A 138,646-nucleotide genomic window follows, 5' to 3' on the forward strand; every position below is an offset into this window, starting at 1 on the left:
CAAAGTGGAGTAGAAACCAATGAGTGAGCAGTACTTCGCCCCTACCATAAGTAGTTAATGACCGTGTCTGAATGTTTAACTGCCGTTCCAGCTCGCATCTTCAAGCTAAATCCCTAAGTAAAGAACTAAAGGTTTGTATGTTAGGAAAAATACAAATTACTTTAGATGACAACAGTATTCCTGTGTTTTGAAAAGTTTAGTTTTATTCCTTTCCAGGAAAAGCTCTTGAAGAAGACGGTTGTTTCTCAGATTATGGGAAAATCTGTTTGTTTTTGTTCAGTGCAAGGTCACTTTCATGGTAGTTGTTATAAGTAAATAGTAGTACACCATACACACTACTTCAATATTTACTTGAAATGGTTAAGAGTTAGTTGCAAAAATGTCCAGAGTAGGGTTTATTGGTTGGCCAATGTTGTGGAGACAGTGTACAAAAATAAGTGCACAAAAATACAGTTGGTTGATACAAAACATACGACCATGTTAGCTTATCACATGCTGTTAGGTAATTTAAATAGTATGCGATACTAAACATGAGAAACATAAGCAATACAGGCAGTCCAAGAGCTATGACGGATATCCGTTCTTCAGGCAGCGGCTTAAGTCGAATCTGCCTCAAGTTGGATTTTAATAATAATAATAATAATAATAATAATAATAATAATACTGTAATCTTCATTTCAACTCACAATCTAGATACACAAGATAAAATGATAAAAATGATAATTGGCAATAAACACAGTACTTAATATTAAAAAAATTTTAAAAATGAAAAAAAGTGTAGAATTCTTAGCACTGTAAGACTGGATTAATGAATGTCGAAACCGTTGTAACCTAGGGACTACCTGTACATGGTAACACTGAAAACTGATCAAGTTGACAAAACAAGACTTCCCATGCTGAGGAGTTACATAAGGTCTCTAGTGCTTACATTACCAGACACACACGCTTACTTTCTGCACAGATCAGGTACATAGGATACACACCATCACTAGGGCTTACATACAAGACATGCATAACAGTCACTGGTTTCTTTAGTTAATGGACTAAGTGAGGACTTATGAAATAAATGTCCAAGAGGGCCAGGAGACCTGAATAGGGAGGGGTGGGCAAGGCTTTATCTGTTTGGGAGCCTTCACCACTGTTATTGGCTAAAGAGCAAAAATGTCATTACAAGTCATTTCTTTTATTACTTTTGAGTGGCTGAGTGTCGTGACTCTGTCACAGAAGTTTCGACCTCTCGTTGGCTGCTGGTGTTTGTCCTCCCACTCTCACTCTCTTCCATTGCCCCCCTCTGATGGATAACTCCAAAAGTTACAATATATTTATGACTGTTCAATTCATGATCAAAATGATTTTATATTAAGTAAGGACTTTTCTCAAGTTGCAATACCAGTGAAATGAAAAACTTGAAGAACAGATTACGAAAAAATGTATCAGTATAAACTGCCCAGTCATGTTGCATCAAAACCTTTCTTACTTATCAGTGTCTGTCTTTATATGTGTATATGTACACCATGTATGTGTGTTTAAGTACACTTGCTGTGTGTTTGCCTGCCTTTCTCTTTCTCTCTCTGGGTTATTCTTTATTGCTATTTATTTATATGGTACGGCACACAAAACTTTACGAATCCTTCCTTGATCAAAACCCCTTATATTATAATCACCTTCAACTTAGGCAATCACAAATCACTGGTTGAAACCTTGGGTGAACACCTAACGCGGTATGTTTAATATTAAACAAAATTATATCAATCACATTTTATTATGAGACATTAACTTGTAATCATACGATCATGCACAATGCAACAGAAAGGTAGTAACCAGATACTACAGCACTGATACCATTGGTTGCAGAAGAGTAATTTACATGTAATCAACTGAACTTTTTACAATGTCAATTTCATTGCATAGTAAAGTGCTTGAAGGTAATGCCTGTCCACATAACACAAACAGAAGACTAGGCATTGCTTTAGTTCTCATTCGCTTTTCAGTCAGTCCTAACCGTTAGATTAGTTCGCTTTTCAGTCAGTCCTAACCGTTAGATTAGAAGGCGTTGAGGGCGGCAGTTACTTCACACCCATATACAGTCAGTCAAAGAGACAACAAAATGATTAGGTGTTGCATTTAGATCTTGTTTGCTGCTCATTCAGTTGTAACCATTTAAAAACTACTGTATGTGATATCTGTAAGTCTCTCTCTTCACTCTGCAGGTTTATAAGCCCTTGTTATCAATTTAGGCAAATGTGAAGTGTAATCTTTTTTTTTAGCCTTCAAAGGCAATGCCAGTTGCAGTTTTGCATCTCTTTCTCTCTCACTTTTGCCAGCACTCAAGGACTGATTTCCATAACTCAGAGAACTTGGCAGTTTATAGAAACAAGGTGACAGTGTCACCTTGTTTCTATAAACTGCTCACATTCAGAGTAAGAACTACATGTACAGTACATGAACAAGTAAATACATATCCGTTGATGGAATGTAAATAATATAATTGCATCAATCAGTATTTTCAGTAAATAGGTGCAATACATGTTAAGTCGTTTCAACCAATAATATACAACAGCCTCAGTTCTAGTAGCTTAAGATGTTTTGGAAGGTGTAGATTTTTTCTGTCACACCAGAGAAATATCAATAATGCTGTGATCCATCTTTAATAAGATTTGAATGAAATGTTGATTAGATTTTTAATGTGGAGATAACAAAATGCAGTACAAAATAGTGGCTACTTTCAATATGAAATAAGCATGGTTGACATAGATATACAGTATATGTATACATGCACATATATATACATGTATGCATCATGATGCTGTGCATTTGCACATTTCTCATTCTCCCTAAGGGTTATTCTTAATAATAAATTGAGATTTTTCAAGTCTGGCCCATGTGAACAGCTCTGGGAATGCAAACAGGTAGGAGAAAGACAGAGAATTTCAATGTTAATTTTTTTATACATTTATTCAGTAAACAGTATTGTACAGTTTGGTTTTCATTATGTGTACATTACAGTACTGTAGTGTATTCTGTATTGTTTGTAAGCATATACTGTACAGTATTGTAGTCACAAAACAGGTGAAAAAAATAGGGTAAAAAATGATAATTTTCGTGATATAATTAATTACTGTATTTGGATACTTACCTACTGTTAAAGTTAGCTTATATCTTTGCCCCATTAGGTCCGATTGGCATACAAACTAAAAAATAACGCTTGGCTAACCCACTAGGACTCTCTGTAATCACCTGTTTCCCACCAGATGGCATTGGAATGTTTACGTTCTTGTCAGAATTCTTCATGACCACCCACTAAGATGTGGGGAGGCTGGGTGGGTTTCCACTTTAACAGTAGGTAAGAATCCAAATGATTAATTTTATCATGAAAATTATCCTTACTTGGAATGAATCTTCCCTACTGTTAAAGTTAGCTGACTACCACAGGAAACAATGTTCAGCCAAGCTAACTGGTCAAGGCTGGAAATGCCCATGGCTCCATGGCCTCATTGCATAACAACTGTCCAATTCACCCCTCCCAACTCTGAACTGGAATTCTTTGAGTCCAGACTTATTCCAAGAAATCTATTACCTAACGTGTTTTGGGTTAGATATGTTGATGATTGTTTTTGTATTGTAAAAGAAAATGTAAGTATTCCTGATCTCTTGCATACAATTAATAATCTTATACATTCCATAAAATTCACAACAGAATATGTTTTTGTATTGTAAAAGAAAATGTAAGTATTCCTGATTTCTTGCATACAATTAATAATCTTATACATTCCATAAAATTCACAACAGAATATGAAGAAAATAATTGTATACCATTTTTGGATGTCTTAGTTATTAGAAATATACCAATTTTTGTTTTAGAATATAAAGGAAACCCATGAATAAGTTGTCATATATTCATTTTTATGCTGACCATGCTAAACAAATTAATTTGTCAACATTTTCCAGCATGTATCTTAGGACTCTTAGAATTTGTAGTCCTGAATTTTTGGAAGAGGAGTTTAAAATTATTGGTATAATAGGAGATTCATTATGTTAACCTCCATATTTTTTAGAACTTTGTAAAAATAAAGCAAACAAGACTTATTACAATCCAACCAGTGTTAACAAAGAACTTAAGAATATTCTCTGTTTACCATTTTATCCTGATTCCATTCTGCAGTGCCCATTTTAAAACTATTGATATTAACTTATTGTTTAAATGTAATATTATTTTGAGAAATACACAGTATTCCTTGCAAAGAATGTAATATAAGAATTATATTGGTCAAACATCAAAAGGACTAAAAGTAAGAAGCAAGAAGCCCCAACATAAATATGTCATTTCAAGAGGCTTTCAAATAATGGCATTACGGATCACTGGCTTAAGACAGGTCTTGTGATTAACTGGGATAAGTCAGCGATAATCTACAAGGTCAACGACCATCGGAAAAGGAATCTGTTGGAGACTGTTTACTGAAGCCATGTGCAAAAGGAACGTTAATCTTCAACCTGGATTTTCCCCTTGATCCTTTGTCCCCCTCTTTTTTGTTTAAAGAACATGCTGCCCAGGTTAACAAACAGTAACCCTGCCCCATCTTCTGTTTTTGTATATAAAGCTCTGTCAACTTCTTTTGTATTCAGTGAGAACTTGAAAATGTAGAATAAACTACGAAAGTGCTTGTTCAGTCCCGGTTTTTACTCACCTTCTTATGCATGTTTTGTGATATTCTCAAGCACGTATTCCTTAGTGCTGCATTGGATACTGTATAGTATTCATCAAAAATTTTTTCCTGGGTTGCAATGCATGTTCTGGGTTTATAACGGCCATCCGATGGAAGAAATATGGCTCAAAAATGGCAGAATGGCTAAAATTTGGAGTTTTTTGATGAAATTTCGATAAAAATGCAGGTTACATCATTTCCAAAACAGCCCAAGGATTAAAAGTAAAGTTTACTTACGACTTTCGACGATATTTAGGGTTACGATGATTTTCAGCTTACAACACAGTGTCAGAACAAGAACCAAGTCATAACCCAGGGACTGCCTGTACAGTATATGTATACTGTATACAGTCGTCCCTCATCTATTGCGGGGGTTAGGTTCTAGAACACCCCTGCGATAAGTGAAAATCTGCAAAGTAGTGACCTTATATCTATTTTATTATTTACTGTATACGCATATACTTCAAGTCTTTGTAAACCCTCGCCACATTCTTATAAACCTTTCCCACAGTGCTATTAACTTTTCCCTCACTCTTATAAACACTTTTTATGCATTCGAACACTTTCTGTACTCTTAAACCAATCCTATCCACTTAAACACTTATTGTACTCTTAAACGTTTACTATGTAATTTTCATGAAAAACATTACGAACCATTTGGTGAAAATACCGTACAGCTGGCTGGGAAAGGTTAATAACAAAATCCTTTATTCGCATTTTGCAGGGATAATCAAAGGAATCAACAGTATGTGTGTCCGATTGTGTGTCTGTGCGTGTATGTTAGAGAGAGAGAGTAATCAGCATCTGGCAGATGTGAAAACAACCCCTCACATGGGTATGTTTGCCGACATGTTTTTTACACTTTGAGGAGATTAATTATGCCACAACACATCAACTTACTGTTAGCAAACAACAGAATTTAAAATTATAATCCAATAAACTTGAGGATTTTGCAAACAAGTAATAAGTAAAGAATGCAAGTAAGAAAAGGAAAGAGAGATCAAGCAACTTTTCACAAGGAAATTATTTAAACAAACAATCCAAGGTGTGCAGAAGCTGAACAAGGCACCAGTGTGTTTATTATGGATCTGAGTTACTTTTAAAGTGCTAAAAATCGTAAAAAGCAAGTGTCACTCGATAGGTATTAACCATAACAAAAAGAAGGGATTCGGGCAAATCGAGTGTAAAGTGAAAGAAGCGGGCGAAAAGTAGTGAAAGAGAAAAATATTGCAAGACTAGCTGGAAGTCAGTGGGAAGCGGACCCCCATCGCCCACCCAGTAACCCACCACCATCCCCCTCCCTCTCCTCTCTACCATCTCTCTCAGCCAGCCCAGTCCCAAACACTCGCTCAAGTAAGACTCATTCGACTTCTTATTGTTACTGTATTGCATTTGATTATTTTTATATTATATCATTGTAATAAATTTTTTGTGAGGTTTCCTTCCTTTATTTTCTTTATGTGAATTGTTAATGCTTTTATGTACATAACCATTCAGAACCCACGATACAGAACACGGTGCTCTGGTTGGTCACCTCCCATCCATCAGCCAATAGCGTCCCGAGTACCATCTCAACGTGGGCAAGCTAGCTCGAGCAGAAGCAGCCGTACTGCGTTTTCCATACGTCCAAGTGTTTGGTTACTCATCTGCTGTAAGCTACGTATTTTATTTTGATTCCAAATTCACTGCATTATGTGAAGATCAGAACACAGATTCATCAAATATTTATTGAATCATGGAAAACAATGAAAAAATGAGCAGTTTATCTGTGTACAGAAGTAGACTGTAAAAAACAAAGGGAATAAAGGGGAAACGTAAATATTGTTTTTATTTCTGAGGCTACAAAATGCTTATTTTACCACAAAAATAACAATCTTAGGCTAGAAAATTTTTTTTTATCACAAAAATAAAAATTTTAGGCTGGAAAATGCACATTTTATTAACACAATAAAAATAATAAATGCAACAAAATCCTGCAACATAGCAAAAAATCCACAATACAAATGTAGAAATATTAAATTTAAAAAATCTGTGATGCACTGAGACCTCAATGAGCGAACCATGATATGGGAAGGGACAACTGTATACAGTATATATATAATATATAATCACATATATGTATTGCTCTTGTAGTAATTGAGCTGTATTGCTAAGAACGAAATACTGAATTTAAAGGTACTTCCGCCTCACAATTCGGCCAAAGTACCTTACTTACTAGAAGAGCCTTTGCTTCCTTGGTCCAAGAACTTGAAACTTGCAAGTTGAACAGAGGGAGGTGAAATAAACTTATATCGTATGTAAGTCCCAACCCAGCTCAAAGTAGCTTCAAAACTGGGAATAGATGTAGTGGCATCCGAGAACCAGCATTAAAGGATGCAATTCCATGATTGCCTCTGTTGGTTGGCTGCTAAGAGCTCACTCTACAAACACAGTTGCAAGTACACTACACTACTCGTGTTAGGAGCAGAGCTATTTAACACTAAACAGTTTCCTAGCTTTCTCTTTCGACTGTTCATCCATTTCCCACAGGCTCTACTTCCATGATACACCTTACCATAATCAGTGTAACTTCTTACTTGTTTAATAGGAGCCAAAATAGAACTAAAGAGTGCCAGTCTATGGATTCACTTTTGGCAAAAGGAAGTGAAACAAAGCAACGTGAGCTAAGCACCACTTAAATATTAAAGGAGAATCAACAAAATCACGGGTGAAACCCCTAAAGACTAAACAGAGGAACTGAGACGGAAGAAAATGGCAATCTATAGACGACTGTGAGGTGAAAAATGCCAGAGAAGGTGACGTACCATACAACGTCAACAAAGACGTTACGAAATGCCAGTAGGAAGTACCAGATGGCTGGGTGGGGAAGGCAGAGTTCTTGTATGACATCACCACATAAATGTGACAACCACCAGACCGACCAGTCTGAACAACGCTTAAGACTAAGGTCACTGCTGAAGTTAAATTTGTGATCGGATGATTATTTTGGATTTATTAAAAAAAAAAAATTAAAAAATGAGAGCTGTTCTATCACCAGGCTAACTCACCCCAGATAAGAAAAATCTAGCGTCTTTCGAAAAAAATAAGGTTTGCGCTTGAGCAAAAGCTATCATGAAAAAGAAATACTATTTTGGTTGATTTGTCACAAGGTCATGAATCATTGTTGCCTTGAGGCAATAAAGGGGAAAATTGAGCAGGACAGGGGAGGGTTATTGTCTGCTCGGAGGACGACATTGGCTGAGCAAATGACAATACGAGAATTAACGTGCAGCTCAGAACTACTGAGGTAAATGTAATGTGTCTGTATCCCAAAGTAACTCTACCAGTTCACACACATCACTATCTCTCTCCCTAAAATGGGATACGAGTGAGCCGCCAAATGCGAATGCCAAACTTGCAAACAACTCATTGCGCTGAACCCGTAACGGAGAGACAGCCGAGGAGGTGGCAAAGAGCACAGACCTTGGTCCTCAGACACGCCATGGTTCCCTGTCAACTAAGAAGACCAACGGACACAGGGCAGTCCAGAATGCAGGCTACAGACAAATGCTAAGGGGAAAACGAAAAAGGTTGACCACTATGGGGGGGGGGATTTATTCGCCCTAATATATACGGTCAAATTTCCAACCATAATCAAAAGATATCTCAATTACCTATTATTTTTTCTCCTGAACCACATAGGCAGCAAAAGAAGGCAGAGCAGAGGGAGTGAGAGAGAAATTAACCTAGGCTACCGGGTAGGCTGATGGAGGAGAAGCATAACCAGAAGACAAAGGGAAAAGACTGAGTAGGCTTATGATGTACCCTAGCAAATTGTCTATGTAAACTATCAGCCTCTAGCATCTTCTGATACCTCACAAAATTTTCATCCTCTCATCAGATCACTCATTATCTTCACATCAAGAAAACCACACTAGTGCCTCAACAGCTAGGCTGACATACACGCTACGTGGTCATGCACAACCGAAACACTCAATTTCCACAGATGCTTTCCTATACAGTCTAATGCTTTCATCCCTGCTTATTGTAGATGACATAATGCATGAACAAAAAACAAGCACAATGCTGTACAGGAGAAAATAAGCCAGAAATCATCAAAATTATTACTAACATCGATTCACATCGTCTGCATAAAGACATGGCATGAAGAATTCTGACAAAAACGTAAACATTCCAATGCCACCTGGTAGGAAACAGGTGATTACAGAGACAGTCCTAGTGGGTTAGCCAAGCATTATTTTTAAAAATTTTCTATGCCGATCGCACCTAATGGCATGAAGATATAAACTAACTTTAACAGTAGGTAAGAATCATTCCAAATAATTGACATTTTACATCAATGAAGAATTCTTTTACCGTATTCACAAATTTCCAGTATTTTTCTTAATATATCCACAAATTTCCAACCTCCACAAGAGCCTTGGATATATTACAGCAGATAATTAAGGGTTTACTGTAAATGGCTACTTTCCTATATGATTTCTCATATGAATTACATGATGTTTCCTTGAATATGCCCTCCACATTCTTGCACATGAATAGCTTCTTTCAAGTATGAATTTTCATATGACGTGTAAGATTTCATTTCCTGGAAAATGCTTATCCACATTCCTTGCACATGAATGGCTTCTCTCCAGTATGCACTCTCATATGTTCCTTGCACATGAATGGCTTCTCGCCAGTATGAATTTTCATATGACCAGTAAGATTTGGTTTCTCGGAAAATGTTTTCCTACATTCCTTGCACATGAATGGCTTCTCTCGAGTATTAATTCTCATATGAACTGTAAAATTTGGTTTCTGGGAAAATGCTTTCCCACATTCCTTTCATATGAATGGCTAAACTATAGCATGGATTCTCATATGGCACGTAAGACCTTGCTTCCTACAAAATGCTTTCCCACAGTCCCTGAACATGAATGGCTTCTCTTCAATATGGATTCTCATATGTTCTGTAAAAATATGTTATTATCCATTTCTGAGAATTCATACTGGAGAGAAGTCTCCAGTATGAATTCTCATATATGGATAGTAAGATTTGGTTTCCTGGAAAATGCTTTCCTGCATTCCTTGCACATGAATGGCTTCTCTCCAGTATGCATTGTCATATGATCTGTAAGAATACATTTCTTGGAAAATTCTTTCACACATTCCTTGCACATGAATGGCTTCTCTCCAGTATGCACTGTCATATGATCGGTAAGAATACGTTTCTTGGAAAATATTTCCCACATTCCTTGCACATGAATGACTTGTCTCCAGTACGGACTCTCATATGAGCAATAAGATCTGGTTTCTAAGAAAATGCTTTCCCACATTCCTTGCACATGAATGGCTTCTCAGTAAAAATGTTTCCTGGAAAATGTTTTCCCATATTCTTTGCACATGAATGGCTTCTCTCCAGTATGCATTCTCACATGATCTGTAAGAATATGTTTCCTGGAAAATGCTTTTCCACATCCCTAGCATATGAATGGCTAAACTATAGCATGGATTTTCATATGGCGTGTAAGACCTTGCTTCCTACAAAATGCTTTCCCACATTCCTTGCACATGAATGGCTTCTCTCCAGTATGGATTCTCATATGATCTGTAAAAACATATTTCCTAGAAAATGCTTTCCCACATTCTTTGCACATGAATGGCTTCTCTCCAGTATGGATTCTCATATGATCTGTAAGAAGTGATTTCTTGGAAAATTCTTTCCCACATTCTTTGCACATGAATGGCTTCTCTCCAGTATGGATTCTCATATGATCTGTAAGATGTGATTTCTTGGAAAATGCTTTCCCACATTCCTTGCACATGAATGGCTTCTCTCCAGTATGGATTCTCATATGAGCTGTAAGAATACATTTCATGGAAAATACTTTCCCACATTCCTTGCACATGAATGCCCTCTCTCCAGTATGTATTCTCATATGAACTGTAAGATCTGGTTTCTGGTAAAATGCTTTCCCACATTCCTTGCACACAAATGGCTTCTCTCGAGTATGATTTCTCATATGATATATAAGATTTGCTTTTGTGGGAAAAGCCTTCCCACATTCCTTGCACATGAATGGCTTCTCTCCAGTATGAACTCTCATATGAACTGTAAGATTTGGTTTCTGGGAAAATGCTTTCCCACATTCCTTGCACATGAATGGCTTCTCTCCAGTATGATTTCTCATATGGATTGTTAGATACAGTTTCTGGGAAAATGCTTTCCCACATTCCTTGCACATGAATGGCTTCTCTCCAGTATGCACTGTCATATGAGCTGTAAGATTTGATTTCCAGGAAAATGCTTTCCCACATTCCTTGCACATGAATGGCTTCTCTTCAGTATGCACTCTCATATGATCTGTAAGAATACGTTTCCAGGAAAATGCTTTCCCACATTCCTTGCATATAAATGGCTTCTCTCCAGTATGGATTCTCATATGAGCTGTAAGATTTGGTTTCTTGGAAAATGCTTTCCCACATTCCCTGCACATGAATGGCTTCTCTCCAGTATGGATTCTCATATGATCTGTAAGATTTGATTTCTCTGAAAATGTTTTCCCACATTCCTTGCACACAAAAGGCTTCTCTCCAGTATGCATTCTCATGTGATCTGTAAGAATACGTTTCCAGGAAAATGCTTTCCCACATTCCTTGCACATGAATGGCTTCTCTCCAGTATGTATTCTCATATGAGCTGTGAGATCTGGTTTCTGGGAAAATGATTTCCCACATTCCTTGCACATGAATGGCTTCTCTCCAGTATGCATTCTCGAATGAACTGTAAGATTCGATTTCTTATAAAATGCTTTCCCACATTCCTTGCACATGAATGGCTTGTCTCTAGTATGACTTCTGATATGATATGTAAGATTATCTTTCCTGGAAAATTCTTTCCCACACTCATGGCAAATGAATGTTTTCTCTCTGGTAGGATTTCTGATATCACTTGTAATATCAATTTTCTTGTAGAATGCTTTCTCACAGTCAGTGGATCTGAAAGGCTTCTCTCCATTATGACCATTCCTTTCTTGTTTTACTTCCTTTTTGTAAGTTAGTGGATCTTTTTCATTCACTACTGGATTCATTTCATATGAATATTCATCATCTTCATTAGGTTCACAGAATACCTCTGGCTCTATTTTGATGTCCATCAATGGGCCCAGAGACAAAAAGTCATCATTACTGGTTTCACTAACAACAGCCATGTTGCTGTTTTCTTGATTTACGGAAGGTAGTGATAATGCATCTTCAGAGTCACTTTTCAAAGGTAATTCTAAACAATGTTCTGGATTCATTTTAGCCTTTTGTCCTGTCCTGTTCTGTAATGACAATGTGTTCAATTGACAACTCTTAACGCAAAACTGTTTACAAATGGTTATCCACTAAATCTCTTTTAAATTAAGTACTATATCTTGAAGGACCACAACCAGATTCCATTGCTGATGTATGAATCTAATATTTAGAACAGATTTCATTTGTTGCTGTTGTAATTTTTAAAGTGAAAGTACAATAATTTACTCGTCTCTTACACTCTAAGAGCTGCTATTGGTAATGTTACATGTAGTACCATTAAACACTCAAACATTCCCAAAATCTCGATGCTGCTCAAAACTGACGAAGGAAGGAAGGTTCTTCCGAGGGAGAATCTGAAATCAAAGAATGGAACACAGAGTGAGGAAACAATGTCAGAACTGAAGAAGCAAAATAATAAATCAGTTTTAATTCAGGTTCCTATAAAGGTCTCAGGCCAATTAACAAGGTGTGCATTTGACAATATACTATCCAAATATTAATAAAACCTAACCAAATGTTGTCCTGACATAGCATCAAAGCATTCCTGAGGCAACACTGCAACAATATAGATTAACAGTTCAGTTAATACTGAATCCCACCCTCTCACCTCTGTAAACCTTCTTAGCTCAACATTAGAGTATTACTTATGAACATATTCTTATTAACAAATCAAAGTCAAAGAATAGAAAATGCAGGAGAGCAGCATAAGAATTTTGTGGGGTAACAGCAGGAAGGGTATACAGTCAATGCTTCATTATATGTGATCCAGTTATACTATATATAACACCATATTTTCCACAGATGTAGTAGACAATATGAAGAAAAAATAGTAGGGGTGAAGTGAGTAGTAATTTCAAGAGAGATGAAAGTTTTCAAATTAGTATCACTGATTGTTACTATAGATACAATACATTAGTAGCTATTAGAACCAACTACACTGATGACAGTCTTGGAAGGCATGTGCCCCTACATTTCCTCAAATATGACAAATCTTTTTCAGAGCCATATGAACCAAAGCTTTTTATGAAGGAGCATCTTTCAGTGCAAGTTAGAAATGGGTTAACTGGTGGTTAAGAAGAGCGAGTAGGGGAATTCTTCTCACTCACATGCCATCACCAAGCACTTCTTTTGGCCTGATGAACAAAGAGGGGTGATTGAGATGGGAGGCATGATATAAGGATAAGGTTTTGGTTTGTATACCTATGAAAATTTCATATTAGTACAGCATTTCTTCGATTACCATAGTATCTGCATATGCACTGTTTGCAACTTGGCAGTATCCACATTTAACTCCAGCCCAACAAAATCTACATGTATGTATACATACATAAATAAATATGAATACAGTAAACAGGCTTTTGGTTTTCAATGTTGCAAGGGTGGAAAAACTAAAAATTTTTACAGTAATTTGTATTTTTCCTTACATACAAACCTGAAGATCTTTACATACAGATATACTTGCAGCGCGAGCTGGGAAAACAGCTGTTTAACTTTAAACAAGGTGGTTAACTATCGACAGTAGGGTGGGAGTCCTGCCCACCCTCGTCATTAAGAACTCACTTTACCTTTCGGCTCAGGTAGCAGAATGAGGGGTGGCTTGAGGTGGTCCATTTATGTAAAGACCTTAAGTTTTGTATGTATAGGAAAAATACAAATTACTTTAAAAAATCTGTAGTTTGTTCCTACACAAATACAAACCTTCAGTCTTTACATATGGAGACTTACTTCTTGGTGGAAGGATTCTGAGTAAATCTCTAAACTGAATGGTAGTTCGACTCCTCTGTGCCTCCTTTCTGGTCATGTAGAGCAGAGGAAGGAGTCTTGTGCCTCTGACCTGCTGAGCATATTTGATGTTTAACTGCCAGACTTATGGGCCTTTCGAATTAATGGGTATGTATAGCATCACTGATTCAAAAAGGGCTTGGATGAACCCAAAGTGCCAGAGACAATAAAAGGCTAATATACCAATGGGTTTTGTTTTATTGTCAGCCCTCTCTCCCCTTGCTGGAGAGAGGGGAAGGGCTTGCATCTATTAATCTACAGACTTATAGATTATAGACAGGGTATAGCACTCAGTTATGCAGCTCACATGCATTGCACACCTGTCCAGCATGACAGTTTGCCAACTGTCCTTCAGAACTACAGCGAGGAAGGGTATAAAAAAAGAGGAAGGGAGAAGGCCAGCCACTCACTCACACTCTCTCTTTGCAACAGAACACCTTAGGCAAGATGCTACCTGTCCCTCTAGGGGAGCTGGGTGAGCTACACAACTTGTTTAGCAGCCACTACAGGACCCATGGAAAAAGTGTCTGTGGACCCATGTGCAATGTCCCAAAGGTAGAAAGATGTGAATATGGTTTTTCGTGACCACACTCCTGCCCTTAGTGAGGTCTGCTCAGAATGTACTCCTGTCTACTTCGTCAGACGTAGGGTACATTTGCTTGATTGTCTCACGAAGCCAGAAAGAAATCTAATTTTTGAACACTTTTTTCTTAGTTGGGCCAGTACTAACAAAGAGTCATCGACACTAAGGTTTGAGATGTTGAGTCCTCTTAAGACCGTACTGCAGCACTCTAACTGGACACAGTAGTATCTTGTCACGATCACTACCAACCAGGACATATTCGAGCTTGACAGATCCCTACTCCTCGAGTGCTAGCATCAAAGGTCATGTGGCTCGCCAACTCTCTTGTCGATGCCCTCTCTTCCCAGCCATGTAAAGCAAAGGAAGCAGGACAAGCAGTAACAGTCTTGAGGGTCAGATCCCTGTCCAATGACTCTCGTAAGGGAGCTCAAGATTGTTCAAAGCTTCCCATCAATATGTAGATCTCTCATGAGGAAAGGAGACTGATGACTTTAAAGAGGACTTGGGGAGGGCAGTTGAACATATAGGATGTTCAACTGTCTTCTATATCTCAACATGCTGAGATAGAAAGAAGTCTCTCTCGGTGAGGAGGGACGAAGAGGTCCGCTACCTGCTGCAAAATAGCTGCTATCAGACAGTAGAGATACCAGGTCTGGAGCCACCAGAGTCATCCTGTGATTCAGGGTGATCATGACCCTCTTGATCACCTGATGAATCAGACAAAACGGAGTAAAAGCGTAGACCTCAAGATTGTTCCATGGGTGTTGGAAAGTGTCTTCTATAACGACCCTTGGTTCAGGAATGACAGAACATAACCCGGCAGCTTCTGTTGTGTCTGGTTGCAATGAGATCTATTGTTGGGAGGCCCCAAAGTTTGGAAATCTTCCGCAATGTCTGGCCGTTAGGGCCATGTCCCTGTCACCTGACCCCAGCAACTGAGCTTGTCTGCCACTACATTCCGCTTCCTGGGAATATACCTGGCTGACAGCTCTATCGAGTTTGCCACTGCCACTCGTGCACCTGCACCACCAACATGTGGAGCTGAAGGGAAACCAGTTCCCCATCCTGGCTAGTTGACGTATGCCACCACCCTAATGATGAGGGTACTGTCGCTCATCAACTCCACAGAGTGCCCCATCACTCGATCCTGAAACTCATCAGGTTTTATAAAATGCTGCCTTGAGCTTCAGAATATTGATGTTAAAGTGTCTGTTGTCACTGCCAAGCTGGTTGTTCCTGTCGATACAGGAATAACTGCACTGCCTCTCTGAACTTGCCGATGCTTGAGTCTAAGGGGTAGACTCTAGGTGTGAGATCAGACTTCTCAAAATTGAATGGGGCTGTCAGGTCACAACAAAATTCGAGAAGTTCGTCTCTCTACCAAAGCAACTGGAGGAAAGGTATTCAAAAATATGCATCCTAAAGTCCAATGAAAGCATGAAATTGAACTCTCTGATGGCAAGAAGTACTGACTGCACTGTTTATCTTGAATCGAGTCTGGTGAATAAATCGGTTCAGGGGAGGATGGTCTATGACCAGTCTCCACATCCATCGTCTTCTCTGTGAGAAAAAAAAAAGCTGTAAAACCCCCAAAGACTGATCTGTCCTGACTTCTTCAGCATCACCTTCACCTCTTCCCATTAGGCTAGGTTCGTCAGTGAGCTGGGAACGTAAGTCTGTAAGTGCACTGGAATGTTGGTGAGGGGTGGAGGGAATGTGAGGGTTTCTGCTCCATATCACTGCCATGTTGCCCAATGGCTCAGCAGGTACCCCCTCATCAATGGCAGCAGGTGGGGAAGGAATGTTGTACCAGTGTCCTTCCTGTTCTTCTCACCCTTGCTCCCTTTCTCAGGATGGGCAGGGAGATGAACAGAGCGCTGCTGTGCACCCTTCCTAGCAGGGGTAGAGGAAGACTGGGTGTTCTTGTGTGGACCCTTGGAAGTCTGGGACTTCCTAGGACCCAAAAAAGGACGAGCCAGCCTGACCAGAAAGGTGGGCTGCAGTGTCATGTGAAGACCCGGAGGTCTTGGCAACTGCCTGGTGAACAAGCAGGTCATTTTTTTCTATCCTTAGCCTGTCCACTGTGGCATCCACTTATCCTCTTGCGAAGAGGGAAGCGGAACCAGTACCAATCCGTTCCTGACTGCCGATGCTGATTCAGAACCGACAAACCTGGTGACCTGAGTCAAGACAGTGTCTGTCCTCTTGAGCACCAGGTTTGCCCACACTGTCTGGTGGGCTAGGTAGGAGATGGCTGTTCCAGACAACATCAGCCTCCTGAACGTGGCTTCCTCCTCGGAATTATGAGAACCCGAAAAGGAAGAAGCTATCTTGGCCACTGCACGGGACCAGAGGTTATCCAAGAGACTGTCTGGAATGCTGTGATGGCAGTCGATTCCATTGCTGCTGCCTCCTGCTGTGAAAAGGAAACTACTTCTGCACGGAGGCGTCCAGCAGCAGACCTGGGCACAAGCGAACTAGGTCTGGGTTAGTATGTATAGTCTGCAAAGACCTCACCGAGGTATTGCAGTATCTCCTCCGGCGAGTGAGAGGCTGAGGAAGTGTCTTGCACGAGTGGCAAGACATAAGTGAACTGTCCCGCCAAGATAAGAGAACTCACCTGGTCAAAGACCCCTTCAGCAAGTTGCAACCATCGAAGTTTAGTTTCCTTTTGGGGTCCTCAAAATATTGCAGGCCTGTGGACAGCAGGGTGTGGAGACCGATGTTACAAAAGGAAGATGATGTCAAGGGTAACCCTTGACGACACACTACCAGAGGAATGACCGAAGGAACCACTGACGTAGTGTTGGTCTTCCAACCAGTAAAAACTGTGACTGTAGACTGCAGTACTGTAGGTACTGTAGTCACAGTTATGGTGGCAGCAGTGCTGGAAGGTCTTTGGAGGCCTTCCAAGTGGTAGATCAAACCCTCAACAGTCGGCTCCCCTGGGAGGCATGGGGATGCCCTAAGCCCCTCGGGCTCCGTAACACCTAAAAAATAATTGGGTTAAGAAAGGCAATCTCTCTTTGCCCCAAGGAGAATAATTCTTCCCCACAGCGAATGGAGACAGCCCTGGAGAAGTTAAACCAGTCAACCGTTCCCCTGCGTTGGCTCTCTACTGACGAAGTAGTAAGAGACATTAAAGGAGAAAACCACTCCTTTAGGAGGAGCAACAGCAGTTGGAAGTTTACCAGGGCAAGAAGGAATCAGAGAGAATCCTTGGCGTCATCGGCGGAGTATTGCATCCCGATGACACTGGAGAAACCTACTTCTCTCTCTTCTCCAACTGGGCAAACTTCACCCACTCTTCAAAAGGCCAGACATGACACTCACTACACAGGCTATTGATTGCAACCATGCTTCCTGCAGGTTGTACACAAAGTATGAAGGCTTATCTCTAACAAGGAGAGGAAATGATTACAAGGTTTTTTTTACCAGGACAATGCGTAAAAACCAAAGATTCCTCTCCCCACGCTGTTGCTGGCAGGGGGTTTGCATTATTGATATTCCTCTCCCCAAGCTGTTGCAAGTAGGGTTTTTCATTACTGATATAGGGCAAACAAATAAACACAATTATATATAAAAAAACAAAAAGAAAGTCGAACGGCAGTCGGGCGAGGAAGCGCAGCAGATGTCTTCACATGACGGTGGCCAAAAGCAAAGTGGAATGCAGACAGAAGAGTGGGCATGGCTTCTTCCCCCCAACTTTTGGTAGCTGACAAACTTGTTTGAAAGTTAACAGCCATTCCAGCTTGCAACTGCAAGCAAAAACCTGGCAACTGAGCTTGTCTGCCTCTACGAAGGAACAACTGCACTGCCTCTCTGAACTTGCTGACACACAAGTCTGAAACTGATCGCTACACCCAGGTCCTGACAAAATTCAAGAAGTCAGTCTCTGTCCTGGAGCAACTGTGACCAAGAGTTCGCCAGGACTAGCCAATCATCAAGATACCTGAGAGACGTATCTCGTGTGAATGGGCCTAAGCTGAGACAAGGGTGAACACTCAGGTGAACACCTGGGGAGCGGTTGAGAGCCTGAAACAAAGTGCCTTGAACTGGAACACCGTCTCCCCAAGGGTGAAGTGGAAGCACTGTACTGTACTTGTAAGAGGACTGGAGGATGGGTATTTGAAAATATGCATCCTTCAGGTCTCTCTTCTGCATTGGAGAGATGGGTCCTTTCAAAGAAAATGAAGGCTATTTTGTAAAGGTCTGAAAAGCCAAGATTCCTGGAAGGTGCACGAGAGGATCAATTCAAGGGTGAAGTAGTGAAGGAGATACATGCTGCACAGTGGGTGAAAAACAGACTGTGATCTAAAAAATCTTGATGGTCTGGACAAGAAATGAGAAGCAGTGGAGTAGAAATAGCATAAACATACAAAGCAGAAAAGGGACCAGCATGAAGACTCTTTGCTATCATGGAGAAAAACCATAAATGAAGGCCTCCACCAAATTCCAATTCACAGAGAACTCAAATAACACAATAAAATCACAATTTTTTCAAGTAAAATTGTATTTTTCGTAACTGTACAAACCTGAGGTCCTTTACATTAGGAATTACTTTCAGTGAAGCTGGAAACGGCTGTTGAACTTTCAAACAAGGTGGTTAGGCAGTTAACTACTGTCCGCAAGGCGGGGATAATGCCCGCCCGGATGTAAACATTCCAATTTGCCTTTTGGCCCAGGTGTCAGATTGAGAGGTGGCATGAGGTGGATATATAATGTAATGTAAAAGACCTCACGTTTCTTTAGTTAGGAAAAATACAATTTACTTTCAAAATCTGTGAGTTGTTCCTACATGACATGCAAGAACACCCAGTACCATGTATACATGGTACTGAATACCTAGTGCAGGCTAGGCTATATTCGAGATACGTTTTTTCCAACAAACAATGTTTTTTCGGAACCTAACCCCATCGTAAGTAGGATAATACCTGTATAAGCATTTGTATTTTTTTTGTGTGTTTGAACTATCAGAATAGGCAGTTCTAAGTGTTTTTAGAAGGGTTCTAAGTATTCATGAATACGGGGGTTTCTCTGTACCCTGATAGATTGATCAGAGGCAGATTCTCTTCCTTGCACCAGGAAGAGAATGCCAGGTGTGGTGAATTCCAGTCAGTTCATAGAGACTCACTCAGATTCCTCCCTCCAACCAGTGAGTCTTCCTAATGTAAAACCGAATCTGAGTGAGTCTCTGTGAACTGACTGGAACCCACACCTGGCACTCTCTTCCTGGTCGGTAAAACACTGCCTCTGAACAGGGCTACAGTAAAACCCCGTTCATGAATACTTAGAACCCTTCTAAAAACACAGAAAATTCTGAATAGTTCAAACACACAAAAAAATACAAATGCTTATTATCCTATTATCCTCTACTACGATGGGGTTAGGTTCCGAAAAACATTGTTTGTTGAAAAAACATATCTCGAATATAGCCTAGCCTGCACTAGGTATTCAGTACCATGTATACATATATGGTAATTTAGCCTACACAACAGAGTATAATAAACACCCCATATTCGCGGGGGATGTGTACCATCCCGCCACGAATAGCTAAAATCCGCGAATACTTAAAACCCATCTAAAAACACTTAGGACTGCCTATTTTGATACTTTAAACACAAGAAAAACTCTCTAAAAATGCTTATACCTGAGCATTTTAATAGTTTTATCACAAAAAGTGCATTCAGTCATGAAAATTATATGAAAATACAGTAATTAGTGAATATTTCTCAGTGAAAAATACCACAAATGGGCGAATTTTCCGCGAATAATGGGTAGATACGCTTCACAGAGAAATCCGCGAATACACGAGTCCGCGAATCGTGAAAACACAAATACGGGGGGTTTACTTTATACTCTATACATACACAGAATAATTATTAATTTCAGCTAATTCTCGAGGTTCGTGCAGTGACTTATATAATTCAATACAAAGAGAATTTGAATAACAAACAAGAATTAGCTTACCCTATACTACGGTATATTGTATACATATCTGGTAGCCTAGTCTACATTATACTGTACTCTATATTCACATAATATCATATTATACAGACATCAACATAACAAATATGCATCTTTTCCATGGATCTTTTAAAATGTTATGCCTTAATTCACTTTACTAATAAATAATATATATATATATATATATATATATATATATATATATATATATATATATATATATATATATATATATATATATATATATATATATATATACTATACATACTTTGTATTATAAATTGAGATCATAGCTATCGATGTTTTGGTTTGGAAATCAAATAGGCTGTGTTTATTTCGATGTATTCAACTCAATTCAGAGTGCTTTTCTTGCTTGTAGTTAGCATAAAGAATTTCCAGACACTTTATTTATATGGGGCAAGGTTATTTCTCATTATACAAAGTGTTTTCAAGTCGAAATATAACTTAAATACATCTCATTGTGAAATTAATTTTGCTATTTTTTTTTAATAGATGACGCTAGCCATTTGGGGACATTTGTTTTGTGTAAAAAAACCAAGATTCCGTTCGCTATTCTCACTTGATTTCACCATAATACGACCTTTACATATTTATCGTTTATCGGCATAAAATTAGCAGTAATGTGTTCTTTCATGCCCAGTAGTTTTGATTAAAATACTTTCTCTCAGTCAAGTTTTATCCATGTTGCCAATGCACGATAATTTATAGTCATTAGCAGCTTGAACATTTTCCTCAGCTTCAGCTGAAACTTGCAGCTTAAATTTAGCAGCATATTTCTTTGCTGATCTTTTATCCATACCGAATAAGGGTATAACGTAAAAATATATCAGTCTTATTCTACTCGAGGTCATTTGTGCTATAATTACAGTAATTGTTTGTTACTGTACAATGGTTGAAACACAAGCAAAATGGCTGTTGTTATCCAGTTCGGTGATAAGCAAAACAACAGTTTCTCTTTCGTTTGTTTATGGCTGTATGAATTTACACAAGAATATAACGTTACTAACAATACTTTTATCATTCTCTTTTACTTTTTAACTACTTTTTTTAACTAGAAGATGGGACAAAGAGATGGAGGAAAAGAAGGTAGTCTATTGTAATTTGGTCTCTCTCGTTGCCTGATTGTATGCTGCTGCCTGCACCCGCATGAAAATTTTAAAATATTTTATAAATATTGTTATATCGGTATTAATTGCTTACCCCATTGCAAATTCGAATTATCGTAAGGCGAATTATCATAACTCGAGTATTATCCAAGTACTTTAATAGTTTTATCACAAAAAGTGCATTTAGTCATGAACATGAGATGAAAATACAGTAATTAGTGAATATTTCTCAGTGAAAAGTACCGTGAATGGGAGAATTTTCAGCAAATAATGCATATACATGTTCCACAGAGAAATCCGCAAATAGGTGAGTCAGCAAATCGTGTGACCACGAATACAGGGGTTTACTGTATAAGAACCGTGGGATCGATTGTCAGATTTCTGGGCCCTCTCAAGTGAGAGAGGAACTGTAACCTCGTATGAGAGTAGGCTACGATGAATCTAAAAGTTGGAGACAATAAGGCAAATACAAGCATTGAGGACGAGAGGGAAGGAGGAGGAGAGGCAAGTCACTCCCACATTCATTCTCGGATCCACAACAGACATCTTAGGCGAGATGCAACCATGTCCTGTTGGAGCCAGGTAAGCTACACAACTTGTTGAGCAACCACCACAGGTCCCAAGGAAAAAGTGTCCAAGGACTTGTGGGTAATGTCCTGAAGGTAGAAAGAGGTGAAAGTGGTCTGACGAGACCACACCCCTGCTTCCAGTACCTGAGGAACTGACAGGTTTCTCGGCAGGGGCTCATGGGTCCGGCATGACTGAACAGAAGACCTGAAGTTTCTCTTGTGCCGGGTGGCGAACAGATCTATACCTGGAGGCCCCCATGGCTCGAAAAACCTCTCTCTGATGTTCGAGTGGAGGGACCACTGTCCCTACCACTTGATTCTGGCAGGTGAGCAAGTCTGCCATTACATTCCTCTTGCCTGGCATGTATCTGGCTAACAGCTCTACCGAGTGAGCTACAGCCCACTCGTGCACCTGCATCGTCAACTGGTGAAGTACGAGAGATAAGAGACCCCAATGCTTGCTGATGTATGCCACTACCGTGGTGTTGTTGCTCATCCACCAAGGAGTGTCCCATCACTAGATCCTGAAACTCTTGGAGAGCCAGGAAGGCTGCCTTGAGTTCCAGGATGTTGATGTGAAGGTGCTTGTCATCTCGATTCCACACTTCCGAAGTCAGCAACTCCTCCAGGTGTGTGCCCCATCCCTCAGTTGATGCATCTGAGGACAGAAGCATGTCCAGAGGGGGAGTATGTAGGCATACTCCTATTATGAGGTTCCTGTCGTCCATCCATCCGTCCAAATACTCCATCAATTCTCCTGAAAGAGGGATGAAGAAGGATTGAGGATTTTGGGACTGGGACCAGAACTCCTTCAGTTTCCACTTAAAGGAACGGAGGCGATGACGCCCATGAGGGACCAGCTTCTCCAATGACGACAGGTGACCGACGATGACTTGCCATTGCTGAGCTGGCTGCTCCTGACGAGACAGACACAGTTGTGATGCCTTCCTGAACCTGCTGATATGAGACTCTGAGGGGAAGACTCTTGCTGCTACTGTACCTATCAGCATGCCCAGGTACTTTATCCTCTGCTTGGGGTTGAGATCGGAGTTCTTGGGATTTACCACACTCCTTAGATCGAGGCAAAACTTGAGGAGTTGATCCCTGTCCTGAAGCAACTGTGATCGAGAGCTCGCCAGGACAAGCCAATTGTCAAGATACCTCAACAAATGTATCCCGTGTGAATGGGACCAAGCTGAAACCAGGGTTAACACTCGAGTGAACACCAGGGGACCAGTTGAGCGCCCAAAACAGACTGCCCTGAATTGGAACATCGTCTCCACGAGGATAAAGCAAAGGTGCTTGCAGGAGGACGGATGGATAGGTATTTGAAAATACGCATCCTTCAAGTCCACCGTAAGCATGAAGTCGTTCTCCCTGATGAAGGCGAGCATGGAGTGTGCCGTCTCCATCATGAACCAAGTCTGGCGAATGAATCGGTTCAAAGGGGAGAGATCTAGAACTGGTCTCAAACCCCTAGAAGCTTTCTCTATGAGAAAGATTCGGCTGTAAAAGCTTGGGGACTGATCTGACACGACTTCCATAGCATTCTTGCTCAGCATGGCTTGCACTTCTTGCCTGAGTGCGAGATCTTTTGGTGAACCTGGAAGATATATAAGGAGATGGACCGGAAAATTGGTGCAGGGTGGCCAAGACTCAAAGGGGAGAAGACATCCCTCCTGAAGGACATCTACTACCCAGGTCTCGGCTCTGTATCGCTGCCATGTTGCCCAATGGCTCGACAGGCAACCCCACCCCCAACCACCAGGCAGCAGCTGGAGAGGAACGCCACCCCTAGTGCTTCCCCTTCTTCTTCATCCCCTTGCCCCCTTTTCAGGACTGGAAAGCGGGGCTGAAAGGGGATTGATGACGCACCCTTTCCGGAAGAAGAAGGCTGGGTATTCCCGTGGGCACCCTTCGAAGCCTGGGTCTTCTTAGGTGCCGAGGAAGACCTAGCCTGACCGGGAGGTCTGGCCTCAGTGGAATGCAAAAACCCGGAGGTCTTGGCCACTGCCTGGTGAACAAGGTGGTCACTGGCTTCAGCTCAACACTTGCCCACTGCAGCATCCACTCTTTAGGGAAGAGAGAGGTAGAACCCAGCAACGGTCCGTTCCTTAGGGTCAATGCCGACTTGGGACCAAGGACCAACAGACCTGGCGATCCAAGACAGGACAGTGTCCCTTCTCTTCAGCACCAGGTTTGCCGTCTTGTGGGCGAGGTAGGAAATGGCCCTACCTCCAGACTGACAAAGTCTCCCAAAAGTGGAGTCCTCCTCAGGGATGACAGCACCTGAGGAGGCTGCCACTTTGGATACTGTGAACAACCAGATCCAGCCAGGAGACTGGAGGGTTGCCATGGTGGTAGCCTGCAGGCTCATTGCTTCTTGTTGCATAAGGAAGATACCGTCTGCAGCAAACTGCTGCAACGAGAGACTCAGACCTAGGCGAACCAAGTCTTGGTCAACCTGCTTAGTCAGCAAGGACCCCTCCGAGGGCGTATAGAAGCACTCCTGATGACAGGCAGAGGAGGGGAAGAACATGTCTGAGCAGTTCAAATGAAGCAAATTCTCCTGCCCACAGAAAAGATTGTTCACCTGATTGAGAATGCCCTCAGCAAGCATGGACCAAGGCAGCCCTACCAAAGCCTTGGGTTCCTTCTTGGGTCCCCAGAAGGATTTGAGGCATGAAGGACGATCCACAGGAAGAGCTGTGGTCCCTTCCCCAAGATCATTGTGCTGACGAATCAGAACGATGATAACAGTAAAGGTCCTCTGTATTTCAGGGGTGTCTGCATCCTAAGGAAGAGGACCTTTGAGTCCTTCCAGGGTGCGTCCTCCCGATCTACTCTCCCTGCAGGAGGGAGAACCCCGTCAGGCACCCTGGATTCTTCCTGCACCACTCGAGCATAGGACTGACTCAATCCGATGACCGAGCCAGGTACGTAAGCCTTCGTAGTGGAACTCTGGGGAGAGGACTCTCCAGAGTTCCTCCTGTCCAGCAGAACCTGAGGAGGTTGAGGGGACAGGCAAGGAGGATCAGGCACTCCCACAGGTCCAACCGGCAGGAGGTGTGGGACTCAAGTGGTCACCAACCTGCGGTCATGACGGCAGCATGGGTCCAGGAGAGTGCTTACGCCTTGGCGAAGTGCTGTCCCGAGGAGAGCATAGTGGTTCGCATGAGCTAGGCCAAGCCAGACCAATCGAGCGATAGGGGACTGGCCAGAGTCAAATGAGTGACTGGCTGACAAGAACTTGCGCTATCATCTTGGTGGCCCAGTCTTCTTTGAGATTGAAACCTTGCGTGAAGAAGGCTGAACAGGGGACCTCTTTTTTGTCTTCCCAAGTGTTTGGGCTGTAGGGACCAAGGTGCCAGACTGGGCACCTGACCTAGCACCGGCAACAGTGTCGGCAGGAAGAGACAAGACACCTGCATGTCTCAGCTCTTCCTTTCGTCCTGTGCCCAAACCGTAATGGTGAGAGGTCTCTCTGATACTGGTCTGGGATACTCACGTCTCCTTGGAGACTTGAGTAATCGGGGTGGCTCGTGAACAAGCACCCGACACAACACCAGCCTTCAAAGTGGACTTAAGACTGGCGGCAGGAGCGCAAACCGAAGTTTGCGCGCCCACAGCTCCAGAAACACTAGACCCGGGGGTTAGTGCTACAGTTCCCTGACCTGAAGGACAGAGAGCCAATGAGATATCCCACTGCTTCCCCTGTGGAGGAAGGCAGCCCCTTAGAAGTCCCAGGGCGAGACTGCTTAGAGGGGGAGAGACAGCCTCCTTCTTCTTCGGCCGACGAGTCTTGGAAGAAGAAGGGGTAAAGGTAGCAGACGACAAAGACGGCACCTCATGAGATCTCTTCTTCGCCTTCCTCTTTGTCATATTCTTCAAGATTGCGGTCAAATCCCCCATCCAAGAGGGAGCAGCAGATATTGTAGGAGCAGCCGGGGCAGCCAGGGCAACAGGAGCAGCAGAGGTGGCCCAGGTGGTAGAGACATCAAACACAGTAGCAGGGGCACCCACGACAACAGGAGCAGCAGAAGCCACCCAAGTGATAGAGACATCAAACACAGTAGCTGGGGCAGCCAGGGCAACAGGAGCAGCAGAGGTGGCCCAGGTGGTAGAGACATCAAACACAGTAGCAGGGCACCACGACAACAGGAGCAGCAGAAGCCGCCCAAGTGATAGAGACATCAAACACAGCAGCTGGGGCAGCCAGGGCAACAGGAGCAGCAGAGGTGGCCCAGGTGGTAGAGACATCAAACACAGTAGCAGGGGCACCCACGACAGCAGGAGCAGCAGAAGCCGCCCAAGTGATAGAGACATCAAACACAGTAGCTGGGGCAGCCAGGGCAACAGGAGTAGCAGGAGCGGCCTGGGCAGCAGGGACATTAAGCACTAGAGCGGCAACGGGCACGGAAGGGGCAGCCAGGGCAGGAGGAGCGACGACAACAGCCTGAACACCAGAAACCACAGGAGCAGCAGGAGCTGGGACCATCAGATGAGGATCGGAAGAGGTAACCATCATCAACGGGAAAGGCTGGGTAGTGGAAGTCACGGCAAAACCTGGAGGCGGAGGCACCCTGTGCTGGGATGGTGGAACACCAGCCAACTACATTCCAGAGTGGGTAGAGATAGTGACCAGTACCTTGGCAAAAGCTGTCATGGTCACCATCGAAGTCGTAGTGGTAGTGGCAGCGTGTGTCATCAGCAGAGTGGTAACCAGGCGTAACAGGAGGCCCTGCAAGGATGGTGGGCCTGCAAGACTGGGGGAACACCAGGGCGCCAGAAGGTCGCTCACCTGCTGATCATGGAGAGCGTCAACCGCCAAACTGGAAGAAGGAACAGTCAGGTCAGTGAAAGACGACTCTACTCGCTCCGAGGGAAAGAAATTCCCCCTCAAAGCGAGAAGAGGCCCACGAAAGGAGGTTGTCCTGATCGTCTGCTCCCCTCCAACATTCCATGCTCGACAGAGTGAGCGAAGAGCGAAGAAGACAGAGGGGAGTCCTTTTCTGAAGGAAAGACAGCCAAAAGGGGAGCTTGTCGAGAGACAGAAACAAGGAGAAAGGATTAGCCACCATAGGCGTAGTCAGGGGCGTTAAAACCCTCAGACGATGCCTTGGTAGTCTTCCTCCGATACCGTTTCCTCCCTTCAAACTTCACCCACTGCTCCGACGACAAGGAACAAGACTCGGTACACGTGGAGTCACGAGAGCACACATTGTGGTGGGATTTCACAACCACACACTCACACTAACAAAAAAACAGCACATACACTCACCTCGTACTAGGCTAGGCCTACGAATTCCAGACAGGAAGTTTTGCCAAGCAGAAGGAGGTCACGGAGTCACTACAACCGCCGATAATGCCAACGCTCACCACACAACAACAGTCCACAACCAAGAAAACAACAACCCAACCAGTACACAAACACGACCCAAAACAAGACTCAAAAAGACTCAACCACGAAGATTCAAATTCAACTCACTCGGAACACAGCAGAAAAAAACAACCAGGCTATCACACGACACCGATCACGCAACCAACACAGCACAAAACCCAAACCACGCCCAAGTACAAACACTCCAACCACAAAGCCTCCAAATACCAAATCACACAAACTGAACCAAAAAAAATGCAACCAAAACTCCGATCAACAACCGGAAAAACCGTCCTTTCAGCACAATATCTCTGTCAAGACTCCCGCTATCCGGTCACGATCATCCGAAAAAAGCACAGTTCCACGCACTCCCAAAACAACGAAACATGAAACCTCACGGACAATCAAAACGTAAACAAAAGAAAACCACACTCTCTAACGACATCATTCAACAATTACGTACGCCGTTGTTCGTTGTCTCTCTCTCTCTCTCTCTCACAAGACGTCGTCAAATGCAATAACCTCATTCCTCCATAACATGCCCCCTGCATGATGAACAGAGGGCGTGAGGATCTACATCAACATACCAGTGGAAGCTGCCACATTTTTTGCCGCCAACCCCCAGACATACATACTGGGGGAAGGCAGGCTTCCACACAGGCTTATTTAACTCATGGGTTTGCATACTTGCAAGATACACAAACACGCATATACCAGATTCAAAACAAAAAAGAAAGATCCCACTAGGAAAAGAAGCACAACGACACGACAGCAGACAGCGAAGAAACACGTCTGCATAGCACAACGCCCAAAAGCAAATTGGAATGTTTATGTCCGGGTGGGCGGGACCTCCGCCTAGTGGACAGTAGTTAACTGCCTAACCACCTTGTTTGAAAGTTCAACAGCCATTTCCAGCTTTGCTGAAAGTAATTCCTAATGTAAAGGACCGATGGTTTGTATATTGTGTAGGAACGAAATACCTTATGACTTATCAATTTGTTTAACGTTTTGATTCGCCACTCATTAGCTGCTGACACCAGGACCAATACCTTAGAGACTTTATTACATGGACAAAATAAGGACTCTCTGGAAGTATAAAATGATGACTAAGGAAAATGTTTGTGCAAGATTTCAGATGCAGAAGACTAGGTTTTAGCGAATCCTGGCCCCATTTGACTATCAGTTACTAAGCCTTGGCAGGCCCCATCTACCCAACAGCTACATCTGTGAAAGGCAATATTATACTTCACACAAACTCTGAGAAATTACTAATCAAAATATGACACTCATTCTGGTGTCATTTTAAATTAGATTATTTGTACTTTGTGGTAAGTTAACATTTAAAACAAAGGCTCAAAGTAACAAGCTGAAAACTGCCAAAAATGTCAGTGAGTGCATCAAGAATAACTCACAGACTGGGTTTTGAACAATGCATTTGTGTCACCAAGTGACTGAAGACTCAATATAGCTTATATTAATAAATACTAAGTACACATACCATAATTTATGGACATTCTCTCTTATTGCAATTACTACTTCACTTTTATATCACTTACCTAGAGCATGTTATTGAGGAAAATTAGCAAAACACTGAAGAAAACATATTCCTTCGCAGATTATCGTTGATCATCCGCAACAATACAGGTTATCTGTGGCAAAGAGATGTGAATTCCATTAGCACATAAAAGCTTCCTACACACAATACAGTACCAATGAGATTGTACACTAAGCACTTGCAGATTCAACACAAATGTTAGACCAATGCAGTGGAAAACGTGTGCAAAAATGTCATTTTTCCCATTCCTGTCTTCTGTGTCCCTGTATGAACCTGCAAACACAAGTTCCGTAAAGGTTAAATTTTAGTACTGTTGATGTTCTTGGTATTTCCACATTAATATGAACTAAAAGTAAGTCATTTTAAAATTTGCTACTTTCATGCAAACATTACAAAATAAAAATGTATTGCAGAACTAGTCTACTGCTTGATTTGCAATGGTTTACATATACACCACTTAAAAAAGAAAGTACAATAATTCTGCAATGTCTTGTACATAAATCTGTGGAAGAGATATAAGTAGCATTCTATGTTTAGTTACAAGGGACTACAAAACCAAAACATGACAAATTTTTTAAGTAATTTGTATTTTTCCTAACAAACCTGAGGTCTTTACACATGGAAATACCTTCAGCGCAGCTGGAAACCAGGCATTCAATTCTTAACAAGGTTGTTAGGTAGTTAACTACCGTTAGTGGAGTGGGGAGTCCCACCCTTCTGTCTGGCAATGCATTCACTTACCTTCAGGCCCAGGTATCAGAATGAGGGGTGGCATGAGGTGGGCAGTATATGTAAAGACCTCAGGTTTGCATGTTAGGAAAAATATATATTACTTTAAAATTTGTTATTTGTTCCTACACAAATAAAAACCCTCAGTCTATACATATGGAAGACTTACTTTTTGGTGGGAGGATTCTGAGTAAGCTTCTGAACTGACTGGTGGTCTGCCTCACCTGGGCCTCTTCCTGGTCGCGTAGAGCAAAGGAAGGAGTCCCGGGTGTCTGACCTGTTGAACGTGTGTTCAACTGCCAGACTTCTGGGCCTTTTGAATTAATGGGTACTTGAGAAGCATCATTGATTTGAAAAAGTCTGGATGAACCTTTAGTGTTGGAGACAATAAAGCTAAAAGATAACCAACGGGTTTATTGTCTCTCCCCTTGCTAGAGGGAGGGTAGGACTTATTCCTATCAACCTAAAGTACATTAGATAATAGAAAAGGTGCTCAAAATCGTACCTCACCTGCATCAAGCCCGTACCAGCATGACGGCTTGCCAACCGATCCTCTGCCCGAGGGTAGAGGAGGGACATAAAATAGGGAGGAGGCCAGTCACACACACACTCTCTCTCTTTCTTCCGCAACCATACATCTCAAGCAAAATGCTACCTGTCCCGCTAGGGAAACTGGATAAGCTACACAACTTCTTGAGCAGCCATCACACGACTCAGGGAAAAGGTGTCCAAGGACCTATGAGCAACATGCCATAGGTAGGAGATGAATGTGGTCTGTCACGACCAGACTCCAGCCTTCAGTACCTGATGAACCAACAGATTCTTCCTGAATGCAAGGGACAGACAAATGTCCCTGACCTCGTCAGCTCTCGCCCAGAACGTACTGTCACCCACTTCATCTGCTGTAGAGTACGTCCATTTGATTGTCTCACGAAGCCGGAAAGAAATGGTGTTCTTGGACACCTCTTTCTTGGTCAAGCCAGTATTAATGAAGAGCTGTTGACACCCAGGTCTGAGCTGCCAAGTCCTTTTAGGGTAGTACCACAGCACTCTAACTGGAGAAAGTAGCATTTAGTCTGGATCATTACCAACAAAGTCACCTAGGGAGGGGATCGGAAAGGAATCGAATCTGGCGTCTGGGACTGACGGATTCTGAGTCTTTGCTACGAGTTCCAGGACAAACTCGAGCGAGACAAATCCCATCCCCTTGAATGCTTAACGTCAAAAGAAAGACCATGTACGTATGTATGGTAAACCCCCCGTATTCGTGGGGGATGCATACCGCACCCCCACCCCCCGGGAATAGCTAAAATCTGCAAATACTTAAAACCCCTCCAAAAACACTTAGAACAGCCTATTTTGTTACTTTAAACACAAGAAAAACCCTCTAAAAATGCTTGTACCTGAGTATTTTAGTAGTTTTATCACAAAAAGTGCATTTAGTCATGAAAATATGAAAATACAGTAATTAGTGAATATTTCTGTGATAAATACCACGAATGTGCGAATTTTCTGTGAATAATGGGTAGATATGTTCCACAGAGAAATCCGCGAATACGTGAGTCCGCGAATAGTGAGACCGCGAATACAGGGGGTTTACTGTAGTTCGCCTACTCTTTTCACCAATGTCAGGGCAAGGAAGAAGACAGTCTTGAGGGTCAGATCCCTGTCTGGCGACTCTCATAAAGGCTGGTAGGGTGTACTAGTCAGGTTCCGTAGAATGAGAGTCATGTCCCAATCATGGGGCCTGAGTTCCCTGTGAGGGCAAGACTGTTTGAAGCTTCTCATCAGCATAGAGATCTTGCATGAAGAAGAGAGATTGATGCCTTTCAGGTGAAGGACTTGGCCAGGGCAGACCTGTAGCCCTTAACAGCTGAGACAGAGATAAGCTTCTCATGGCAAAGGAAGACGAAAAACTCCGCTACCTGCTGTAGAGTAGCTCCAACTGGAGAGATACCCCATCTACGACACCAACCACAGAAGACAGCCCATTTCCCCTGGTACACAGCTGCCAAGGATTTCCGAAGGTAGCCATACATCTATGTCACTGTGCGGCAAGAAAAGTCTCTCGCTTGCAAGAGATGCTGGATAGTCTCCACCCAAGAAGTGACGGTGACCTCACGGATTGGTGGTACCTCTACATGTGGCTGGCTGGCACAGGAGGTTGTGCTGGGGGGATCTCTTGGTGCCTCAGAAAGCAGAGCTAGCAGGTCCGGATACCATTCGGCATGTGGCCACTTGGGAGCCACCAGGGTCACCCAGAGATTCAGGGTGATCATTACCCTGTTGATCACTAGTCCAATCAGACAGAACGGAGGGAAAGCATAAGCCTCAAGATTGTCCCATGGGTGCTAAAAAAGTTAAATATACCTTACTTTTACCAGACCACTGAGCTGATTAACAGCTCTCCTAGGGCTGGCCCGAAGGATTAGACTTATTTAGCGTGGCTAAGAACCAATTGGTTACTTAGCAATGGGACCTACAGCTTGTTGTGGGATCCGAACCACATTATAGCGAGAAATGAATTTCTATCACCAGAAATAAATTCCTCTAACTCTTCGTTAGCCGGCCGGAGAGTCGAACTTGGGCCTAGCGAGTGCAAGGCCACAACTCTACCGACTTGCCCAAGGAAGAGCTCCCATGGATACTGAAAGGTATCTTCTACTGCTGCCTGTGGGTTGGGAACGATAGAGGAGAACTCCGGAAAATTCCTGTTGTGCTGAGTTGTGAAGAGGCCTATCACCGGAAGACCCCAAAGGTCGAACAATCTAATGTCTGGATGTGAGGGCACTCTGTCCCTATCACCTGACCCTGGCAACTGAGCCTGTATGCCACTACGTCCCTCTTGCTTGGAATGTATCTGGCTGACAGCTGCACCGAGTGTGCTACTGCCCACGCATGCACCTGCACCGTTAACTTGTTGAGCTGAAGGGACACCAGTCCCCCCCTGCTTGTTGACGTATGCCACTACCGTGGTATTGTCACTCAACAACACCACAGAGTACCCCATCACTTGATCCTGAGACTCGTGAAAAGCTAAGAAAGCTGCCTCGAGTTCCAGGATATTGATGTGGAGGTGTTTGTCAATCTGTTCCACACCCCTGAAACCAGCAACTCTTCCAGGTGTGCTCCACATCCCTCAGTCGATGCATCCAAGAACAGAAGTGTCTCAGGAGGGGGAGTAAGTAGTGACCCTCCTATTACGAGGTTCCTGTCGTCCAGCCACAGGCTAGGTCCTGTCTCACTTCCTCTGAAAGAGGAATGGGAAGGAACAGGGAGTACCTTGCTGGAGACCAGAATTCCTTCATTCTCCACTGAAGGGAACGAAGGTGAAGCTGCCCATGAGGAACCAGCTTCTCCAAGGATGACAAGTGACCGAGAACGACTTGCCACTACTGAGCTGGTTGCTCCTGTTGAGACAGGAACAACTGTGCTGCCTCTCTGAACCTGTTGATGCGCAAGTCTGAGGGGAAGACTCTCACTGCTGCCGTATCTATCAGCATGCCCAGACACTTTCTCCTCTGCCTGGGTATGAGATTGGATTTCTCAAAATTTATCACGACCCCCAGGTTGCCACAAAGTTCAAGAAGTTGATCTGTCCTGGAGCAACTGCGAACAGGAGCTCACCAGAACTAGCCAATCATCAAGATACCTCAGAAGTCGTACCCCGTGCGAATGGGACCTAGACAACACAAAGGTGAACACTCATGTAAACACCAGGGAAGTGGTTGAGAGCCCGAAACAGAGTGCCCTGAACGGGTACACTGTCTTCCCAAGGATAAAGCAGAGGTACTTGCAGGAAGGCTGATGGATGGGTATTTGAAAATACACATCCTCCAGATCCACCGAAAGCATGAAGTCGGACTCTCTCATGGCCACGAGCACTGAGCGTGTTGTTTCCATTTTGAACCGAGTCTGGCAAACACATCAGCTTAGGGGTGAGAGGTCTACAACCAGTCTCCATCCACCATCACTTTCTCTATGGGAAAGAGACGGCTGTACAGGCCCAGAGACAGGTCCATCATGACTTTTATAGCGCCTTTCTTCAGCATTGCTTTCACCTCCCCTGCAGGGCAAGGTCCTTCGGCAAGCCAGGAACGTAAGTGCGGAGATGGACTGGGAAGAGGAACCCAGTATCAGTCCATTCCGTAAAGCCAAGGCTGACTCAGAACAGATGAACCTGGTGATCCAATTCAAGACAGTGTTTCTCCTCTTCAACACCACGTTAGCCCACAGTTAGCAGTCTGGTGGGCTAGGTAAGAGATGGCCCTACCTGCAGTTAGCATCAGTCTCTTGAATGCAGCTTCTTTGTAGTTCACAGAATTCACAAGTGGAAGAGGAAGTGATCCTGGACACCACAAGGGACCAGCAATCTATCCAAGAGACTGTCCTGTCTGGAATGCTGCCATGACAGTCAATCCCAGTGCCACTACCCCCTGTTGCAAGAGGAAGACTCCTTCAGCATGGAGCTGGTCCAGCAACAGACCTGGGCCCAGCGAACCAGGTCCAAGTCACACTTTGCCGAGATGTAACCGAGTACCGGGACCTTTCCCATCTAACCTACACTAACCTAACCTAGAGGCATGGCAAAAAAAAACCAGGGTTGGTGCAATGCTAGCATACATCTCAGGAATTTGGGTCTAGGTCAACCGCTTTAGTCGGCAAAGGCTTTTCCAATGGGATGCAGTATCGCTTCTGACGAATGAGAGGAGGAAGCGTCCTGTACAAGCAGTTACACTGAAGCAAGTTCTCCTGCCCAGACACACGAGAATTCACCTGGTCCAAAACCCCTTCAGCGAGACCAGACCAAGGCAGGCCCACTGAAACTTTGGGTTCCTTCTGGGGTCCCCAAAAGGCTTCGAGGACTGATGCACGATCAACAGGAATAGCCAAAGTCTCTTCCTATAGATCATTGTACTGACGAATCAGTCAAAGGATGTCATGTAGGTCCTTTGTAACGGGGGTGGGGGGGGAGTCCGCACCCTGAGGAAAAGGACCCTTGACCCCTTCCAGGTCATGGTCTTCCCCGGCTGCTCTCTCTGCAAGGGAGAGACACACGTTAGAACCCCCTGGCAACCTCTCCATCACTCCAGCATATGACCGGTCCGGTCTGATGGCCAGACACAACACTCAGAACAAGGACTAGTATGGTTGCATACGTGCTTCTTGCACGGTGTGCAGAGTGTATGCAGGTCAATCTCCAAGGAGGAGAGGAAGTGGTTGCAGGGTTTGGAAGTGCCTGGGCAACGCCTCATGACAAGGCTTCCTCTCCTTAGGCTGAGATGATTCATGGGTTTGCATAATGCGAATCAAGGCAAATCACAACTACAAGCATACAAACACAAGTATACACAAATATACACATGTATCCACAATATCTCAAAAACACAATCAAAAACAAAATGTACTCAAACGGCAGTTGGGCATAGGTGGCACATCTATCTCCGCTGGCAGCTGAAAGCAAAGTGGGTGCATACCGACTGGGTGGGCAGGACTCCCATCCCTACCGTTAGTACTAACTACCAAAACCACCTCATTTAAAAATTAAACAGCTGTTCCCAGCTCGCACTGCAAGTAATTCCCATCTGTAAAGACTGAAGGTTTGTATCTGTGTAGGAACAAGTCATATTTCAACCTGCATAAATCCTACTCTAACCTTAAACCTTCAGGGGCAGGTTTTCACCTGGCCAGGGGAGCAACACCCCAATTTAACACTGCACATCATAATATATGTAGTACAACTATTTTGCAGTAGTATCAACACTTTATTATTAATTAACTTTGAACCATTACAGTATTGCATTAAGGACTTGAAAATACAATTTTCCTGTTTTGATGTCATCTGTCAGCATTTAAGACATTCATTCTGTTTGCAAATTATCACTTTTAAGAGATAGTGGTCATTACCCTTACACTCAATAATTTGGGAGACCACAGTGGGAAAGCCGGGTTTTTGGGAGGGGTAAACACAAAACAAGCGAAATACTGCAAGAACGTTAGGTGATCACATTGTTAGCTCTCATTCAGATGAAGGTAAGAAGTTTATGGAATGCTTTCAAACTAATATCATGCACTTGGGTGAGGACTTGGTGTCCCAGGTGAGTTTAGGGAGGAACTGACTAACAAAACCAACACCAGAAACATTCCAAACACAAATTAAAACACACAAAAAGACATTTTCAAATTCAAAATGTGATAAAACTGATTCAAAGCAAAACTTGATTACCAAAATTTTGACCAAAACAAAGAACACAAAATAAATAAAACAGTGGCAAAACTGAAGACTTCTACTGCATCCTGGTTCTCACCAGCTGCTGACTGGATTATTATTTACAGCCTTTTATTTAAGCTTTTGTTTATGTTTCTGAGATTTAGCTTTTTTTTATTCTTTAATGTTCATCCCCAAAGGGCCACCAGTAATAGACATAGCGCTCATTTTGCACGTGAATGAGTAGAGGTAGTGCTCGAGTTATGATAATTCGCTTTTACAATGGGGTTAGCAATTAATATCAATACCACAATATTTTGAAAATACGTATTTTCAAATTTCGATGGCAACTGGCGCAGGCAACAGTGTACAATCAGGCAGCGTACGGTGTACGATATGTTGGCCCGAGAGGCTGGAATAGGTACATTAATTCAATGAGCCGACCTCATTTGCTCTCATTGTGTCGGAAATTAAAATAGGTCACTGTTCGTTTGCAATTTTTGTGCATTTGTAAATACAGGTAGTGCACAAGTTATGATAATTCGCGTTTATGATGGAGTTAGCAATTAATACCAGTACGACAATATTTAGAAAATATTTTTAAATTCTGAGCGGGCACAGGCAACAGCGCACAATCAGGCAGCAAGAGAGACCAACTTCTTTTCCTCCATCTCTTTATTCCATCTTCTAGTTAAAAAAGTAAGAGAATGATAAAAGTATTGTTAGTAACCTTATACTCTTGCAAAAATGCGTACAGCCATAAACAACCAAACGAGAAACTGTTGTTTTGTTAATAACCGAATCGGATAACAACTGTTTTGCTTGTGTTTCGATCATCATACAGTTAAACAATTATCGTAGTTACGTTTAAAATGATGTTAAGTACTGATATATTTTTACACTATACCCTTATCCGCATTGGAGAAAAGATCGGCAAGGAAATATACTGCTACAGTAAGTTTAGGCTGCAAGTATTAGCTGAAGCTGAAAAAACAATGTTCAAGCTACTAATGAGTAAGAATTATCGTGCATTGGCAACATGGATGAAACTCGACTGCAAATAAAATTGGAAAGTATTTTAATCAAAACTACTGGGCATGAAAGAACACATATTACTGCTGTTTTCATGCCGATAAAAGATAAATACGAAAAGCTCGTAGTATGATGGTGAAATCAAGAGAAAATAACGAACGGAATCTTGAATTTTTTTTACACAAAACAAACATACCCCCAAACGGCCAGCCCCCAACGTCATCTATTAACAAAAAAATAGCTAAATTAATTTCACAACGAGACATATTTAAGTTATATTTCGACTTAAAAACACTTCGTATAATGAAAAATATATATGTACCATATAAACAAAGTATCTAGGGATTCATTTATGCTAACTAGAAGCAAGAAATGTGCTCTGAACTGAGTTAAATGCGGCGAAATAAACACAGCGTTAGCGATTCCCAAACCAAAACATTTGATCGCTATGATCGCAATTTATAATGCAAAAGCAATATGAGCATAACTTTTTAAAAGATCCATGGAAAAGATGCACATTCATTATTTTAATGTTTGTATAATACGGTGTTATTATGTGAAAATAGAATACAGTATAGTGTAGGCTAGGCTACCGTATATGATATACCAAAGTGCAGGCTAGGCCTTGTTTGTTATTCAATTTCTCTTTATACTGACTTATCATGTCAATCTGCATTGAACCTGCAGAATTAGCTGACACTAATAATTACTATACCATATATGTATAAAGTATACTGTGTAGTGTAGGCTAGGGCATATTCGAGTTACGATTTTTTCAACAAATGATGGGTTTTTTGGAACCTAACCCCATCGCAAGTAGGGCAACACCTGTAGTTACCAAACCGAAGGGGCTTGGCTAGTCACAGCTCCCTGGGGGAGGTTAGGCTAGCCTAAGAAGACTACAACAGGTTGGGCAACATAGACTTGGGATACCCTACCACCAAAATTTGATATTTCTAAGTATGAGCTCCACGCCTGTTTTTACCTTGGAAATTGGTTTTTCCTATACAGTAAAGCCCCCGTATTCATGGTCTCATGATTTGTGGATTTCTCTATGGAACATATATACACATTATTCACTGAAAATCCGCCCATTCACAGTATTTTTCATTGAGAAATATTCACTGATTACTGTATTTTCATCTCATTTTCATGACTAAATACATTTTTTGTGATAAAACTATTAAAATACTCAGGTAGTGCTCGAGTTACAATAGTTCACCTTATGATAATTCGATTTTGCAATGGGTAAGCAATTAATAACGATACAGCAAAGTGAACCCCCCATATTCGCAGGGGATGCGTACCACAAACCCCACCTCCCGCAAATAGCTAAAATCCACAAATACTTAAAACCCCTCTAAAAACACTTAGAACTGCCCATTTTGATAGTTTAAACACAAGAAAAACCTGTAAAAATGCTTATACCTGAGTATTTTAATAGTTTTATCACAAAAAGTGCATTTATTCATGAAAATTATATGAAAATACAGTAATTAGTGAATATTTCTCAGTGAAAAATACAGTGAATGGGTGAATTTTCCACGAATAATGGCTAGATATGTTCCACAGAGAAACCCGCGAATGTGTGAGTCCGCAAATCATGAGAACGCGAATACGAGGGCTTACTGTATTTAAAAAAATATTTTTAAATTTTGCACAAGCCCAGGCAGCACGAGAGACCAAATTACAATAGACCACCTTCTTTTCCTCCATCTCTTTATCCCATCTTCTAGTTAAAAAAAGTAACAGAGAATGATATAAGTATTGTTAATAATGATACTGTATACTCTTGCATCAATGCGTACAACCATAAACAACCGACTGAGAAACTGTTTATTTTATTTCAACCATCGTACTGGTAATACACAATTTTACCATATGTTATAGTACAAATGACGTTAAGTAAAATAGGACTGATATACTTTTACATTGTACCCTTATTCGGTATGGATAAAAGATCGGCACGGAAATATACTGCTAAATTTATGCTGCAAGTAGTAGCTGAAGCTGAGAAAACAATGTTCAAGCTGCTAATGACTATAAATTATCGTGCATTGGCAACATGGATGAAACTCGACCGTAATTAAAATTGGAGAGAGTATTTTATTCAAAACTACTGGGCATGAACGAACACATTCCTGCTATTTTTACACCAATAAACAATAAATACGTAAAGCTCGTATTATGATGAAATCAAGTGAAAATAGCGAACAGAATCTTGATTTTTTACACAAAACATTAATTTCAATGTAAACTAATTTCACAATGCAATGTATTTTAGTTATATTTTGACTTAAAAACACTTCATACAGTATAACGAAAAAAAAACCTAGAGATTCATTTACACTAACTAGAAGCAAGAAAAGTACACTGAACTGAGTTAAAATGGCAAAATAAAACACAGCGTAAACGATCTCCAAACCAAAACATCAATCGCTATGATCACAATTTATAATAGAAAAGCAATACAAGAATATATACAATATTATTGGATACAGTGAATTAAGGCGTAACATTTTAAAAGATCCATGGGAAAGATGCATATTCGTTATGTTGATGTTTGTATAATATGATATGTGAATACAGCATAGAGTACAGTATAATGTAGGCTACGCTACTGTATATGTATACAATATACCATAGTCTAGGGTAAGCTAATTCTTGCTTGTTATTCAATTTCTCTTTGTTTTGGATTATCATAAGTCACTCTGCATGGACCTCCAGAATTAGCTGATATTAATAATTACTATACCACGTATGTATAGCGTATACTTTATAGTGTAGGCTAGGCTACCATATACCCTAGTGTAGGCTAGACTATATTCAAGATACATTTTTTCAAATAAACAATGGTTTTTTTTGGAAGATTTTTTCCAACAAACAATGGTTTTTTTGGAACCTAACCCCACTGTAAGTAGGATAACCTGTATAAGCATCTTTACAGTTTTTTTGTGTTTGAACTATCAAAATTGGCAGTTTCTAAGTGTTTTTAGAAGGGTTCTAAGTATTTGCAGGTTCTAGCTACTCGCGGAGGTGCGTGGTACGCATCCCCTGCGAATACAGGGAGTTTACTGTACTTTTAGGGCTGCCAATAAAGAAGACGCATTTGTTTGTTGTCGGCCAAGTGTTATTTGCCCCCTAACTCTACCCAACAGCGAAGTGGGGCTGTGGGAATTCGGGGTTTTGGGTGGGGGAAAACACGTACAAATGTAGCAAACATGTTTACATTTTGGAAGAGCACTCCAGAAGTGTAAATCGCCAGGGAGCCATTCGTTGCAGGGAGTGGCTGAGGGAAGGGGAGGAACGTGGGGGAAGGCAGGGAGATAACTGCTAACATTCCCCCAAAATGCGGGGCAAGGTGAGAAGCGGCAGTGGGGGGAAGCAGGGGGTTTTGCACAGAGGCAAAATGTACTGTCACCGAGGACTCAAGGGGGGTGGGTGCAGGGGGTAGGTAGAATGCATTAGGAAGAATAACAGGCCAGCAAAAAACAAAACGTCATCTTTACCAACAGCTCTAAAAGTATAGGGAAAACCAATTTCCAAGGCACCAATCAGTCCGCAGGAGTTCCGAACTCGTAAAATAATCTGAAAAATAAACACAATTCGAAACACTAACAAACCAAGCCCCAATAAACTACCTTAGGGACACCGAGCCTGTTTCTGAGCGAGCAGAATGCTTCTCACTGAATGACCAGCCTGCACTCACTACTGCAACGGGGGCTAAAATTCGCTCTTTTTTTTTTTTTTTTTTAAAGGCCGTGATCTTGATGCAGTTGAATTAACATCTTCGCCGCTTTTCAAATACCATTCATCAGAAATTATTTCCGTAACAATAACTGTCATAATGTTTTTTTATGTAAAACTCAATAATAAATGCATAACAATTAAAAGTAAGGTTTTCGATTTTTGAATTTCCTGGCAGCTGACATAAGAACGGAACCCCCGAAGTTTTATACGTTAATTTCCTGGCAGCTGACATAAGAGTTTTCGCAGGTAACAGCCAAAGGGTGGCGTGTTACGGGTTCAAAGGAGTGTATGGCAAGGAATCAGCCGGTGAACTGAAACGAAATACTTATGAACCGTTCCAATGCAAATAGGTGGGTGCAATAGTTGGAAAGGCGGTCTAACCTGTGAGGATCGCGTATGAATACACCCCACATCCCCTCCAACAGTGGGAGAAACTTCTCAATTCCTCCTGAAACCCCCTTTGCCGTGTTTAGTACTAGCCCCTGGGGGTTCAAATGTATTTCGCCGTGTTCAGTACTAGCCCTTGGGGGTTCAAATGTATTTCGCCATCTTAAGTACTAGTCCATGGGAATAAAATGTCCCAAAGTGCATTTCGCAAATTTTAAAATTTAGAAGGACCGGAAGAGAGCATTATCCCCCAAGCCCCCCCCATTTTTTCTCAGTAAGGAGTCGGCCTGTGTACCAAAAGCTCCTCTATAAGAATGTGCATGCGTGGCAGCATTCGAAAAAGTTTTCATCTTCGTAATGGCTACCTTCTTCGTCTTGTTCCTCCTGTGTTTGTGTAAGGGTTTTTCGTCTCTGTAATGCCGTATACAGTAAAGTTTGGTCGCCTTCTCACCCTCCGTGGTCTAGCCATCCATAACCCCGCTTTCCCTAGGGGTCCCCTAAATTTTAGATTAGTAACAAGCGGGGGAGCACATCACCCTGTCGCAGAGGCATACCACACCCATAACCCCACTTTCTAGGGTCCCATAAATTGTAGGTTGGTAACAAGCAGGGGAGCAAATCATCCTGTTCGGGAGGTATACCCTAACCATAACCCCGCTTTCCCATCAGGTCCCCTACCTTGTTAGATGGAGGGAGCAAATCACCTGTCCCAGTGGTATACCCCACCCATAACCCCGCTTTCCCATCGGGTCCCCTACCTTGTTGAATGGAGGGAGCAAATCACCCTGTCCTGGAGGTACAGTAAACCCCCCATATTCGCGGGGGATACGTACCGCACTCCCCCACGAAGAGCTAAAATCCACAAATACTTAAAACCCCTTTAAAAACACTTAGAACTGCCCATTTTGATAGTTGACAAAAAACCTTACAAAATGCTTATACCTCAGTATTTTAATAGTTTTAGCATAAAAAGTGCATTTAGTCATGAAAATGATATGAAAATTCAGTAATTAGTGAATATTTCTCAGTGAAAAATATCACGAATGGGCGAATTTTCCACGAATAATGGGCAGATATGTTCCACAGAGAAATCTGCGAATACATGAGTCCGGAATCTTGAGCGTCTCCCACTCCTCCTCTCGACTTTCACTAGGCCTCGCTTGATCTCAATAGGCCTCGCTTGGGCTTCAAACAAACACAGATAAATTAGTGTCATGAAAGGAACAATGGAGAGATGATATATATATTACCCTCATTGCTATCACTTGAAATTTTGTGTCTGAGCACAACAACAACAACGTGATTCTAGTGGTTGTAGTATTAGTAGTAGTAGTAGTCAGTGAGACTTGCCTTTGAAACAGCTCCTCTCTTGCTCATTCTATTTCTCCTTTGCTTTGTGTTTGATCGAGCATATTTCTTACTGATTCCTTCCCGCAAAGTATATCTAAGTATATTTTCTTATAAATTCCTCTCTATTAAGTGTATCTACTGTACATATATATTTTCCTGTAAATTCCTCCCTATCAAGTATATTTTTTTAAAAATCCTTTCGTATTTATATGATGATTATGGGCAATGCTACTTGAATGGTTGCCTTCCTTTATTGTTTATTATACTGATAATAATAACTACATTGTGGAGTCAGCTCCCTTATCAAGAATCTTCCTTTGTAACCTAGAAAGAAACTGGCAATATTATCACATACCTGTTGGAGCATATCACCATCGTAAGTGACTGATATTGACACAGAAACTTGTATGTATTATGTTGTAAAGTCACCACATCGGCGCCAGCGTAGTGTTTCGGCGGCGCCATTAATTAAGTCTCCGCTGAGCATGTTTTCTTTGGTGACTTCCCATTTTCTTCAAGCTCAATTAGTCGCGCCTAAAACGTGCCAGGTCACGCATTTTTAATCATTTTTACTTTATGCGTATTTATACAAATGTCACACATTGTGTATCACATGTTTCTTCATTCACAGGCATCAAGACTGTATCCATATTGTAGTTCTGTATGTTTTGTATTGTAATTTGTACTCGTTCACTGCATATTATTGTTTATTGTTTCGACCTCAGGTCACAGTCAATTCCATTGTCTCTCGCGGGCCGGCGTCAGTCGGCCTTTTATATAAACTGCCTGGATCTGTAATAAAGTAGCAGTAACTTTTACCTGCTCGTTTCTTTGACACCTTACAGTGGTGACCCCAGAGTATCCCGGAGCCATTAGCGGACTGACACAGCGACTTAGTCTTGGCTCCAGGATTTCTCCAAAACGCTCTTAGCGGCCTAAACACGGCGCTGTAACCAGCGTTTGGCGTGCTGACTCTGTCGGCGTACCCCACCAGCGTCACTAGCGGAACCACACGGCGCACGAAAGTGCGTACTGACGCAAGTACCCCACTCCAGTAAGGGGTCAAAGGAGCGAGCATGGACGCGGATATCCCCTCCTTCATGCAGTTAAACGCGGACCCCGCGGACTCGGAGGTTTACCTACCTCCCATCACACCCGCGCCCACCCCCGCATCGAGGCCCTCCCGCAACTCCACACCAGCGCCCCGAACACACGACGGCCGGGCAACACAATCGCGGGCCGCCCTCACCGTAAAGCTGCCGCCCGTTTGCGCAGGGGAACCCATCGATGTGGCTGCGCAGGGTGGAGAGCCACTTCAGAATCGCGGACCTGACGGACGAAATCCTACAGGCCGACACAGTGCTCAACGCCCTTCGGAGGACGTGTACAGAAAACTCATCTCCCGTACCCGAAACACACACCCTCACATACAGCACCACAAAAAGTTCCTCCTCGAAGCTTGCTCCCTGCCCATCGCCGAGCGGGCCGCCCGTGCTATCGACCTTGCCATAAACCCACGCCACGACCTCAATTCAAGAGGCGCTTGGAGCATGGTCGTAGATCTCCTGTCACTACCAGACTTGGGTGGCACAAAGAAGCGGCAGGAGATAAGCTGACTGACGGGAAATCTACCTTCGCCAACTCCTCCCGAGGTCGCAACCAGATCGCTCACCCCTACACCATGCCTATCGAGGACCTCATAGAGGCGGCGCAACATCTCACAGACTCCGTCAAGGCTTCACAGCGGCTAAAACCGGCCACACAGCCGGTCAGCTCCGTCCAGCCTGAAGAGGACGTAGAGCAGCCCATCAACGCCATCGCCAACAGACGTCCACCGAACCACAGCAGATGGAGGTCCCTGGGCTTCTGTCGCTACCACAAGTGGTTCGGAAAGGACGCCTGAAACTGCCTGCCGCCCTGCTCGTTCGCCCGTTCAAAAAGCGGGGTGGCGGCCAGCAGGACAGGCCGCCATGGCAGCCGAAGCACCCAGGGCCTCAAAAACAGTAGGTTTTTACGTCCGCGACACCGTCTCGGCAGGATGATGCTGGTCGACACAGGGGCCTTTAAATCGGTCTTCCCAGCATCCAGAGAGGACCACAACCAGACACCAGACCCGGCCGCTTTCCTGACGGCCGCCAACGAAACCCCATCCTCTCCTACGGCACCAGGCTCCTGTCGATCTCCATCCTTGGCCAGAGTTACTCCTGGGACTTCATCGTCAGCGGACGTGGAACCCCACTCCTGGGGGCCGATTTTCTGGCGCACCGGCCTGCTAGTCGGCGTGGGCGCAAGCGCCTCCTCGATACCGACTCCTGCCGGTCTCTCCCAATTAACGGTGGGACCCAGACCCACCATCAGCGCCGTCGCCCCCACCAGTATACACACCTACTGTCAGAGTTCCCTGAGGTGTTTAAGCCCGAGCCGCCAAGTCCCCAGGGCCCCAGCCAAGCACGGCATATACCACCATATAGCAACTAAAGGGCCACCGACACATGCGAGTTCCGCAGGCTTCCCCCTCAGCGCCTTCAGGAGGCGAAAAAGCATTCAGCGGAGATGGAGCGGATGGGCATCTGCAGGAAAGCCTCCAGTCCATGGGCCTCCCCCTCCACATGGTGCAGAAACCGGACAGCTCCTGGAGACCCTGCGGGCGACTACAGGCGGCTCAACATTGCAACAGAGCCCGACCACTACCCTCTACCCAACATGCAGGACCTCACGGCCTCCTTTCACGGGGCCAAAATATTCACTAAATTGGACCTTCTTAAATCTTATTTCCAGGTACCTGTTGCGCCAGAGGACATACCAAAGACAGCCATCATCACGCCCTTGGGTCCTATGTGTTCGCCTTCTCCACCTTCGGGCTGAGGAACGCCGGGGCCACCTTCCAGCGGCTCATGGACAGCATCCTGGGGACCTAAAGTTCTGCGTCTGCTACGTCGACGACATTCTCATATTTTCCAGGTCTCACAGCAAACACCAGAGACACATCAGGGCAGTCCTCCAGCGCCTCCAAGAGAACGGCCTCGTCGTCCGTTTGACAAGTGTACCTTCGGCGTCCAGAAAGCAGAATTCCTGGGTCACGAGGTGTCTCCGACAGGCGTCCGCCCTCTTACATCGAAAGTAGCAGCCGTGAGCCAAGTTCCCGACACCCACCTCCATCAAGGCCGTCCAGGAGTTCCTTGGGATGGTAAACTTCTACAGGCGGTTCATCCCGGGATTGCGCACACCACGGCCCCTGACGGAAGTCCTAAAAGGCCAACCAAGTCCCTGTCTTGGGGACCCAGCCAGCAGCAGGCCTTTTCCCTGACGAAGGCCGCCCTCGCCAAGGCAACCGCCTTGGCACACCAGGATCCCAAGGCCCCCTCCAGCTGACGACAGACGCCAGTAACGTCGCCTGTGGTGCTGTTCTGGAGCAAATCATCAACGCGCCCCCGCCCCATCGCCTTCTTCAGCAAGAAGTTCAATCCCGCAGAGACCCGCTACAGCACCTTCGACAGGGAACTCTGCACGATGTACCAGCGCTGAGTTCGGCACTTCAAGTTCCTCCTGGAGGGGACGCCCTTCACAATCTTCACAGACCATCAGCCACTGGTTCACGCCTTCACGAAGCAGGGGGACGCATGGTCTTCCAGACAGCAGCGCCACCTCTCAGCCATAGCCGAATTTACCTGTTCCGTCAGGTACCTCCCCGGCAAGAAAAATCCCGTAGCAGACGCCCTCTCCAGAGTCGAGTTGAACGCAGTGCAGCTTGGTGTAGATTACCAGGACCTTGCCAGAGAATAGGCCGCTGACCCAGAAACCCCAGCATACCGCACCGCCATCACATCCCTCAAGTGGCGGGACGTGACCCTCGCCCCGAAGGCCCCAGCCTGCTCTGTGACATCAGCACAGGTCAGCCCGCCCTTTGGTTCCAGCCTCACGCCGCTGCCAGGTATTCGACATAATTCACGGCCTCTCACACCCCTCCGGCAGGACCACGCCAAACTGCTTTCAAAAAGTTCGTCTGGCACGGGTGCAAAAGGACGCCACGGCCTGGGCAAAACAGTGCCTGCAGTGCCAGACCAGTAAGGTGGGTCGTCACACGCAGTCGGGGTAGGCGAGTTCCCACAGCCAGGGCGCCGCTTTCACATCCACATCGACGTCGTCGGGCTCCTTCCCCATCAGGCGGATCCAGATACCTCCTGACGGTGGTAGACCGTTCGACGAGGTGGCCCGGCCACACCCATGCAAGAAGCCACCGCCAGCGGCGTGCGCCGAGGCCCTGCTCTCCAGTTGGGTTAGCCGCCAGCGTCCCCGGACCACATCACAACCGACAGGGGCCCCGCTTTCCTCTCCGAGTTGTGGTCTGGCCTGGCTCAACTACTGGGAACCACACACCACACCACCACAGCGTACAACCCAGCGGCCAACGGCCTGGTCGAACGGTTCCACAGGTCCCTAAAGTCATCCTCATGGCCCGCTGCACCGCCAAGGACTGGAAACATCAGCTGCCGTGGGTCCTCCTCGGGTTGAGAACCGCCCCAGAGCCGACGGCACCACATCTGCAGCTGAACAAACCTATGGGGAACCCCTCGTGGTGCCGGGAGAGCTCGTGACGGATGAACGCCACTCCCCATCACTGCAGAGGCTCCGCGGCGTGGCGGCAAGTTAAGCGCCTGCAGCGCTCGCACATCGACAAAGCAACCACCTTCATGCCGCCACAGCTGTCATCCGCCACCCACGTCTTCGTCCAGAGTCGACGCCGTCCGTCCACCACTAACCAAGTCCTACAGGGGACCCTTCCGCGTGCTGGAACGAAACAACAAGGCGTTCCAGCTGGCACTCCCTGGCAAGGACGACTGGGTTTCAATAGACCGGTTAAAGCCCGCCTTTCTGTCGGAGAGTCCCGGCAGCGACGCAGCACCCCTTCCGCCCAACCGCACTCCAGCACGCCCTCACCCCGCAGCGCGGCCGCCCAGGAAGGGACCGCCCAACCAGCAGCCTCACAGGCGGAGACCCCTCCGTTATCTTCAAGGAGCCGCGGCACCCTTCAGCGTCCCAGCAGATACAGGGATTAGTCAGACGCGTCCCTGTCTTGGGGGAGTATTTGTAAAGTCACCACATCGGCGCCAGCGTAGTGTTTTTTCGCCATTAATTAAGTCTCCGCTGAGCATGTTTTCTTTGGTGACTTCATTTTCTTCAAGCTCAATTAGTCATGCCTAAAACATGCCAGGTCACGCATTTTTAATCATTTTTACTTTATGCGTTTATACAAATGTCACACATTGTGTATCACATGTTTCTTCATTCACAGGCATCAAGACTGTATCCATATTGTAGTTCTGTATGTTTTGTATTGTAATTTGTACTCGTTCACTGCATATTATTGTTTATTGTTTCGACCTCAGGTCACAGTCAATTCCATTGTCTCTCGCGGGCCAGCGTCAGTCGGCCGCTATATAAACTGCCTGGATCTGTAATAAAGTAGCAGTAACTTTTACCTGCTCGTTTCTTTGACACCTTACAATGTGACCACATTTATTATCTACTCGGTAACAATATCCAGTTAATTACTTAATATCTTTAATGCACACTTACATTAGCAGACATTTGAATGCCTCTCATTTGTGTCACACTTTCCTACGGCGTTCGTTGTCCTTCTCAATAAGGAGCCGAGCAAACAGACTGAGTTCTTAGAGTAACGGTCAAAAGTGATCACAAAAACAGCAACTTATTTTACTTATCTTTGTTTGGATGCATTGCATTGATAAAAATATAATAAATCTAATTATCTTACACTATCTTAATAGCAAGTGGAGTTATTGTACTTATAAATGTAACTAATAATGCATTCTTGGCATATCTACTTTCCACCGTACCTGTCAAGCCACAGCACAGTAGTGGTAAATGTGCCTTGTAAAAAATAGCGAATCTCTAATGTATTTTAACTAATAGGACTCAAATCTGTTATCATGCATTTGTGTATATCGAAGTTTCATCAAATTTCACATATTCAAAATATTTTACTTATATCGGTCTATTTTTCGGTTTTATCACAATAGTAATTTGGTACTGCTTCTTACTGAACGTATTGGTCTACAGTAAACACCCGTATTCGTGGTCTCTCTATTCGCGGATTTCTCTGTGGAACTTACCTACCCATTATTCCCGGAAAATTCGCCCATTCGCAGTATTTTTCACTCAAAAATATTCACTAATTATTGTATTTCCATATTTTCAGGACTAAATGCACTTTTTGTAATAAAACTATTAAAATACTCAGGTATATGCATTTTTACAGTTTTTTTTGTGTTTAAATGATCAAAATTGGCAGTTCTCAGTGTTTTTTGAGGGGTTTTAAGTACAGGGTATTTGTGGATTTTAGCTGTTCGCAGGGAGGTGTGGTACCCATCTCTGCAAATACAGGGGATTTACTGTACGTGATTATTTTCATTAAGAAAATATCAATGAAAGATTATTTTTCACTATTCATCATATATATGAGTTATTTTGCCTCTAAATGTAGCTTTCTGGTTCACTCTGACCATGAAATAAGGTCAGTTTTAACATGACACGACCTTGAACGTAAATCTTCAAACTTAACAGTTTTTCCATTTGTAATAATTCACAACTAATCATGCTTTAAAGATTTACTGATTCTGAATTATTTGGCATTGCAAGACCATATTAAAATCACAAAAGATGTTTATGAAAATCCTATAATACCAATAATTTCATAGGTCAATATGTTTTCTAATAAAGACATTCATATTCGGCATTATCTGTTGTATGCTATATACATTGAAATATACAGTCACACCCCGAACTTACGTGAGGTTAGGTTCCAGAACCCCTTGCGCAAGATGAATTTTCACATAAGTTTGGCACGGTCTCTAAAAATGCAAATAAATGCTTATTTCTACAGTTTAAACTGGAGTAGGAGAAGCAACACCTGGAAGACAAAACAAGAAGACTGAGTAGTCTTATGGTGTGCCCTAACAAATTGTCTACGCAAACTATCGGCCTCTAGCATCTTCCGATACTTCACAAAATTTTCACCCTCTCATCAGATCACTCATTATCTTCATATCAAGAAAACCACACTCGGGCCTCAACAGCTAGGCTAACATATAGGCTGTGTGGCCATGCACAACCAAAACATTCGGTATCCACAAATTCTTTCCTATACAGCCTAATGCTTCCATCTCTGCTCGTAGATGACATAATGCATGAACAGAAAACAAGCATAATACCATAGAGGAGGAAATAAGCCCGAAATCATCAAAATTATTACTAACGCTTATTCACACCGTCTGTACAGGAGAGAAGGCATTCATGGGCAAGAAATGTGGGCAGCATTATTCTTTACAAGTGGTCTTACAAATCACAGGAGAATGCATACTGGAGAGAAGCCATTCATATGCAAGACTTCTCTCCAGTATGAATTCTCTTATGAACTGTGAGTTGACGTTTCCTGGAGTAAGCAAAGTTCTTCTTACACAAATACAAACCTTCGGTCTTTACATAGGATTTTGCTTGCTGGCTGGAACGACCGTTAACTTTCAAACAAGGTCGTTAGCTACCGACAATAGGGGGGAAGCCCGCCCACTCATCAGTCTGCACTATGCTTTGCTTTCAACTGCTGAGTCAAGACTTCTGCTGCGCTCCCTGCCTGAATGCCTTTCGACTTTCCTTTTCTTGATGTTTGACTTACAGTTGATCCCGACTATTTGAGGTTCCAGATTTGCTGCTTCACTTATTCGCGGGTTTTTGTTGAGCAATACTCACTAATTACTATATTTTCTTGTTATTTTTGTAACTAAATATATTTTTTATAATTAAAAAAATAATTTACTAATTTTCAAGTTTTACAGTCGAACCCTGGTATTCGCTGGGGATACGTACCACAAACCCCCTCAAATAGTTGAAATTCGCGAATACTTGACACCCTACAAAAATCTTATACCCGAGTACCTTAATAGTTTCATCACAAACAGTGCACTTAGTCACAAAAATATCAAAGTACAGTAATTAGTGAATATCTTTCAATAAAAAATACTGTGAATAGGCAAATTTTCAGCGAATAACGTATATACAGTTGACCCTTGTTAACACAGACTAATAGGCAGTCAGGGTGTCTGTCTTACCCGCTAGTCCGATTTAAATGGCGATACCTAATATATACCTATAAATACCTATAAATATACTGTATATATTTCATTATTTTTATAGAGAATGAATAATAAATCAATATAGAAATATTGGAATTAAACCACATAGTAAAAGATGAAAAATGAAGAATAAAACATGATAAAAATTATAGAATTCAGCCGCTGATGTCGATGCCTAGGCAGAGACATAAACGCAGCACAACTGTTAAGTAAAAAGAAGTTGAGATGATCTATTTTAGAAGTCTTCTCAACCTCGTTTTTAAGAACTGCTTTACAGGTATTCTAGTCCGTCTCTTTCTCTTTGTTCTAAATGATCTTTCATGAACAAACAGTGTTTTTTATTTGGACTAATACAACTCTTAGTTATGTCTCCATGTTTTAGAACGTAATACTTGCCACACTAGCACATTTACAGTTCGTAGACAGTACAGGTAAAATTAGATCAATTTAAAATTACCTACTGTACAGGTAAAGACGTACAGAGAAATAATAATAAGTTGTAAATTACGAATGAGAGAGAGAGAGAGAGAGAGAGAGAGAGAGAGATAATTGTTGTCTTTACGTTAAGAGAGTGAAATTATTTATGAGTTATATTATGGAGAGAGAGAGAGAGAGAGAGAGAGAGAGAGAGAGAGGAATTTTTGACCTGCTATCAGCAACTCCCCCTTCCTGTCATATTAATTTAACTTGTATGACAGCTTTGCCCTCAAGCTTCTCTTCAAGGAGTTCACAAAAGACCAGGGAATGATATTTGTTTGTTTAAAATATGTATCACATATACTGTATAGTATAAATTTTGTAATTACAGTTATATTATTATTATTATTATTATTATTATTATTATTATTATTGTAAAATTAGGAAAAAGACCTTCTTTAAAGGGAGCGCACGCTTCGATTTTTGATGAATATTTTTGAAATTAAAAAAAAATGGTTAAATGGCCGTAAGACATGAGCAACACCTTCGTTATCACGTGACTAAAGCATTTTTTTGAAATATTAAAACTGAAGGGGTTTTGGGCCTCCGCCCCCCCCCCACAGTGAGGTAGGGCTGACGTTTGTCTCCTAATGACTATTGTCATTTTTTCCATAATTATTTTGATTTTTATATCACCTTATCTCCTACGTCTGGCAACAACAATGGCCTTTGCTTGGTCTAAGAGAGGGTGCTGAGTCAGTTGCCCCCAAACGCTGAAAGTGGGTGAAGGGCAACTTCTTACTCTGAGCAATTTTTTTCACTATTTGCGGTGTTCTTTCACCTTCACAAATACGCTCACAGTTGATGAAATGAATAAAGGATGATGAAAAGGGAGTATATGATGACAAGTTCATTATATCTAGATCTCAGTTAGATAAAATAGTGTCGGGTATTACATGCAAGGTAGGAAATTGCAGAGGTGAAGTTCAGGTCGAAGTCTCTGCCAATAGATGGAATACTGATATTTTAATGAAGTGCCAATCATGTAGGTTTACGGTTAGTGTCTCAGCAGAGCGAATTAGCAAAGGAAAATCTCAGCACCATCAACTGAGTGAGATAAATATTGAGGAAATTGAACACAACTTCGGCTATGAGAAATTCAACTTACTAACACATCTGTTTCGCACAAGTGAAAGTAGAAGAAGTTCTTCGTTTGAGAGACAAAAAGGCTTGGAAATCAAACTCCAAAGACCAAAAATACCAAACAAGTGAAAAAAACGACTGAAAATGAGTCAAGAATATCAGCTTGGTAGCTACTAAACTTTTAGTTTCTTAGTTTCAAACCAAGCAACAATGAGTCAGGTGGTACTTGATGATACCCTTGCCTCGAGCGAATAATACCCCATTTTTTAAGGGGGGGTGGGGAGTGACCTGGAGCCAGAAATCAACCAAAATAATGTTCTAAGATAAGTTTTTTCACGAGTGCCAAAAAAAACACTTGTTGACCTTTGCGGCAGTTTGTTTTCACTAAAATTTTTGCACTTCAAACACTACTTTTTATTTTTTGCCAATTTTAAAGTTAAATATACCATTGGAAAGAGGAAAGAAAGACGAATATTTTGTTGGGGCTAGATTTTTTCTTAGGTTGACGAGGAACCCGTGATAATCAAATTATACAAATTTTGGGGGAAAATCCCCCCTCGCCCCATCCAAAAATAAAGGAAAAATAGAAAAATGAAAAACTCTTCCCATGATTTTTTCCTACTATGATATACTTTCTGTGTATGAAGCCGCATTGCAATAGCTCTAAAATGGAGGAGAAACATTTTTAATTTTAAAAATTTTTTAATAAAATCCAAAATAATCATCCGATCACACTCAAATTTTTTCTGGAACATCACCTTATATATATGTATAACATATACAAATTTCATAAAAATCGGACATTATTTCTATATAAGCGTAACATCCCCTCCAAAAAGGTTTTGTTAAACAAAATGGCAGTTTCAACAGCATTTATTTTATATAGTAAAAGCTCAATTCATCTTATTAATTGTTTTTCTTGCGCTGGAATTTTTGACCAATATTCATATCTGGTGGTTAAGTGATATAGTTCTCTTGAATGTATAGTTTCGCCCTCCTCGTTGGGGCATCATTCAGCAATAGCTGAGACTGAAAAACTGTAAAGAAAATAGGAGAAACTGTATTTTGCATAATACAGCCATCCTAATAATAATAATAATAATAATAAAATAATAATAATAATAATTTTTAATAAAATCCAAACCCCACCCCCATAAATAAAAATCTGTGATCCAATCACCTAGAACTGCCCATTTTGATTTTAAACAAAAAAACCCTTTGCATATCTGAACATCACAAAAAAGTGCATTGTTCATAAAATGATATGTACAGTAATTATAATAAAAAAAATCCAAAAATGGAAGAGGCTATTATGTTCCACACCAGAAACCAGCGAATGCGTGATCCATGAATCATGAGAACACGAATACAGGGGTTTACTGTAATAATAATAATAATTTAATAATAATACAGGTTTTGTTAAACAAAATGTCAGTTTCAACAGCATTTATTTTATATAGTAAACGCTCAATTCGTCTTATTAATTGTTTTTCTTGCGCTGGAATGGTTGCAAGCAATTGACCAATATTCATATCCAGTGGTTTAGTGATGTGTAGGAGGTAGTTCTCGTTGAATGTCGACTAGTTTCGCCCTCCTCGTTAGGGCATCATTCAGGACAAGATCGTAGGATGCATTGGCTGTGATGCGTGGATTTTTCATTGCATCCTGCGATCCTGTCCTGAATGATGCCCTAACGAGGAGGGTGAAACTAGTTGACATTCAACGAGAACTACCTCCTACACATCACTAAACCACTGGATATGAATATTGGTCAACTGCTTTATAACCATTCCAGCAAGAAAAACAATTAATAAGACAAATTGAGCGTTTATTATATAAAATAAATGCTGTTGAAACTGCCATTTTGTTTAACAAAACCTGTATTATTATTATTATTATTATTATTATTATTATTACAGTAAAACCCCTCGTTTCGTGTTCTCATGATTCGCGGACTCACGCATTCGCGGGTTTCTATGTGGAACATATCTAGCCATTATTCGCAGAAAATTCGTCCATTCACGGTATTTTTCACTGAGAAATATTCACTAATTACTGTATTTTCATATCATTTTCATGAACAATGCACTTTTTGTGATAAAACTATTAAAATACTCAGGTATATGCATTTTTACAGGGTTTTTCTGTGTTTAAACTATCAAAATGGGCAGTTCTAAGTGTTTTTAGAGGGGGTTTTAAGTATTTGCGGATTTTAGCTATTTGTGGGGTTCTGTACTGTATTATTATTATTATTATTAGGATGGCTGTATTATGCAAATTTACCTTATACAATATCTTTTCTATTTTCCTTATACAGTAATTTGCTTTTCAGTCTCAGCGATGTTGGTCAGCAATTGGCCGATATTCATATTGGAAAAAGGATAGTGTGTGGAATGCAGGAAGTCTTTTATTGAAATATCCAATCAGAAATCCATGGAATCCTTCATCATCTGGATTCAGGTTCTGCTTCAGGTACCGTCGACATGTTTTGACCATCTCGTTGGTCATCCTCTGGACGTGGTTGAAAATGATCTGGAGAAACAAGGAGCTTGGGCCGGAATTTATAGGGGGGGTCTTGATCAGTGCTGAATTATGATTGGCTGCCCGGGGCAGGTCATCTCGGGTGGAGCCTTCTCTCCCATGCTGATGTCTGGGGCTCGTCTTGCGTGCAAGCAGCATTGTAGTGCTGGGGATGAATGGAAGAATTTCGATCCTCAGATGCTGAATTCTGATTTGCTCATTTGCTATGGGGTCGCTCAGTGCAGGTCTCCTGGTGGCCCTGGGGAGGAGAAAGGTTTCCTGCGTAATGTTGAGGGTTGGTTTCTCCTTCCCAGTGTGCAATGCTTCCAAGAGACGCAGGCAGCGGTGGTCCGTAGTTCGGTCAATTATTTCCATATTCGTGATTATATGTTTTCTTGCAATTCTCTGGTTATGGGCAGTCCTGGCATGGTTAAAGATGGCTCCCTCTTGGGCGTGGCAGGAAATCCTCTTGGAGAAACACATGGTGGTCATACCAATGTAAGAACTGGAGCATCCTTGGATGGGGCATGAGTACCAGTATACCACGTTGGTTTTCTTCAAGGGGTCCTGCTGAGGGGGGCTGGATTGTTGCGGATCACCAGGCTGCTCGTCTTATTGCTCTCGTAATAAATAACCAGATGAATATTCTTGTTGGGGTCAATGGGGCCGACATTATTCTCGATGATGTTCTTGAGGGCGCATTCGTCTTCTTTAATATTTATGGTGAAATTGTCCTTTATAGAAGAGCCCTATGTGTTCAGGGGCATAGGGGCGAGGTTCCTGCCAGTGCCATTTATCGATGTTCACCTTGATAGACTCTTCTATATTCCGGACTGGGTGTCCATTGTCGACGAGGGTCTGGGCTACCTGTTCCGTTTCTCTGTGTGTCATTCCAGGAGGAGCAGTGCGAGAGGGCCCTCCTGACGTAGGCGCTGATGATGGAGCGCTTATAACTCTCGGGGCACTCGCTCGCCCCTTTCATACACATACCCAGGTTCATGCGCTTCATGTAGACCTTCATAGAGAAAGTGGCCTCTCTCTGCTCCACAAGGACGTCAAGGAAGGGGAGGCAGTGGTTTTGGCTATGTTCGATGGTGAAACTGAGGCAACTATGGTTGTGGAAAGCGCGCCTCAGGTTCTTGATCTTCTCTTGCGAATTGGTGCTGACGAAGGAGTCCTCTTCGCCAATTTCTATATGGGCACTGTGGAGCAAAGGGTATTCAAAGACACAGACCAGCCAAGGATGTACATGCACTACATCGACAATACCTACGTCAGTGCCAATTCGCAAGAGGAGATTGAGAACCTGAGGCGTGCTTTCCACAACCAAATTAGTTAGCATCGTGAAATGCTTGTTGTAACCTTACCTGGTGAAGGAGCTATGGCAGGTAGGTACTGCCTCCGGTTGGAGCTCCTCTTGACCTGTAGTGGCACGGTGGTAGAGCCAAGAGTCTCCTCTACTTTAGTGGGTGCTTTGCAAAGTAGGAGTTAATCGCAAGTTGCCAAAGTTAACAATCCAAAAAAGACACATTGACATGTGTGTGCGTACCCTTGCCCTGGTGCAGTAGAAAATATGACCTGAAAATCAAAACCTGCACAACAAACACATTAAAATTCAAACCAAATGATGGCACTCATGACACAGTGCCAATCAGGATTCCAAAGAACATGGCACACACTGATTTGCATTTCCAACATGTGGATTGCAGGAGAGAAGTCAGCAATAGGTTACGTTTGAAGACAAATGAAGTCGCCACTGCCCTAATTTCATGTGCCCTGACCTCACATGAAGGATATCCTCCTGAATCCTAGAGTGTGATTCAGAAATCACAGTCCTTAAAAAGAATGTTAAGGCATTCTTACATAAAGGACAACTGGGGGTTTTTAACCGAACACCTCTGCTTTGGAGAAGGGGCTCTAACTTCCTTGGTTCATCGTAAATACTCGCGAAGAGAACGAACTGGGCATAGGACTCTCTCCTGATCCGTTTGACCTAGAATGTTAGGCAGGCTCTTGACTGAAAAGGATACATGGCCAGGGACTGGGAGGGTCTTCGTTCTTCGCCATGAGTCCTAAGGTCAAGGAGGAGACACCGTCACCTTGAGAAAAGCCTACCCTCTTATCAAGGGCATGTAGCTCGCTAACCCTCTTCGCTGTTGCTAAAGCCATCAGAAAAAGTGTCTTCCTTGTTAGGTCTCTGAGAGAAGAGGATTCCAGAGGCTCAAAAGGTGGGCTCGAGAACCATTTGAGGACAATATCCAAATTCCACACAAATTCAGGACTTTTATCTTGCTTACAAGTATTCAGGGATTTAATCAAGTCACTTACATCCTGGTTTGATGAAAGGTCTATTCCTCTGTGTTTTGAAGACAGAATTCAACATGGCTCTATATCCCTTAAAGGGTGAAGTAGCTAAACCTTTCAATGATCTGAGGAAGAGCAAAAAATCCACAATATGAACTACAGTCATCTGAGAAGAGGATACAGTTCTGTCTCGACACCAGCTCCGAAAGACTGTCCACTTAGATTGGTACACTGCAGCAGAAGATCGTTGCCTACATTTTGCAATAGCTTCTGCAGCCTTCCTTGAAAAACCTTTTGCTCTGACTAGCTCCCTGACAGTCTGAAACCTGTCAGAGCAAGAGTGGATATGCCCTGGTGAAAACGCTGAAAATGAGGCTAGCTGAGATTTCTCTTCTGAGGTAGAAGCCTTGGATAATCTACCAGTATACTAAGAAGGTCTGGGAACCATTTCTTGTGTGGCCAAAAGGGAGCCACTAGGGTCACTGAAGTGTTGCTGTGGGTACTGAACTTCCCCAACACCTCTCTTACTATGCTGAAGGGAGGAGATCTGACCAATCTTATGACATGGCATCCATTGCCCAAGCTTGCATATCTCGAGTCGGGGAACAATACAGAGGGAGACGATGGTTTCTTGACACTGCAAACAGGTCTACCAACGGTTTTCCCCACAGGTCAGTGCACACCTATGGATTGAGTGTCCACTCCATCAGTAGAACCTGTTTGTCGCGACTCAATTCGTCCGTAAGAATGTTCATTTTGCCCTGGTCGAGCAGGTCAGAAAAGTGGTCCTGTTGTTTTGAGCACATAGAACTAAGTCTTTGGCTGCTTCACACGTTGAAAAAGAGTGGGTTCCTCTTTGGTTCCTGATGTAGGCCAGTGCTGTCATGCTGCCTGAATGAACCGCAACTGTCCTTCCGAAGGTCTGTCACAAAGAACTGATGAGCCAGGAGTATCACCTTCAATTCTTTTACATTTATATGAAGATCTCTTTCCGTAAGAGACTATAAACCGGACACTTCTAAGCCGTTGAGAAGGGCTCCCCAACCCAGATCCGATGCGTTGGAGTACACCATTAGGTTGAGGTTCACAGGAGACAGCGACATCCCTGTCACAATCTGTCCTCTGCCAGCCACCACCGAAAGTCCTCCTTGATTTCGGGGGTGATTTCCAAGACAAATGAATCTGGAAATACTTTCCTCTGCAGTTGGCTCAGAGGTCGAAATGTAGTAGTCTGATATGTAACCTGCCCAGAGGAACAAACTTCTCTATTGACGACAATGTTCCTACAAGGTTCATCCAAGCATTGGCTGAGCAGGACGGAAGAGAAATGAATTTTTGGACTTTCGAGATGCAATTGAGAATCCTTTGTCGGGATGGAAAAGCCTGAAAATTCAGAGAATCTATCACTACTGTACAGTATCTCCAAATATAGAATCAACCTTGGTGGGGACTAACTGCAATTTCTTGAAGTTTATCAGCAGTCCTAAGTCTTGCGCAAGTTGAAAAGTCTTCTGAAGGTCCTCCTCCATGCACTGGGTTTCTGAGGGGGAGGGAAGGAGCCATTGTCCAGGTATAAAAACATGCTGATCCCTATGAGGTGTAACCACTTCCCTAATAGAGTGAGAACCCGGGTGAAAACTTGAGGGGCCATGGAGAGGCCAAAGCACAGGGCCTGAAACTGGAAGACCCTGTCCTGGAACACGAATCTAAGATACTTTCTGGAATCCTGATAAACTGAAACATAGTAGTAAGCATCCTGCATATCTATCGTCAGCATCCAATCTCCTTGATGGATGCCTGACAGGACCAAGTGATTTGTTTCCATCTTGAACGTCTCAGTTTGAATAAAGAAGTTCACAGCACTGACGTCAAGGACAAGTTTCCATACCCCCGATGATTTGGGGACTACAAAGAGGCGATTGTAAAATCCCTCTGTGCTTGTGTCCTCAACTTCCTCCACTGCCTGCTTCTCGAAACTTCCTGAGACAGGGGCGAAAACCTCTTTGAGCCTTCAGAGTGGGCTGTCAATTTGATGGGAGAGGTTACTAAGGGAGGTTTCTCCCTGAAGGGGATATCGTAGCCCTCCTGTAAGACTTGTAGCACCCATGGATCTACTCTTTTTCTCCCACCTGCTCCAAAAATGAAGGAGCCTTGCTCCCATCGGGACAAGGAGGACAGGTAACTCACTTGCAAGAGACAGGTTTGTTGGAGGGCTGTTTGCTGGGTTGTACTGGACGCAAATTGGCCCTCAGATGGGACTGGAAGCAACCTCTGCTTCCTCAAAAGGGTTGCTGAGCCAACGGAGAAGAAGTCCTGGTAGAAGGAACAGAAGCGGAAGAAGGACATGTCGGGATCCTAGAACTCTTGAAGGACTGAGTGAGTGGGTCTTGGGTGGATTTCTTCTGTAATTCACCTGTCATTCATTCCAAAGTTTATTGTGGAAACAAGCTGCTACTGTCTAAGGGAGCGAACAGCAGGGAAGAACGCTGAGAAGGAGTGACCCCCTTAGAAGTGAATGAGCACCATAAATCTCGCTTCTTAAGGACACCAGTGGTGAAAATGGTGGCTACCTCATGGGCGCCATCCCTCACTGCTCGATCTGCACAGGCCAGAACCCCCAAACAATCTGAGGCAAAATTCTCTTGAAGTGGTAAGCAGTCTTCTTTGCTGACACTCCTACGGTCCAATCGAGGAAACTCAGAACCTCGAGGACCTTAAAAATATCCTTCAGCAAATGGCCTAACTCCGATAAAGTAAACAAAATCCTAGCAGACAAGAAGGCTGACCGACATGTAGCATCTATGAGACTGGAAAAGTCCCCTTGAGAGGAGGCAGAACTCCCAAGGATGGAGCTTCTCCAGTGGCATACAAGATACTTCTGTCGTATCAGACAAGAAGGAGGCAAACAAAAGACCACTTTACTCAAGTCCCTCCTCTCTGACAACCATATGTCGATACGAGCAAGTGCTTTTCTGGATGAGGAGGAAAGAACCATACGCGGCAACCTAGTCACTCCTGTTGGTTGTCGCATCATAAACACTGATAGCACACCGGATAGCACACCAGGAAGAACCGCAAAAGTGGCGAATAATTCGACGTGGGAGCGTCGTCCTCCGTAGGTTCCTCCTCTGAGGAAATTGGGGACATTGGAGGATTTGAGGGAACCTGAGTTCCTGCAGCTAGCTTCTATAACAGGTTCAAGATATTATCCAAGCGGCACTGAATAGGAACTAAGGAAGGATCCTCCACCACAAGAGGACTGGCACTAGATACACCGGGAACAAAGTCCCACCTGTGGTGCCGGACGAATACTGGTAGGCATACTAACATCAACATTGGGTGCACTAACACTGGACGCTCGGTTCCTGGACGTCCGCTCACGGACCAACCAGACACAACAGGATCACCAAAATTAACACCTCTAAAAATGTAGACAGATCAGATGTCTGCAACTTGGACACTGTGTGCCCATAGAAAGGACACTTGGCTGCTGGGCGCTCATATGATGGCTACTCAGACACTTGATGTCCATAAATAGAATGCTCCGACAACACGGGATCACTCTTGGGACGCTTGGAGACTGGGCGCCAACAAGCTGGAAGTGCAGACAACGGACGCTCACACGAATGTCACTCGGACATTGATCTCTCACAATCAGGCACTAAATTCTCGGACTCTGGGTGTTCGGACACTGTATGTCCATATACTGAAAGGGAGCAAGAAGCTTGAGGAGAATCCCAAAAACTACAGGAGGGAAGAGGGCTACAAGCCATATCCAACGTTTGCTTACAAGTCAGGGGAATGTCTTCATCAATCGGGGTGCCAGACCTTTTCAATGATCTTGAAACAATAACAAAGCACCGACTGCACTTTTGAGCCCCATTAGAGTCCGAGTCACTGGAAGATAATGCATGCAAGTCCAAGCGGATGCCATTCCAACGGTGATCCTCCAAGTCCTGGGATAAGTGGGCAACAGGCTCTGATGAGGCAGCGACTACTTGTGGGCAAACCCCACTGACCTCCCTTGGACTGCCAGCTTGCTTCCTCCCAGGTGAGCAAGGGGAGTTTAGCAGGGACCTTGATCTAGGAGCATCAGTGGAATGAGTAGCTGCCCGCTCCACTGACACTGCACTAACACTTAAATCTGTCCATGAGGACACGCACTGAGTTCCCAATCTGGGAAACGGTGTTCACTAATAAATCAAATTTCTTATCAACACATGCTTCTAGGCTGGTAATGGGGTTGTTGGGATCAGAGGAATGAGAGCAAGGGATCAGAGTTACAGGGAACGTCGCATGGCTTGAGATAGCGGAAAAGGTGGTCACAGGTGTTGCAGGTACAGTACAGGTAAATCAGCCACATCAAACCCCGGAGACAAAACCTGACTAGCTGAAGCCTTCGCTTCAGCCCTAGGGGTAGCCTTTATTAGTCTTTCATGCTGTAACTTTTCTAAATATGCATTCAGTCTTCCACTTCCCCTTATTTCAGTCTTTAAATTCGTCACAGCAAAGTTCAAGAGCAAACTTGCCCCCTACACGAACTACAAACAGTGTGATTGTCATATTTGGCTGAAGTCAACCTATTCTTACAGCCTTTACTACAGTACCTGACACTAGAAGGCTGGAATCTGACATGATTAGTCCAATCAAAAATAGTCAAAATCAGGAAAGTGACAAAAAAGTCCTGAATGAGCTAAGCTACCAAAAAGAAGAAGGTACTTCACCAAATGAAGAATAACAGCAACCATCTGGTGAAAAACAACAAATTCAGAGCTACCAATGACCAAGTGTTCAGTCATTGACCGGCAGAAACAAATTCAGCTCTGTAGCTGTGTTGTACCTGTCCTTCCCCGAAAGTGGGTAGGGCAGTATAACTACACCCAAAACAAAAGGGCTACTGCGCATTTTGAATTTTGAGCTGCCGTGTAAGGTAGAAACTAATAGCTAAGTAATTATTTGGTAAGTTACATATGTAAAATTGTTGTTTTTCTTATTAAGTGTTACATAATTTACACATAGAAGGTAGAAAACTTATAAATATAAATAATAATAATAATAATAATAAGGATGTTGTGCAAAGTCAATTTACCTTTATAATTCAACATGAAATGAATAATTTTTTAAGGAGGACCAAGAGAGAACAAAAAGGAATATAACAGATGTTTATAGAAAGGAAACTTCTTAAGCTTATTTTTACATATTTTGAATTATCAGTGTCTGTCGTATCCAATATCACAATTTTTAAAAGCAAATTGTATTTTTCCTAACTATACAAACCTGAGGTCCTTTACATTAGGAATTACTTTCAGGCATAGGCTGGAAACGGCCGATAAACTCTTGAGCAAGGTGGTTAGGCAGTAACTACAGCCAGGTAGTAGGGAATACCTGCCTGCCTGGATGTAAACATTCCAGTTTGCCTTTCAGTCCAGGTTCAGATTGAGGGGTGGCATGAGGCGGACATAATACAGTATGTAATGTAAAGGACCTCAGGTTTGTATAGTTGGGAAAAATACAAATTACTTTCAAAAATTGTGATTTGTTCCAACACGATATACAAACAGTTGGTCATTTACATTAGGAAGACTCACTGGTTGGAGGGAGGAATCTGAGAGTCTCTCTTGAACTGACTAGAGTTCTGCACACCTGGGCTACTCCTGGTCAAAAGAGTGAGGAGGAGTACCGTGCTTCTGACATATTGATCGGAGTGTAGGAACTGCAAGATCAAATGTCAGATACTGGACCTTTGCGCATGAGTGAGGAAATGTAACCCCTACGAAATAGGCTGGAAGAATCTAGATTTGGAGGCAGCAAGGAAAAGCTGATATAGGGTTCCCTTATTGCCAGTATCTCCTTCCTCCCCTTGCTAGAGGAAGGAGAGGAATTGCTTCTATAATTCTAGAAGAAAAATAGAATGGGTGCTCGATGTGTAGTCTTACTGCATCAGCGCCGGATCCAGAAACTATAGGTTCAAGTCCTATTTTCATCCAGAAAGAGAAGAAGTAGGAGGGCAGGGAAGAAGGAGGAAGAGAGGCCAGTCACTCTTGGTATCCTTCTCACTTCCAGAACCAACACCTTAGGCGAGATGCTACGCATCCTCTTGAAGGGGCCGGGTAAGACAACACAACTTGTTGAGCAGCCACCACAGGGCCAAGGAAAAAAAGGTTCCAAGGGCCTGTGAGCAAGACCACAGGAAGACAAGAGTGTGGTCTATGAGACCACGTCTTGCTTCCAGACCGACAGAAACTTCTGGAATGCGAGGGATGGACCAAGTCACTGACTTCATGAGTTCTCGGGTGGAAGGTACTGGTATCATTGTCATCAGCTGCAGAATACCTCCTTCGATCGCTTCACAAAGTCAGGAGGAAGATGTGCCCTTAGACACTTCTTCCTTGGGAGAGGTAGTACTAGCGAAAACGTCAACAACATCCAGGTTGGGAATGTCAAGCCTTTTCAGAAAGTACCACAGCTTCCTAATAGGGCAAAGTAACGAGTGATCTGGATCATCGATACAAAGTCCAAGGAGAAGGGGAACAAGAAGGACTCGAACCCGACAATAGATGCCAATGGATTCAGAGTCCACATACGACATCCGAGGAGTCGAGGTATTGATCCCCTTCACCTGTTCTTCCATCCTCTACGCCAAGGCCGGAGGGAAATGAGAGACGGTCCTAAGAGGACACATCTCTATCTGACGACTCTTGTAAGGGTTTGTGCAGAGCACGGGACAGGAACCCTAAATGAGTCACATGCTACCCAGGGAAGTTCCCTGGGACAGCAAGACTGAAGAAGCTTCTCATCTGTACCTAAATCTTGACTGAGGAGAAGAAGGCTACTTCAGATGGAAGACTAGGTTGCAAGGGCCTACGTTCTTCACAAATGAAAGGGAGAGAAGCAACCCTTGGTGGAGAAGACGAGGAAGTCCAGACTTGAAGAGCGACTCTGACCTGTGAAGAAGTTCTGTCAATGACACCCACCAGCAAAGACGGATCCAGTCCCTGGGACAGTGTTGCAGAGGACTTCAAGAGATATCCAGCTATATCCATTGCTGCTACGCCAGAAAGCCTGTGCTTGCAAGGAAAGCTGGAAGGTCTACCAGTCCTGAACACACAGGGATGTACTGCCTGAAGAACCGCTTCTTGTGTAGCTGCTACAGGAGGTTGGGTCAAGCGGAACTCTTCTCGATGTGTCGGCTATCAGGTTGGGCGAAAGGCGAAGTCTTCAAGCATTTATCTGTAACTCAGGGTGAGCAATGTTTGTGAACCCCTAGTGAAACAAGCAAATACGGAAGGAAAAACGTAGATATCGAATTTTTCCCAAAAAAGACAGCATACCTCACCGTAGTGGCCCATGGTCTGGTATGGAGCAAGAAAAACTACTGAATTGTTGTGCAAGGAGGCCCATAAAGATGGTAGGGATTTCTCAGTCGGGCGGTCTCTTCATGAAATCTTTATGAAGAAAAGAGTGAGCAGCATGTTCCGTACCAATCACTCAAACCCGAGGCCAACCTCACCAACCAATACATCCCCACCGGGAATGCATCTGGTTAACTGAGCTGTCGAGTGACCTATAAAACACTTGAGTACCAGCAAATGTCGACAGATGAAACAGGAGGAAAAAACGATTAACTCTTGTTTGTCAACAAATGCCACTACAGTAAACCCCCTGATTTCACATTCTCAAGATTCACGGACTCATGTATTCGCGGATTTGTCTGTATCTACCCATTATTCACAGAAAATTCACCCATTCGTGGTATTTTTCACTGAGGAATATTCACTAATTACTGTATTTTCATATAATTTTCATTACTAAATGCACTTTTTTTGGTAAAACTATTGAAATACAAGCATTTTTAGAGGGTTTTTCTTGTGTTTAAACTATCAAAACAGGCAGTGCTAAGTGTTTTTAAGTATTAGCCTCTTGTTTGTCGGGGATGTATGCATCAAAATATGGGGTTTACTGTACTGTGGTTTTGTTGTTCAACGAAACCACTGAGTGCCCCAAAACTCGTCCTGAATTCACGGAAGGCCAAAAGGCTGCCTTGAGCCCAGGACGGTGATGAGAAGGTGAGAAGGTACTAATTGTCTCGGTCACACACCTTCAAGACAAAGTCTTACCGGTGTGTGCCCATTCCTCAATCGGTGAATTCGTAAGTAGACACACGATGTGAGGGGAATATGCAAGCATATTCAAAGGTTCCCTCAATCAAGCATTAGCCTAACTCTTTCCTCATACTTCGAAGAGGAAAGGACAGAGGAATGGAAGCAGACCTCCATTCTCCACCATGGGGAAGCTTCTGCAAGATGATAGGATACTGAGACAATTAGCTCTAGCCAGGATGGCACTTCCCGAATCGGGAGCACGGGAGAGGAAGCGGGATGGAAATTCGATGAAAAGAATTGCCGAGACCCTAGGAGAAATAGATACTTCTCCTGAAGGCATCCATTCCCAGGTCTCAGCAATGTCGCTGCCAGATCCAGAGACTCGAAAAGTATCATTTCATCCAGTCATCAGCACTTGGAGAACTTCTTCCTGGTCGAATCTTCTTCTGGAAAAGAGGGTGGAAAGAGACACAGTTATGCGCATTTTCCTAGAAGGGAAGAAGAGGGCTTGTGTTTCTTAGCCTACTTCTTAGGAGTTGAGGGGCTGGCTTGAACTCAAGGTCGAGTTGAGATGACTAAGACCCAAAGGTCTTGGCCATTGTCCAAAGGACAAGGCAGTGCCCTGGTACGAACCTTGATTACCAAGGTATCTGGCAAATCTCTGAAAGAGAAAGGCAGAACCAAGTAAAGGTTCGTTCCTAAGGGTTGAGCCAACTCGGGACTTACGAAACCGGAGATCCGAATTGGGACAAAGTCCTTCTCCTTAGCACCAGAATTGCCCACAGAACTGTAGTCGGCAAGACCCTCCGAGGCAAGAGAATTTGTATTCTGTCGAGGCAGGGGAGAAGCTTGGTGCCTCGACCTGAATGAACTCCTCGTCCGAAGAAAAGAATTCATCTGGTCGAGAACGCTCTCGGAAGCAAGGACCGCGATGATCCCCGACACTCTCGGCCCCTCAGGAACTGCAAGGGTTGGGAGTGATGAAGATTATTCATTGGGGGAGCCGCAGTCACTTCCCGGGGATCCTTGTGTCGATTTGTTGGCGCGATATTCTCCAAAAAACGAGGGCGATCACAACTTGAAGAGGAAGACCCTCGCTGCTTCCTGTACCTCTCCCCTAGGAGGGAGACCTTGACAGATCCCATGAAACCCTCCTCGGCTACCTGGCTGTACTACGAGAGAATCGGGGGACCGACACCCAAAGCACACCAGGCAGCCGAACTCCGAAGATAAATTCATCAGAGCTCTGTCCATCTCGCGCCTCTCGGAACAACCAAGAGGAGAAGAGAACAGGCGCGGAGAAAGAGTACCCCTACCTGTACTGCCAGTAAGACCAGCAGGAGAGGCAGACTGTGAGCGATATCAACTGAAGGAGATTACTGCCACACGGGGGAAGAAGAGTGCTTGTGCTGTGGCAAAGCGCTTTCCAGGGAAAAGCAGAAAGTTCACTCGAACAGAGCCGAGAACCCAATTCGGAAAAACCAAGTGGGGCCGAACCGCGATGCACCAAACCGAGCCGATCACGCAAACACGATCTGACTGGGTGGTATGCAGTGAACTGGGAGGCAGGAGGGGCGAGCCAAGACGAGCCGACTGCTGAGCCAGTCTCGCAAGCGCGACCAGGGACTGGGCAGAGTGGGCAAGCCGAGCGAGCTGAGGCGAGCCGATCGCGCGAACATGATCGGAACTCGTCTGCCATGAACCAGCGCTAGTTTCCTGAACTCTGAACTCCTTCGAGGCCGAGGCCCTTCAAGAAGGTTCAAAGGGGAATTCTGTGTCTGCTATCCTGCATGCTTGAACCCTAAGGTTCAAGATACGAGGATGAAACCTGGCCAAACAACGTTAGCAACTGGCAGGACACCTGGCGTCCGCGGTACATCGAGACACCTGGGTGTCTCGCACCCAGACACCTGGGTGTCTCGGCACCCAGACACCTGGGTGTCTCGGCACTTTCACCTGGGTGTCCCTGTGCAAGTCAGGAGAGCAACCATGATTCATAAAATTCGAGCAACCCACGAGACTCCCAAATATCGGAAGCCGCTGCTTTCGGTTTCCTAAAAAAATAGAAAAGAGCCAGGCACGGAACCAGTCTTAGATGCAGACTTCCAAGACTGGCAACAAGGGCGTTAACTCTAATAGATTAAAAGAGCCACGCCAAGCACAGAACCAGTCTTAAAACAGACTTCCAAGACCCCACAGGAGAATGGCGAAGGCGGTTCCCGCCCCAAACGAGGGTGGGAAGAGCCAATGAGAGAAACTTGTCTCCCAGAAGAGAGTCAGTCCCTTAGAAGTCCTGCAGGACTCCTGAAGGGAATCTCTTCCCTGCTTCTTCTGGTGTTCAAACCAATAGGATCGAGACACCAGGCTGGGAACCCGACTGAGCACTGGTAAGCACTCAGGGAGCACTTGTGGTGCTGGCAGGAAGAGCTGAGACACCTAGGTGCCTCGGCCCTTTCTCTCGCACTCTCCCAAACTGGGCAGGGGAGAGTACTCTCCAGACCAGATCTGGATACTCAATATTCCATAGAATCTCTAGCACTCAGAGGGGCTCGTGAACGAGCGTCCGAAGCAGCTCCCGTCTTAGAGGCAGAACCTCTTGGACTGGGAACGGGATTGCAAATTGAGGTCTGCGCGCCCGCAGCTCCCGAAACACAAAACCCAGGGGTAGAGAATCGGTTTCCTAACCCGAAGGTCGGAAGAGCCAACGAGAGACCCATTGCCTCCTTGGAAGGAGGTAGTCCCTAGACATCCAAGGGCATCAAGGGTAAGAAGCAGCCTTCCTCTCCTTCGGCTGACGGAGGTCTGTCCGGATTCCGGGACCCCCTTGGACCTTGGGAGAGGAAGGGAAGAGGCACCAGAGGACGACATCGAAGATAAGTTGAAGAAGATGGCAGCTACTTCTACAGGGCGGCTTTCTTCACATTCACTCTGACATCTTCTATAGGATGGTGGACATGAAACATCGTAACCTTCAGGGCAGCCAGGCAGGAACACAACGGAAGCGAGAAGCATGATCAGGACACCACCACCAGGAGCTAGGAGCAGGCACTGAACAGGAACATCACCAATGCAGGAGCTTCCTAAATCTTCACGCCGTCTTCTACAGGATGGCGGACATCGAACCTCTGGGGCAGCTGGCAGGAACGCACGGAACGTTGACCGGGGCACGACCGGAACGGGCAGGAATGATCAGGACAGCCGACCTTCAGGAGCTCAAAGGTTCGAGAGCAAGCTTCTAACGGGATGAACGTCACTTCCACAAGGCGACTTCCTTCCCTTCACGCCCACGTCTTCTACAGGATGGCAGCAGGCAAGAACACAACAGAAGAGGCAAGACCACCAGAAGCAGCAGGCACGATCAGGACAGTTGATGCAGGAGCTACAGAAGTGGTTTGGAAGGCAGGAGCTACAGCAACGGCCAGGAACGTCACATAAAAGTCACCTGTAGTGACAGGAACGATAAGGCCAGCTGTGGCAGGAGACCAGGAACAGCCGCCCAAGAACTGTCGTCGAGTTAACAGGAGCATAACACAGGAAACAGCAGGAGCAGATGGACCACAGATATGCCAGAGGCAGTGCCATGACATACATGAAGGCCAGCAATGACAGCGATCGATCCACATCAGCAGGAACAGAGTCAGAATGGTCCCAACGTGGAACTGTCATTCCAACCAGGTACTGCGGTCGGTCCCAAAGCAACATTGAATGAACGTCAGGACTCCTTCATGCAAGATATCCCCTGAGATATCCAGCCAACTACTGCTGCGTCTGCAATGCTCACTGTCAACCTGAAAGAAAAAACAAATCATTAGTAGAGGAACTCCCGCTACAAGGGGAACAGGCCCCTACGAAGCGTTAGGAGTCGCTCTAGAACGGTTGCTGGCCCCCTCCTCCCGTGTCCTTCACCCGACGAGTGAGCAAAGAGGGCGAAGGAGAGAGATCTCTTGAAGGAGAGATAAGGAAGAATCTACAGGGAGAGAAGGAAGGAGGGGAGGCCACCAAGGGCGTCGTGGAAGCAGAACTTATCGACAGCGCCTGCAACCTCCCCCCCACCGCAACTCTCTATAGTGCAGGCGGTGAAAACAACATTCAGCACAAGTAGGAAGGAAGTAGTCATGCCCCTTGTACACGGAGGGCGGGAAGCCCAAGAAGGGACTAATCTTACGCCCCGATGGATGTAGGGAAGTGAAGAAAAAGCGTCCCAAACTAATCCCGAAAGTACAGGGGCGCTCCAGTATTTACGTAAAGGGCCGCTGGAGAGAAGCATTACCACTAGGAAGAAAACCCAAGACACAGGTTATGCAAGGTTATCTCAAATCGTGGGTTTGTATTAATAAATATCAAACACACACAATATATACACAACAATACATCAAGATCCCACTGGAATAATAAGAGCTTAACGACAGTCAGGCAAAGAGATCTGAAACCACATCTGCAATGCATGATGGCCGAAAGCAAACTGGAATGTTTACATCTGGACAGGTAGGTATTCCTGCCTACCTGGCAGTAGTTACTGCCTAACCACTTTGCTCAAGAGTTTAACGGCCATTTCCAGCCTACACTGAAAGTAATTCCTAATGTAAAGGACCGACGGTTTGTATATCGTGTCGGAACAGATCCATATTAAAAGGGTCTGTTTTAATGAGGGTCAATCAATGTAAAGGTTGTCCCCAAATTAAATCCAAATTCGCGATCCGGTTTTACGAACGGTGCTTGTCTAGCGTCCAGCCATCGCCATTTTCGCACCAAAAGTCGCTGTTTCCGCTTATCGGTGACCTTAATTGATATTGTCGCAAAAATCTTTACATGCCTAAAATTGCCAAAAATCACTGATTTTCAGTTATTATCACACCCTCAGAACAGAACCCCTGCTGATAACTGGGGACTGCCTGTACTGTATATGTTCCACAGAGAAATCCGCAAACAGGTGAAGCTGCGAATCCGGAACCGCAAATAGGCAGGGGTCCACTGTAATAATGTACACACAGCAAAATATCAAATGTATTTTTTTCAATGCATATTTAAACGTTTCCTAACCCCTTGTGGCTGGGTGACATATATGTATGTTAACTTACAGCTTTGGAGTAAATTCCTGGTAACATACTGTACATGTATGTTCAAGATTTTGCGCCATGCAGTTTGAATGAGTTTTGCAGGAAAAGTGTTCAGATCACTTCTGTGGGCCATAAATAACTACTGGCAACTCTTATACAGCAAGTCTAGTAGCTCAGTAGCGGATACAGGGAGATCAGTTTGACTTGAGATGTCATGGGAGAATGTACTGCTGCTCCCAATCCCAGGACGTCCTGTAAATATTTTACAATAAATAAATATATTCAATTTGTTAATTGTTTTAGTTCTTATCTGCTAAGATATTGTGTGAGCTGTAATTATAATTTTACAAAATAAAATTTTAAAAAAATTAAAGAAAACTTATAACATGGTAAAATTAGCATATTTTTAAGTGTCTTTTGGAAAAGAGGCCCTGCACAGGGTTGGAAATATTCACTTTAAACCTCCCCTGGAAGGTATAGAAATTTTTTTAGAACTGTTTTTCTTATACCATGTGCATTTGCTTATCTTACTCTTTCCATTGATTTTTTTTTTAATTGGCCATCCTCAAATTTAGGCCAGTCTAAGGGTGTGTTTACTATATATTTATCCAGGACTGTGAGGGTTAACTCAGAGAGGGAGAGAGACTTATGAAAGCCTGGGGGAAGAAACGTGTTTGTAAGCTTTGCCCTGGTAGTAAACCGGTTTTCTCCTTCTTATAGGAGGGCCCTCCTTATAATGAAGCCTTATAGGAAGAACCTCCATGTAATGAACCCTCCCGGTGACTACAGCTCCCTAAACCAGTTTTCTCACCTCGTTATAGTGCCATGAGCAATATCATGCTTTTTTTAGAATTTTAATTATGGCAAATTATTTCTGTACTTGAAATGATATTAAAGTGTTTTAGGATGATAGTTTAAGGTATATTCGGTGTTTTCACTATTAAAATAGGGAGTTAAAAGCATTTTTTGAGGGAGTCTCAAGTATTCATGGATTTTAGCTATTTGCGGGTGGCTGTGGTCCCTATCCCCCACAAATAGCTGGGGTCAGCTGTACAGTACTAACTGAGAGTCGCCAACATTCAGGCCTGAACTGTCGAGTCCTCTTAAGATAGTACCACAGCACCCTAACTAGATACAATAGCAGCTTGTCTGGATCATTATCAACAAAGTGCTCTAGGGAGGATCAGGATCGAAAAAGTCTTGAATCTGACATCAGGGACCGTCGGATTCTGAGTCTTCACTATGAATTCTAGGAGAAATTTGAGTATAACTGATCACATCCCCTTGAGTGTTTAACATCCTAAAAAGGATTAATGAAAGTCCATGCAGCTCGCTTTTCTTTCGGACCAATGCCAGAACAAGCAACACAGTCTTGAGGGTCAGATCCAGTCTGAGGACTATCTTAAAAATAAATTTGTACAAAAGCACAATAAGTCAGGCTTAAAATAAAAGGATATCCCACCCAGGGGCCTAAGTTTGGGAAAAAGAAACTGAGTGACTTATCATCACTATAGAGATCTCCCATGAGGAAGAAAGATTGATGCCCTTCAAATGAAGGACCTGGCTCAAGGCAGACCTGTAGCCCCTAACAGCTGAGACAGAGAAGCTTCTCTCGACGAAGGAAGAAAAGGAAGTCCGCTACCTGCTGAAGAGTAACTCGGACCGGAGAGATACCACGTCTACTACACCAACCACAGAAGATGGCCCATTTCCCCTGGTACACAGCCACAGAAGATTTTTAAAATATTATCCACAATATTAGGCTGTCACTGGAAACAATGAAAATTCTCTCTCGCAAGAAATACTGGATAGTCTCCAGCCCTGAGGTGACAGTGACTCCATGGACTGGAAAGTAGAGCTAGCAGGTCCAGATACCATATGGCATGTGGCCATTTGTGAGCCATCCAGGTCATTCTGAGATTCAGGGTGATCATTTCCCTGTTGATCACCAAATGAATCAGAGAGAATGGCAGGAAAGCATTTAATAAGATTGTCCCATAATGTGTTGAAAGGAAATGGTCCTCTACTGCTGCTCATGGGTCAGAAACAATAGAGCAGAACACTGGCAGCTTCCTGTTGCGTCGAGTTGCAAACAGGGCTATCGCTGGTCGACACCACAGGTCGAACAATCTCTTGATGATGTCTGGGTGTAGGGGCCACTCTGTCCCTATCACTTGCCAGTTTGTCTACCACTTTACCCTTGGGTGTGAGATCGGACTGCTCAAAATTGATCACTTCTTCCAGGTCGTGACAAAATTTGAAAGCCTGTCTCTGTCCTGGAGCTACTGCGACCAACAGCTCGCCAGGACTAGCCAAAACCAAGAAACCATTTTAGAAGACTTGTCCCCTGCTGTGAATGGGTCCAAGCAGAGACAAGAACACTCAAGTGAACACCTGGGGAGCGGCTGAGAGCCCGAAACTAAGTGCCCTGAACTGGAACACCATCTCCCCAAGGGTAGAGTAGAGGTATTTGAGAAAGGACTGGCAAATGGGTGTTTGAATATATGCATCCTTAAAGTCCACCAAAAGCATGAAGTCCGACTCCCTCATGGCATCGAGTACTGACCGTACCATTTCCATCTTGAACTGATTCAGGGGAGAGAGATCTACGGCTGGACTCCAACCACCCGTCATCTCTACGAGAAAACGACGGACGTAAAACTACGGAGACCGATCTGTCATGACTTCTACAGTGCCCTTCTTCAGCATCGCCTTCACCTCTTCCCACAGGGTGAGGTCCTTTAGCGAGCCGGGAACATAAGTCTGGAAGCAGACCGGAATGTTGGTGAGGGGTGGCGGGAACTCGAAGAGTAGTAGATATCCTACCTGAAGGGCATCCACTACCCAGTTTTTCACTCCGCATCAATGCCATGTTGCCCAATGGCTCGACAGGCAACGCCCCAAACCAATGGCAGCTAGCAGGGAGGGATGCTGCCCCTAGCATCCTCCTCTATACTTCTTACCCTTGCCCCCTTTTCCTAGGATGTGGCTGCACACCTTTCCTAGCAGGGGCAGAAGAAGACTGGGCATTCCTGCAGGGCCCCGTGGAAGCCTGGGACTTCCTGGAACCTGAAGAGGAAAGGCTAGCCTGACCCGAAGGTCAGGCTGCAGTGCCACGCAAAGGCCAGGAGGTCTTGGCCACTACCTGATGAACAAGAATGTCATTATTTTCGATCCTTAACCTGTCACATCAACCTCCACCTCTCCTCTTGGGGAAGAGGGAAGTGGAACCAATACCAATCTGTTTGCAAAAAAATGCTATCTAACCAACAAACCTGGTGATCTGAGATGACACAGCTTCTTCTCTTGGGCACCAGGTTCAAACAATGAACTAGGTTAGCTGTCTGGTGGGCTAGGTACGAGATGGTTACCTCCAGACATCAGTCTCCTGAATGTCTTCCTCCTCGGAATATGAGACCCCGATGAGGAAGATGCGATCGTGGCAACTGCAAAGGACCATAGATCTATCCAGGAGACTGTCTAGAATGCTGCCATGGCAGTTGATTCCATTGCTGCTGCCTCCTGCTGTGACAGGAAAACTCCCTCCGCATGGAGGCAGTCCAGCGACAGACCTGGACACAAGCGAACCAGGTCCGGGTCAACCTATTTGGTCTCTGAGGGATTGTAGTATTTCCTCAGGTGAGTGAGAGGCTGAGGAAAAGTCTTGCATGATCAGTTAGGCCCACTTGAGTTCTTCTCCTGCCCAGACGCAAGACAATTCACCTGGTCCAAGACCTGTTCTGCAAAAACCTTTCAGTTTTGCTTTGAGGAAAAGGTCTGTTGGCTGAAGAATGGTCCACAGGAGAGCCACCTCTCTTCCTTGAGATTGTTAAAGGCCGTATCACATGGAGCTATCTCCAAAAACTTCACTGCAATCTCTTTGCATGTATTGCCTGGGGCAACTGAAAGCCCTTCCAGGTCACTTAAGTCTTCCTGAGGCTGCTCCCTTTGCAGGAGAGGGATGCTCAGCAGAGCCCCTGGTTATCTTTATGTTTATGAGCATACAGCCAGATACCGGAACTGAGGACCAAACTCAAGTGTATACTTCTGATCAGGCTGGGATGAAAGCATGAATGGTCCAGGTTCCAAACCCCCCACCCTGTCTGGCTCCAGTTGCTCCTGGAAAACCAGTTTGGAGAAGAAAGGAGGTGGAGGGGACAGGTGAAAGATCCCTAGCACCCTTACTGGACTTGACCCAGCTGAAGACCAAACCCCAGATAGGTGAGTAAGGCTGTGGGTTGTTGTTAACCTGCAGTGATGATGGCCGTACAGGTCGGGGAGAGCAGTCTTGTTCATGCAAACATGACAGGGCTGTCCCGAAGATGTGCTACAGTCTTCTTAGAAGCCAGAGACTCTACAGTGGAAGAAGACTGGATCTTGCCTTTCCCAGGTGAGTGGACTGACATGCCAGCATCACCTTTCTGGGACCCTTGCACCGTTCCATTATGAGAATGGGAAGGGGGTGAGTGAGTGCCAGCATGCTCTCTACTCAATGTCTGTCGCTTCTTTAAACCACCCAGGTCCATTTTTTAAAGAAGGTGACTTCTGTATACTCTAACAGATCTGGGAAGGTGACTTCCCTTACACCAGTACCTGACCCCAAGGGTCCATGGACCCTCAACAGCAGCTCCACCCTAGGCCTTGTGCCAGTGGCAAAGGGGGCTGCAGTACTGGTAGTAGCATCAGCAAGAGACCCCAGAGCCTTTTGTCTCTTTTAGAAGGCTGGCCATCAGAAGCCCTCCAGGTTTTCTTACCTGGGAGAGTTCAACCTTTTCTTCCTCCACTTACTGTCTCCTTCCTAACTTCTACAAGAAGGAGGAGGTGGAGTCTGGGGACATGATGATGGCTTCCGAAGCTCCCTTCTTTCACTCATTTCCCCTGATCATGGCTGGCCTTTGGACAGCAGGGAGTGGAGAAGGACGTCATCTAGGGAAGACGATGTGCAGGGTTACACTTGTGGGTGCACACTCAGAGGTTTGTTTGAAGGCATCACTGACATAGTGGTGACCCTCAAGCTGGTAGACATTGTAACCGTAGAAGTAGTGACAGTTATGATGGAAGCAGTTACTGGAAGGCCTTTGGAGGCCTTCAGTGGGAGATCAAACCCTCAACACTTGGCTCCCCCAGGAAGCCTAGGGACAGCCATAACTCCCTTAGCCCCAAGGAGGAGAGTCCTCCCGAGGACAATTCCCCCTCTGAGTGAACGGAGACCACCAGAGAGTAGTCAAACCAGTCAACCATTCCCCTATGCTGGCTCTCTACTGAAGACAAAGTAGGAGATGGCAAAAGTGAAACAGCTCCCTTAGGAGTAGCAATAGCAGGTGGAAGTTTGGCTGGGAGCAAGAAGGAATTAGAGAGAATCTTCAGTGTCACCAGCAGAGTACTGTATTGCTCCCTGATGACACCAGAGAAACTTTATTCTCTCTCTTCTTTTTCCGAGCAAACTTCACGCACTGTTCAGAAGGCCAGACTCGACACTCACTACACGGACTATTTTGATTACGGACATGCTTCCTCCGTGATGTACACAAAGTATGAGAGGGTCTATCTCTAACAAGGAGAGGAGCTGATTACAAGTTTTGTTTTTACCTCAGCAATGCTTTATAATAAAATGTTTCCTCCCCCAAGGATGTTGCAAGTTAGGGGTCTGCATTATAGATATAAAGCAAACAAATAAACACACTCATATACAGTACACAAAAACAACAAAAGGAAAGCAAACAGCCGTCAGGCCGAGAAGCACAGAGACGCCTCCACACGATGGTGGCCAAAAGCAAAGTGGAGTGCAGACCAGTAGCTAATGACCTTGTTTGAAAGTTAACGGCTGTTTTAGCTCGCATTGCAAGCAAAATCCTATGTAAAGACCAAAGGTTTGTATTTGTGTAGGAACTAACACTCAAAAATAACCACAATTTCTAATTTAGCAGTTCGTAGGAGCACAGCAAGACATCATCTCTCAATGATGGCAGAAGAAAAAGTGCTTAGCATCGTCAGGTGAATGATAGGAATGAAACGGTACACTGTATAGAATACAGTACAGGCCAAAGGCCAAGCAAGTGCTCGGATCTCTCATGAGGTCATTCAGTGCTGAAAGGAAGGAAAACTGAGAGGAATGAAGTGGTCTCAAAGATGTAGCAGGAGGAAATCCATTTGCAGTTGAACCACTATGAAACAATTGTCAGGAGAGGGTTGAGGGAAGCAAGATGGAAGACAGAGAATATGAATGGAGGTACAGTAAAATGACATTTTTATAATAAAATTAAGTTTTATATATACTTACCAAGGTTTAATTACATAGCTATCAGTTTCTAAACCACAGCTAGAGTTTTGAAATTTAGTCAAACTGGTAATGTCTACTTTGTTTTGGACTTCACCTTGGGATCACAAAACTTTTGGGGTCCCAGAGAGAACCAACTTAGCAAATAAGCTCAATATGTTTATTCCTTCCAACCATGCAAGGGGAGGAGGAATGGATTAATAAGAATTACTCTGGGTAAAGTATATATAAAACCTTTTTATTATAAAAATGTCCTTTTTCTATAAGCTAGGTTGATGTTGGCAAAGTAATTACATAGCTGAATCCCACATTATAGGAGGTGGGTTGCATGGTTTAGAATTATCCTAATACATTAAAATTAGTAGCGGTTCAAAGAAATTCCTGAGAATTGTTGCTAGATTTAACATTTGTTAAAAATGCTTGCAGGTTCCTGCCAGCAGAGAAAGAGCTGCTGACAGGAAAATACATGCCGCTGGATGGCGCTCATCTCAACTCAGATCTTGGTGTGGTGGTATAGCCAGGAGTTGCTGCTACATAGATCCTTCCTTTGTTGCAAAGGAGTGTCCAACTGCACACAAAGAATAATCAAGTCGCCCCTGCCCTGGGCACAGTATCAGAAAACACAACCAGAGAATAAAAAACAAAACACTATCGCCTATAGCCAAATGTTACAGCATACCATTACCCAACTATGTGGATAAAAAACTGGTGAGCACTCCAAATACCAAGTACCCCCAGGCTCCCCTACAACTCGACACCATGAATCAAGGCGAACAGTAGGAAGGATGAACGAAGCTTCCTACACTCCTCCTCCTGACACCATACCAGCAATCGAAATAGGACCCAAGGCACTGCAATTTTCATAGTTTCCATGTCACATAAAAAATGAGCTGCAAACACCGATTTGCATTCCAAAACATTGTTTGTATAATAGAGGTAATAGACAAATTATGCCTAAAAGCCAGGGACATAGCAACTGCCCTCACTTCATGCGCTTTGACTTTCACAATGGGCAACGTATCCTCGTCAATTTGCAAATTAACCATTTTGAATTAAATCAACAACCAAAAAAGGCTGAAAGGCATTTTTCAAAAAGGGCTAAGTATTAGGATCACTTTACTGAGCACCAAAATAATGCTCGACAAAACTCATATCATTTCCGTTCTCAGTAAATAGTATCTTAATGCCCTTAAAAGGCAAAGAGTTCTCTCTACTTCCTCAGCACCCAGGATATCTATCAAACTTTTAATAATGAATGAGCGAGGCCAGGGATTGGCAGGGGGATTCATTCTTAGCTAAGAATCCTAAAAATAAATCACAAGAAGTAGAATTGCATTACCTTGAGAGAATCCAACAGTTTTATCCAAAGCATGAAGCTCACTGACTCTCTTGGCAGCCACTAACGCTACTTTAGCGATAGGAACAGAGTCTTCAGAAAGGTCCCTTTAAGGAAAGAGATTGCAAAGAGTTCAAAACATGGTTAACAACAGCAGGTCAGTACCAGCAGTCCAAAATAGCGTATTTCAGGCTACTAACCAATCTTTTTCTGTTTGGTCATCAAAACGATCTTGATAAGACGGGAAAGGTCCTTATTAAAGGAGAGATCTAAAACTCTATTTCTAAAAACAGAGCTCAACATTGATTTGTAACCTTTAATGGTTGAGGTGGAAAGACTCCTGGTAGACTTCAGTATAGAAGGAAATCACCTATTTCCATTACAGATGTCTTAGAAGATGAGTTGTTGTTTCTCCTGCACCAATCATGGAAGACTGTCCACTTGGCTTGGTAAACTTTGCTTGAGGAAAGACGTCTACGTCTGCAACTGCCTTTGAAAATCCTTTTGCTCACACCAATCTGTAGACAGTCTGAATGCAGTCAGAGCTAGAGTGGATAGTCCTTGATGGAACCTTCTGAAATGTGGTTGTCTGAGTAAACTGGGTTTTTAAGGCAAAAGCCTTGGAAAACCCATGAGAAGTCTGGAACTGAACCACCTTAAGCCAGGAATGGCCAGAATGGGGCTACTAACGTCATCTTTACATTCCAATGATTCCGAACTTGGAAAAAAAAATAATATTCTAAACCATTTTGAATAACAAAAAAGGCATAAAGATCCATGTTCAACCAATCTAAAAGCCGATCAATGTAGTAATATGGTCTTCTATCGAGCAACTTCCACAACTCTAATCATATAAATGAAAGGGTCTGAGTCCACCACTCCGTGGGGGAGAACTTGTTTTCATGGCTGAACATCTAAAGGACAAAATTGCATTTCCCCAAAAATCTAATTAACATCTGGGTTTCGATTCTGAAGAAGATGTTCCTTGAGAAGGGCTCTTGCTGCATCGGCAAAAGAAAGAATGAGTTCCCCTTGTTTTCTTATATTTATTACAGCACTGGTGTTGTCCGAGTGGTCCTGGACACCTCGATGCAAATGCTGCATTGCAAAACATCCCAGCATAGGTCAATTGCCTTCAGCACCTGTGCCAGAGGGTTTATCTCTTCTGAAGTCCACAGGCCTGAAACTCTCTTTGTCTCCCAGGAGGGCTCCCATGGCCTAGGTCTGATAAAAGAATAATAACACTAGGTCAAGGTTCAGAGAGAGAAGTGACTTCCCTTGAGAGAGCATCTCTCTTGAATTCCACCCAGCAAGATCTTCTTTTATTTCCTTCATTATTGGAAAAACGAAAGAATCCAGATGCTTCTTCCTGTTCCAGTTGACTTTCAGAAAGAAATGATATTTTTATGATAAAATAAAGTTTTGTACATACTTACCCGGCAGATATATACTTAGCTATAGTCTCCGACGTTCCCGACAGAAATTCAAATTTTGCGGCACACGCGACAGGTAGGTCAGGTGATCTACCATTCCCGCCGCTGGGTGGCGGGAATAGGAACCATTCCCGTTTTCTAATCAGATTTTCTCTTCCACCTGTCTCCTGAGGGGAGGCTGGGAGGGCCATTAATCGTATATATCTGCCGGGTAAGTATGTACAAAACTTTATTTTATCATAAAAATATCATTTTTGTACATGCAACTTACCCGTCAGATATATACTTAGCTGATTGGCACCCTTGGAGGAGGGCAAGAGACAGCTAATAACTAAAAAAACGGGAAACAACATATGTTGTAGGAAAAAACAAAAACCATGGTTCTTACCTGATTGGGCAGAAGACTTCATGGATACTGTCTATGAGTCTGCATGCCTCAAGAGCTTCAGCGAGGATGTGACCTAAGACTGACAGCCCTTCTGGATCATATCAATGGGGATGACCCACTTACATGACAGAGCCTGTTATGGATCGTGTCAATGGGGCTAACCCACTTACATGACAGAGCCCTTACCTGAATCATATCAATGGGGGCTATCCTCTTACATGACAGAGCTAGGTAATAAAAAAACTACAAGGAGCTAACAACCAAAACCGACCACCTGACCAAGCCTAACCTTGTTAGTAATACGAGATGAAAAAGAGAGAGACCTTCAACACTCTCTTTCAACCGACCATAAAAAAACACACAAACAATTAAAAAATAACACTAGATTAAATAGGATTAGCTTCAGCTCCTTGACCCAGCACCGAATCCGCGGATACGTAAGCTCCTAGAGAGAAGCACTTCTCATATGTCACACGAACATCTCTCAAATAATGAGAAGCAAACACTGAGTTACATCTCCAGTATGTAGAGTCCACAATAGACTGGAGGGACCAAGACTTGTGGAAAGCCAGAGAAGTAGCTATGGCTCTCACCTCATGAGCATTAACTCTTAGGAGCTGAAAATGTTCTCGTCTTTGCATGAAAGATGAGCCTCTTTGATAATATCCTGAATAAAGAAAGCCTGGGCATTCTTGGAAATTGCTCTTGAAGGATCCTTTACTGAGCACCAAAGACTTTCAGTGTTACCTCCCAGCTGTTTCTTTCTCTCTAAATAATATTTAAGACTTCTTACTGGACAGAGAGTGTGTCTCCAACTCTTGTCCTGAAAGATCGAAGAGTCCTTTGACCTCAAAACTCCTAGGCCATGGTTTTGAAGGGTTCTCATTCTTTGCTAAGAAGAGAGGCTTAAAGGAGCAGATTGCAGAGTCCTTCTTAAAGCCTACAGAACCTTCCAAAGCCTGTAATTCGCTTAATCTTTTAGCAGAAGCAAGAGCAAAAAGAAACAGCGACTTCCTGGTCAAATCCCTGAAAGAAGCAGATCGAGGAGGCTCAAACTTTTTAGACATCAGGAATTTTAGGACCACGTCCAAATTCCAGCTGGGAGGTCTAGGGGACTTATTTTTAGATGTTTCAAAAGACCTTATAAGGTCGTGAAGGTCTTTATTATCCGAGATGTTCAGACCTCTGTGTCTAAAAACTGAAGACAGCATGCTCCTGTATCCCTTTATGGTGGAAACCGCCAGGTTACACTGTTCCCTTAGGTAAATAAGGAAATCCGCAATGTCCATTACAGAGGTACTGGAAGAGGACACTTTCTTGATCCCTGCACCATCTTCTAAAGACCTCCCACTTCGACTGGTAGAGGCGCAAGGTAGAAAATCTTCTGGCTCTGGCGATAGCCTTTGCAGCCTTGCGCGAAAATCCCTTTGCTCTAACCAGTCCTTCGATAGTCTGAAGGCAGTTAGGTTGAGAGCGGGAGATTCTTGTGAATCTGTCGAAGTGGGGCTGTTTGAGAAGATCGCTCCTGAGAGGGAGCGACCTGGGAAAATCCATCATCCATTCCAGTACCTCTGTGAACCAGTCTTGAGATGGCCAAAAGGGGCGATCAGGGTCAGCTTGGTGCCTGACGAAAATGAACTTTCTTACTACTTCCCCATTATCTTGAATGGGGAAAAGCATAGCCGTCTAGACCTTCCCAATTTAGGAGAAGGCCGTCTATTGCTACTGCTCTGGGGTCCGAGATTGGAGAGCAGTAGTTCTCCAACCTCTTGTTCCAATGGGTGGCGAAAGAGGTCTATATTGGGTCTCCCCACAGGAACCACAGCCTTTCGCAAACCTCTGATGGAGGGTCCACTCTGTGGGAAGAACTTGGTCCTTCCTGCTGAGCAGATCTGCTCTCACATTCCTTTCCCCTGAACAAATCTGGTGAGGAGAATGATGTTCCTCTCCCCGCCCACAACAGAAGGTTCCTTGCTGCAATGTAAAGGGAGAAGGAATGTGTCCCTCCCTGCTTCCTGATATAAGCCAGGGCTGTGGTGTTGTCCGAATTGACTCAGAACTACTGATCCCTTGACCAGAAGTTCGAATCTGGCAAGAGCCAGATGAATGGCTACCAGTTCTTTCATGTTGATGTGCCAGGACATCTGATCCCTGTCCCAGGTGCCTGACACTTCTTCCGAGCCTAGTGTTGCCCCCAACCCGACTCCAATGCGTCTGAGAACAACACTAGGCGAGGGCTCGGCGGTTGAAGAGGAATTCCTAGACCCAGCTTCTGAGGGTCAACCACCAACGGAGATGTTCCTTTATCCTGACAATGAGATCTGGAAGGAATCTGACAACTCTTGGGACTTCCGATCCCAAGATTCTTTCAGGAAGAACTGAAGAGGTCTGAGGTGAAGCCTTCCTAGAGAAACGAACTGTTCCAGCGAGGAAATGGTCCCCAGCAGACTCATCCATTCCCTCGCCGAACAACTGTCTTTCTCTAGAAAGTCTGTCACCTTTTGAAGGCAGCGTTCCCTTCTTTCCAGGGAGGGAAACGCTTGAAAACCCCGAGAATCCATCAGAATCCCCAGGTAGACAATTTCTCTGCTGAGGAATCATCTGGGACTTCTCGAGGTTTACTAAAAGTCCTAGGGACTGGACTAGTTTTAAAGTCCGAGAAAGGTCCTCCAGACAACTGTTCTTCGAATGGGACCGAATCAGCCAGTCGTCGAGATACAAGGAAATCCTTACCCCCTCAAATGCAACCAGTGAGCCACATTCCTGAGAATGCTCGTGAACACTTGGGGGCTGTGGAAAGTCCGAAGCACAGAGCCCTGAACTGAAAGGTTCTTCCCATCTGACCATGAACCTCAGGAACTTCCTGGAGGAGGGATGGATGGGAACGTGGAAGTAAGCATCCTGAAGGTCCAGGGACACCATCCAATCTCCTGGACGAAGAGACGACAGAACTGAAGATGTTGTCTCCATAGAGAACTTCTTCTTGATGACAAAAAGTTCAGGGCGCTCACGTCCAGACCGGTCTCCACCCCCCCGAAGATTTTGGCACAAGAAAAAGACGGTTGTAAAACCCGGGAATGAAGATCTTGAACCGGTTCTATGGCAGCCTTTTGCCAGCATTTGTTCGACTGCTAGCAGAAGGGCTTGTCTCCGAACAGGATCCTTGTATCTGGCCGATAACTCCCTTGGAGTTGTTGTCAAGGGAGGTTTTTCCCTGAAGGGGATGAGGTATCCTTCCTCAAAACAGAGAGGGACCAGTCGTCCGCCCCCTTCTGTGCCCAGACTTCGGCGAAATTCAGAAGTCTGGCACCTACTGGAGTCTGGAGGACTTGAGTCTTCACTTGGACTTCCTGGAAGGGAGTCCTGAAGGTCTTCCTCTTCTTTCAGGTCTGCGCTTCTGAAAGACCTGGATACCTCGAAAGGGCTCCTGAAAGGGAGCTTCTTCTTTCTTAGCAAGAGGAACAGCAGGTCTCATCCTCTTTGAAGACTGTGCCAGAAGATCTTGAGAAGCCTTCTCAGACAAAGGAACGAGAAATCTCCTTCACAGTCTCTTGTGGGAAAAGATGGCTAGAAAAAGGAGCGTACAAGAGGGAGGACCTCTGGAGAGGAGAGAACAGATTTGGAGAGGAAAGAGCTGAATACTGACCTCTTCTTAAGCAGGCCAGTGCCAACAGGGAAGCGATCTCCATCGAGCCGTCCTTCACAGCCTTGTCCAAACAAGACAAAACACTGCTGAGGTCCTCCATACTGACTGAATCCTCTTCAAGACTCCTCTTGGCTAAGGCCCCAAGAGACCAGTCCATGAAGTTGAAAACTTCCAGCATACGGAAAAGGCCCTTGAGGAAATGGTCCAGCTCACAAAGTCCCCAAGAAGCCTTGGCCGAATTGAGAGAGAGTCTTCTGGAAGAATCCACAAGAGAAGAAAAATCTGAGCCAGCAGAAGAGGGGAGAGCTAACCCCATCAGGCTCCTTGGTCTCATACCACATTCCAGCTCTTCCCGAGAAGCCTGGAAGGAGGCAAGGAGAAAACAGTCTTGCCAGCATCCTTTCTTTGAAGAGAGCCACTCTCCGAAGCCTTTAAAGCTTTCTTCATGGAGATCGTAGGGACGCATCTTGACTAAAGAGGAAGATTTAGAGGCCTTGGTGCTCAGAGCATGGAACCAGGAGAAGGAGGAGAAGCAGGCTTGAGGGAATCTCCAAACTCCTGAACCAGAAGAGCTGTCAACCTCTTGTAATCAGAAATGGTGATATCCTTAGGGGATTCATCCTCCGATAAAACCTCCAGGCCCGAAGGAGGAGGAGAACGCTCTAGAAGAAGAAGGGCATTTGCCAGAAGAAGAACGCCTAGAAGGAGAGGAGCCTTTGTCCACTGGAGAGAGATCCGGAGAGAAGCGCCTGCAAGATGACTGGCGCCTGACAGGAGAAGAGCTCTGAACTGAAGAGGAGCCCTTGCTGGGAGAGGCGCCTAACAGACGAAGGGGAGGCTGGGGAGGAGCTTCTACGAGCGAGAAGAACGTTTGACTTTGGAGAAAGTATCTCCAAAGGAGAAGACCGACGACGACGATGAGCGGCGCCAGGAGAAGAGCGCTATCCGAGACGAAGAGAGCCGAGGAGAGCGCCTGGAAGGAGAGACGCTATCATCCGAGGAAGAGCGCCTAACAGGAGAGGAGCGCCTGCAAGGAGAGGAGCGCCTACCAGGAGAGAGAGCCTGGACTGAGAGGAGCGCCTGCAGGAGAAGAGCGCCTACCAGGAGAGAAGGAGCGCCTGCTGCTGGAGGGGCGGTCAGGAGAAGAACGCTTCAAAGAAGACGATTTGCTGGGAGAAGAGTGTCTCTTGGAGGACTTGATCGGAAGAGAAACATCCTTCCTACGAGAAGAGCTCTTTGATAAAGAGCCAGCAAGAGCAGCGAGCTGAGCCTGGAGGCCTACCAGGATCTGCTTGGTGGACTCCTGAACACCAGAAGAAGAGGAGGGGGATCTTCGAGTTCTCTTCTTAGAAACAGGAGAACCTTCAGGGAAGCGCTCAGGGCTAGAATCCATGCGTCTCCTCTAGGAGCCTTCCAAGTCCTCTTCAAAGGACGCGACTCCTCAGCCGAACTCCAACCACGTTTAGGAGAAGAAGAAGCAGAAGATGAAAACACTTCTTCAGATCCCTTTTCTGTGGCGATCCAAGGCAGCCTGGGACGCGCGTCAACAGGAGCTGCCGAAGGGACGCCTGACCGTTGGGAATGCTCTTCATCCCCTTGCGGCTGTCGACATTCCTCCTCCACTGGGTCTGGGAGTTTGGAAGAGGTCTAGGCCTAGGAGCGATGCGGAGCCGGTCAGACGCCCCCTCCACTACACTGGGGACACTACACAAATCACTATCACTTCTCCTTTCTTTTCCTCCAATTGCACGCATCTGCAATTGCATCTTGCGGATCGTGGCTTTCATTGCAGCCATCTCCGACGACGAATCCACAGGTTCGATGAAGGGAGAAGGAGCTGAAACAACTGGAGTGACAGGAGAATCTGGAAGAATGTTAGGTTCTAAATCTACCTCCTTGGAAAGAGACCTACTAGAGCTTCTAGAAGAAGCCTTCCTAACTCTGTCCTTCTCCAACTTACGTACATAAGCAGTTCAAAGCCTTCCATTCCAGTTCAGTGAGATTCTCACATTCAACACACGTGTTCTCAATAGAGCAATCATTCTCCCTACACCTCAACACACAGTGTGAGGATCTACCAAGCTTTCGGTAGTCTCACCTTACAATCAGACCTAACACACACACGAAACACTGGTGCAACATTCTGATCAGACATTCTTAAAGAAAATACCAAAGCCAAAATCAAAAAACAGTCCACAAAAGCGTATGCCAAGCCAAAGATCCAATACGTCACCAAAGGTCAGTCCAAAATAATCCTCAGCAAGCGAAAAATGAAAATCTAAGCAGAAGGAACCAACAACAGATGTTGCCGGAACCAGCGACAGAGAAAATCTGATTATGAAAACGGGAATGGTTCCTATTCCCGCCACCCAGCGGCGGGGGGTATGGTAGATCACCTGACCTACCTGTCGCGTGTGCCGCGAAATTTGAATTTCTGTCGGGAACGTCGGAGACTATAGCTAAGTATATATCTGACGGGTAAGTTGCATGTACAAAACTGCAAGTTTCTCATATGAAGCCTTCCTAGGGACAAGAACTGCTTCATGGACGAGAGAGTCCCCAACAGGCTCATCCAACTGTTCGCAGAACAGAACTGAAGGGCTGAAAATTTGTTTATCTTCTGAAGGCAAAAGTTTATCCTTTGGGGAGGGAAAAACCCTCTAACTCCGATCTTTATCCTCATCCCCAAATAAGCTATCTCCTGAGAAGGAGTCAGTTGAGATTTTTGGAAATTTAACAAGGGGCCCAAATCCTGGGTGAGGAGAAGGGTCTTGTGAAGGTCCGCCGCACATTTTTCCTTCGACTGGGAGTGAATAAGCCAATCGTCGAGATACAACGAAATGTTGACTCCCATCAGTTGTAACCATTTTGTTAATGGGGCGAGAACATGCGTGAATACCTGTGGGGCTGTCGACAGACCCAAGCAAAGGGCTCTGAACTGGTACACTTTGTGCTGGAACACAAACCTTAAAAACTTCCTCGAGTCCCAATGAATTGGGACATGGAAGCAGGCGTCTTTCATGTCTATCGAGATCATCCAATCCTCCAGACGAATGGATGCAAGGACAGACCGGGACATCTCCATCTTGAATTTTGTTTTCTGTACGTACAAGTTCAGGGCACTTACATCAAGAACTGGCCTCCAGCCCCCGAGGCTTTGGGGACTACAAACAGTCGATTGTAGAACCCTGGAGAGGAGGTGTCCTCGACTACTGTAGTTCGACTGCTTCTTTTTCGAGGAGAGCTATCACTTCTTGGGAGAGGGCTGAAAACTTCTTGGAGTTTGACGAGTAGGTCGTCAATAAAACAGGCTTGTTGCTTAAGGGGGGTTTCTTCAGAAATGGAATTGAACAGCCTTCTCTCAGTACTTGAACAATCCAACTCTCTGCTCCTCTTGCTTCCCAACGCCCCCCAAAAGTGGAAGAGTCTTGCCCCCACAGGTGTGCAGAGGACTAGATCCTAACTTACATACTTACGTGCAGCTGGTTTGTTGGAGGACTTCTTGATTCCTCTGGGGGTGAAATGGGTGTTTCCACAAGGTCTGGGGAACCGTTTTTGTCTGCCTCTACCCTGAAAGGGTTGGGGTTGAACAGGAGAAACTGTCCTAGCAGGAAAGGCCGGAGACACTCTAGGCCGTCTCACTGATTGTGTGAGGAGGTCCTACATAGAATTCTGTTGCAGATCAGCTGCAATCTGTAGCACAGTCGTTTGAGGGAAAAGGTGCTTCTTGTCCAGAGGCGAGAGGGGGAGTGCGGACTTCTGGGAGGGAGTAACTCCCTTCGTGGTCTATGAACACCAAAGCTCCCTTTTCTTGAGGATACCCATTGCAAAAAGGGAGGATAATTCAAATGAGCCATCTCTAATACCTTTATCCAGGCAAGAGACGACTCAAAAAAAATCCGAAGAAAAGTCTTCAGGGATATGAGGGCACTCATTCAATTTAAAAGCAAGACCTCCTACTGCCCAGCCGAGAAAGCTGAGCACTTCCAAGACTTTGAATAAGTGCTTGATCAGGTGGTCCAATTCCGAGGACGAGAACAAAATCTTGGCTGAGTTGAAAGCCAACCGCCTGGCGCTCCCATGGATGGAGCCTCTCCGGTTGCATATGAAAGATATCTTTTCTGTGACAACCTAAATGGAGGACAACAAAAAGAGGCTCTTCCCTGCTCCCTCTTGCTCGAGAGCCAGTTCTCCACCTCATGGAGAGCTTTTTTAGCTGAAGAGGACAGTACCATTTTAGGAAGTCTTGGAGAAGTCGTCTGATTATCCATCATGTACGTCGAAGCCGGAGAAGTTGGAGCTGCAGGAGAGAAGTAATCAGGAAAAGTCACCAGCAGAAAACTAAGTACTGTAATGAGGCATATGCCAACGGAAGGGTAAAAGGGTCCGCTTCTTCCTCATCTTTCGAAGAGACTGGCGACAGATCCGCACCAGGCTGGGGGTCAGATGGGGCTTTCTGAATCAAGCTCAGGATACTATCCAATTTGCGCTGGATCAACTGAACAGAAGGATCCAAAACAGAGGGTGCAACTGTCGGAGCAGGAGCAGGTAGAACCGAAGAAGGCACGGGCGCTGCCGAAGAAACGGACAAAATGGGGCTTTCTGAATCAAGCTCAGGATACTATCCAATTTGCGCTGGATCAACTGAACAGAAGGATCCAAAACAGAGGGTGCAACTGTCGGAGCAGGAGCAGGTAGAACCGAAGGAGGCACGGGCGCTGCCGAAGAAACGGACAAAATTGGGTGCTCAGAAGCAAAATTAGCCGTGGGCGCCTAAGAAGCGTCTTGCTGCAAGAGGGGAACGGGCGCCAATGAGAGCTCGGGAGCCGACGAGCGCTCGGCAAAGAGGCAACCAGGAGACGATGGTTGCACAAAAGATGAAGGGTGCTCGGAGAGAGCCACATCAGAAGCAGCACCATGATCCACTGGAGAAGGAAGTTCTGGCACCACTGGGCGCCTTGGCGCCAAAGACGACTTCTCTGCCAACAAAGATTCAGGTAAAGCAGATTGTACAGGCGCTGCATGAACGGGAGTTGGGTGCATGGGTGGGTGCTGGAGGGCATTCCGACATCACTATCTTTCTCAGCAAGTCCTCCGAAGCAAAAGCTTAGAAGAAGACAAAGTTCTTGATGCAGAGGAGCGCTTCCGAGAAGTAGCATGCTTAGAAGGCTGAACTTGTCCCACTAACACTGGTTGATCCTGGGAGAAATGTTCCGGACTGTCCTGGAAGCTACAGGAAGGAAGACATTCTGGAGAAGTTTCTTTAACCTTCTTTATAGGAACTGCATAAGGTTGAGAAGCAACCAGGGCGCATCTCTTCAGAGGACAAGATTCGCCTTGCCATTAGTGCCTAGGACTGGAGTCACTGCTGGAAATGCTAGATGAAAGATGATCTACTTCCATAGAGACACCTTTCCAGCGGCGCTCTGTCGTAACCTGGGAATCGGCAACAGGTACGACTGAGGGGGCGACTGCCTGTGGGCACACCCCACAGACCTCCTTTGGGCTGCCAGTTTGGCTTCACCCAGGTTTAGGGGAGTTTGCCAGGGACCTTAGCCTAGAAGAATTGGCAGGACAGACAGCCACCTCATCCACTAACACTTCACTATCACTTTTCACATTCACTTTGTCCATTAGGACTTAAACAGAAGCACCAATCTTATCCATCGTGTCAACGAGTAAACCAAACTTTAGGTTAATTCTCGACTCAAGACTGGTAATGAGGTTGGGATCGGGAGTAAGGGAGCCAGGGTGCAGAGTAATTGGTACAGATTGAGACATGGGATCAGGTGGAACAAAGGATAAAGAATCAGAATTATCAGACAAAGATTTTGCCAACACCTGACTAGCTAAAGTCTTCTTACTACTAGCTCTAGCCGCTGCTTTTCTCTTTTTATCCATCTAATTTCGTCAAATGACTATTCAAGGTCTTCCACATTTTAGGATCCCAAATCGAGGGAACATATTTGACCCCTGCAAGAAGTACAGAGAGCATGAGGGTCATAACAGGCTTTAGTCAGTCTTGTACTGCAGCCATTACTGCAATACCTAACACTTTCAGAGCCCAAGTCAGACATACTGACAAGTCGAAGAAAACCCATATAATTGTCAAAATTGGTAATAGAAGTCTTCAGAGAAAACCTGACACTAACTAAATGTGGTGAAAAGGCTGCCATAAAGCGAATACTTCACCAATGATCCCAGATCAACAGAGAAGAGAAATTCCAATCACTGTAACCACAGCCATTAGAAACACACTGAGCTCCTTTGCTAAGCTGGTTCCTCTCTAACCCCAAAAGTGGGCGGGGTCACTCGCATAGCCAAAACAAAAGTAGCGCTACTGCAAATTTCCAAATTCTAGCTGCCGGTTAATAGACACTAATAGCTATGTAATTACTTGGTAAGTAGCTTACATAAAAAGGGATAGTAGGGGTTATAGCAGCTAGCTAGGGGCCTAAGGGATACTGCAAAGAACCTTAAGTAATACCTACAGTGCACTGTCTGAGGTAGACTGACGACACCACTCCCCTACGAAGGATGGTAGGTAAGTTAGGGGTCCTAGGCCACTAGTTACCTATGCATTGTTACCAAGTTTCAACAGCCGATTCCAACTAGCACTAAAGATTGTTCCAGCAGGAACAAATTATTATTACTGTATGCTTGTCCTTCATAATTATAACCAATCTGATGTCAAGCTGTGATGCAAATGCTAGTTAATTTATTTAGCATTTCATCAATGCTTGTAATAATTCTCGATTTTTGACTCGGCAAGTATAGTTTCTGTGTGGTTATACTAGCAGTAATCTAATATAAAATATTTAAGTTTCCAACTACCACTGATATTGAGGTAATAAGGACACCATCACTACCCTGCGGCACTTTATATTGACGCATCTGTCTATCAATATATCCTTATAATTTTTCAAGAAATGTCAACAGCGTTTGGCTTTGCAATAGTTCATACATTTGGAGAAATTAATTTATCAAACCATTATTCTCTTGCACAAGATAATTACAAGGCTAGTATAGGTCAAAGATGCATTTCTTTCCAAACACGTGTTTTTGTAGGTATTGTGTGTCTTAAATTCAGAAGAATGTTCTTCTATATCAATAATGCCACAATGCCAGAAATCATTATCAAATTAAATGTTTGGGGAAGTTCTCTGCTAAAGTAGCCTTTGTCTCCATTTTTTGGGGCTAGCCTACTGCATTTCACTCTGCCTGTTCTGTGTATTGTATGTTTCTTGATGTTTTAAGGCAACTGCATAAATTGCATGGCAAATTCACATTTATGAAAACACGTCTTTCACGTTTTACAAAGTAATTTCACTGGTTCCTGTATCTGTCATATTACAAGTGCCATAAACTACACTGGTGTCACAACGCTCTGTTCTTGACAAGTTGAGTTAGTTATACAATTCTGGCAAAAGCTTCGAAGTATTGTAACCTATTTTTTTTTACCTTATTTATGCATTTTCCACATGCAAAATGCAATTATTATGACAGTTTTTCACAATATGTTTACTAATATGCCAAACTGTGACACAAATGCTCTGTTACTAACCTACTACAGTTTTCCAATTTCTAATACTGGGGATTTTCCAGAAGGAATCCAAACCTTTAGGGCCAGGTTAGGTTGGGAGGACAGACTCAGCACCCTTGGTTTGTGTAAAACACTACAAAAATCCCATCTATTACGAAAAAATAACAATTTTTAAAGTAAATTGTATTTTTCCTAACTATACAAACCCAAGGTCCTTTACATTAGGGATTACTTTCAGGCGTAGGCTGGAAACGGCCGTTGAACTTCAAACAAGGTGGTTAGGCAGTTAACTACTGTCCGGGAGGCGGGAGTACCGCCTGCCCAGATGTAAACATTCCAATTTGCCTTTCGGCCCAGGTATCAGATTGAGGGGTGGCATGAGGTGGGCATAAAGTGTAAAGGACCTCAGGTTTGTATAGTTAGGAAAAATACAATTTACTTTAAAAATTGTTATTTGTTCCGACACAATATACAAACCCTCGGTCCTTTACATTAGGAGACTCACTGATTGGAGGGAGGAATCTGATAAAGTCTCTCTGAACTGACTGGAGTTCACCACCTTGTCTTCCCTTCCTGGTCGTGAGAGCGAGGAAGGGAAAAACTGCCTCTGACAAAAGATCGGGTTGTAAGAAACGCAGGATCAGTTGTCAGACTTCTGGGTCCCTTTGCATGAAAGAGGAAACGTCAGTTCATGCAAAGTAGGCTAGGAAGAATTTGACGTCGGATGACAAAAGGCAAATACAAGCATTGGGTTTGTCTTATAGTCATGGTCTCCTTCCTCCCCTTGCAAGAGGAAGGAGTGGGGTTGCTTCTATTAACCTGAACGGAAATAGAACGGGAGCTCCTGTTATGTGCTTACCTGCCTCGATCGCCAGATCCAGCTTGTAACGGCACGTCCGCTCCCTGCCCGTGGGAAGAGAGCCAGGATGGGGAGAAACAAGAGAGGCCAGTCACTCCACATTCAATCTCCCAATCACAACCGTACAACATAGGCGAGATGCAACCTGTCCTGTTAGAGGAGCTGGATAAGCTACACAACTTGTTGAGCAGCCACCACAGGACCCAAGGAAAAAGTGTCCAAGGACTTGTGTGCAACATCCCAGAGGTAGAAGGAGGTGAAGGTAGTCTGTTGGGACCACACACCTGCCTTCAGCACCTGTGACACCGACATATTCTTCCGGAATGCGAGGGACGGACCAATGCTGCGGACCTTGTGAGCTCTCGGACGAAGTGTACCAGTGTTGTCTTCTCCTGCAGCAGAGTACGCTCTCCTTATCGTCTCACGAAGCCAGAAAGAGATGGTGTTCTTGGACACTTCTTTCTTGGTCGAGCCAGTACTAACAAAGAGTCGTTGACACTCAGGCCGGGAGACGCCGAGTCCTCTTTCAGATAGCGCCGCAGCACTCTAACAGGACACAGTAGCATCTCGTCTGGTTCATTACCTACAAAGTCCTCTAGGGAGGGGATCGTGAAGGACTCGAACTGTGCATCAGGGACCGAAGGATTCTGAGTCTTCGCTACGAAATCCAAGACGAAATCGAGCGTAACTGATCCCCATCCCCTCGAGTGTTTAACATCGAAGGAAAGTCCATGCAGTTTGCCAACTCTCTTCGCCGATGCCAGGGCCAGCAAGAAGACGGTCTTGAGGGTCAGATCCCTGTCTGACGACTCTCGTAAAGGCTCGTGCAGGTGCATGAGTCAGGCTCCTTAGAACGAGAGTCACATCCCACGCAGGGGGCCTGAGATCCCTGGGTGGGCAAGACCTTTCGAAGCTTCTCATCAGTAGAGAAATCTCGAAGGAGGAAGAGATGTCTACTCCTTTCAGCTGCAAGACTAGGCCGAGTGCGGCACGGTAGCCTTTCACAGCTGAAACGGAGAGAAGCTTCTCTTGGCGAAGGAAGACGAGGAAGTCCAGACCTGCTGAACAGTAGCTCTGACTGGAGAGATACCCCGACGACGACACCAACCACAGAAGACGGACCACTTTCCCTGGTATACCGCTGCGGAGGATCTTCTGAGGTATCCTGCCATCTCTGTTGCTGCGCGAGCGAAAAAAGCCTCTCGCTCGCAAGGAGAAGGTGGATAACCTCCAGCCGTGAAGACACAGGGAATGCACTGCCTGGTGGAACCGCTCTGTGTGAGGTTGACACAGCAGGTTGGGCCAGGGGGGGATCTCTCTCGGTGCCTTGGAGAGGAGAGCTAGCAGGTCCGGATACCAAACGGCCTGGGGCCATTTGGGTGCCACCAGAGTCATTCTGAGATTCGGGTGATCATCACTTTGCTGATCACTCAGACAGAACGGGGGAAAGGCGATATCGTCGAGGTTGTCCCACGGGTGTTGGAACGCGTCCTCCGCAGCGGCCCATGGGTCCGGCACGACAGAACAGAAGACCTGGAGCTTTCTGTTGTGCCGGGTGGCGAACAGATCGATGGCTGGACGGATCCCACAGGTCGAACAGCCTTTCCGTCACTTCCTGATGGAGGGGACCATTCGGTCCCCTACCACCTGGATTCTGGCGGCTGAGCTTGTCTGCCACGACATTCCTCTTGCCTGGAATGTACCTGGCTGACAGCTCTACCGAGTGAGCCACGGCCCACTCGTGCACCTGCATCATCAACTGATGAAGCTGGTGGGACACCAGGCCCCCCTGCTTGTTGACATATGCCACTACCGTGGTATTGTCGCTCATCAGTACCACGGAGTGTCCCATCACTCGATCCTGGAACTCTTGGAGGGCCAGGAAGGCCGCCTTGAGTTCCAGGATGTTGATGTGAAGGTGCTTGTCGTCTTGGTGCCACACTCCCGAAGTCAGCAACTCCTCCAGGTGTGCGCCCCATCCCTCGGTCGATGCGTCCGAGAACAGAAGCATGTCCGGAGGGGGAGTATGCAGGGATACTCCTATCAAGAGGTTCCTGTCGTCCATCCACCAGCGAAGGTCCTTTCCTCACCTCCTCAGAAAGAGGATGAGGAAGGACTGGGGGTCTTGGGACTGGGACCAATACTCCTTTAGTCTCCACTGGAGAGACCACAGGTGAAGACACCCATGAGGTACTAGCTTCTCCAAAGACGACAGGTGACCGATGACGACTTGCCATTGCCGGGCTGGCTGCTCCTGTCGTGACAGGAACAGCTGTGCTGCCTGCCTGAACTTGCTGATACAAGAGTCCGAGGGAAAGACTTTTTTTGCCACCAGGTCTATCAGCATGCCCAGGTACTTTATCCTCTGCTTGGGGGTGAGATCTGACTTCTCCAGATTTACCATGATCCCTAGATCCCAAAAACTCGAGGAGCCGATCCCTGTCCTGTAGCAACTGCGAGCGGGAGCTCGCCAGGACCAGCCAGTCGTTGAGATACCTCAGATAGACGTATCCCATGCGAAAGGGCCCAAGCTGACACCAGAGAGAAGACTCTCGAACACCTGGGGAGCGGTCGAGAGCCCGAAACAAAGTGCCCTGAATTGGAAGACCGACTCCCGAGGACAAAGCGGAGGTACTTGCAGAGAGGACGGATGAATGGGTATTTGAAAATACGCATCCTTCAAGTCCACCGTAAGCATGAAGTCGTTCTCCCTGATGGAGGCCAGCACAGATTGCGCTGTTTCCATCATGAACCGAGTCTGGCAAAAGAAACGGTTCAGGGGAGAGAGGTCTATGACCGGTCTCCATCCCCCTGAGGCTTTCTCTACGAGAAAGACACGACTGTAAAAGACTGGAGACTGGTCCGACACGACTTCTACAGCACCCTTGCTCAGCATGGCTTGCACTTCTTGCTGTAGTGCAGTGTCCTTCGAGAACCTGGAACATATGTCTGGAGATGGACCGGAGAGTAGGTGAGGGGAGGCCGAGACTTGAAGGGTAGTAGATATCCCTCCCGAAGGACATCCACTATCCAGGTCTCGGCTCCATGTCGCTGCCATGTTGCCCAATGGCTCAACAGGCACCCCCACCTTCGGCAGCATTTTGGGGGAAACGCTGCCCCTAGCGTTTCCCCTTCTTCTTCTTCCTCTTGCCCCTTTTCCGGATTGGAAAGTGGGCTGAAAGGGGCAGGAAGATCCACCCTTTCTAGAGGACGAAGAAGGCTGCGTGTTTCCACAGGACCCCTTCGAAGACTGGGACTTCTTAGGGGCCGAGGAAGTGCCAGCCTGGCCCGAAGACCTGGCCGCAGTGGGATGCGAAGACCCGGAGGTCTTGGCCACTGCCTGGTGGACAAGCCGGTTGCTGTCATCGGCACGGCGCTTGTCCACCGCAGCGTCCACCAACTCTCTAGGGAAGAGAGAGGAAACCCAGCAACGGTCCATTCCTCAGGGTCATTGCTGACTCGGGACCTACGGACCTGGAGAAGCGAGAGAGAACGGCGTCTCTCCGCTTCAGGACCAGGTTTGCCCACAGGTTTGCCGTCTGGTGGGCGAGGTAGGAGATAGCCCTACCCCCAGACTGGCACAGTCTCCCAAAGGCAGAGTCCTCCCCAGGCACGATAGCGCCCGAGGAAGCAGCTACCTTCGATACTGTGAAGGACCACAGATCGAGCCAGGAGACTGCTTGGAAGGCCGCCATGGCGGTGGCTTCCAGGGTTGCAGCTTCTTGCTGAGAGAGGGAGATACTCTCTGCAGTAAGCTGCTGCAACGTCAGACCCGGATCCAGACGAGTCAGGTCCGGGTCAACCTGTTTAGTCAGCAACGCCCTCTCCACTGGAGTGTAGAAGCGCTTCTGGAGAGGCAGAGGAGGAGGAAGAAGCTTGTCCGAGCGGCTCGATCTGAAGCAAACTGTCTTGCCCAGACACAAGACCATTCACCTGGTCGAGGGCCCCCTCGGCAAGCGTGGACCACGGCAGCCCCACCAAAGCCTTGGGTTCCTTCTTGGGTCCCCAGAAGGATTCGAGGCGCGACGGACAATCCACAGACGAGGCCATTCTCCCTTCCCCCGGAGGTCGTTGTGCTGACTAATCAGCGCGATAACCTCAGCAAACGTCCTCTGTATCTCAGGGGTGTCCGCATCCTGGGGGAGAGGACCCTCGAGTCCTTCCAGGGTGCGGTCCTCCCGATCTACTCTCCCTGCAGGAGGGAGAACCTCAGCAGACCCCGTGATCCTTCCTGAACCACGCGGGCGTAAGACCTGGTCGAGCCAAGGACTGAGCCAGGTTCATACCCCCACGAGGTGAACTCTGGGGAGAAACTCCCCAGAGTTCTTCCTGTCCGACTCGCGCCCCTGGAAGAAGCCCAAGGGTAGAGGGGACAGGTGAGGAGGATCGGGCACTCCCACTGGCCCTGCTGGCCGAACCAACAAGGGCAGCGAGCCGGAAGCGATCACCAACCCATGGAGGTGGTGATGGCAACCTGGGTCGAGGAGAGTGCTTATGCCTGGGTGAAGCAGTCTCCCGAGGAGAGCGGAGCGGCTTGCGCGAGCCAAGCGCTCACCTCCCCCGAGCCAGGCTGGCCGCGCGGACGTGGCCGGGGACTGGGAGGAGTCGAGCGCGAGGCTGGCTGGCGCGAACTTGCGCTGTCCTCTAGACGCGCCCCAGTCTTCTTCGAGGCCATAACCTCTCAGGAAGACTGAGCAGGGGACCTCTTCTCTGCTTCTCCAGGTGTCCAGACTCAAGGGACCAATGCACCTTCCCGGGAACCTGGCTTGGCACCTGCAGAAGTACCAGCAGGAAGAGTCAAAGCACCTGCATGCCCTGACTCTTTCTCTCGGCCCACGGCCGAGTTTGTACAGAGAGAGGTTTCTCCCGTATCAGACTGGGGTACCCGGGTCTCCTTGGAAACCCGGTACTGGAGCAACTCGCGAACGAGTGTCCGGCGCGGACCCGCTGGCCTTAGAAGCAGGAAGTTCTTCGGCGCAGCAGGGGGAGTGCAGGCCGTGGTCTGTACGCCCTTGGCTCCCGCTGCGACTGACCCGGGGGCCAGAGCAGCGGTTCCCTGATCCGTGGATCGGGAAGAGCCAGCGAGAGATCCCACTGCCTTCCCTGTGGAAGGAGGCAGACCCTTAGAAAGTCTCAGTGCGAGACCTCTTTGGGGGGAGGCAGGCTTCTTCTTCTTTGGCTGCAAAGCCTCAGAAGGAGAAGAGGAAGAAGAGGCAGCAGACAAAGATGAAGACGATGATGACAAAGACGAAGATGAAGACAACACACCTTCCTAGACCTCTCTCTTCTTCTTCTTCTTCTTCACCATCTTCTTCAGGATGGAGGTCAGTCCCCCAACCATGCAGGAGCAGCCGAAGACTCAGGAACAACCAGGGGGGGCTGCAGCAGAAGGCACAACCGGGCAGAGACCGGGTGCTCGGCCAGCATTTGCCTGGGGGGAACATCAGTGCGGCCAGCCAGGAACAAAAGGTGGAGGGGCCAGGGATGAAGGCAGGGTGGCGATGAGATAGCCAGGCCAGGCTGCCCCAGGGTCGATGGGATGGGGACTGGAACAGTCGAAGGCCAGGCTGGAGAGTCAGACGAGGAGCCGGAACCATTGTCATGAACAAGCCAGGGTCAGCAACGGGGGCAGCGACAGTCACATACGGGGCATGATGACGTCACCATGTAGGAAGGCCAGCAGGTCGTGATAGGGGCCAGAAACCCAGGGGGCAGCGGCACAGCATGGTGAGGCAGGATGCAGCCAAAACATGGGGTGTCCAGATGTGAAGCCACCATGACACCAGCTTCTGGAACAAATCCTTGACATGGTGACAGTCGTGGTGGTGGCTGTCGGTAATCTTGAGTCTGTCACTGGAGCGGGGACAGATGGGACACCAATCCCTCCAGTGACAGAACGCCAGGTAGACCCAGGTGTAGCCAGGCAGAAGATAAGGATTGGTGGCCTGGCTATCCAGCCCGAAACCTGAAAACAATGCTCCAGTCGGTTAAAATGGGGAAGCCTCCACTCGCTCTGGGGAAAAACTCCCCCCGAACGGGAAGAGACCTCAGAGAGGATGTCCTGATCAACTCTCCCCCCACCCCTTCCACAAACGATGAAATGAATGAGGAAGGGAGGGGGAGTCCTCACCTGAGGGAGAGGGAGCAAGAAGGGGAAGTTTGCAGGGAGGGAGAAACGAACCCGACACATTAGCCACCACTGGAGTCGTCGGGGCATGTTTCCCTCGGACGACTCCTTGGCAGGCTTCTGATGGTAACGTCTCTCCTCCCCTCGAACTTCCCCATTGCTCTGGAGGACCAGGAACAACACTCACTACAAGGAGCGTCGCGTGAACACACACGTCCCCTGCAAGATGTGGCAAAGGGTGTGTGGGTCCACGTCGACTCTAGATCTAAAAGAGTTGCACTTTTTCCCCTACCCCAGGACACACACGCTGGGGATAGGAAGGTTTTAGATTATTTTTTCATTTCAAAAAAAAAAAAAAAAATTCCCACCAAAAGCTGAAGGAGCAGTCAGGCAGAGAGAGCGAAGAACAACGTCCGCATTCAGCTACGACGGCCGAAAGCAAATTGGAATGTTTACATCCGGGCAGGCGGTACTCCTGCCTCCCGGACAGTAGTTAACTGCCTAACCACCTTGTTTGAAGAGTTCAACGGCCGTTTCCAGCCTACGCCTGAAAGTAATCCCAATGTAAAGGACCGAGGGTTTGTATATTGTGTCGGAACAAACAAATTAAAGAATATTTCTTGTTAAAAATAAAATAAATTAAAACTTTTCTCCTCTGAATGATGGCTTAGATATGTTTGAAGAAAACCCGGCAATTTGCATTTTCTTCATTATTAGGAGGTACCTTTATATATATATATTTACTGGTTCAATACAATTAAACTGGGGCAGGAAATGCATGGCAAAAATTGGTGTTATTAGGCTGGACCAAGCCAGGGTTTCGAAGGTTTGGGGAGAAAGACAGTAAATGGGCTTACAGAGTCAAAGACACTCCCTCTACATTGTTGTTGAGACACCTGTCAAAACAGGGGCATGAATTTTTTATAAAAATGAAGAATTTTTGAAGGAGGGGCCCTAACCTTAAGAAAGGCCAGGAACCCTTTAAGGCAGTGGTACCGCATGGTGTATGAGAGGCAGGGCAGCCTTGAAACCTGGGTATCCAGGTGAAAACCACTGACACCAAGTAACTGAACATGCTACATGGTGACCAAGGTTAATTCAGGTGTAGTGTTGCTGTATGTATATGGTGTCACTGGAGCCTGACAGATGTAAACCAGACCTCCAGTGATGGAACGGTGAAGTAGGCCCAGGTGTAGCCAGGTTATGATAGTCTGACCTGGAGGTTCAAACCCAAAACCTGAAGAAAAAAAGTCGGGTTAGTTCAAAATAAAGAGAAATTCTGAAGGAAAAAACTCCAGAATGAGAAGAGGACCCCGAGAGGATGTCCTACAGTCCAACTGTATACTTCCACACGATGAAATGAAACAAATTATCTTTAAGGGGAGGGGAGTCCTCACCCGAGGGAGAGGGAACAAGAAGGGAAGCTTGCCGGGAGGGAGAAACGAATATCACATTAGCCACCACTGGAGTTTTCATGGCATGTTACCCTCAGAAAAATTCCTAAAAAGCTTAAAGACGGTAGCAACATCTCCTCCCTTTTCGAACTTCCTCCACTGCTCGGGAGACCAAGAGCAACACTCATTGCAAGGAGCGTCATGTGAACACACACACCCCCTGCAAGATGGCCAGAGAGCACGTGGGTCCGCGTTGACGCTAGATCTAAAGGAATTACATTTCTTGCCTTCCTACCCAGGACATAAAACCTGGGGATAAGAATTTAAGGCTTATCAACATTCATGATCTTGCAAAGAAAAAACAAAAAGTTCCCAGGGAAAAGGAGAAAAAGGGCAGTCAGGCAGAGAATAAGAAACAGCAAACGGTCCGCATTCTATATCCGAAAGCAAATTGTGAATGTTTAATCCGGGCAGGCTGTACTCCCGCATTGCAGTAGTTAACTGCCTGACCACCTTGTTTGAAGTTCAATTATTATTTTGGTTTCTGCAGCCTACATAAAGTAATCCTCTCTCCTAAAGGACCTCAGGTTTGTATATTGTGTCAGAACAATCCAGAGTTTGGGGACCTAACCCAGTGAATTATCTTACAACATGTCACGCAAACTGGAACCCCCCACTTGGAAAAAATCGTTTAGTTAAAGTTACAAACTGGATACACCTGCTTTGAAGGCTGTCCTTCTTCAGGAAGTTCAACATGAGCAACTTCTTTTATGACAGGGCCTGAAAGGTATGGAAGAAGTGTTTTGAACGGTTCATGATTTGTCTGAAAGTGCAATAACTTGTTAATCTGTTATCCCTATGCATGATTCAACACACCTTGCATGTTCACTCCCAAACTATAAGTTAACCTGAAAGAAAAAAAACATAAGCTTTGAGTTTATTCTTAACCTGTTTTAGGAGTTTCCAAAGCTTGCATTCTTCTGGTTTTCTACTGAAACTGTTGCAATTTTCAGGCCCCAACTGTTGTCTGAATCAGGAACTACTGAGAATCATCCCCATAAAAATGACAAGACAGCAAAATTATCAACCCTGCCAGCCTTCTAATGTAAACTGGTCAGACGGGAAAGTGTACCTGTACCCTAAAAACAAAAACAACACTACAGAAATTTTTGGCATCTTTCAACAACATTTCTCTGTTTTATCTTATCTGGAAAGGGGATTCATTTCCCAGGTACTCCACTAAACAACACTGTGAAATGCATTTAACCCGCCTGCCTAGTATCAAACACGGTGTCAAAAGGGAGTTGGACAACTGTACCCCAAAAATATGAATTTTGCCCACACATATAAAATTTTTCTCAAACATTTATGGTTTCTTTCTTTAATGTCATGAAAAGCAGGGCCTTTTGGGTGGTTCCCATTTGTGAAGTAACACGTAAGTTGTGCAAAACTTCCTGTCCAAAGTTCCTTGAGGCTTGCAATGGTGTTGGCAATGTAGTTGTCCCCACTTTTATGAAATGAAACATAAATTGTGCATCAGGAAATTTAATTGAATATTTCATTCCTGGTCTTAAAACATACAGATTTTTATTGTTTCTTGTTCAGTACAGTGGCTGAATCAAATCAGTGAGCTTTTTGCTAGTTCTCAGTTCGAACTGAACCTGAGCCTGAACTTTTTGAACATGACCTCCCAGTGTCTTGTGAGAGAGCTGATCAGTTACTGAACTTTTTGAGAGGCCTACTGCTTAGGCAACTACAAATGGTTAATCAAGCTTTTATCAGAGGAAGTGTTCAATTTTGTAGACTACCTTCAGAGGAAGTCTAAAAAGAGCCATTTCTACCAAACCATTTCCATGCATTTTTAAAGGCAGTCTGGCATGATCTCTACCTCCCGGTCCATAAGGTAAGGCCAGTTAGTTCTGAGATTCAAAGGAATTTGCTGAACTCTTTTCAAAAATTGTTTTTCAGCTGTTGATGATTGCACCTTCCAGCCAGCTTGGGAGAGTTCCTGCTCTTGTTTTTACCAAAATAAAATGATATTTTTATGATAAAATAAGGTTTTACTTATACTTACCTGGTAGTTACATATAGCTGTCGTCTCTGACGAGCAGAATTTTAAATTTCCTGCTAGCGCTAAAAACATACATCTAGGTGATCCCTCTACCAGCGCCCCTCTATAGGTAACAAGGAACTATCCCAACAATGTTCTAGAACCCATTAAGTTTTAAGCCCACTTGACATGAGAGGGGGCATGGGCAAAGCAGAATATGTAACTACCAGGTAAGTATAAGTAAAACCTTATTTTATCATAAAAATATCATTTTTACTTATAGGACTTACCTGGTAGTTACATATAGCTGATTGGCACCTTTAGAGGGGGTGGGATCATGTCAGCCACATATATTGTTAGAAATCAAAAACATGAATTTTAGTTCCTTACCTTGAAGGATTGCTGACTCAGCAGTTACTGCCTCTGTAGTCTGCTTATCCCTCGATTGTATAGACAGGATATAATGGATCCGGGTGTCAGATACAATCTGTTAGTACTTGTCACATCAGAGGACAACGTTGGACGGACAAGACTTAGTATGCCCTTGCTCTGGGCGTGTTCCAAATTAACAATAAGGGATCACCTCCAACACCAAAATATAAAATTAAAAACTTTCAACCATAAAATTAAAAGATTGTAGGTACTCCTAAACCAACAACATAGTACCTACAAAACGACGCAAACCAAACTCAATTTCCAACTTCAAGGAGAAAATGTTAGTGGATAGGGTTGCCCTCTTTCTCCCTCACCCACCACCGTGTCAGTAACTACTAAAGGCCCTAAGGTACTGCCATTGTCAAAATCAGTCTTCAATTCTGACAAGTAATGCGATGCGAAGACCGACTTACATCGCTGGATGTAGAATTCACAATCTTCTGCACTGAGAGGTTGTGCCTGAAAGCCAAAGAAGTAGCTACAGCTCTTATCTCATGTGCTCTCACTTTCAGAGTTCCCGTGTCTGAGTCCTGACAATGGACATGGGCTTCTGAAATAACTTCTCTTAAGAAGAAAGCAAGAGCATTCTTAGAAAGTGGTCTTGACGGGTTTCTCACAGAACACCACAAGTTCTCCAAGAGCCCCCTGATACCTTTTGTTCGGTGAATATAGAACTTTAAGGCTCTCACCGGGCACAACAATCTCTCTTGTTCTCCTTCTCCCACAAGATCTGAAAGGCTCTTAATGCTGAAAGACCTCAGCCATGGTCTGGACGCATCTTCGAGTCTTCGCTAAGAACCTAAGAGAGGAAGAACAAACAGCTTTTCCTTGAGAGAAACCAATGTTTTGTCAATGCATGAACCTCACTCACCCTCCTGGCTGTTGAACCAGTTCTTGTTACTAGAAAATAGTTTTCTTAGTCAAGTTTCTCAGCGATGCATTTGCCAAAGGCTCAGGTCGGATCTGAACAAATCCATTTAAGGAACGATGTCCAGATTCCATGCTATTTGTTTAGGGTCTCTGAACTTTCGTCTTCGAGGTATTAAAAGACTTAAGTAAATCTGTTAGATCCTGATTGTTCGAGATGTCTAGACCTCTGTGCTTAAATCAGTAAGTGCAAGCATTGATCGATACCCTTTAATCGTGCTCAAAGACAATCCTTTCTCCTTAAAAAAAATAGCAAGAACTTCGCTATTTGATTTAGAGAGGTTTTAGAAGACGAAACTCCATGTCTATTGCACCAGGTTCTAAACTGATTCCATCTAGCCTGGTATACTGCGGTCAGAAGACTTTCTTCTGGGTCAGATAATGGCGCTTTGCAACCTCCTTTGAAAACCTCTCTTCCTGAGGAGTCGTCGACAGTCTGCAGGCGACAAGCCGTTTGAGCCCACAAGTTCTGATGGAACCTCAGGAAGTGGGGTTGTCTGAGTAGATCTTTCCTCGACGGGAGGATCCTCGGAAAATCTGCGAGGAGGAGGAGAAGATCTGGGAACCATTCCCTCGATGGCCAGAAGGAACGATTAGAGTCATCTTGGTGTTCTTGTGGTTCCTGAACTTTTCCAAGACCTTCCTGATAATTTTGAACGGTGGAAAAGCGTAAAGATCTAGGCAATCCCAACTCATTGTCATTGCATCCACCCAAAGTGCCTTGTCGTCCGGATCTGGGGAGCAATATACTGGGAGGCGTTTTTTGTTCTGTCTGTTGCAAACAGGTCTACTAGCGGACAACCCCACAGATTCCACAATCGTTTGCAAACCTGAAGGATGTAAGGTCCATTCCGTGGGCAAGACTTGGTTCTTCCTGCTTAAAAGATCCGCTGTTACATTCCTCTCGCTTTTATGAACCTGGTCAATAACGTGACCTCGTTCTCTTCCGACCATTCTAAAAGTTCCTTGGTCGCCTGATACAGGAGAAGGAATGAGTGCCCCTGCCTCTTGATATAAGCAAGAGCTGTCGTGTTGTCCGACTGAACTAGAATAACCTTGCCTTTTACTTCTTGCTGAAATTGCATCAGGGCTAGATGTACCGCTTTCAGTTCTTTCACATTTATGTGCAGTTCTTTCTGCTCTTCCTGCCACAGGCCCCACCTGACATTCCTTGTTGTCTAAAGTCGCTCCCCACCCCTGATCCGAAGCGCCTGACAAGAGTGTGAGGTCTGGGTTCTTGATAAAAGAGAAATTCCCTCCTGTAGCCTTTCCCATGAATTCCACCAGAACAGCTCCTTCTTGATCTGATCTGAGATCTTGAAAAGAAAGGAACTGGATGGGTTTTGCGTGGCCATTGGCTTTGTAGATAAAACTGCAGAGGCCTCATCTTGAGTCTCCCCAGTTTTACGAACTTCTCCATCGAGGCTAAGGTCCCCAGTAAGCTCATCCACTGGTTGGCTGAGCAAACCTCCACATGTAGAAAGTCGTCTATCATGCTTAGACAAGACTCTACTTCATCCGTGACGGAGAAGCCCGAAAGTCAGAGAGTCCATTCTCACTCCCAAATAAACTATCTGCTGTGATGGTGACAGGGACGATTTCCTTCCATTGACTAGTAGGCCTAGTTCCTTTATCAGAGATAATGTCTTCATTAGGTCCTCCACACATTTGGCTTTGGAGTGTGCTTTCAGAAGCCAGTCGTCCAGATACATTGACATCCTTATTCCTTGTAAGTGAAGATTCTTCATACCGTTGACAGAACTCTTGTAAACACTTGAGGTGCAGTTGACAGTCCAAACAAAGAGCTCTGAACTGGAAAACTTTGCTTTGGAAAACAAACCTCAGGAACTTCCTTGATTCCTGATGGATAGGAACATGGAAAGCACGCATCCTGGAGGTCTATCGAGACCATCCAGTCGCCCTTGAAGAGATGCTAACACTGACTGTCGTTTCCATCGAAAATTTTTCGTTTTTTTACAAAAACGTTCAATGCGCTCACGTCTAGAACCGGCCTCCAACCTCCCGACGCCTTTGAAACTAAAAAGAGAATGGTTGTAAAACCCCTGAGAGCATGGGGTCGGCACTAACTCGATGGCTTGTTTCCTTAGCAGTGCTTCTACTTCTTCTCGAAGGGCGCAAAAACTTCTGAGAGTCGTTGGAGTATGTTGGAAAAACGACTGGAGCGTCCGATGGAGAGGGGGCTTTTGTTGGAATGGGATGGAGTACCCTCTCTGGATCACCTGAGGTCCAAGGATCTTGAGTGACCTTTTGCCAGGCTTCCGAGAACGACTGGAGTCTGGCACCTACTGCTATGTGGAGGACAGCACACTCATTTCTTTTGTTGAAAATTGGAAGGTCACTTTTTAAAGATTTTCCTTTCCCACATTTAACTTGGAAAAGGGCCGGTGAAGCAGACTTGCCCTGAACGACTTGGAAGTGTCCTTTACACCGAAGTTTTGGTGGAAGTAGCTGGCAGAGTGTCTTCTTCTAGTCTTCTTTGGCTTTCTTTGCTGACTGAGCCAACAGGTCCTGTGTAGGGCCACGTGTGAGAGCTTCAGCAGTCTCTCGAACTAAAGCCTTCGGGAACAAGTGGTCCTTCTGACAAAGGAGCAAAGAGGAGAGCAGACCTCTGGCTGCGGAAACACCCCACAAAAAAGAGCACCAGAGTTGTCGTTTCTTCAGAACTCCGGTTGCAAAACCGGAAGTTAGCTCAAGGCACAATCGCATACCCCCTTGTCTATGCAGTCGACTAACAAAGTGAAATCCGTCGACTGCGCATCCGAAAGTCCGAATTCTTTGACTTTCCTAGCCAGAGCCGCCACTGACCAATCAAGGAAACTGATGACCTCCACAACAGCGAAAAATACTCTGAGAAGATGATCCAACTCTGACTGCGTGAAAAGATCTTCTGCTGATTGAAGAGCTGTGTGACGACTTGAATCCACTAGACTGGAGAAGTCTGTCATGATGGAGGCAGACACACCCAAAGAAAAAATCGTTCTCCAGTCTGGGCATGCGGCCATCCTGAGCCAATCTGGAGGGTGGAAGACAAAACATACTCTTGGACTCTCTCTTGTCTGAGAGCCAGGGTTAATTTTCTTGATAGCCTTCTGTGGGGGTGATGGCTAGGGTGTAAAAGGAGCTGGGTCCGGGTTGTGTAGTTGTTAAACTGCGATCTGGGAGAAGCTTGAGTCTTGGGCAGGCTTGTAAAAGAGTCCCCAAAGTTTTCCACGTGAAACTTGAGTAACTCCTTATAACCCGGAAGATTTCTCCTTAATTCCTGGAAAGTCCTCTTCTATTTCTTCATCTTCTTCGATCATTTTCTTCTCTCTCCGACAGAAGACACAAGACAGGTGCACAGTCAGTTTCCTCAAGGTAGGTGATGAGAGGAAACTCTGCATTTGGAGCTGCCGGAGGCGCAGAATCAGGTGGTGTGGAGAGGAAGGCAGGGCGCTGCCAGTGTTGAAAACCTGGTGGGGTTGAAGTCTGCGCCGGTGAGACATGCTGAAGGCCAACTGGTGGTCCTCAGAGAAGAATCCTGGTCGTGTTGTATATCCTCAGGTGCATCGTCTTGATGTCAAGACTTGTGCCATTATGAACCGTTGTCAGCAACAGGTGCATCCACAGTTTAAAAGAAGAGGAGAGAGATGAGAAGAATTTCTAGATTTTAATTATAAAAGTTACTGTAAATAAAACTGGGTCTTGTTGAACACTGGCAGGTGGGGAGTGCAGAGAGGGTCTGGGAGGGTTCCTGGTGGGTGGGCGGTAGACGCCCTGGAACGGGTCACGCCACACGGGCAATAGTAGACTTGGTGACTTCCTTCCGAAGTCGGGGCTGATCTGCTGCTTTGATGAGGGTGGGTGAAAAGGTTCAGGCTCCTCCTGGGTGGGGGTAATGGGGTCCGTCACTCTTTTCTTCGGCTGCTGGGAGGGGCACAAGAGAAATACAAAGAATGCCACCAAATCAAAAGAGTCACTAACATTACACTGCACTGCACTGGCACTTCACAAACAGCACAAACAATGTCTATGGTCCTGAAGAAACAAGCAACACTGGGAGATCACAACAGGAATACGATTGAAAGAATAAGCCCCACAGGCAATCGTTGAATATCCACTCCAATTTGTTTTCGAATGCCCTCTCCCTGAACCAAGTCCGACAGAGGTCTAGACCTGGGAGAACGAGGGGCCGTGAACAGACACCTCTCCACTAACACTTCACTGGTGATATGTGATTTTTGTGGCTTGGCCCAGACTGGATGGCTGCAAGGATGGAGAAATTTATGTCCATTTGTCATTTAACTTGACACGGTGATACATTGCAAACAGGGTAAACACACAAAGGAGAGTTAATAGGAGAACTTTAACAAGAGAAGAATTACCTGCCCTCACAGACTTAGCAGATGATGACCTCATGTGAATGCTTTAGCAACTCTGTCCTTTTCTAACTTCCAGAATGCATAGACCATTCATCAGTAATGCACATTCCTCTGTATTTCTGAATTACAAAATTTACCCCTATATGAAGAGCAAACTAATGGGGGTCGAATATGCATCTTTTCCAAACGATCTTTTAAAATGTTAAAGCACAATAATTCACTGTATCCAATCATACATGTTGTATATTCTTATATTGCTTTTGTATTATAAATTGCAATCATAGCCAAAATGCTTTGGTTTGGAAATTGCAGACAAAAATTTTATTTCACTGCATTTAACCTGTCTCTCGTTCAGAAAACTTTTCTTGGTTCTAGTTAGAACATTGAATTGGGATAGTTCCTCTAGATACTTTATTTATAAAGGCGCAAGGTTATTTTTCTTTATACAAAGTGTTTTTAAGTTGAAATATAACTAAAATATGTCTCGCGTGTGAAATTAATTTATCTATTATTTTTTCTAATAATAGATGACAATTGACAATGGCTTTTGGGGGCGTTTGTTTTATGTAAAAAAAAAAATCACAATTTTTTAAAGTAAATTGTATTTTTCCTAACTATACAAACCCCAGGTCCTTTACATTAGGATTACTTTCAGGCGTAGGATGGAAACAGCCGTTGAACTTCAAACAAGGCGGTTAGGCAGTTAACTACTGTCCGGGAGGTGGGGGTACCGCCTGCCCAGATGTAAACATTCCAATTTGCCTTTCAGCCCAGGTATCAGATTGAGGGGTGGCATGAGGTGGGCATAAAATGTAAAGGACCTCGGGTTTGTATAGTTAGGAAAAATACAATTTACTTTAAAAAATTGTGATTTGTTCTGACACAATATACAAACCCTCGGTCCTTTACATTAGGAGACTCACTGGTTGGAGGGAGGAATCTGAATGAGTCTCCTGAACTGACTGGAGTTCACCACCTTGTCTTCCCTTCCTGGTCGAGAGAGCGAGGAAGGGAAAAACTGCCTCTGACAAAATGATCGGGTTGTAAGAAACGCAGGATCAGTTTGTCAGACTTCTGGGTCCCTTTGCATGAAAGAGGAAAACGTCAGTTCATGCAAAGTAGGCTAGAAGAACTTGAGTCGGATGACAACAAGGCAAATACAAGCATTGGGTTTGTCTTATAGTCATGGTCTCCTTCCTCCCCTTGCAAGAGGAAGGAGTGGGGTTGCTTCTATTAACCTGAACGGAAAATAGAACGGAGCTCCGTTGGGTGCTTACCTGCCTCGACCGCCAGATCCAGCAGATCCAGCTTTAACGGCACGTCCGCTCCCTGCCCGTGGGAAGAGAGCCAGGATGGGGAGAAAGAAGAGAGGCCAGTCACTCCACATTCATTCTCCCAATCACAACCGTACATCTTAGGCGAGATGCAACCTGTCCTGTTAGAGGAGCTGGATAAGCTACACAACTTGTTGAGCAGCCACCACAGGACCCAAGGAAAAAGTGTCCAAGGACTTGTGAGCAACATCCTGGAGGTAGAAGGAGGTGAAGGTAGTCTGTTGGGACCACACACCCGCCTTCAGCACCTGTGAAACCGACATGTTCTTCCGGAATGCGAGGGACGGACCAATGCTGCGGACTTCGTGAGCTCTCGGACGAAGCGTACCGGTGTCGTCTTCTCCTGCAGCAGAATATGCTCTCCTTATCGTCTCACAAAACCAGAAAGAGATGGTGTTCTTGGACACTTCTTTCTTGGTCGAGCCAGTACTAACGAAGAGTCGTCGACACTCAGGCCGGAGGCGCCGAGTCCTCTTCAGATAGCGCCACAGCACTCTAACAGGACACAGTAGCATCTCGTCTGGTTCATTACCTACAAAGTCCTCTAGGAGGGGATCGTGAAGGACTCGAACCGTGCGTCAGGGACCGAAGGGTTCTGAGTCTTCACTACAAAATCCAAGATGAAATCGAGCGTAACTGATCCCCATCCCCTCGAGTGTTTGACATCAAAGGAAAGTCCGTGAAGTTCGCCAACTCTCTTCGCCGATGCCAGGGCAAGCAAGAAGACAGTCTTGAGGGTCAGATCCCTGTCTGACGACTCTCGTAAAGGCTCAACGGTGCACGAGTCAGGCTCCTTAGAACGAGAGTCACATCCCATGCAGGGGCCTGAGATCCCTGGGTGGGCAAGACCGTTCAAAGCTTCTCATCAGTAGGGAAATCTTGAAGGAGGAAGAGATGTCTACTCCTTTCAGCTGCAAGACTAGGCCTAGTGTGGCACGGTAGCCTTTCACAGCTGAAGTGGAGAGAAGCTTCTCTCGGTGAAGGAAGGCAAGGAAGTCCGTGACCTGCTGAGTAGTACCTCTGACTGGAGAGATACCCCCACAACTCGACGACACCAACCACAGAAGACGGACCACTTTCCCTGGTATACCGCTGCGGGAGGATCTTCTGAGGTATCCTGCCATCTCTGTTGCTGCGCGACGCGAAAAGCCTCTCGCTCGCAAGAGATGGTGGATAACCTCCAGCCGTGAAGACACAGGGAATGCACTGCCTGGTGGAACCGCTCTATGTGGTGAGGTTGACACAGCAGGTTGGGCCAGGGGGGATCTCTCTCGGCGCCTCGGAGAGGAGAGCTAGCAGGTCCGGTACCAAACTGGCCTGGGGCCATTTGGGTGCCACCAGAGTCATTCTGAGATTCGGGGTGATCATCACTTGGCTGATCACTCCGGCCAATCAGACAGAATGGGGAAAAGGCATATGTGTCGAGATTGTCCCATGGGGTGTTGGAACGCGTCCTCCGCAGCGGCCCCATGGGTCCGGCACGACAGAACAGAAGACCTGGAGTTTTCTGTTGTGCCGGGTGGCGAACAGATCGATGACTGGACGCCCCACAGGTCGAACAGCCTTTCCGCACTTCCTGATGGAGGGACCATTCGGTCCCTACCACCTGGCTTCTGGCAGCTGAGCTTGTCTGCCACGACATTCCTCTTGCCTGGAATGTACCTGGCTGACAGCTCTACCAAGTGAGCCACGGCCCACTCGTGCACCTGCATTGTCAACTGGTGAAGCTGGAGGGACACCAGTCCCCTGCTTGTTGACGTATGCCACTACCGTGGTATTGTCGCTCATCAGTACCACAGAGTGTCCCATCACTCGATCCTGGAACTCTTGGAGGGCCAGGAAGGCCACCTTGAGTTCCAGGATGTTGATGTGAAGGTGCTTGTCGTCTCGGTGCCACACTCCCAAAGTCAGCAACTCCTCCAGGTGTGCGCCCCATCCCTCGGTCGATGCGTCTGAGAACAGAAGCATGTCCGGAGGGGGAGTATGCAGGGATACTCCTATCAAGAGGTTCCTGTCGTCCACCACCAGCAAAGGTCCTTTCTCACCTTCCTCGGAAAGAGGAATGAGGAAGGACTGGGGGTCTCGGGACTGGGACCAATACTCCTTTAGTCTCCACTGGAGAGACTGCAGGTGAAGACGCCCATGAGGTACTAGCTTCTCCAAAGACAACAGGTGACCGATGACGACTTGCCATTGCCGAGCTGGCTGCTCCTGTCGAGACAGGAACAGCTGTGCTGCCTGCCTGAACTTGCTGATACGAGAGTCCGAGGGAAAGACTTTCGCTGCCACCATGTCTCTATCAGCATGCCCAGGTACTTTATCCTCTGCTTGGGGTGAGATCTGACTTCTCCAGATTTACCATGATCCCAAGATCCCCCAAAACTCGAGGAGACGATCCCTGTCCTGTAGCAACTGCGAGCGAGAGCTCGCCAGGACTAGCCAGTCATCGAGATACCTCAGAAGACGTATCCCGTGCGAGTGGGCCCAAGCTGACACGAGAGAGAATACTCTCGTGAACACCTGGGGAGCGGTCGAGAGCCCGAAGCAAAGTGCCCTGAATTGGAAGACCGACTCCCCGAGGACAAAGCGGAGGTACTTGCGCGAGGACGGATGGATGGGTATCTGGAAATACGCATCCTTCAAGTCCACCGTAAGCATGAAGTCGTTCTCCCTGATGGAGGCCAGCACAGTTTGCACTGTTTCCATCGTGAACCGAGTCTGGCGAACGAAACGGTTCAAGGGAGAGAGGTCTATGACCGGTCTCCATCCCCTGATACCTTTCTCTACGAGAAAGATTTGGCTGTAAAAGCCTGGAGACTGGTCCGACACGACTTCTACAGCACCCTTGCTCAGCATGGCTTGCACTTCTTGCTGTAGTGCGGTGTCCTTCGAGTGAACCTGAAAGATAAGTTTGGAGATGGACCGGAGTGTAGGTGAGGGGAGGCCGAGACTCGAAGGGTAGTAGATATCCCTCCCGAAGGACATCCACTATCCAGGTCTCGGCTCCATGTCGCTGCCATGTTGCCCAATGGCTCGACAGGCACCCCCCCACCTTCGGCAGCTTTTGGGGGGAACGCCGCCCCTAGCGTTTCCCCTTCTTCTTCTTCCCCTTGCCCCCTTTACCAGATTGGAAAGTGGGCTGAAAAGGGCGGGAGAGAACCCCCCTTTCTTGAGGAAGAAGAAGGCTGGGTGTTTCTTCGGGTCCCCTTCGAAGACTGGGACTTCTTAGGGGCCGAGGAAGTGCCAGCCTGGCCCGAAGACCTGGCTGCAGTGGAACGAGAAGACCGGAGGTCTTGGCCACTGCCTGGTGGACAAGCCGGTCGCTGTCATCGGCACGGCGCTTGTCCACCGCAGGCGTCCACCAACTCTCTAGGGAAGAGAGAGGAGGAACCCAGCAACGGTCCATTCCGCAGGGCATTGCTGACTCGGGACCTACAGACCTGGCAAAGCGAGAGAGAACAGCATCTCTCCGCTTTAGCACCAGGTTTGCCCACAGGTTTGCAGTCTGGTGGGCGAGGTAGGAAATAGCCCTACCCCCAGACTGGCACAGTCTCCCAAAGGTGGAGTCCTCCCAGGTACAATAGCGCCTGAGGAAGCAGCTGCCCTTGGATACTGTGAAGGACCACAGATCGAGCCAGGAGACTGCCTGGAAGGCCGCCATGGCGGTGGCTTCCAGGGTTGCAGCTTCTTGCTGAGAGAGAGGGAGATGCTCTCTGCAGTAATTGCTGCAACGACAGACCCGGATCCAAATGAGTCAGGTCCGGGTCAACCTGTTTAGTCAGCAATGCCCCTTCCGCTGGTGTGTAGAAACGCTTCTGTTGAGGCAGAGGGGGGGAAGAAGCTTGTCCGAGCGGCTCGATCGGCTAAGGAACTGTCTTGCCCAGACACAAGACCGTTCACCTGATCGAGGACCCCTCGGCAAGCGTGGACCACGGCAGCCCCACCAAAGCCTTGGGTTCCTTCTTGGGTCCCCAGAAGGATTCGAGGCGCGACGGACAATCCACAGATGAGGCCGTGGTCCCTTCCCCCCTAGGTCATTGTGCTGACGAATCAGCGCGATAACCTCTGCAAAAGTCCTCTGTATCTCGGGGTGTCCGCATCCTGGGGCAGAGGACCCTCGAGTCCTTCCAGAGTGCGGTCCTCCCGATCTACTCTCCCTGCAGGAGGGGGAGAACCTCGGCAGACCCCGTGATCCTTCCTGAACCACACGGGCATAAGACCTGGTCGAGTACCGAGCCAGGTATACCCCCCACGCAGGTGAACTCTGAGGAGAACAACTCCCCAGAGTTCTTCCTCTCCGACTCACGCCCCTGGAAGAGAACCCCAAGAGGCAGAGGGGACAGGCGAGGAAGATCGGGCACTCCCACTGGCCTTGCTGGCAGAACCAGCAGAGGCAGCGGGCCGAGAGCGGTCACCAACCCGCAGTGATGACGGCAGCCCCCGGGTCGAGGAGACCGCTTTAGCCCAGGTGAAATGCATCTCCCGAGGAGAGCGGAGCGGCTCGCGAGAGCCGAGCCGCACTCACCTCCCCGAGCCAGGCTGGCCGCGCGTGGGACGTGGCCGGGGACTGGGAGGAGCCGAGCGCATGGGCTGGCTGGCGCGAGCTTGCGCTGTCCTCTGGACGCGCCCCAGTCTTCTTCGAGGCCGGAGCCTCTCAGGAAGACTGAGCAGGGGACTTCTTCCCACCTCTCTCCAGGTGTTCAGCCCCGAGGGGGCTGAAGCATTGTCCCGGGAACCTGACTTGGCACTGGAAGGAGTGCCAGCAGGAAGAGTCGGAGCACCTGCATGCCCCGGCTCTTTCTCTCACCCCACGCCCTGGTCTGTACGGAGAGAAGTTTCTCCCGTATCAGACTGGGGTACCCGGTCTCCTTGGAAACCCGGGTACTGAGCAACTCGCGAACAAGTGTCCGACGCGGACTCGCTGGCCTTAGAAGCAGGAGGTTTCTTAGGCACAGCAGGGGAGTGCCGACCTTGGTCTGCACGCCCTTGGCTCCCGGTGCCCTGACCCGAGGCCAGGGCAGCGGTTCCCTGATCCGAGGATCGGGAAGAGCCAACGAGAGATCCCACTGCCTTCCCTGTGGAAGGAGGGCAGACCCTTTGAAATCTCGGTGCAAGGTTTCTTGGGAGGCAGACTTCTTCTTCTTTGGCTGCAAAGCCTCGGAAGGAGAAGAGAAGAAGAAGCAGCAGACAAAGACGATGATGATGAAGATGAAGATGAAGACGAAGACGACACCTTCCTAGACCTCTCTTCTTCTTCTTCTTCTTCACCATCTGCTTCAGGAAAGCAGTCAAATCCCCAAGCCAGGAAAGCGAGGCCACCGAAGAACAGGAGGAACAGTAGGAGGGGCTGCAGCAGCAGAAGGTGCATCCCGGGCAGAGACCATGGAGCTCGGGCCAGCAATTGCCTGGGGGAGAGAGCATCGCGCGCAGCCAGGAACCGGGGCGGGGCCAGGGAATGCAGGCGCCGCCCCTCCGCGTGGAGATCATGTCGGGCCGGCCAGGGTCGATGGGATGGGGACTGAACAGACGAAGGGCCGGGCTGGAGAGTCAGACGAGGAACCGTGGTCCAAAGACAGGCCAGGGTCAGCAACAGGGGCAGCAACAGTCACATATGGCAAAATGATGACGTCACCATGTAGGAGGCCCAGCGTTGTGAATGGAGCCAGGAAGCCAGGCGGCAGTGGAACAGCGTGGTGGCCCGCGGCATGACGCCGAAACCTGGGTGTCCAGATGCAAAGCCACCGAAACCGGCAGCTGGACAAACCTCAACATGGTGACAGTTGTGGTGGTGGCTGTCGCTTGCCGCTGTGTGGTTGTCACTGGAGCACCAGACAGGGGAGCCAATCCCCTCCAGTGACGGAACGCCAGGTAGGCCCAGGTGTAGCCAGGAGAGTTGGGATCATGGCCTGGCTATCCAGCCCGGGACCTGAAGCAAACAGTCGGGTTAGCAATGGAAGCCTCTACCCGCTCTGGGGAAAAAACTCCCTCCAACGGGAAGAGACCCCGAGAGGATGTCCTGGTCCAACTCTCCCCCCCCCATTCCACAAACGAAGAAATATAAGAGGAAGGGGAGGGGAGTCCTCACCCGAGGGAGAGGGAGCAAGAAGGGGAAGTTTGCCGGGAGGAGAAACGAACCCGACACATTTAGCCACCACTGGAGTCATCGGGGGCGTGTTTCCCTCGGACGACTCCTTGGTAGGCTTACGATGGTAACGTCACCTCCCCTCGAACTTGCCCCATTGCTCGGAGGACCACAAACAACACTCACTACAAGTCGAGTCGCGTGAACACACACGCCCCCTGCAAGATGTACAGAGTGCGTGTGGGTCCACGTCGACTCTAGATCTGAAAGAATTACACTTTTTACCCCCTACCCCAGGACACACACGCTGGGGATAGGAGGGTTTAGATGATTTTTCCATTTTAAAGAAAAAAAAGAATATTCCCACCAAAAATGACGAAAAAATGCTGTCAGGCAGAGAGCGGCGAAGAACAACGTCCGAGCGCTACGACGGCCGAAAGCAAATTGGAATGTTTACATCCGGGCAGGCGGTACTCCTGCCTCCCGGACAGTAGTTAACTGCCTAACCACCTTGTTTGAAGTTCAACGGCCGTTTCCAGCCTACGCCTGAAAGTAATCTCCTAATGTAAAGGACCAAGGGTTTGTATATTGTGTCGGAACAAGTTTGTTTTTTTTCGGCCACACACTTTGTCCCCATCCCCCTTACTGGGCAGTGTTTCCTCCCTCCCCCACCCCCAGGGTTACGCTTCTACACGCACTCATTCCCGACGAGTTTCCCACTTGCGAAATCTACCTCCCACCCCCTTCTTGCACCGCTCCCCACTTACCCCCGCTTTTGGGGCACGTGAGGAAATTTCTCCCTCCCTGCCTCGTTACCCCCCACCCTTTCAGCCGCTCTCTCCCTTTTGCGTATGGCTCCTTCTCGTTTTCCCCTCCAGCCAGCGCCCCCATAATGTATACATGTCCACTCCAGTTCTCTGTTTTCCCCCACCCAGAACCCCTGATTCCCACAGTCCCCCTTTACTGCTGAATAAAGTTAGGGGGCAAATGACACTTGGCTGCCAACAAACAAACTCACCTCCATTATCAGAAGCCGTAAAAGTGGAGAAAGAACCAGATTCCAAGGTAAAAACAGGCGCGGAGTTAATATATAGAATTACCGTTACTGCCTAACCACCTTGCTCAAGAGTTTAATGGCAGTTTCCAGCCTATGCTGAAAGTAATTCTCCTAATGTAAAGGACCAACGGTTTGTATATCGTATCGGAACAAAAGTGCCATTGAAACAGCTCCTGTTGCCCGTTTATTTGTCCTTTTTTTATGCTTGTATTTCATGTTCCAAATGACATATATGACAGGAAATACAAAATAAGGTGGCCAAACTTTTTCCAAAGTTATTTACCCCACTCAAAACCCCAATTCCCAACAGGTCCCCCTTACTGTTAGCTATTCTCAAAAGTGTTTTACCCCACCCAAAACCCTGATTTCCAATGGGTCCTCCATAACATTAGTCATTCTCAAAAGTGTTTTACCCCACCCAAAACCCCGATTCCCAATGGGTCCCCCTTACCATTAGCTATTCTCAAAAGTGTTTTACCCCACCCAAAACCCCAATTCCCAATAGGTTCCCTTACCATTAGCTATTCTCAGAAGTGTTTTACCCCACCCAAAACCCCGATTCCCAACGTTTCCCCCTTACCATTAGCTATTCTCAAAAGTGTTTTACCCCACCCAAAACCCTGATTCCCAACGGGTCCCCCTTACCATTAGCTATTCTTAAAAGTGTTTTATCCTACCCACAACCCTGATTCCCAACGGGTCCCCCTTACCATTAGCTATTCTCAAAAGTGTATTACCCCACCCACAACCCCAATTCCCAATGGGTCCCCCTTACCATTAGCTGTTCTCAAAAGTGTTTTATCCCACCCAAAACCCCGATTCCCAACGGGTCCCCCTTACCATTAGCTATTCTTAAAAGTGTTTTATCCTACCCACAACCCCGAATCCCAACGGGTCCCCCTTACCATTAGCTATTCTCAAAAGTGTTTTATCCTACCCGCAACCCCGATTCCCAATGGGTCCCCCTTACCATTAGCTATTCTTGAAAGTGTTTTACCCCACCCACAAACCCGATTCCCAATGGGCCCCCCTTACCATTAGCTATTCTCAAAAGTGTTTTACCCCACCCACAACCCCAATTCCCAAAGGGTCCCCCTTACCATTAGCTATTCTTAAAAGTGTTTTATCCTACCCACAACCCCGATTCCCAACGGGTCCCCCTTACCATTAGCTATTCTCAAAAGTGTTTTATCCTACCCGCAACCCCGATTCCCAATGGGTCCCCCTTACCATTAGCTATTCTCAAAAGTGTTTTACCCCACCCACAAACCCAATTCCCAATGGGCCCCCCTTACCATTAGCTATTCTCAAAAGTGTATTACCCCACCCACAACCCCAATTCCCAATGGGTCCCCCTTACCATTAGCTGTTCTCAAGTGTTTTACCCCACCCACAACCCCGATTCTCAACGGGTCCCCCTTACCATTAGCTATTCTCAAAAGTGTTTTACCCCACCCAAAACACCGATTCCCAACGGGTCCCCCTTACCATTTGCTATTTTCGAAATTGTTTTACCCCACCCAAAACCCCGATTCCCAACGGATCCCCCATACCATTAGCTATTCTCAAAAGTGTTTTACCCCACCCAAAACCCCGATTCCCAACGGGTCCCCCTTACCATTAGCTATTCTCAAAAGTGTTTTACCCCACCCACAACCCCGATTCCCAATGGGTCCCCCTTACCATTAGCTATTCTCAAAAGTGTTTTACCCCACCCAAAACCCCAATTCCCAACGATTCCACCTTACCATTAGCTATTCTCAAAAGTGTTTTACCCCACCCACAACCCCAATTCCCAACGGGTCCCCATTACCATTAGCTATTCTCAAAATTGTTTTACCCCACCCAAAACCCCGATTTCCAATGGGTCCCCCTTACCATTAGCTATTCTCAAAAGTGTTTTACCCCACCCAAAACATCAATTCTCAACGGGTCCCCCTTACCATTAGCTATTCTCAAAATTGTTTTACCCCACCCAAAACCCCGATTTCCAATGGGTCCCCTTACCATTAGCTATTCTCAAAAGTGTTTTACCCAACCCACAACCCCAATTCCCAATGGGTCCCCCTTACCATTAGCTATTCTCAAAAGTGTTTTACCCCACCCAAAACCCTGATTCCCAATGGGTCCCCCTTACCATTAGCTATTCTCAAAAGTGTTTTACCCCACCCAAAACCCTGATTCCCAACGATTCCCCCTTACCATTAGCTATTCTCAAAAGTGTTTTACCCCACCCACAACCTCAATTCCCAATGGGTCCCCCTTACCATTAGCTATTCTCAAAAGTGTTTTACCCCACCCAAAACCCTGATTCCCAATGGGTCCCCCTTACCATTGGCTATTCTCAAAAGTGTTTTACCCCACCCAAAACCCCAATTCCCAATGTTTCCCCCTTACCATTAGCTATTCTCAAAAGTGTTTTACCCCACCCAAAACCCCAATTCCCAATGGGTCCCCCTTACCATTAGCTATTCTCAAAATTGTTTTACCCCACCCAAAACCCCGATTCCCAATGGGTCCCCCTTACCATTAGCTATTCTTGAAAGTGTTTTACCCCACCCACAACCCCGATTCCCAATGGGTCCCCCTTACCATTAGCTATTCCCAAAAGTGTTTTACCCCACCCACAACCCCGATTCCCAATGGGTCCCCCTTACCATTAGTTATTCTCAAAAGTGTTTTACCCCACTCAAAACCCCGATTCCCAACAGGTCCCCTTTACTGTTGGCTACAGTTCTAAGGTAAATTACAGCTTAATTACAGCGGAGCGAAAAAAAATTACTTGAAATAGATTCTAGTTCAGCAGGTAAAATTCTATAGAATAACGTCAACTGCCGTAGTCTAGCTCGCCACGGAATTCCAGCTTAGATTTACCTCATTGTTTAATGAAGATTCAAAAGGTATAATAAAAAATCGAGAAAGGCTGTTCACACCGGAAATGAACATTAACCCCCATCGTTTACCCTCACACTTGGCTGACGACAAACAAAGGCTTCTCCTTGATCAGCAGCCCTAAAAGTCCACGAAAAACCAATTTCCAAGGTAAAAACAGGCACCGAGTATCAAGGTAATGGTAGTGAATGTTCCTGGTAAAGCCATACTTTATTCGCAAAACGAAAGAATGTCTGTGAACTTGTGCGCTACAGAAATCCGAACCGCTTGACCCATCTGCACAATATTTAGCAGTGACCTTCACTTGAACCCAGGAACTGTAGTTCAAGAGATAATTCTATATATTAGCTACGCGCCTCTTTTTACCTTTTCAACTGGTTTTCTCTACACTTTTAGGGGTCCTGATACTGGCGGTGCATCTGTTTGTTGTCGGCCACATGGAATGTCCCTTCGCCGTGTTTAGTACTGGCCGGGGGGGGGGGATCCATTCGTTAACAAGTTATTGCACTTGCCGGACGGGATATGAACCGTTCGAAACACGTATATATATAGCCGTGCTCTGTCTTGTGAAGATCGCGTATGGAAACCCCTTGTTGGATGGACTTCGGGGGTTAATTACAGGTTAATTAGACTCGAGCGCCAAAAAATGAAAGGTAAATTCATAATTAGGAACTAAAAAAAATGTAGAAAAAGTCAAGTTACGGCGCCGTCGCCGACGCGGAGCTCCCCTATAGTTCTACCGTTCAAGATAACATGGAAAATGCACAACCAAGAACTCACCATATCAGACTTCAGTACAGGACGCTGACTCCATAACAAAGTCACAGCCCTAAGACAACAACCTATAACCTATATGACAACACACACACCGGCATTTAGTGATGCAGGGGTAAGTCCGAGACTTCCGACTGACACAGCAGCAGCAGTAGTAGTAGTAGTAGTAGAAGGCGGGATTTGCCTTTGAAACGGTTCCTCGCGTGCTCGTTTCATTCCTTCTTTGTTTGTGCTTGTCTAAGTTTCTTGTGTCTGTAAAGCCACCATTCTTTTATGAATTCTTTCCTATTTTAAATTTCTTCTTTCGGAAGATCTGCAAATAGAAATACAATATTAGCCATCAATTCCGCTTTATTTTCTTGATATGGCTGCTGCACAAATCTCTATTTCTAATCTCATTATATATACGCTATTATTATTATTATTATTATTATTATTATTATTATTATTATTATTATTATTATTATTATTATTATTATTATTATTAAAGTAGTTTAATTAGACCACTGAGCTGACTTTCAGCTCTCATAGGGCTGGCCCGAAGGATTTGATTAAAATACTAGGTCAAGGCCTGAAGTCAAGCGCTAGGACTAGGCAGTAGAGTAAGAAATATTTAAGTTTTCATTTGTTTTCCTCACAGCACTAACATTTTGTATCTTGTTCCCCTTTTAGCCTTTTCCTGTCACTTAATTCTAGTGTGCCTGGGCAAGTGTATGATTCAGATATTTTAGAGTTTATTATTCTTCATATGACTTGAGTGGCAGGAAGGGAGGCCACTATTTCGGATCGTAACGCACAACTTGCTGCGAATCTTGGTGCTTTCAGGATTGTTCTAAATACGTGATTGTCTACCTTTTGGAATTGTTCATTTATGGTTTTCTTGTTGAGCTCCATGACTTCCATGGCATTCATGAAGGATGGCCTCGTCGCTAACCCTTTCCAATAGTTTTCCTTTCTTCACCCTGCTGCTGCAGCTTTTACTGATGGCTGCATTGGCCAGGTTTGCCTTTTTCTGCTTTGCTTTGATTTGGGACCTTTTTACCCGTCCTCTGAAGCTTTTGTAGTATCTTCTCTGCTTCTGAACTATTTTTATTCCTTCTATATATGTGCTACACATTTTCTGCATCGTCAATACTATACCAATCGTTGAATATTAATATATTGCTTTTGTCTTTGTTTATATTGAGGCCACATTCGCTTGCTATTTCCATAAGAGCTTGTACTGTTTTTGTAATTTCTTCAAGGGTGTGCCCTAGGATTAATCCACTGTCTGCATACAATAGTGCCACTGTCCTTATAACTTCATTCCTGAAACCTTTTGTTGTACTTTCTAATTTTTCAATTATCAAGTAAGTTATTAGCAGAATGAATATGATTGAGCCATTGCACCCCTGATGCCTTATCCCATTTGCTGCATTTAGCTCTTTTTGTTCTACAGTGTTGAGGCATAGACTTATGTCATTTGTAGCTATATATCTTTGCTACTGCACTTAATCATTACCTCTGCATGTAGCCTATATTTCATCATGACCTCTGTGAGCTTTTTTCTGTTAACTGAGCCAAATGCTTTTTGGAGGTCTATTGATACCACAAATAATGGGTCTTTTCTTCTGTACGTTTTTGTGTGCAATATTCTAAGATATACAAATAATCCATTCCTCTTCTTTGTGTAGTAAAGCCTGACTGCAGTTCATGTTTTCCCTGTGGCTTATTTCTAATATGTCCTTTCCATTTTGGTTTTCAGGATTCCCATGAAAATTTTATATGACACATTAGTTAATGCAATTGGCCTAAGATCCTTGACTGTGGGGTATTGTTTCTTAGGTATAAGTGTTCTTTTTACTTAAACCAGCTGTTCTGTGTTTTCCTGCCTTTCAGTATGTTGTTTAAACATTCTGCCAATTCTCTTTTAAGGTTGGTGCTTTGTAAGAACAGTGTAAACAGAACTGGTTTCATCCCGTCTGGCCCTCAAGGTGCTTTGTTTGGTTTCATTTTCTCAAGTTGATTTTTCATATTTTCTTCAGTTATAGTGACTTCTTCCTTCCAAGGGTTTCATTTCTGTCGCTGTTAGGTCATCCACGTGTTCTGTTAATGATGTATGGCATATCATATGCTGTCCTAATCTTGCCATTCGTCTTTTCATCATTTCTTCCATGTCTTGTTTATAATGCTCTGTTTTGCTCCCATTCTATATCTCACTTATTTTGTTTTCTTCCTTTTGGTATATTGTCTTCTAGGATTTTCCAAGCTATTTCGCTAGGGCTTCTTCCTTAATCTCTTTCTTCTTCTTATTTTCGTCGAATATCCTGATCCATTCTTTTTCTGAGGTGGTCTTACCTCTCGGCAAGTCTGTATTCCCAGGTTTTCCTTCTCTCATTCCTAACCTTTTCTTCATATGGTTTCTTTATTATTATCTATACTTTCTGTTGTGCTTGTGGCTTTCCTTTTTAACTTGTTGAACATTCTTCTTTGGTTTCTTCTTTCTTTCTTTACTTCTCTGGTGACCCATACTGGCTCTATCTCATCTTGCTTTCCTTGTATTAACCTTCTCTGCACTGCCTTCTGTAAGGTGGTCGCTTTTGCTTCACTCGCTGTTTCTCCAGCTGGGTTAGATCTCCCTTTCTGTCTAGCTCGCTTTGTTTACTTTCTATACATGCAAGGTATATAATTTATGTCCTGGTAGACTATTCTGCTGTTTTCAGATGTTTGATTTCTTTTGGTTCATTTTTAAAGGTTTTTCTTGCTTTTGTATTCATATTGAATTGGACTTATTAGGTGGTGGTCTGACAGGTCATATTCATACTTCCCCTCATCTATCTCCATACATTCATAGTTTTTATACATATTTTGACTGACCAGGCCAAAGTCTATCGTGCTACTTTCATCTCCTCTACTCCAGGTTATCTCCCCTTTGCAGTTGGGATCTCCATTTAATAGTGTTAGGTCATGTTTCTCCATTAAGTCCATAACGTATTTTCCATTTGGCTCAAGGTCTTGCTTCCCTGTGAAACCTAAACGCCCAATGAAGTCCCCAAGGACAATCAGAGGCGGGTCTGTGGTCTTCTCTAGTGCTCTGTGTAAGGCACTTATCATTCTCTTATTTCTTTCTCTATCACTAGTTGACATGTGGACTAGGACTGGGTTGAATCTTACTGTTCTATAATTACCCTCTACTTCCCTTTTTCAACTGGATATCTCCTTTGGATCTATGCATTAATTATTAATAGACCTCCTCCTCCTCCTCCTTCGGTGTCATCCTCGTTTCTCATTGAGTCTACCACACTGATAGCCTAGGCTACCTGTTGGGAATAGCAGTTTTTTGCTGTTTCAGCAATGCACATAATTACATTCTTTTGTGTTAAATCTATTAGTTCAATTATTTAGCTTTCGTCAGCCCTTGGGTATTTATGAGCTTTACTTCAAAATTCTTTGATGCATCTTATGTGTTGTTCATCATCTGTCCATTTCCCTTATTTCCAAAATTGTTTCTACCATCTAACCTTTTATCTAATAGTTGCAAACTACTGTTTTCTCCTAAACCTACTGGCCTATGCTTGTTATTCAAATTTCTTCCTTCACTTACCTGCCCTGAACTAATTGCTCTTCTTCTGCAGCCTACTAAGTTATTTACATTACTACAGATTCTATTATTCTCTACTTCTAAATTATTAACACTACTAGAGATTCTGTTGTTTCTATCTACAGCTCTTTGGGTTTCCCATTTAGAGCATTCTGATCATCTGAAAGTTTTCCCTTCTCTTCAACTCTCCCTTACTAATGCACCATCTTTCCTCTCTGTTATCTTGCTTATTCTTAGTTCTGATCTTAATCTGCTGTCTTTTTCTCTCTCGTTTTTAGTAGTAGTAATAATAATAAGCGTGATGCCTCTGAAACGGTTCCCTTACTCGGTTTATTCCTCCTTTGTTTTTGTTTAAGTTTTTTGTCTCTGTAAAGCCACAATTCTTTTATCATAAATTCTTTCTTATTTTCAATTTCCCCCTTCAGCAGATCATGTCCATGTATAATAGTTGTAGTAGTAGTAGTAGCAAAGCTGAGACTTTTCTCTGGAACGGCTCTGTCGTGAAAAAAATTGGATCCGTTTTTTCTCGACAATCCTCCACAATGTTCAGGATAGATGTGGGGGAGTGGTAAGCAGGTGGTAGAGCTCGTGGTTCTCATTTTTTTGTAAGCAATACAACCAGCATTAGCCTGCTTGTGCTTGTGTCGCAAAACCTTGAACAGAACAGAATCAATCACCATGCCCAGATAGGTCACTCTGTGCAGCTTCCAGAGATGACTTGTGACATTCTGTTCAAGGTTTTGCGACACAAGCACAAGCAGGCAATCTGTTATTAATCATGAGAGAATTCTCTTCCTCAGAGAGCATGCCCGCTAATGCTGGTTGTATTGCTTAGGTCACATCTGAAGAAGTTAGTTTCGAGTGCTTGACTTTAGATGATACCTCTTCAGTTGCACTTGAGAGACACTGGCACAGAGAGAGACTCAGCCAGACCATGAGTTGTAGCCTTGGAGCCAAGAACGGGTTCTTTCCCTTCACTGGTTGATGTCCATAGTATTGCTTCTTGCAGGATGTCCCTAGAGTCCCTGAACCCAGACCTCTCACTGCATTCAGTTGCCTCGGACAAGGATGGTGTGGGTTTATTGGGAACCAGTCGCTTCAAGGGTGGGGTCATCAGTAGAAGCGAGTCTCCACATTAACTGCAAGGAGTTGTTGGCTATCCAGTAGGGATTCAAGTAGTCTCTGTCTTCTTGGGGGTATCTTCTCTAGCTTATGTAAGAAGGCAGGGGCATGAATTCAGAAACCTTGGTTGCCATCACTAGGACTTTATCCTCTGGACAGTGGAGAGGATATTGTCCATATGTCCCAGTTGGTTCCTGGTTGACTGTATGTTTGGCAGACTCTGTAAGTTGTCCAGGACATGTACTCTGCCATGATTGATCTTTACCTTGTAGTTTGCAAGGCAATTTGGAGAGTGTTCGGCCAACCCCTCATTGATCTCTTCGCAAAGAAGCTGAATCATTGTCTCCAGCTGTATGTCTTCCCAGTTCTGGGTCCTCAAGCCTGGGCAGTGCACTTTATGGTTCAAGATTGGACAAACCTATTCGTGTGTGCCTTCCCTGTGTTTCCACTGTTGAAGTTGGTACTCTAGGGGTGAGGACTACTGGTAACACCACCATGTTTCTAATCATTCTTTGGTGGCTGAAGAGTAGAAGTTCCTAGGCATAACCTTCATAGAAAATCTGCTTCGCCAGGTGGGAACAGTGAAGCTTCACAGAAATAATGTAAGGCTTCTCCAAACCATATGGAATCTGTCGTCTAGCTCCTCAGCTCCAGAGACTTTTACAAGTCATCTAGGGACTCTTTCCTAATGACATCTAGGGACTCTTTCCTAATGACAAAGGGAAAGTCCAATAGTTTCTTGTTCAGTATTGCAGGAGCTTTATAGATTATGGTGCAAGTCCAGGGGCAGTCCCTGTCTGTGTACCAATATTAACAATATAATAATAAGTGGCTGCACTTCTTGAGAGATGCCAAAGGATTTTTTGTTTCCTCCTCCTCCTCCTCCCCCTCCTCCTCCTCCTCCTCCTCCCTCCTCCTCCTCCTCCTCCTCCTCCTCCTCCTCCTCCTCCTCCTCCTCCTCCCCCCTCCTCCTCCTCCTCCTCCTCCTCCTCCTCCATGCTGACTCAGGCGACACTTCACGTTTTCAGCTGGATTACTGAAGGTTCTGCTGAAACCGCTTTTATGAAACTTAGTTGCTGGCTTAAGACACCTTAGGGGCCCTCCTTTCAAACCCTGGAGAGGCTTCTCTCATGGCTCTTTCTTTGAACACTCTTTCTGGTAGCTGTGGCTTCGGCCAAAAGAGTAAGTGGGTTATGTGCGATTTAATCGTTAGTAGGGGGTTCATATACTAGAGCAGAACTGTCTCTTTTTTTTCTCTCTCTTTTTTTTGCATCCTTTCGTGCTAAGAATATCAAGACTAAAGCTCTTCCAAGAGTTTTCTCTATCCCCATTTTAGAGAGATTGCTGAGGAAGAAGAGCTTCTTTGATACCCTGTTAGGGTTATAGGGATTCATACATCCCATCTTAACACTTAAGGAAGCAGTGTAGGAACCTACTTTGCACCATCAAAAATGTTCCTAGGTCTTAGAATACCATGGCTTTCTTAATTAATCCTTAATCATGGAAGTACACCATGCATTGTCTCCAGAGGATTGTCTCCTTTGGTTGGTTAAAGTGCACAATGCAAGAATGACAACTTTACATCAATTAGTTTTTATTAGCACCTCTCTCTAGACTGTCAAGTCTTGGTGACACAGAGGAGGTGTAAATCTGTATTCACTTCTAACTACTTGAGGGCCGTCTGCATCCAGTAGGAAGACTGCCGTACACTAGCACCTATAGTTGCGGCTGGGAAGATTTCTTTGTCTTCCCTTATTTGTTACAAACAGGTAGAGGTTTTCACTATCGACCCCCATCCTAGGTAAGTGAGGAACCTTCGGTATCGAAGTTTGTACATGATATAAGTTGATGCTGATTCCCAGAAGGTGAAGCCAATTCCCCAGAGGAGCAAGGATTCGTGTAAAAACTTGAGGAGCAGTCGATAAACGGAAGCTTAGGGCCCGGAACTGTAGTATCCTGTCCTGAAAAATGAAGCGTAGAAATTTTTGTGAGTCTGGACGAACAGGGACATGACAATACGCATCCTGCATATCCAGGGTGACCATCCATACCCTCTGTTGTACTGAGGACATGACTGAGCAAACGGTCTCCATAAGAAACTTCGTCTTCAGTACGAACACACTCAAGGTGATGACATCCAGAACGGGCCTCCAGCCCCCCGAGGCCTTCGGAACCACGAAAAGGTGATTGTAGAAGCCCTCTGAGTGGGTATCTAGAACTTCTTCCACTGCTTTGGAAAGAAGGGATTTGACTTCTTGAGAGAGGGCCAAAAACTTCATGTAACCTTTTGAATATGCTGTCAAGGCGACTGAAGATGCAACTAAAGGAGGAGTCTTTACGAAAGGAATGGAGTAGCCCTCCTTGAGAACCTTGATCACCCAAGGGTCTGCTCCTCTGCTCTCCCATTCTCTCCAATAAAACAGAAGTTTGGCTCCTACCCGGGAGCGGAGGATTAACTTCTCACTTATGGGGTTGGATTTGAAGGGAGACCTCTTAATGGACTTCGTAGGAGGTCACAAGTTTGATCTAGGTCGAGGCTGGGTCTTAGCTCTCCCTCCACGAAAGGGTTGAGACTGAAGAGGGGAGAATGATCTAGATGTGGAAGGCACAGGCTCCTTAGGACGTCTAGTGGACTGTGCCAACAAGTCAAAGGTGGACTTACTCCGCAAGTCTGAAAAAACTCCTTCACTGTGTTTTGAGGAAAGACTTGAGACTTGTCTAAAGGAGCAAAAAGTAGAGATGACTTCTGAGTCAGTGAGACTCCTTTCAAGGTGAATGAACACCAGAGCTCCCATAGAAAATAGGGAGGCGAGTTCTACAGAGCCATCTCTAATTGCTCTGTCTGAGCATGAGAGAACTAGTCAACTGGAGGCAAAATCTTCAGCTAGATCAGGACAGTCTTCAATTTTCCTCACTTGCGCCCTGATGGCCCAATTGAGGAAACTTAAGTATCTCAAACACCTTAAATATATTCTTGATAAGGTGATCCAGTTCAGCTGAGGAAAGCATCATCTTGGCCGACAAAAAGGCTGTTCTACGAGATGAATCCACCAGACCAGAGAAGTCCTTTGGGAGGAGGCAGGAACTCCCAAGGAAGGAGCTTCCCTGGTGGCATAGTAAGAGTACCTCACCTTCAACAATTTGCTGGGCGGAAAAGCGAATGCCTCTTTGCTCTGTTTTCTCTTAACGGCCAGCCAGGCATGAACTTCTTTGAGAGCTTTCTCCAAGGAGGAGGAAAGAACTAGCTTGAGTAACTTGGTACCTTCTGACAAATGCTTTTTCATGAGGAAGGTAGAAGCTGGAGAAGCAAGCGAAGCAGACACAAAGAAATCAGGGAAATTACCCAGGAGGAAACGCAGAAGAAACGAGTAAGAAGAGGGAACCGTATCCTGAACAATCTCTTCCTCCTCTGAAGAGATAGGAGACAATTATTTATCTTTGGACTCTGGAGCACAAGAAGATTTCTTAAAAAAACCCATAAGCTCGGTCAATTGGTGCTTGAGTGGGGCTAAAGAATCTTCCTGGACCGATGAGGAAGACAGAATAACAGAAGAAGGTGCATGGGCTCCAGAAGCAGAAGCTGGGAGTTTGGCTGCTGGTGTTGGAAGTTCAGGAGTTGGTGCCAGGCGCTAGATCTAAGGTGGAAGTCTGGCGCGAGGCAGCAGGTGCTCATCAGTGGTATTCTGGTATGAGACGGCAGGCACTGGACGCTCATCAGCGGTATTCTGGCGTGAGACGGAGGGCACCGGGTGCTTATCAGTGGTATTCTGGTGTGAGGTGGCAGGTGCTGGGCGCTCATCAGCGAAGTCTGGTGTGAGTTGGTGGGCACTTGGCGCTTGGAAGAAGTCGGGAACTTGGAACGCTTATAGTGCTCAGGACTGTCTCTGAAGGAATGACAATGATGAGCAAGAGAATCAGACTGGACTTGAAAACTGCAGGAGGGTTGTGGGCTAGTCTCCCTGTACCTCTTGACAGCCAGGGAAGAAGAGTTGCTAATATCTGCATGTCTCTTGAGCGGGAGCAAAGAAGTAGAGTAGTGATATGGCTTCTTGTGCGGACTGAAAGATTCCGAATCATAAAGTTGATGCACAGGAATGCCTTTCCAATGGCGTTTAGTCGAATCCTGGGAGTGCACGACAGGCTTGACAGAGGGGGCAACTGCCCATGGGCAAACCCTGCCAGCCTCCCTTGGATCTCCGGTATGTCTTCTTCCCGGTTCGGGGGAGCGTGACAGTGACCTTCATCTAGGAGCACTGGTGGGACGGACAGCCACCTCCTCAATATTCACAGCACTCTCACTTCTCACTGCACCGTCAATACTTACATTTTTCTCCATTAGAGATTTAATAGCTGACCCCATTTCTATAATAGTACTAGATAATACACTAAATTTCTGATCGAACCTAGAGTCGAGGCTGGCAATGGCACTAAGAGCGGAATCATGGAAACCTAGAATGGGAGTAGATGGTAAAGTAGGAGGATTTAGGATAGGAGAAGGAAGAGGAATTGGAGGAGTGGTAGTTCTGTCATCTCCTACATTTTCCAAAGGAATGGATGGATGGATGTATGATATTTAGGGCAAAAGCCCAGGCACTGGGGCCAAATCCCAAATGGGATCTGCATTGGCCCTACTTTCAGCCATAATGGCTGCTTTCCTCTTCTTATCTCTTTCTGATTTCTCTAGATGAGATTTTAAGATTTTCCATTTCTTATCCTCCCAATCCTGACAATCTATGCAAGTACTATCCTTACTACAGTCTTGCCCCCTACATTTAGTGCATTTTGTATGAGAATCGTATGAAAGCTTAGTTAGCCTAGTTCTACAACCCTCAGAACAAAAGCAAATACTAGAGCAACTGGAATCCAACATCGTTAACTAAATAACCTAAAGTTAACTCGAACAACAATTCAACAATGGTAGCAAGCCACAAAGCAACAAATTCTGAATACTTCACCAAATTTGTGCAAAGAAAAAGCCAAAAAGCGAAGAAGCAGCTGCGTGAAAACTTCCGATGTCAACCAGAAGCCAGCAGAAAACGAATTGAGCTCTCTGCTGGGTTGTTTCCTCGAGTCCCGGATGATGGGCAAGACCTTGTCACCTACACACTAATGATAACAGTGCCACCGTGCGAATTTTGAGTTTTTAATCTATGTATAATTACTTGGTAAGTTACTTATATAAAAAAGGCAATTTATCGACAACTGGTACGAGAATCAAGATGCCATGATATCAAAATAGAGGACGGAAATAAAGGTTTTGAATCCAAAATTATTAATTAAAACACCATTATATTTGACAGAACTTACACTATGTATGACACTGTAGGCCTATATAATATATATTAATAAATAAAAAAAAAGATAGGAAAACACGAAAAATAGCTACATCGTAATGTTCACAGCAAAATCTGGTTTGTTCAAACATCAATGAATATTTACAAATGAATTATAATGTACACGTAATACATTTACTCAATTTATAACCTTAGCCTGGTGTTTAGCTACCTAATTATTATTTAAATAATTATCTAGTGCTCTGGCTTCCCGAAAATTCGCTAGAGTTCCCCATCCACAGCCCGATGGCCGCCAGCGTTTACCACTGATGTAAAGGAAATGGTACAAATTTTTTGCAGATTTAACACAGGAAATGGGCAGTTTGTTTACACAAGTGACTCAGCAAATATCGAGATAGCATCACTCAACTACTTTTAAAATGTATTAAGTAAAAATTTCGAGCACGCCATGGCCAGTAAGTTAGCACTGCGCATGGCTAAACCTTAATGAACCTCTGTTTAATCAGAAATATGCCCTTATTTCTCAATTTAGGAGAAAACAGTTACTTTGATGGGAACGTAGAGGTCTCGGCGTGCTGTGTAGAGGGTGCACAAGTCTCACTGATGTTGATGGGGAGCATTCAAATGCATTTTCTGGAAGTGTTCAGAGCGTGGGAGAATTATGCAATGTGCCACGGCCCCATTATTTACCCGTACAGGAATGAAAGGAGTTGCAGCTAGGGGCTGAAAGGATGCTGTAAAGAGCTTAAGTAGTGCCTACAGTGCACCACATGAGGTGCACTGACGGCACTATCCCCCTACAGAGGCACGGATCCCCACACAAAATAAATACAGTAATACCCTGAACTTAAATACAGTAATACCCCGAACTTGCGCGATTCGAGTTGCACGAATTCACAGACAAACCAATTTTTCATTGGAACCTAACTAATGGTCATACACAAGCTTTTCACAGACATGCGAACATTTGCAAAAACTGAGAAACCCTGCAAAAGTGTTTATGTTTAATTTTTGATGTAATTTATAAGTTTTCAAGCTTTTATGTGTAAATTAAATAACATTAAATATTATTTTGAAAGTAATAATTTCTCTCTCTCTCTCTTTTAGTGAGATGAGACAATTTTTATGGTACATGTATACAGGTATGTTTATTTGTATGATAAACTTTTTACCTAATAATAAGTACTAATTTTCAAAAATTAATAATAATAATAATAATAATAATAATAATAATAATAATAATAATAATAATAATAATAATAATAATAATAATAATAATACTGTACTTACAAAATTCGTGTAATTTTAAACAAACAAATTCTTCCCTCTCTTTTGTAAGAAGGGTCGAAGGCAAAAGCTGTCAGACATGTCATTTAACATGACAAGAAGGGGAGCGTTGCTAATCAGTGGTCATATTTCTCTCTCTCTCTCTCTCTCTCTCTCTCTCTCTCTCTCTCTCTCTCTCTCTCTCTCTCTCTCTGTGTGTGTGTGTGTGTGTCTTTGTCCGTAATAATTCTATAGAGGGATGAATGAATTTTTATTTAGCATTTCCCAACGTTTTGTGTGAGAGAGAGAGAGAGAGAGAGTGTAATTGTCGTTAGTGAGTGTTTCGGTTGTTGGAAGAGGGATAAGGGTCGTTAGTTGGAGTTTGTTTACGGCGCTGTCTGTCTGTCTGTCGGTAGTTTAGTCTTGAGTTGAGGTTCAACTTTGAAAGTTCAGTTCAGTTCGTCTGAGTTTTTGATGCTGTTGTTATCGGTGCATGTGTCTCATCTTCCTTTTGTTATTGTATGTTCGTGAATCGTGTGTTGTCCTGTTTAATGCCGTTTGTTGGTTGAGAGTCCGTTTTAGTTTTGTTTGTGTGGTTTTGTGTGCTGTGTTGGCGACTGTGGACCCTTAATCCATCTCCCAACAACCGAGGATCAGGGTGAGTGTTCTATGTATCTGTGTTGTGTGTTGTTTTTGTGTTTTGAATTCCGCCACAATTCATAAAAAATTTCACTCTCTTAAGTAAGGACAACTGTTATATCTCTCTCTCTCTCTTGTTCGAAGTTAGCCAACCTACGTATTAAAGCACTGTTTCTCTGTATGTCTTTAACTGTACAGTAGATAATTTTGAATTGACCTAATTTTACCTGTACCGTTTACAAACCGTAAATGCGCCGTTCTAAAACATAGAGACATAGAGCATTTCAGAACAAAGAGAAAGAGACAGAATAAAGAAGTTTTTAAAAACAAGGTTGAGAAGACTTCTAAAAAATAGATGGGTGGAAGGGGGGGAGAGAGTCACACACTCCTATATTCTTACATTGACCATTTATTTCTTTTTTAAATGAAAATATAGTAACTTTAATTCCATTTAAAAGTTAGTTTAATACTGAATTTCCATCTTTTGATATCTAACATAAGAATAACTCTCTCTCTCCCTCTACATAATAATTCATAAATAATTTAACTTGATATTTCAAGTAAGGAAAATATCTCTCTCTCTCTCTCTCTCGTGTTATTCTCTCAGTCTCTGTAATAATTGATATGTAATTTCACTCTCTTAAGTAAGGACAACCCTTATCGCTCTCTCTCTCTCTCTCATTCATAGTTAGTGCTCACACATTTTTACAACTTATTAATTCCCTGTACATCTTTACCTGTACAGTAGATAGTTTAAATTGATCTAATTTGACCTGTACCGTCTACGAAGTGTGAATGCGCTAGTGTTGCAAATACATTCTAAAACATAGACATAATAACTAAGAGTTGTATTAGTCAAAATAAAAAACACTGTTCATGAAAAAGCATTTCAGAACAAAGAGAAAGAGATGCAAAATAAAGAAGTTATTAAAACGAGGTTGAGATGACTTCTAAAAATAGATTGGTTGGAAGGGGAGAGAGAAAAATTCTCTTCCAACTCTCAATTTTTATGTCAACCATTTATTTCTCTTTTTAAGGGTAATGTATTAATCTAACTTTTAAATGAAATTACAGTAACTTTAATTTCATTTAAAATTTAACTTAATAATTTTTGAGCATGATTAGGGCCATATTTAGTGTTTAAACTTTAGAAATAAGCATTTATTAGCATTTTTTGAGACCTTGCCAAATTTAAGCGAAAATTCATCCTGTGCGAGGGGTTCTGGAACCTAACCTCGCGTAAGTTCGGGGTATGACTGTACATTACACAAAGATAGTTATTCTAAAAGGAAATTATACAAACTTGTTCTCTATCTCATAGGAACTGCACAAGCAATTCATACAAAAAATAAAAATTTTTAAAGTAAATTGTATTTTTCCTAACTATACAAACCCGAGGTCCAGGTTCAGATTGAGGGGTGGCATGAGGTGGGCATAAAGTGTAAAGGACCTCGGGTTTGTATAGTTAGGAAAATGAAGTTTTCATAATAAAACTAATATTGTAATACTTACCTGAACACCTGAATTAGCCCTGGTCACTGTCCAGCCCGAACTACATCCCCATAGCTTTTACCCACTAAGTGGGTAATAAACTGTCAGCGTTACCAACGCTTACAGGAAAAACTTGTCAAATGAATTACCTGAAGTACCGTTGGCAACACTGCTGCAAGTCCCGGCCGAGTGAGGCCGATATCCCCAATTGCGTTATCCACTATTCAAATTGAAGTGGGGAGGAGGGTGGGAATCATTCAGGTGTTCAGGTAAGTATTACAATATTAGTTTTATTATGAAACTTCATATTGCAATACACTCCTGAACACCTGAATTAGCCCAATTAACAAAATTTAGTGGAGGTGGGATCAATCTAATTCAGCCCGACCTGCCATCAGGAAAGCAGGTAACTCATTATTCACCTACTCTGTATAAATGAATGTATCCTCACCTGGTTATCCCACTCGGCAGGTGAGAATGTCTGTAGAGAGGGTACCCCGACGTCAGTCTCATGTCTAGTACTGTCTGAGTCAGAGCTACCTCTCATGTGGTATTCAAACCTCCTCATGGATAGAGAGTAGCAAAATAAAAACCAACCTACAATGTGGCTAATCACAGCCTCCCATGATTAGTGGAGAACGATGAACCTGTGTTAAATATATTGTTTTTATCTTTTTTTTCCAACTTCAGAATCCTTGTATTCTCGTTTTCTTTTTCTTATTTATTTTTAGTAAAAAAAAAAAGTACTTTGCCTTTTTTCATAATCCTTGGCTTTTAAGCATCTTTTCACAATCCTTGGTTTCCAACTTTCTTGAAAAAAATAAAAAGATCTCAAACGTAACTTTAAATAATGTTAATAATTATTTAATACCTGTAAATACTTTGTGTGCTGGCATTTAAGACCATTTCAAAGTATTGAGCTCTTCCTGAATTAGTTAACAAAGTTAATGAGTAATGGTAAGAATTCTTACCAAGCAGTATCTGCCTGACCCTCCAAGGAAGCAGTTCTCCTGACTAAAAGGAAAATGGATAAACTCAACCTTCGTTAGAAACTTGCCAACTGATGTGTGATCATTACTAATGAACTCTTTTTACTTGAAGGAATTTTATTGCTGTGAAATAATGAAGTGCTAAGTACCACCAGTTTCACCAAAGTGCAATGGAGAGACGAAGGCATGATTCTCAGGGAGTGTGTTTTCGGAGGAACCTTATGATGGATTGTGTAGCAGCATGGAAGAGAGGCCAAGACAGGGATTCCATTTCCTTACCATAGTCTTTGGCATTCACCACATACTGCAGGATTACTTCCGAGGGATTCAACTTCATGGATTTATATCGAGCAAGCAGGCGCTTGATAACTTTGAGGCTATGCGCAGTGGCATCATGGTAATGGTATTGCTCGATGCATCTTATAAACTTTTCACTGGTTATAAGCGATTCGGAGTGTGGAGGTTAGGTAACTAGTGCCAGAGTTACCTAGATATCGGGGCAGCATCAAGTGTCGTTAATATTAATCTATATTCTGCATAATATTATGCTTTAAATTTCCTGCATGTTCAATAATAAATTCAATGTTCACTTTGATGTTGGTTTTCTCACCATTTTTTAAAAACCTTCATATAATTTTTTCCGAATAGAACCTCCCATGTGGCTAATCAAAGCACTCTCATTTATGGAGGGTCTGAGTCGAGCTACCTCTTATGTGGTATTCAAACCTCCTCATGGATAGAGAGTAGCAAAAAAATAAAAACCAACCTACCATGTGGCTAATCACAGCCTCCCATGATTAGTGGAGAACGATGAACCTCCCATGTGGCTAATCAAAGCACTCTCATGTATGGAGGGGTATGATGAACCTCCCATGTGGCTAATCAAAGCACTCTCATGTATGGAGGGGTATGATGAACCTCCCATGTGGCTAATCAAAGCACTCTCATGTATGGAGGGGTACGAAGAACCTCCCATGTGGCTATTGTAGCCTTTCATGTATGGAGGAGAAGTTGAGTGTGCAGGATCTTTGAGTTCTTCGCTGTCCATTGCCGCCGATGTCTGCACAGAAGAGGTTGAAGAAACCAAACCTGTCCACTGGATTTGCCTATCTTCACAGTACTAAAGTCAAACTTAATATTCTCACTATGAACCCCGACTAACAGAGAATCCAAAATTCCAAATTTCCTCAGACTACATTCATTACCTAGAGTTCCCCCACCCCCCCTTAACATTACTACGCAATTATAAGATCGAGTTGGTCATTGCAAAGGGACCAAGCGAGAAATTCTTCTTCGAAGAAAACTGAACGTCTTTTAGGTAGAAGTCGTGAAAAACGACACCGACTTCCAAGTGGCCACCTCTAAGAACCTCCAGCACTAAGAGAGTACCCCCTTAGCTAAATGAACGCACCCACGATAGAAGGGTTAGCGGCTACACATGGACTAAGAGAATAACTTTCATGTAAAAAGGAGAACGATGCATCTCCCAAGTGACTATTCAGAGCCTACCCATTAAGGAGGGAATGAGGCAGTGAGCCGAGCCGATGACCCTCCACCCTGCAGGTTGTGGCAAAGGCCGACAAGCGCAGAAGTATCCCAGCGCCGACGAAACAACCTAGGCTAGCCTATGAGAGCACCTCTTTGGACTCTCGTACGGAAACTATCAAAGACTAGGATACTTAAGATATACTGAACTTAAGTTCATGTGATTATACTATCACTGTTGCTTAAGATTCTAAAGCCTAAAAAGGAATTTTTTTTTCTATCTGGTTAACCTAATAATCACCGCACTATGTGAATACTACCTTAGCTAAATGAGCGCACCCTAGATAATAGACTTCGCCGTTAAACGTGGACTAAGTGAATAACCTTCCGAGTCTTCGCACGAAGAGAATACCACCTCAGCTAATTGAACGCACCCTAGATAGGAGAATTCACCACTATACGCAGTGGGGCGAATTGAACGTCTCTTAAGTGAAGGAAGAAAACAAAGACGGACTCGCAAGCAACTACCTCCAGAATAGAAGACTCTGAACCATTCCTTAGAAAGGAAGATGAAGTGGACATACTCCGAATACTGTGCGGTAATAAAAAAAAAACTGCTAAATACCAAATATAATGCCACGTCAAATTAAATTGCATCCAAGGGCATAAACCTCGCACCACACGAGAATCGTGAAGTGTGCCCGCAACTGTGTTCGTGTAGTGAGCGCTTATGAACCAGGAACCAGGAACAATTTCTCCGAAAGTAACTAATCGCTTCCTTTGACAGCGGACGGGAAGGATTCCGCGGTGAGACAAGAAGTGTACACAGAAGCGGACGGAGTTTATCAACCTTTGATAAATATTTGCATCGAACATAAAGACATATCCCCGCTGATGCCGGAACCGAACACTTGCAGATAAAGAACCTTAAACGAACGAAGCAGAGTTTAAGCCTCGGCCACGACTTCCGGAAGAAGAGAAATACTTATCATTTCCCGCCTAGGAAACTGGCCTAGGAAACTTCCCGAAGCTCGCCCATTGTTTTATCTGCAGCTAAAGCCAAAAGAAAGAAATAAAACACCTAACCAATTATCTTAACATTAGAACTTCCGACAAATCTCACGAGGGAGCCTGAGGGAACGTTACAAGTCAAAGAAGATCTTACTGCTAGAAATTTTCAGGAAAATAGAAAAATGTACTGCAAAGTGCTGAGCGGTAGCCAGCAATAGCCGAAAACGGAAGAATCTTGACTTTTCGAAGGAATAAGAGAAAACCAGCTATTTCAGTTATGGCAGGCCTAAAGATGGAATGACCTTCCTTACGACACAGACTTCCCCATGTCAAGTTGACCTGGTAAAGCTACAGGTTGACTTCTGAAGTTGAAGGAAACACTGTCTCTTTGGAGGAGTGGTAGAGCTTTCGAATGCTGAAGGAAATAGAAATGTTTCTCGTCATAATGTGGTTCATTCCACAATTTAGGTGTCTGGACCTTCGGGCCAGCCCTGTGGTCTGGTTAAACTAAGATATACTTAACTTTTTTTAGAGTGTCTGGACTGTCAGCTGTTCGCCTGGCAGTCGCCCGCAACTAGGTTCATCATGCAAGAGTTTGGATGATAATGGTGAAAATGCGGCTGTCTAAAAGATCTTCCGCATGAGGAGGAACATCGGAACTTCCGTAAGGAGCATTAGGAATTCCGGAACCGAGGGCATTAGAGCCAGCAAGGAGCTAGAGTCACAGACGTCTTGACACTACCGCAATTCCTGATTACCTGATGAATGAGACCGAATGGCGGAAAGTATACGCCTCTAAGTTCTAATGATCTTGTTCCCCCCCGAGTTCTCAGATACGAAACGGCAGTTATGATGTCGCAAAGCAGACCCACTATTGTGTTGTGCACTAGGACTGAGAAACACCTGAGGGCTCCTTTATAGCCCCGAGGTTCCTGAAGGTTATGACTCCTCTCGTTCCCGATCCCTCCAGAGGCCCAAGGCCTGGGTTCCTCCAAGGTTGCTCCCCAACCTTGATATGAGGCATCTGAGTACAGATGAACGTCGGGAAGAGGGGAGACTATAGACCTTCCAGATGTCAGATGAGCTTCTTCTGACTATCACAGACGATCTGACAAGCGAGAATCGTTCCAGATTATACCTGATTTCTCGATATGGAAGTCCCAGCGATTCCTGAGACATACCTGAAGAGAAAGCATGCGGAGACACAAGACCCTGGAATTAGAGAGAGAGAGAGAGAGAGAGAGAGAGAGAGAGAGAGAGAGAGAGAGAGAGAGGGGGAGGACATTCTCCCTAAAAGGCTTCTTCAAGTGGGTACCGGCTGTTCCCTGTTAGGCAGGAACCCTCCACTTCCACATTTTGTACCTTCAACGATGCATATTTGCCGACCCTGGAGACATGAGTTAGAAGCAACAAGTTCGTTATACTGGCCACATCCCTGAACCCGGAGCAGCCACACTAATCATAGCTTGCTGTGATGCTACTGCTGACGACGGCTACACGAAATAGACCATGGAGGAGATATCCTCCTCCCTAAAAGAGTGTTGCAGAGCGCAAAAGGCACCCACAACAGAACCCTCTCCGAATGTTCGGATAGCGAGGTGGAAGCTTCAAAAGAAGCCCCTCCTCTTCTGCCAAAGAACATTGAATAGTCAGGCGACATGTTAACCTGGTATGCCAGCCTCACTTCGGTGTCAGGCAGTACCATACTGGAGGGAGTATATCATCTTGTTTGAGCAACTACCAGTTCTGTCGCATATAGCGACTCGAGCATCGTTGCTTCGGTAGTGTAAGCTCCTCCGGAACCTTGGATTGAGGATAAGTGAGGATGAAGTCTACCATCCGCTTATACTCATTCTCACTGGCTGAAGGAGAACTAATGTCCGGTACCGGATCTTCTTCTTCAAATGAACAATCCTTGTCGGACTGGTCCGACCGAACCGAAGGATGAAAGAGGCAGGCTGATCCCTGGCAATCGCTGAACTTGAAAACCCGGAACTTGCTACACCTGGGTCGTGAGACGGACAACTGACGTATCAATCGCGAACATATGGGAGGCACCAAAATAGGTTGCGCAAACCCCGCACCACCCAACGGGGATGACGCAACACCTGGGCGGACCACACCCACTCCTGAGAGCGAAGAGGCCGCAACACCCGAACCACTCAAATCTGAATGTATCAAAACCGCATGAGAATGGGAATCCGGAACTGAAGACCCGGAATCAACCCCGAACCAACATGGATGCCTAGACGGAGGGACAGCGAAAACCTGCCGGAAAGTTGAGAAAGAAGAAGCAGAAGGAGGGAAGAAGGAAGAAGCCACACTTGCAGTAACCACTGGAGCGCCCAACGCCGACGTTGGACAGATGGAGAAGGTCCCAACCAGACCGAACTTAAAGGAGTATTGAAGGGGAAGTTACGAGGTACCGAACCGAAGGTAACAGAAGAAGGTAATTACAAACTATCCTGGAGAATGGAAAGGCTCTATCGGTGCTGATACACCGAACGCTGGCGCTGGCGAATCGCCAACTGCCGTAGCATCCGCAAGAATCGCAGAGGATACATTACAGTTAGGAAACTATCGGTGCTGATACACTGAACGCTGGTGCAGGCAAATCGCCGACTGCCGTAGCATCCGCAAGAATCACGGAGGATACATTACAGTTAGGAACCCGTAAAGAATGAAATAAGGAGTTGCTGACGCCTCCGCAAACACCTGAGAAGCAACTAGACCGGAAGCC

At 45.1% G+C, this 138,646-nt stretch overlaps 2 protein-coding genes across 3 annotated transcripts; both read right to left on the bottom strand.

The window, feature by feature from the left end:
- Window positions 1–9,295: 9,295 nt before the first annotated feature.
- On the bottom strand, window positions 9,296–119,189 carry LOC136855151 (zinc finger protein 420-like). 2 transcript variants are annotated; one of them, XM_067132056.1, is made up of 4 exons: window positions 119,036–119,188; window positions 70,118–70,348; window positions 28,949–29,041; window positions 10,043–12,337 (listed from the first exon to the last, which is right to left on the bottom strand). In XM_067132056.1, the coding sequence occupies exon 4, from the start codon at window positions 11,984–11,986 to the stop codon at window positions 10,181–10,183; it is 1,806 nt and encodes a 601-aa protein (XP_066988157.1). In that variant the 5' UTR covers window positions 11,987–12,337; window positions 28,949–29,041; window positions 70,118–70,348; window positions 119,036–119,188; the 3' UTR covers window positions 10,043–10,180. The 2 variants fall into 2 exon arrangements, with proteins under 2 accessions (XP_066988158.1, XP_066988157.1); XM_067132057.1 differs by lacking the exon at window positions 70,118–70,348 and having other exon boundaries at window positions 9,296–12,337; window positions 119,036–119,189.
- LOC136854855 (BCL-6 corepressor-like protein 1) lies at window positions 26,142–32,812 on the bottom strand. Its single transcript, XM_067131388.1, has 2 exons — window positions 32,297–32,812; window positions 26,142–26,624 (listed from the first exon to the last, which is right to left on the bottom strand). Exons 1-2 carry the CDS (start codon window positions 32,810–32,812, stop codon window positions 26,142–26,144), a joined length of 999 nt encoding a protein of 332 aa, XP_066987489.1.
- Window positions 119,190–138,646: the final 19,457 nt, after the last annotated feature.

This window comes from Macrobrachium rosenbergii, chromosome 30 (genome assembly GCF_040412425.1).
Source record: "Macrobrachium rosenbergii isolate ZJJX-2024 chromosome 30, ASM4041242v1, whole genome shotgun sequence".
Taxonomy (NCBI): domain Eukaryota; kingdom Metazoa; phylum Arthropoda; class Malacostraca; order Decapoda; family Palaemonidae; genus Macrobrachium; species Macrobrachium rosenbergii.

Coding starts and splice junctions, on each gene's coding strand:
- LOC136855151 (XM_067132057.1), bottom strand. CDS start 11,986: ATGAATCCAGAACATTGTTTAGAATTACCTTTGAAAAGTGACTCTGAA.
- LOC136854855 (XM_067131388.1), bottom strand. CDS start 32,812: ATGTGGAGCACACCTGGAAGAGTTGCTGGTTTCAGGGGTGTGGAACAG. Junction 26,625..32,296: donor GGGAGCTCTTCCTTGGGCAA/GTCGGTAGAGTT, acceptor TCTGGAATGTAG/TTGGCTGGTGTTCCACCATC.